Source organism: Rattus norvegicus, chromosome 18 (genome assembly GCF_036323735.1).
Source record: "Rattus norvegicus strain BN/NHsdMcwi chromosome 18, GRCr8, whole genome shotgun sequence".
NCBI lineage: Eukaryota > Metazoa > Chordata > Mammalia > Rodentia > Muridae > Rattus > Rattus norvegicus.
The window spans coordinates 38932896-39077074 of record NC_086036.1 but is presented as its reverse complement, the minus strand read 5'-3'; positions in this window follow the sequence as shown (position 1 = coordinate 39077074).

The following is a 144179-nucleotide window of genomic DNA, read 5'->3' as shown; positions in this document are numbered from 1 at the left end:
TTTAAGGAACGGACTCTAATTATCATGGTGAATTCAGTAGGTTCCCAATAGGATTCGCATGTAATAAGCTTGTTATTCAAGATAGAGCAGCGTTTTAAGGAACGGAAACACTGTTTCTCTGTGAATTCAGTTAGTTCCCAGTAGCAGGCTCTTGTGATATGCGTACTTCTAAAGATTTATCAAAATTTGATGTGCCGAATCTGAGTAACATGGTGAATTCGGTTAGTTCCCAATAGGCCGCAGTAATAATAAGTGGACTGTTCGGGATATATAAAAATTTTCACGAATGGAATCAAAATTTCTAGGCGAATTCAGTGAGTTCCCAATGGGACACGCTTGTATGAGTGTGCTTTTCAATATGTAACAACATTTTAAGGAACGGACTCTAAGTATCATGGTGAATTCGGTAGGGTCCCAATAGGATTCGCATGTAATAAGCTTGTTATTCAAGATAGAGCAGCGTTTTAAGGAACGGAAACACTGTTTCTCTGTGAATTCAGTTACTTCCCTTAGCAGGCTCTTGTAATATGCGTACTTCTAATGATTTATCAAAATTTGGTGTGCCGAATCTGAGTAACATGGTGAATTCGGTTAGTTCCCAATAGGCCGCAGTAGTAATAAGTGGACTGTTCGGGATATAGAAAAATTTTCCCGAATGGAATCAAAATTTCTAGGCGAATTCAGTGAGTTCCCAAAGGGACATGCTTGTATGAGTGTGCTTTTCAATATGTAACAACATTTTAAGGAACGGACTCTAAGTATCATGGTGAATACAGTAGGTTCCCAATAGGATTCGCATGTAATAAGCTTGTTATTCAAGATAGAGCAGCGTTTTAAGGAACGGAAACACTGTTTCTCTGTGAATTCAGTTAGTTCCCAGTAGCAGGCTCTTGTAATATGCGTACTTCTAAAGATTTATCAAAATTTGGTGTGCCGAATCTGAGTAACATGGTGAAATCGGTTAGTTCCCAATAGGCCGCAGTAGTAATAAGTGGACTGTTCGGGATATAGATAAATTTTCACGAATGGAATCAAAATTTCTAGGAGAATTCAGTGAGTTCCCAATGGGACATGCTTGTATGACTGTGCTTTTCAATATATAACAACATTTTAAGGAACGAACTCTAAGTATCATGGTGAATTCAGTAGGTTCCCAATAGGATTCGCATGTAATAAGCTTCTTATTCAAGATAGAGCAACGTTTTAAGGAACGGAAAAACTGTTTCTCTGTGAATTCAGTTAGTTCCCAGTAGCAGGCTCTTGTAATATGCGTACTTCTAAAGATTTATCAAAATTTGGTGTGCCGAATCTGAGTAACATGGTGAATTCGGTTAGTTCCCAATAGGCCGCAGTAGTAATAAGTGGACTGTTCGGGATAGAAAAATTTTCACGAATGGAATCAAAATTTCTAGGAAATTCAGTGAGTTCCCAATGGGACATGCTTGTATGAGTGTGCTTTTCAATATGTAACAACATTTTAAGGAACGGACTCTAAGTATCATGGTGAATTCAGTAGGTTCCCAATAGGATTCGCATGTAATAAGCTTGTTATTCAAGATAGAGCAGCGTTTTAAGGAACGGAAACACTGTTTCTCTGTGAATTCAGTTAGTTCCCAGTAGCAGGCTCTTGAAATATGCGTAATTCTAAAGATTTATCAAAATTTGGTGTGCCGAATCTGAGTAACATGGTGAATTCGGTTAGTTCCCAATAGGCCGCAGTAGTAATAAGTGGACTGTTCGGGATATAGAAAAATTTTCACGAATGGAATCAAAATTTCTAGGCGAATTCAGTGAGTTCCCATTGGGACATGCTTGTATGTGTGTGCTTTTCAATATGTAACAACATTTTTAGGAACGGACTCTAAGTATCATGGTGAATTCAGTAGGTTCCCAATAGGATTCGCATGTAATAAGCTTGTTATTCAAGATAGAGCAACGTTTTAAGGAACGGAAACACTCTTTCTCTGTGAATTCAGTTAGTTCCCAGTAGCAGGCTCTTGTAATATGCGTACTTCTAAAGATGTATCAAAATTTGGTGTGCCGAATCTGAGTAACATGGTGAATTCGGTTAGTTCCCAATAGGCGGCAGTAGTAATAAGTGGACTGTTCGGGATATAGAAAAATTTTCACGAATGGAATCAAAATGTCTAGGCGAATTCAGTGAGTTCCCAATGGGACACGCTTGTATGAGTGTGCTTTTCAATATGTAACAACATTTTAAGGAACGGACTCTAAGTATCATGGTGAATTCAGTAGGTTCCCAATAGGATTCGCATGTAATAAGCTTGTTATTCAAGATAGAGCAGCGTTTTAAGGAACGGAAACACTGTTTCTTTGTGAATTCAGTTAGTTCCCAGTAGCAGGCTCTTGTAATATGCGTAATTCTAAAGATTTATCAAAATTTGGTGTGCCGAATCTGAGTAACATGGTGAATTTGGTTAGTTCCCAATAGGCCACAGTAGTAATAAGAGGACTGTTCGTGATATAGAAAAATTTTCACGAATGGAATCAAAATTTCTAGGCTAATTCAGTGAGTTCCCATTGGGACATGCCTGTATGAGTGTGCTTTTCAATATGTAACAACATTTTTGGAACGGACTCTAAGTATCATGGTGAATTCAGTAGGTTCCCAATAGGATTCGCATGTAATAAGCTTGTTATTCAAGATAGAGCAGCGTTTTAAGGAACGGAAACACTGTTTCTCTGTGAATTCAGTTAGTTCCCAGTAGCAGGCTCTTGTAATATGCGTACTTCTAAAGATTTATCAAAATTTGGTGTGCCGAATCTGAGTAATATGGTGAATTCGGTTAGTTCCCAATAGGCCGCAGTGGTAATAAGTGGACTGTTCGGGATATAGAAAAATTTTCCCGAATGGAATCAATATTTCTAGGCGAATTCAGTGAGTTCCCAAAGGGACATGCTTGTATGAGTGTGCTTTTCAATATGTAACAACATTTTAAGGAACGGACTCTAAGTATCTTGGTGAATACAGTAGGTTCCCAATAGGATTCGCATGTAATAAGCTTGTTATTCAAGATAGAGCAGCGTTTTAAGGAACGGAAACACTGTTTCTCTGTGAATTCAGTTAGTTCCCAGTAGCAGGCTCTTGTAATATGCGTACTTCTAAAGATTTATCAAAATTTGGTGTGCCGAATCTGAGTAACATGGTGAAATCGGTTAGTTCCCAATAGGCCGCAGTAGTAATAAGTGGACTGTTCGGGATATAGATAAATTTTCACGAATGGAATCAAAATTTCTAGGAGAATTCAGTGAGTTCCCAATGGGACATGCTTGTATGAGTGTGCTTTTCAATATATAACAACATTTTAAGGAACGAACTCTAAGTATCATGGTGAATTCAGTAGGTTCCCAATAGGATTCGCATGTAATAAGCTTCTTATTCAAGATAGAGCAACGTTTTAAGGAACGGAAAAACTGTTTCTCTGTGAATTCAGTTAGTTCCAGTAGCAGGCTCTTGTAATATGCGTACTTCTAAAGATTTATCAAAATTTGGTGTGCCGAATCTGAGTAACATGGTGAATTCGGTTAGTTCCCAATAGGCCGCAATAGTAATAAGTGGACTGTTCGGGATATAGAAAAATTTTCACGAATGGAATCAAAATTTCTAGGCGAATTCAGTGAGTTCCCAATGGGACTTGCTTGTATGAGTGTGCTTTTCAATATGTAACAACATTTTAAGGAACGGACTCTAAGTATCATGGTGAATTCAGTAGCGTCCCAATAGGATTCGCATGTAATAAGCTTGTTATTCAAGATAGAGCAGCGTTTTAAGGAACGGAAACACTGTTTCTCTGTGAATTCAGTTAGTTCCCAGTAGCAGGCTCTTGTAATATGCGTACTTCTAAAGATTTATCAAAATTTGGTGTGCCGAATCTGAGTAACATGGTGAATTCGGTTAGTTCCCAATAGGCCGCAGTAGTAATAAGTGGACTGTTCGGGATATAGAAAAATTTTCACGAATGGAATCAAAATTTCTAGGCGAATTCAGTGAGTTCCCAATGGGACACGCTTGTATGAGTGTGCTTTTCAATATGTAACAACATTTTAAGGAAGGGACTCTAAGTATCATGGTGAATTCAGTAGGTTCCCAATAGGATTCGCATGTAATAAGCTTGTTATTCAAGATAGAGCAGCGTTTTAAGGAACGGAAACACTGTTTCTCTGTGAATTCAGTTACTTCCCTTAGCAGGCTCTTGTAATATGCATACTTCTAATGATTTATCAAAATTTGGTGTGCCGAATCTGAGTAACATGGTGAATTCGGTTAGTTCCCAATAGGCCGCAGTAGTAATAAGTGGACTGTTCGGGATATAGAAAAATTTTCACGAATGGAATCAAAATTTCTAGGCGAATTCAGTGAGTTCCCAATGGGACTTGCTTGTATGAGTGTGCTTTTCAATATGTAACAACATTTTAAGGAACGGACTCTAAGTATCATGGTGAATTCAGTAGGGTCCCAATAGGATTCGCATGTAATAAGCTTGTTATTCAAGATAGAGCAGCGTTTTAAGGAACAGAAACACTGTTTCTCTGTGAATTCAGTTAGTTCCCAGTAGCAGGCTCTTGTAATATGCGTACTTCTAAAGATTTATCAAAATTTGGTGTGCCGAATCTGAGTAACATGGTGAATTCGGTTAGTTCCCAATAGGCCGCAGTAGTAATAAGTGGACTGTTCGGGATATAGAAAAATTTTCACGAATGGAATCAAAATTTCTAGGCGAATTCAGTGAGTTCCCAATGGGACACGCTTGTATGAGTGTGCTTTTCAATATGTAACAACATTTTAAGGAAGGGACTCTAAGTATCATGGTGAATTCAGTAGGTTCCCAATAGGATTCGCATGTAATAAGCTTGTTATTCAAGACAGAGCAGCGTTTTAAGGAACGGAAACACTGTTTCTCTGTGAATTCAGTTACTTCCCTTAGCAGGCTCTTGTAATATGCATACTTCTAATGATTTATCAAAATTTGGTGTGCCGAATCTGAGTAACATGGTGAATTCGGTTAGTTCCCAATAGGCCGCAGTAGTAATAAGTGGACTGTTCGGGATATAGATAAATTTTCACGAATGGAATCAAAATTTCTAGGCGAATTCAGTGAGTTCCCAATGGGACATGCTTGTATGAGTGTGCTTTTCAATATATAACAACATTTTAAGGAACGGACTCTAAGTATCATGGTGAATTCAGTAGGTTCCCAATAGGATTCGCATGTAATAAGCTTGTTATTCAAGATAGAGCAACGTTTTAAGGAACGGAAAAACTGTTTCTCTGTGAATTCAGTTAGTTCCCAGTAGCAGGCTCTTGTAATATGCGTACTTCTAAAGATTTATCAAAATTTGTTGTGCCGAATCTGAGTAACATGGTGAATTCGGTTAGTTCCCAATAGGCCGCAGTAGTAATAAGTGGACTGTTCAGGATATAGAAAAATTTTCACGAATGGAATCAAAATTTCTAGGCGAATTCAGTGAGTTCCCAATGGGACATGCTTGTATGATTGTGCTTTTCAATATGTAACAACATTTTAAGGTACGGACTCTAAGTATCATGGTGAATTCAGTAGGGTCCCAATAGGATTCGCATGTAATAAGCTTGTTATTCAAGATAGAGCAGCGTTTTAAGGAACGGAAACACTGTTTCTCTGTGAATTCAGTTAGTTCCCAGTAGCAGGCTCTTGTAATATGCGTACTTCTAAAGATTTATCAAAATTTGGTGTGCCGAATCTGAGTAACATGGTGAATTCGGTTAGTTCCCAATAGGCCGCAGTAGTAATAAGTGGACTGTTCGGGATATAGAAAAATTTTCACGAATGGAATAAAAATTTCTAGGCGAATTCAGTGAGTTCCCAATGAGACTTGCTTGTATGAGTGTGCTTTTCAATATGTAACAACATTTTAAGGAACGGACTCTAAGTATCATGGTGAATTCAGTAGGGTCCCAATAGGATTCGCATGTAATAAGCTTGTTATTCAAGATAGAGCAGCGTTTTAAGGAACGGAAACACTGTTCCTCTGTGAATTCAGTTAGTTCCCAGTAGCAGGCTCTTGTGATATGCGTACTTCTAAAGATTTATCAAAATTTGGTGTGCCGAATCTGAGTAACATGGTGAATTCGGTTAGTTCCCAATAGGCCGCAAAAGTAATAAGTGGACTGTTCGGGATATAGAAAAATTTTCACGAATGGAATCAAAATTTCTAGGCGAATTCAGTGAGTTCCCAATGGGACTTGCTTGTATGAGTGTGCTTTTCAATATGTAACAACATTTTAAGGAACGGACTCTAAGTATCATGGTGAATTCAGTAGGGTCCCAATAGGATTCGCATGTAATAAGCTTGTTATTCAAGATAGAGCAGCGTTTTAAGGAACGGAAACACTGTTTCTCTGTGAATTCAGTTAGTTCCCAGTAGCAGGCTCTTGTAATATGCGTACTTCTAAAGATTTATCAAAATTTGGTGTGCCGAATCTGAGTAACATGGTGAATTCGGTTAGTTCCCAATAGGCCGCAGTAGTAATAAGTGGACTGTTCGGGATATAGAAAAATTTTCACGAATGGAATCAAAATTTCTAGGCGAATTCAGTGAGTTCCCAATGGGACACGCTTGTATGAGTGTGCTTTTCAATATGTAACAACATTTTAAGGAAGGGACTCTAAGTATCATGGTGAATTCAGTAGGTTCCCAATAGGATTCGCATGTAATAAGCTTGTTATTCAAGACAGAGCAGCGTTTTAAGGAACGGAAACACTGTTTCTCTGTGAATTCAGTTACTTCCCTTAGCAGGCTCTTGTAATATGCATACTTCTAATGATTTATCAAAATTTGGTGTGCCGAATCTGAGTAACATGGTGAATTCGGTTAGTTCCCAATAGGCCGCAGTAGTAATAAGTGGACTGTTCGGGATATAGATAAATTTTCACGAATGGAATCAAAATTTCTAGGCGAATTCAGTGAGTTCCCAATGGGACATGCTTGTATGAGTGTGCTTTTCAATATATAACAACATTTTAAGGAACGGACTCTAAGTATCATGGTGAATTCAGTAGGTTCCCAATAGGATTCGCATGTAATAAGCTTGTTATTCAAGATAGAGCAGCGTTTTAAGGAACGGAAACACTGTTTCTCTGTGAATTCAGTTAGTTCCCAGTAGCAGGCTCTTGTAATATGCGTACTTCTAAAGATTTATCAAAATTTGGTGTGCCGAATCTGAGTAACATGGTGAATTCGGTTAGTTCCCAATAGGCCGCAGTAGTAATAAGTGGACTGTTCGGGATATAGAAAAATTTTCACGAATGTAATCAAAATTTCTAGGCGAATTCAGTGAGTTCCCAATGGGACACGCTTGTATGAGTGTGCTTTTCAATATGTAACAACATTTTAAGGAACGGACTCTAAGTATCATGGTGAATTCAGTAGGGTCCCAATAGGATTCGCATGTAATAAGCTTGTTATTCAAGATAGAGCAGCGTTTTAAGGAACGGAAACACTGTTTCTCTGTGAATTCAGTTACTTCCCTTAGCAGGCTCTTGTAATATGCGTACTTCTAATGATTTATCAAAATTTGGTGTGCCGAATCTGAGTAACATGGTGAATTCGGTTAGTTCCCAATAGGCCGCAGTAGTAATAAGTGGACTGTTCGGGATATAGAAAAATTTTCACGAATGGAATCAAAATTTCTAGGCGAATTCAGTGAGTTCCCAATGGGACTTGCTTGTATGAGTGTGCTTTTCAATATGTAACAACATTTTAAGGAACGGACTCTAAGTATCATGGTGAATTCAGTAGGGTCCCAATAGGATTCGCATGTAATAAGCTTGTTATTCAAGATAGAGCAGCGTTTTAAGGAACGGAAACACTGTTTCTCTGTGAATTCAGTTAGTTCCCAGTAGCAGGCTCTTGTGATATGCGTACTTCTGGAGATTTATCAAAATTTGGTGTGCCGAATCTGAGTAACATGGTGAATTCGGTTAGTTCCCAATAGGCCGCAGTAGTAATAAGTGGACAGTTCGGGATATAGAAAAATTTTCACGAATGTAATCAAAATTTCTAGGCGAATTCAGTGAGTTCCCAATGGGACACGCTTGTATGAGTGTGCTTTTCAATATGTAACAACATTTTAAGGAACGGACTCTAAGTATCATGGTGAATTCAGTAGGTTCCCAATAGGATTCGCATGTAATAAGCTTGTTATTCAAGATAGAGCAGCGTTTTAAGGAACGGAAACACTGTTTCTCTGTGAATTCAGTTACTTCCCTTAGCAGGCTCTTGTAATATGCGTACTTCTAATGATTTATCAAAATTTGGTGTGCCGAATCTGAGTAACATGGTGAATTCGGTTAGTTCCCAATAGGCCGCAGTAGTAATAAGTGGACTGTTCGGGATATAGAAAAATTTTCACGAATGGAATCAAAATTTCTAGGCGAATTCAGTGAGTTCCCAATGGGACTTGCTTGTATGAGTGTGCTTTTCAATATGTAACAACATTTTAAGGAACGGACTCTAAGTACCATGGTGAATTCAGTAGGGTCCCAATAGGATTCGCATGTAATAAGCTTGTTATTCAAGATAGAGCAGCGTTTTAAGGAACGGAAACACTGTTTCTCTGTGAATTCAGTTAGTTCCCAGTAGCAGGCTCTTGTGATATGCGTACTTCTAAAGATTTATCAAAATTTGGTGTGCCGAATCTGAGTAACATGGTGAATTCGGTTAGTTCCCAATAGGCCGCAGTAGTAATAAGTGGACTGTTCGGGATATAGAAAAATTTTCACGAATGGAATCAAAATTTCTAGGCGAATTCAGTGAGTTCCCAATGGGACACGCTTGTATGAGTGTGCTTTTCAATATGTAACAACATTTTAAGGAACGGACTCTAAGTATCATGGTGAATTCAGTAGGTTCCCAATAGGATTCGCATGTAATAAGCTTGTTATTCAAGATAGAGCAGCGTTTTAAGGAACGGAAACACTGTTTCTCTGTGAATTCAGTTACTTCCCTTAGCAGGCTCTTGTAATATGCGTACTTCTAATGATTTATCAAAATTTGGTGTGCCGAATCTGAGTAACATGGTGAATTCGGTTAGTTCCCAATAGGCCGCAGTAGTAATAAGTGGACTGTTCGGGATATAGATAAATTTTCACGAATGGAATCAAAATTTCTAGGCGAATTCAGTGAGTTCCCAATGGGACATGCTTGTATGAGTGTGCTTTTCAATATATAACAACATTTTAAGGAACGGACTCTAAGTATCATGGTGAATTCGGTAGGTTCCCAATAGGATTCGCATGTAATAAGCTTGTTATTCAAGATAGAGCAACGTTTTAAGAAACGGAAAAACTGTTTCTCTGTGAATTCAGTTTGTTCCCAGTAGCAGGCTCTTGTAATATGCGTACTTCTAAAGATTTATCAAAATTTGGCGTGCCGAATCTGAGTAACATGGTGAATTCGGTTAGTTCCCAATAGGCCGCAGTAGTAATAAGTGGACTGTTCGGGATATAGAAAAATTTTCACGAATGGAATCAAAATTTCTAGGCGAATTCAGTGAGTTCCCAATGGGACATGCTTGTATGAGTGTGCTTTTCAATATGTAACAACATTTTAAGGAACGGACTCAAAGTATCATGGTGAATTCAGTAGGGTCCCAATAGGATTCGCATGTAATAAGCTTGTTATTCAAGGTAGAGCAGCGTTTTAAGGAACGGAAACACTGTTTCTCTGTGAATTCAGTTAGTTCCCAGTAGCAGGCTCTTGTAATATGCTTACTTCTAAAAATTTATCAAAATTTGGTGTGCCGAATCTGAGTAACATGGTGAATTCGGTTAGTTCCCAATAGGCCGCAGTAGTAATAAGTGGACTGTTCGGGATATAGAAAAATTGTCACGAATGGAATCAAAATTTCTAGGCGAATTCAGTGAGTTCCCAATGGGACATGCTTGTATGAGTGTGCTTTTCAATATGTAACAGCATTTTAAGGAACGGACTCTAAGTATCATGGTGAATTCAGTAGGTTCCCAATAGGATTCGCATGTAATAAGCTTGTTATTCAAGATAGAGCAGTGTTTTAAGGAACGGAAACACTGTTTCTATGTGAATTCAGTTAGTTCCCAGTAGCAGGCTCTTGTAATATGCGTACTTCTAAAGATTTATCAAAATTTGGTGTGCCGAATCTGAGTAACATGGTGAATTCGGTTAGTTCCCAATAGGCCGCAGTAGTAATAAGTGGACTGTTCGGGATATAGAAAAATTTTCACGAATGGAATCAAAATTTCTAGGCGAATTCAGTGAGTTCCCAATGGGACATGCTTGTATGAGTGTGCTTTTCAATATGTAACAACATTTTAAGGAACGGACTCTAAGTATCATGGTGAATTCAGTAGGTTCCCAATAGGATTCGCATGTAATAAGCTTGTTATTCAAGATAGAGCAGCGTTTTAAGGAACGGAAACACTGTTTCTCTGTGAATTCAGTTAGTTCCCAGTAGCAGGCTCTTGTAATATGCGTACTTCTAAAGATTTATCAAAATTTGCTGTGCCGAATCTGAGTAACATGGTGAATTCGGTTAGTTCCCAATAGGCCACAGTAGTAATAAGTGGACTGTTCGGGATATAGAAAAATTTTCACGAATGGAATCAAAATTTCTAGGCGAATTCAGTGAGTTCCCAATGGGACTTGCTTGTATGAGTGTGCTTTTCAATATGTAACAACATTTTAAGGAACGGACTCTAAGTATCATGGTGAATTCAGTAGGGTCCCAATAGGATTCGCATGTAATAAGCTTGTTATTCAAGATAGAGCAGCGTTTTAAGGAACGGAAACACTGTTTCTCTGTGAATTCAGTTAGTTCCCAGTAGCAGGCTCTTGTAATATGCGTACTTCTAAAGATTTATCAAAATTTGGTGTGCCGAATCTGAGTAACATGGTGAATTCGGTTAGTTCCCAATAGGCCGCAGTAGTAATAAGTGGACTGTTCGGGATATAGAAAAATTTTCACGAATGGAATCAAAATTTCTAGGCGAATTCAGTGAGTTCCCAATGGGACACGCTTGTATGAGTGTGCTTTTCAATATGTAACAACATTTTAAGGAACGGACTCAAAGTATCATGGTGAATTCAGTAGGGTCCCAATAGGATTCGCATGTAATAAGCTTGTTATTCAAGGTAGAGCAGCGTTTTAAGGAACGGAAACACTGTTTCTCTGTGAATTCAGTTAGTTCCCAGTAGCAGGCTCTTGTAATATGCTTACTTCTAAAAATTTATCAAAATTTGGTGTGCCGAATCTGAGTAACATGGTGAATTCGGTTAGTTCCCAATAGGCCGCAGTAGTAATAAGTGGACTGTTCGGGATATAGAAAAATTGTCACGAATGGAATCAAAATTTCTAGGCGAATTCAGTGAGTTCCCAATGGGACATGCTTGTATGAGTGTGCTTTTCAATATGTAACAACATTTTAAGGAACGGACTCTAAGTATCATGGTGAATTCAGTAGGTTCCCAATAGGATTCGCATGTAATAAGCTTGTTATTCAAGATAGAGCAGTGTTTTAAGGAACGGAAACACTGTTTCTATGTGAATTCAGTTAGTTCCCAGTAGCAGGCTCTTGTAATATGCGTACTTCTAAAGATTTATCAAAATTTGGTGTGCCGAATCTGAGTAACATGGTGAATTCGGTTAGTTCCCAATAGGCCGCAGTAGTAATAAGTGGACTGTTCGGGATATAGAAAAATTTTCACGAATGGAATCAAAATTTCTAGGCGAATTCAGTGAGTTCCCAATGGGACATGCTTGTATGAGTGTGCTTTTCAATATGTAACAACATTTTAAGGAACGGACTCTAAGTATCATGGTGAATTCAGTAGGTTCCCAATAGGATTCGCATGTAATAAGCTTGTTATTCAAGATAGTGCAGCGTTTTAAGGAACGGAAACACTGTTTCTCTGTGAATTCAGTTAGTTCCCAGTAGCAGGCTCTTGTAATATGCGTACTTCTAAAGATTTATCAAAATTTGGTGTGCCGAATCTGAGTAACATGGTGAATTCGGTTAGTTCCCAATAGGCCGCAGTAGTAATAAGTGGACTGTTCGGGATATAGAAAAATTGTCACGAATGGAATCAAAATTTCTAGGCGAATACAGTGAGTTCCCAATGGGACATGCTTGTATGAGTGTGCTTTTCAATATGTAACAACATTTTAAGGAACGGACTCTAAGTATCATGGTGAATTCAGTAGGTTCCCAATAGGATTCGCATGTAATAAGCTTGTTATTCAAGATAGAGCAGCGTTTTAAGGAACGGAAACACTGTTTCTCTGTGAATTCAGTTAGTTCCCAGTAGCAGGCTCTTGTAATATGCGTACTTCTAAAGATTTATCAAAATTTGCTGTGCCGAATCTGAGTAACATGGTGAATTCGGTTAGTTCCCAATAGGCCACAGTAGTAATAAGTGGACTGTTCGGGATATAGAAAAATTTTCACGAATGGAATCAAAATTTCTAGGCGAATTCAGTGAGTTCCCAATGGGACTTGCTTGTATGAGTGTGCTTTTCAATATGTAACAACATTTTAAGGAACGGACTCTAAGTATCATGGTGAATTCAGTAGGGTCCCAATAGGATTCGCATGTAATAAGCTTGTTATTCAAGATAGAGCAGCGTTTTAAGGAACGGAAACACTGTTTCTCTGTGAATTCAGTTAGTTCCCAGTAGCAGGCTCTTGTGATATGCGTACTTCTAAAGATTTATCAAAATTTGGTGTGCCGAATCTGAGTAACATGGTGAATTCGGTTAGTTCCCAATAGGCCGCAGTAGTAATAAGTGGACTGTTCGGGATATAGAAAAATTTTCACGAATGGAATCAAAATTTCTAGGCGAATTCAGTGAGTTCCCAATGGGACACGCTTGTATGAGTGTGCTTTTCAATATGTAACAACATTTTAAGGAACGGACTCTAAGTATCATGGTGAATTCAGTAGGTTCCCAATAGGATTCGCATGTAATAAGCTTGTTATTCAAGATAGAGCAGCGTTTTAAGGAACGGAAACACTGTTTCTCTGTGAATTCAGTTACTTCCCTTAGCAGGCTCTTGTAATATGCGTACTTCTAATGATTTATCAAAATTTGGTGTGCCGAATCTGAGTAACATGGTGAATTCGGTTAGTTCCCAATAGGCCGCAGTAGTAATAAGTGGACTGTTCGGGATATAGAAAAATTTTCACGAATGGAATCAAAATTTCTAGGCGAATTCAGTGAGTTCCCAATGGGACTTGCTTGTATGAGTGTGCTTTTCAATATGTAACAACATTTTAAGGAACGGACTCTAATTATCATGGTGAATTCAGTAGGTTCCCAATAGGATTCGCATGTAATAAGCTTGTTATTCAAGATAGAGCAGCGTTTTAAGGAACGGAAACACTGTTTCTCTGTGAATTCAGTTAGTTCCCAGTAGCAGGCTCTTGTGATATGCGTACTTCTAAAGATTTATCAAAATTTGATGTGCCGAATCTGAGTAACATGGTGAATTCGGTTAGTTCCCAATAGGCCGCAGTAATAATAAGTGGACTGTTCGGGATATATAAAAATTTTCACGAATGGAATCAAAATTTCTAGGCGAATTCAGTGAGTTCCCAATGGGACACGCTTGTATGAGTGTGCTTTTCAATATGTAACAACATTTTAAGGAACGGACTCTAAGTATCATGGTGAATTCGGTAGGGTCCCAATAGGATTCGCATGTAATAAGCTTGTTATTCAAGATAGAGCAGCGTTTTAAGGAACGGAAACACTGTTTCTCTGTGAATTCAGTTACTTCCCTTAGCAGGCTCTTGTAATATGCGTACTTCTAATGATTTATCAAAATTTGGTGTGCCGAATCTCAGTAACATGGTGAATTCGGTTAGTTCCCAATAGGCCGCAGTAGTAATAAGTGGACTGTTCGGGATATAGATAAATTTTCACGAATGGAATCAAAATTTCTAGGCGAATTCAGTGAGTTCCCAATGGGACATGCTTGTATGAGTGTGCTTTTCAATATATAACAACATTTTAAGGAACGGACTCTAAGTATCATGGTGAATTCGGTAGGTTCCCAATAGGATTCGCATGTAATAAGCTTGTTATTCAAGATAGAGCAACGTTTTAAGAAACGGAAAAACTGTTTCTCTGTGAATTCAGTTTGTTCCCATTAGCAGGCTCTTGTAATATGCGTACTTCTAAAGATTTATCAAAATTTGGTGTGCCGAATCTGCGTAACATGGTGAATTCGGTTAGTTCCCAATAGGCCGCAGTAGTAATAAGTGGACTGTTCGGGATATAGAAAAATTTTCACGAATGGAATCAAAATTTCTAGGCGAATTCAGTGAGTTCCCATTGGGACATGCTTGTATGAGTGTGCTTTTCAATATGTAACAACATTTTTAGGAACGGACTCTAAGTATCATGGTGAATTCAGTAGGTTCCCAGTAGGATTCGCATGCAATAAGCTTGTTATTCAAGATAGAGCAGCGTTTTAAGGAACGGAAACACTGTTTCTCTGTGAATTCAGTTAGTTCCCAGTAGCAGGCTCTTGTAATATGCGTACTTCTAAAGATTTATCAAAATTTGGTGTGCCGAATCTGAGTAATATGGTGAATTCGGTTAGTTCCCAATAGGCCGCAGTGGTAATAAGTGGACTGTTCGGGATATAGAAAAATTTTCACGAATGGAATCAAAATTTCTAGGCGAATTCAGTGAGTTCCCAATGGGACATGCTTGTATGAGTGTGCTTTTCAATATGTAACAACATGTTAAGGAACGGATTCTAAGTATCATGGTGAATACAGTAGGTTCCCAATAGGATTCGCATGTAATAAGCTTGTTATTCAAGATAGAGCAGCGTTTTAAGGAACGGAAACACTGTTTCTCTGTGAATTCAGTTAGTTCCCAGTAGCAGGCTCTTGTAATATGCGTACTTCTAAAGATTTATCAAAATTTGGTGTGCCGAATCTGAGTAACATGGTGAATTCGGTTAGTTCCCAATAGGCCGCAGTAGTAATAAGTGGACTGTTCGGGATATAGATAAATTTTCACGAATGGAATCAAAATTTCTAGGCGAATTCAGTGAGTTCCCAATGGGACATGCTTGTATGAGTGTGCTTTTCAATATATAACAACATTTTAAGGAACGAACTCTAAGTATCATGGTGAATTCAGTAGGTTCCCAATAGGATTCGCATGTAATAAGCTTGTTATTCAAGATAGAGCAACGTTTTAAGGCACGGAAAAACTGTTTCTCTGTGAATTCAGTTAGTTCCCAGTAGCAGGCTCTTGTAATATGCGTACTTCTAAAGATTTATCAAAATTTGGTGTGCCGAATCTGAGTAACATGGTGAATTCGGTTAGTTCCCAATAGGCCGCAGTAGTAATAAGTGGACTGTTCGGGATATAGAAAAATTTTCACGAATGGAATAAAAATTTCTAGGCGAATTCAGTGAGTTCCCAATGAGACTTGCTTGTATGAGTGTGCTTTTCAATATGTAACAACATTTTAAGGAACGGACTCTAAGTATCATGGTGAATTCAGTAGGGTCCCAATAGGATTCGCATGTAATAAGCTTGTTATTCAAGATAGAGCAGCCTTTTAAGGAACGGAAACACTGTTTCTCTGTGAATCCAGTTACTTCCCTTAGCAGGCTCTTGTAATATGCGTACTTCTAATGATTTATCAAAATTTGGTGTGCCGAATCTGAGTAACATGGTGAATTCGGTTAGTTCCCCATAGGCCGCAGTAGTAATAAGTGGACTGTTCGGGATATAGAAAAATTTTCACGAATGGAATCAAAATTTCTAGGCGAATTCAGTGAGTTCCCAATGGGACTTGCTTGTATGAGTGTGCTTTTCAATATGTAACAACATTTTAAGGAACGGACTCTAAGTATCATGGTGAATTCAGTAGGGTCCCAATAGGATTCGCATGTAATAAGCTTGTTATTCAAGATAGAGCAGCGTTTTAAGGAACGGAAACACTGTTTCTCTGTGAATTCAGTTAGTTCCCAGTAGCAGGCTCTTGTGATATGCGTACTTCTAAAGATTTATCAAAATTTGGTGTGCCGAATCTGAGTAACATGGTGAATTCGGTTAGTTCCCAATAGGCCGCAGTAGTAATAAGTGGACTGTTCGGGATATAGAAAAATTTTCACGAATGGAATCAAAATTTCTAGGCGAATTCAGTGAGTTCCCAATGGGACACGCTTGTATGAGTGTGCTTTTCAATATGTAACAACATTTTAAGGAACGGACTCTAAGTATCATGGTGAATTCAGTAGGTTCCCAATAGGATTCTCATGTAATAAGCTTGTTATTCAAGATAGAGCAGCGTTTTAAGGAACGGAAACACTGTTTCTCTGTGAATTCAGTTACTTCCCTTAGCAGGCTCTTGTAATATGCGTACTTCTAATGATTTATCAAAATTTGGTGTGCCGAATCTGAGTAACATGGTGAATTCGGTTAGTTCCCAATAGGCCGCAGTAGTAATAAGTGGACTGTTCGGGATATAGATAAATTTTCACGAATGGAATCAAAATTTCTAGGCGAATTCAGTGAGTTCCCAATGGGACATGCTTGTATGAGTGTGCTTTTCAATATATAACAACATTTTAAGGAACGGACTCTAAGTATCATGGTGAATTCGGTAGGTTCCCAATAGGATTCGCATGTAATAAGCTTGTTATTCAAGATAGAGCAACGTTTTAAGAAACGGAAAAACTGTTTCTCTGTGAATTCAGTTTGTTCCCAGTAGCAGGCTCTTGTAATATGTGTACTTCTAAAGATTTATCAAAATTTGGTGTGCCGAATCTGAGTAACATGGTGAATTCGGTTAGTTCCCAATAGGCCGCAGTAGTAATAAGTGGACTGTTCGGGATATAGAAAAATTTTCACGAATGGAATCAAAATTTCTAGGCGAATTCAGTGAGTTCACAATGGGACATGCTTGTATGAGTGTGCTTTTCAATATGTAACAACATTTTAAGGAACGGACTCTAAGTATCATGGTGAATTCAGTAGGGTCCCAATAGGATTCGCATGTAATAAGCTTGTTATTCAAGGTAGAGCAGCGTTTTAAGGAACGGAAACACTGTTTCTCTGTGAATTCAGTTAGTTCCCAGTAGCAGGCTCTTGTAATATGCTTACTTCTAAAAATTTATCAAAATTTGGTGTGCCGAATCTGAGTAACATGGTGAATTCGGTTAGTTCCCAATAGGCCGCAGTAGTAATAAGTGGACTGTTCGGGATATAGAAAAATTTTCACGAATGGAATCAAAATTTCTAGGCGAATTCAGTGAGTTCCCAATGGGACATGCTTGTATGAGTGTGCTTTTCATATGTAACAACATTTTAAGGAACGGACTCTAAGTATCATGGTGAATTCAGTAGGTTCCCAATAGGATTCGCATGTAATAAGCTTGTTATTCAAGATAGAGCAGCGTTTTAAGGAACGGAAACACTGTTTCTCTGTGAATTCAGTTAGTTCCCAGTAGCAGGCTCTTGTAATATGCGTACTTCTAAAGATTTATCAAAATTTGGTGTGCCGAATCTGAGTAACATGGTGAATTCGGTTAGTTCCCAATAGGCCGCAGTAGTAATAAGTGGACTGTTCGGGATATAGAAAAATTGTCACGAATGGAATCAAAATTTCTAGGCGAATACAGTGAGTTCCCAATGGGACATGCTTGTATGAGTGTGCTTTTCAATATGTAACAACATTTTAAGGAACGGACTCTAAGTATCATGGTGAATTCAGTAGGTTCCCAATAGGATTCGCATGTAATAAGCTTGTTATTCAAGATAGAGCAGCGTTTTAAGGAACGGAAACACTGTTTCTCTGTGAATTCAGTTAGTTCCCAGTAGCAGGCTCTTGTAATATGCGTACTTCTAAAGATTTATCAAAATTTGGTGTGCCGAATCTGCGTAACATGGTGAATTCGGTTAGTTCCCAATAGGCCGCAGTAGTAATAAGTGGACTGTTCGGGATATAGAAAAATTGTCACGAATGGAATCAAAATTTCTAGGCGAATTCAGTGAGTTCCCAATGGGACTTGCTTGTATGAGTGTGCTTTTCAATATGTAACAACATTTTAAGGAACGGACTCTAAGTATCATGGTGAATTCAGTAGGGTCCCAATAGGATTCGCATGTAATAAGCTTGTTATTGAAGATAGAGCAGCGTTTTAAGGAACGGAAACACTGTTTCTCGGTGAATTCAGTTAGTTCCCAGTAGCAGGCTCTTGTGATATGCGTACTTCTAAAGATTTATCAAAATTTGGTGTGCCGAATCTGAGTAACATGGTGAATTCGGTTAGTTCCCAATAGGCCGCAGTAGTAATAAGTGGACTGTTCGGGATATAGAAAAATTTTCACGAATGGAATCAAAATTTCTAGGCGAATTCAGTGAGTTCCCAATGGGACACGCTTGTATGAGTGTGCTTTTCAATATGTAACAACATTTTAAGGAACGGACTCTAAGTATCATGGTGAATTCAGTAGGTTCCCAATAGGATTCGCATGTAATAAGCTTGTTATTCAAGATAGAGCAGCGTTTTAAGGAACGGAAACACTGTTTCTCTGTGAATTCAGTTACTTCCCTTAGCAGGCTCTTGTAATATGCGTACTTCTAATGATTTATCAAAATTTGGTGTGCGGAATCTGAGTAACATGGTGAATTCGGTTAGTTCCCAATAGGCCGCAGTAGTAATAAGTGGACTGTTCGGGATATAGAAAAATTTTCACGAATGGAATCAAAATTTCTAGGCGAATTCAGTGAGTTCCCAATGGGACATGCTTGTATGAGTGTGCTTTTCAATATATAACAACATTTTAAGGAACGGACTCTAAGTATCATGGTGAATTCGGTAGGTTCCCAATAGGATTCGCATGTAATAAGCTTGTTATTCAAGATAGAGCAACGTTTTAAGAAACGGAAAAACTGTTTCTCTGTGAATTCAGTTTGTTCCCAGTAGCAGGCTCTTGTAATATGCGTACTTCTAAAGATTTATCAAAATTTGGTGTGCCGAATCTGAGTAACATGGTGAATTCGGTTAGTTCCCAATAGGCCGCAGTAGTAATAAGTGGACTGTTCGGGATATAGAAAAATTTTCACGAATGGAATCAAAATTTCTAGGCGAATTCAGTGAGTTCCCAATGGGACAGGCTTGTATGAGTGTGCTTTTCAATATGTAACAACATTTTAAGGAACGGACTCTAAGTATCATGGTGAATTCAGTAGGGTCCCAGTAGGATTCTCATGTAATAAGCTTGTTATTCAAGGTAGAGCAGCGTTTTAAGGAACGGAAACACTGTTTCTCTGTGAATTCAGTTAGTTCCCAGTAGCAGGCTCTTGTAATATGCTTACTTCTAAAAATTTATCAAAATTTGGTGTGCCGAATCTGAGTAACATGGTGAATTCGGTTAGTTCCCAATAGGCCGCAGTAGTAATAAGTGGACTGTTCGGGATAGAAAAATTTTCACGAATGGAATCAAAATTTCTAGGCGAATTCAGTGAGTTCCCAATGGGACATGCTTGTATGAGTGTGCTTTTCAATATGTAACAACATTTTAAGGAACGGACTCTAAGTATCATGGTGAATTCAGTAGGTTCCCAATAGGATTCGCATGTAATAAGCTTGTTATTCAAGATAGAGCAGCGTTTTAAGGAACGGAAACACTGTTTCTCTGTGAATTCAGTTAGTTCCCAGTAGCAGGCTCTTGTAATATGCGTAATTCTAAAGATTTATCAAAATTTGGTGTGCCGAATTGAGTAACATGGTGAATTCGGTTAGTTCCCAATAGGCCGCAGTAGTAATAAGTTGACTGTTCGGGATATAGAAAATTTTTCACGAATGGAATCAAAATTTTTAGGCGAATTCAGTGAGTTCCCAATGGGACATGCTTGTATGAGTGTGCTTTTCAATATGTAACAACATTTTAAGGAACGGACTCTAAGTATCATGGTGAATTCAGTAGGGTCCCAATAGGATTCGCATGTAATAAGCTTGTTATTCAAGATAGAGCAGCGTTTTAAGGAACGGAAACACTGTTTCTCTGTGATTTAAGTTAGTTCCCAGTAGCAGGCTCTTGTAATATGCGTACTTCTAAAGATTTATTAAAATTTGGTGTGCCGAATCTGAGTAATTTGGTGAATTCGGTTAGTTCCCAATAGGCCGCAGTAGTAATAAGTGGACTGTTCGGGATATAGAAAAATTTTCACGTATGGAATCAAAATTTGTAGGCGAATTCAGTGAGTTCCCAATGGGACATGCTTGTATGAGTGTGCTTTTCAATATGTAACAACATTTTAAGGAACGGACTCTAAGTATCATGGTGAATTCAGTAGGTTCCCAATAGGATTCGCATGTAATAAGTTTGTTGTTCAAGATAGAGCAACGTTTTAAGGAACGGAAACACTGTTCTCTGTGAATTCAGTTAGTTCCCAGTAGCAGGCTCTTGTAATATGCGTACTTCTAAAGATTTATCAAATTTTGGTGTGCCGAATCTGAGTAACATGGTGAATTCGGTTAGTTCCCAATAGGTCGCAGTAGTAATAAGTGGACTGTTCGGGATATAGAAAAATTTTCACGAATGGAATCAAAATTTCTAGGCGAATCCAGTGAGTTCCCAAAGGGACACGCTTGTATGAGTGTGCTTTTCAATATGTAACAACATTTTAAGGAACGGACTCTAAGTATCATGGTGAATTCAGTAGGTTCCCAATAGGATTCTCATGTAATAAGCTTGTTATTCAAGATAGAGCAGCGTTTTAAGGTACGGAAACACTGTTTCTCTGTGAATTCAGTTAGTTCCCAGTAGCAGGCTCTTGTAATATGCGTACTTCTAAAGATTTATCAAAATTTGGTGTGCCGAATCTGAGTAACATGGTGAATTCGGTTAGTTCCCAATAGGCCGCAGTAGTAATAAGTGGACTGTTCGGGATAGAAAAATTTTCACGAATGGAATCAAAATTTCTAGGAAATTCAGTGAGTTCCCAATGGGACATGCTTGTATGAGTGTGCTTTTCAATATGTAACAACATTTTAAGGAACGGACTCTAAGTATCATGGTGAATTCAGTAGGTTCCCAATAGGATTCGCATGTAATAAGCTTGTTATTCAAGATAGAGCAGCGTTTTAAGGAACAAAAACACTGTTTCTCTGTGAATTCAGTTAGTTCCCAGTAGCAGGCTCTTGTAATATGCGTAATTCTAAAGATTTATCAAAATTTGGTGTGCCGAATCTGAGTAACATGGTGAATTCGGTTAGTTCCCAATAGGCCGCAGTAGTAATAAGTGGACTGTTCGGGATATAGAAAAATTTTCACGAATGGAATCAAAATTTCTAGGCGAATTCAGTGAGTTCCCATTGGGACATGCTTGTATGAGTGTGATTTTCAATATGTAACAACATTTTTAGGAACGGACTCTAAGTATCATGGTGAATTCAGTAGGTTCCCAATAGGATTCGCATGTAATAAGCTTGTTATTCAAGATAGAGCAGCGTTTTAAGTAACGGAAACACTGTTCTCTGTGAATTCAGTTAGTTCCCAGTAGCAGGCTCTTGTATTATGCGTACTTCCAAAGATTTATCAAAATTTGGTGTGCCGAATCTGAGTAACATGGTGAATTCGGTTAGTTCCCATAGGCCGCAGTAGTAATAAGTGGACTGTTCGGGATATAGAAAAATTTTCACGAATGGAATCAAAATTTCTAGGCGAATTCAGTGAGTTCCCAATGGTACATGCTTGTATGAGTGTGCTTTTCAATATGTAACAACAATTTAAGGAACGGACTCTAAGTATCATGGTGAATTCAGTAGGTTCCAAATAGGATTCGCATGTAATAAGCTTGTTATTCAAGATAGAGCAGCGTTTTAAGGAACGGAAACACTGTTTCTCTGTGAATTCAGTTAGTTCCCAGTAGCAGGCTCTTGTAATATGCGTACTTCTAAAGATTTATCAAAATTTGGTGTGCCGAATCTGAGTAACATGGTGAATTCGGTTAGTTCCCAATAGGCCGCAGTAGTAATAAGTGGACTGTTCGGGATATAGAAAATTTTTCACGAATGGAATCAAAATTTCTACGCGAATTCAGTGAGTTCCCAATGGGACATGCTTGTATGAGTGTGCTTTTCAATATGTAACAACATTTTAAGGACCGGACTCTAAGTATCATGGTGAATTCAGTAGGTTCCCAATAGGATTCGCATGTAATAAGCTTGTTATTCAAGATAGAGCAGCGTTTTAAGGTACGGAAACACTGTTTCTCTGTGAATTCAGTTAGTTCCCAGTAGCAGGCTCTTGTAATATGCGTACTTCTAAAGATTTATCAAAATTTGGTGTGCCGAATCTGAGTAACATGGTGACTTCGGTTAGTTCCCAATAGGCCGCAGTAGTAATAAGTGGACTGTTCGGGATAGAAAAATTTTCACGAATGGAATCAAAATTTCTAGGCGAATTCAGTGAGTTCCCAATGGGACATGCTTGTATGAGTGTGCTTTTCAATATGTAACAACATTTTAAGGAACGGACTCTAAGTATCATGGTGAATTCAGTAGGTTCCCAATAGGATTCGCATGTAATAAGCTTGTTATTCAAGATAGAGCAGCGTTTTAAGGAACGGAAACACTGTTTCTCTGTGAATTCAGTTAGTTCCCAGTAGCAGGCTCTTGTAATATGCGTAATTCTAAAGATTTATCAAAATTTGGTGTGCCGAATCTGAGTAACATGGTGAATTCGGTTAGTTCCCAATAGGCCGCAGTAGTAATAAGTGGACTGTTCGGGATATAGAAAAATTTTCACGAATGGAATCAAAATTTCTAGGCGAATTCAGTGAGTTCCCAATGGGACATGCTTGTATGAGTGTGCTTTTCAATATGTAACAACATTTTAAGGAACGGACTCTAAGTATCATGGTGAATTCAGTAGGGTCCCAATAGGATTCGCATGTAATAAGCTTGTTATTCAAGATAGAGCAGCGTATTAAGGAACGGAAACACTGTTTCTCTGTGATTTCAGTTAGTTCCCAGTAGCAGGCTCTTGTAATATGCGTACCTCTAAAGATTTATCAAAATTTGGTGTGCCGAATCTGAGTAACATGGTGAATTCGTTTAGTTCCCAATAGGCGGCAGTAGTAATAAGTGGACTGTTCGGGATATAGAAAAATTTTCACGAATGGAATCAAAATTTCTAGGCGAATTCAGTGAGTTCCCATTGGGACATGCTTGTATGAGTGTGCTTTTCAATATGTAACAACATTTTTGGAACGGACTCTAAGTATCATGGTGAATTCAGTAGGTTCCCAATAGGATTCGCATGTAATAAGCTTGTTATTCAAGATAGAGCAGCGTTTTAAGGAACGGAAACACTGTTTCTCTGTGAATTCAGTTAGTTCCCAGTAGCAGGCTCTTGTAATATGCGTACTTCTAAAGATTTATCAAAATTTGGTGTGCCGAATCTGAGTAACATGGTGAATTCGGTTAGTTCCCAATAGGCCGCAGTAGTAATAAGTGGACTGTTCGGGATATAGATAAATTTTCACGAATGGAATCAAAATTTCTAGGCGAATTCAGTGAGTTCCCAATGGGACATGCTTGTATGAGTGTGCTTTTCAATATATAACAACATTTTAAGGAACGGACTCTAAGTATCATGGTGAATTCGGTAGGTTCCCAATAGGATTCGCATGTAATAAGCTTGTTATTCAAGATAGAGCAACGTTTTAAGAAACGGAAAAACTGTTTCTCTGTGAATTCAGTTTGTTCCCAGTAGCAGGCTCTTGTAATATGCGTACTTCTAAAGATTTATCAAAATTTGGTGTGCCGAATCTGAGTAACATGGTGAATTCGGTTAGTTCCCAATAGGCCGCAGTAGTAATAAGTGGACTGTTCGGGATATAGAAAAATTTTCACGAATGGAATCAAAATTTCTAGGCGAATTCAGTGAGTTCACAATGGGACATGCTTGTATGAGTGTGCTTTTCAATATGTAACAACATTTTAAGGAACGGACTCTAAGTATCATGGTGAATTCAGTAGGGTCCCAATAGGATTCGCATGTAATAAGCTTGTTATTCAAGGTAGAGCAGCGTTTTAAGGAACGGAAACACTGTTTCTCTGTGAATTCAGTTAGTTCCCAGTAGCAGGCTCTTGTAATATGCTTACTTCTAAAAATTTATCAAAATTTGGTGTGCCGAATCTGAGTAACATGGTGAATTCGGTTAGTTCCCAATAGGCCGCAGTAGTAATAAGTGGACTGTTCGGGATATAGAAAAATTTTCACGAATGGAATCAAAATTTCTAGGCGAATTCAGTGAGTTCCCAATGGGACATGCTTGTATGAGTGTGCTTTTCATATGTAACAACATTTTAAGGAACGGACTCTAAGTATCATGGTGAATTCAGTAGGTTCCCAATAGGATTCGCATGTAATAAGCTTGTTATTCAAGATAGAGCAGCGTTTTAAGGAACGGAAACACTGTTTCTCTGTGAATTCAGTTAGTTCCCAGTAGCAGGCTCTTGTAATATGCGTACTTCTAAAGATTTATCAAAATTTGGTGTGCCGAATCTGAGTAACATGGTGAATTCGGTTAGTTCCCAATAGGCCGCAGTAGTAATAAGTGGACTGTTCGGGATATAGAAAAATTGTCACGAATGGAATCAAAATTTCTAGGCGAATACAGTGAGTTCCCAATGGGACATGCTTGTATGAGTGTGCTTTTCAATATGTAACAACATTTTAAGGAACGGACTCTAAGTATCATGGTGAATTCAGTAGGTTCCCAATAGGATTCGCATGTAATAAGCTTGTTATTCAAGATAGAGCAGCGTTTTAAGGAACGGAAACACTGTTTCTCTGTGAATTCAGTTAGTTCCCAGTAGCAGGCTCTTGTAATATGCGTACTTCTAAAGATTTATCAAAATTTGGTGTGCCGAATCTGCGTAACATGGTGAATTCGGTTAGTTCCCAATAGGCCGCAGTAGTAATAAGTGGACTGTTCGGGATATAGAAAAATTGTCACGAATGGAATCAAAATTTCTAGGCGAATTCAGTGAGTTCCCAATGGGACTTGCTTGTATGAGTGTGCTTTTCAATATGTAACAACATTTTAAGGAACGGACTCTAAGTATCATGGTGAATTCAGTAGGGTCCCAATAGGATTCGCATGTAATAAGCTTGTTATTGAAGATAGAGCAGCGTTTTAAGGAACGGAAACACTGTTTCTCGGTGAATTCAGTTAGTTCCCAGTAGCAGGCTCTTGTGATATGCGTACTTCTAAAGATTTATCAAAATTTGGTGTGCCGAATCTGAGTAACATGGTGAATTCGGTTAGTTCCCAATAGGCCGCAGTAGTAATAAGTGGACTGTTCGGGATATAGAAAAATTTTCACGAATGGAATCAAAATTTCTAGGCGAATTCAGTGAGTTCCCAATGGGACACGCTTGTATGAGTGTGCTTTTCAATATGTAACAACATTTTAAGGAACGGACTCTAAGTATCATGGTGAATTCAGTAGGTTCCCAATAGGATTCGCATGTAATAAGCTTGTTATTCAAGATAGAGCAGCGTTTTAAGGAACGGAAACACTGTTTCTCTGTGAATTCAGTTACTTCCCTTAGCAGGCTCTTGTAATATGCGTACTTCTAATGATTTATCAAAATTTGGTGTGCGGAATCTGAGTAACATGGTGAATTCGGTTAGTTCCCAATAGGCCGCAGTAGTAATAAGTGGACTGTTCGGGATATAGAAAAATTTTCACGAATGGAATCAAAATTTCTAGGCGAATTCAGTGAGTTCCCAATGGGACATGCTTGTATGAGTGTGCTTTTCAATATATAACAACATTTTAAGGAACGGACTCTAAGTATCATGGTGAATTCGGTAGGTTCCCAATAGGATTCGCATGTAATAAGCTTGTTATTCAAGATAGAGCAACGTTTTAAGAAACGGAAAAACTGTTTCTCTGTGAATTCAGTTTGTTCCCAGTAGCAGGCTCTTGTAATATGCGTACTTCTAAAGATTTATCAAAATTTGGTGTGCCGAATCTGAGTAACATGGTGAATTCGGTTAGTTCCCAATAGGCCGCAGTAGTAATAAGTGGACTGTTCGGGATATAGAAAAATTTTCACGAATGGAATCAAAATTTCTAGGCGAATTCAGTGAGTTCCCAATGGGACAGGCTTGTATGAGTGTGCTTTTCAATATGTAACAACATTTTAAGGAACGGACTCTAAGTATCATGGTGAATTCAGTAGGGTCCCAGTAGGATTCTCATGTAATAAGCTTGTTATTCAAGGTAGAGCAGCGTTTTAAGGAACGGAAACACTGTTTCTCTGTGAATTCAGTTAGTTCCCAGTAGCAGGCTCTTGTAATATGCTTACTTCTAAAAATTTATCAAAATTTGGTGTGCCGAATCTGAGTAACATGGTGAATTCGGTTAGTTCCCAATAGGCCGCAGTAGTAATAAGTGGACTGTTCGGGATAGAAAAATTTTCACGAATGGAATCAAAATTTCTAGGCGAATTCAGTGAGTTCCCAATGGGACATGCTTGTATGAGTGTGCTTTTCAATATGTAACAACATTTTAAGGAACGGACTCTAAGTATCATGGTGAATTCAGTAGGTTCCCAATAGGATTCGCATGTAATAAGCTTGTTATTCAAGATAGAGCAGCGTTTTAAGGAACGGAAACACTGTTTCTCTGTGAATTCAGTTAGTTCCCAGTAGCAGGCTCTTGTAATATGCGTAATTCTAAAGATTTATCAAAATTTGGTGTGCCGAATTGAGTAACATGGTGAATTCGGTTAGTTCCCAATAGGCCGCAGTAGTAATAAGTTGACTGTTCGGGATATAGAAAATTTTTCACGAATGGAATCAAAATTTTTAGGCGAATTCAGTGAGTTCCCAATGGGACATGCTTGTATGAGTGTGCTTTTCAATATGTAACAACATTTTAAGGAACGGACTCTAAGTATCATGGTGAATTCAGTAGGGTCCCAATAGGATTCGCATGTAATAAGCTTGTTATTCAAGATAGAGCAGCGTTTTAAGGAACGGAAACACTGTTTCTCTGTGATTTAAGTTAGTTCCCAGTAGCAGGCTCTTGTAATATGCGTACTTCTAAAGATTTATTAAAATTTGGTGTGCCGAATCTGAGTAATTTGGTGAATTCGGTTAGTTCCCAATAGGCCGCAGTAGTAATAAGTGGACTGTTCGGGATATAGAAAAATTTTCACGTATGGAATCAAAATTTGTAGGCGAATTCAGTGAGTTCCCAATGGGACATGCTTGTATGAGTGTGCTTTTCAATATGTAACAACATTTTAAGGAACGGACTCTAAGTATCATGGTGAATTCAGTAGGTTCCCAATAGGATTCGCATGTAATAAGTTTGTTGTTCAAGATAGAGCAACGTTTTAAGGAACGGAAACACTGTTCTCTGTGAATTCAGTTAGTTCCCAGTAGCAGGCTCTTGTAATATGCGTACTTCTAAAGATTTATCAAATTTTGGTGTGCCGAATCTGAGTAACATGGTGAATTCGGTTAGTTCCCAATAGGTCGCAGTAGTAATAAGTGGACTGTTCGGGATATAGAAAAATTTTCACGAATGGAATCAAAATTTCTAGGCGAATCCAGTGAGTTCCCAAAGGGACACGCTTGTATGAGTGTGCTTTTCAATATGTAACAACATTTTAAGGAACGGACTCTAAGTATCATGGTGAATTCAGTAGGTTCCCAATAGGATTCTCATGTAATAAGCTTGTTATTCAAGATAGAGCAGCGTTTTAAGGTACGGAAACACTGTTTCTCTGTGAATTCAGTTAGTTCCCAGTAGCAGGCTCTTGTAATATGCGTACTTCTAAAGATTTATCAAAATTTGGTGTGCCGAATCTGAGTAACATGGTGAATTCGGTTAGTTCCCAATAGGCCGCAGTAGTAATAAGTGGACTGTTCGGGATAGAAAAATTTTCACGAATGGAATCAAAATTTCTAGGAAATTCAGTGAGTTCCCAATGGGACATGCTTGTATGAGTGTGCTTTTCAATATGTAACAACATTTTAAGGAACGGACTCTAAGTATCATGGTGAATTCAGTAGGTTCCCAATAGGATTCGCATGTAATAAGCTTGTTATTCAAGATAGAGCAGCGTTTTAAGGAACAAAAACACTGTTTCTCTGTGAATTCAGTTAGTTCCCAGTAGCAGGCTCTTGTAATATGCGTAATTCTAAAGATTTATCAAAATTTGGTGTGCCGAATCTGAGTAACATGGTGAATTCGGTTAGTTCCCAATAGGCCGCAGTAGTAATAAGTGGACTGTTCGGGATATAGAAAAATTTTCACGAATGGAATCAAAATTTCTAGGCGAATTCAGTGAGTTCCCATTGGGACATGCTTGTATGAGTGTGATTTTCAATATGTAACAACATTTTTAGGAACGGACTCTAAGTATCATGGTGAATTCAGTAGGTTCCCAATAGGATTCGCATGTAATAAGCTTGTTATTCAAGATAGAGCAGCGTTTTAAGTAACGGAAACACTGTTCTCTGTGAATTCAGTTAGTTCCCAGTAGCAGGCTCTTGTATTATGCGTACTTCCAAAGATTTATCAAAATTTGGTGTGCCGAATCTGAGTAACATGGTGAATTCGGTTAGTTCCCATAGGCCGCAGTAGTAATAAGTGGACTGTTCGGGATATAGAAAAATTTTCACGAATGGAATCAAAATTTCTAGGCGAATTCAGTGAGTTCCCAATGGTACATGCTTGTATGAGTGTGCTTTTCAATATGTAACAACAATTTAAGGAACGGACTCTAAGTATCATGGTGAATTCAGTAGGTTCCAAATAGGATTCGCATGTAATAAGCTTGTTATTCAAGATAGAGCAGCGTTTTAAGGAACGGAAACACTGTTTCTCTGTGAATTCAGTTAGTTCCCAGTAGCAGGCTCTTGTAATATGCGTACTTCTAAAGATTTATCAAAATTTGGTGTGCCGAATCTGAGTAACATGGTGAATTCGGTTAGTTCCCAATAGGCCGCAGTAGTAATAAGTGGACTGTTCGGGATATAGAAAATTTTTCACGAATGGAATCAAAATTTCTACGCGAATTCAGTGAGTTCCCAATGGGACATGCTTGTATGAGTGTGCTTTTCAATATGTAACAACATTTTAAGGACCGGACTCTAAGTATCATGGTGAATTCAGTAGGTTCCCAATAGGATTCGCATGTAATAAGCTTGTTATTCAAGATAGAGCAGCGTTTTAAGGTACGGAAACACTGTTTCTCTGTGAATTCAGTTAGTTCCCAGTAGCAGGCTCTTGTAATATGCGTACTTCTAAAGATTTATCAAAATTTGGTGTGCCGAATCTGAGTAACATGGTGACTTCGGTTAGTTCCCAATAGGCCGCAGTAGTAATAAGTGGACTGTTCGGGATAGAAAAATTTTCACGAATGGAATCAAAATTTCTAGGCGAATTCAGTGAGTTCCCAATGGGACATGCTTGTATGAGTGTGCTTTTCAATATGTAACAACATTTTAAGGAACGGACTCTAAGTATCATGGTGAATTCAGTAGGTTCCCAATAGGATTCGCATGTAATAAGCTTGTTATTCAAGATAGAGCAGCGTTTTAAGGAACGGAAACACTGTTTCTCTGTGAATTCAGTTAGTTCCCAGTAGCAGGCTCTTGTAATATGCGTAATTCTAAAGATTTATCAAAATTTGGTGTGCCGAATCTGAGTAACATGGTGAATTCGGTTAGTTCCCAATAGGCCGCAGTAGTAATAAGTGGACTGTTCGGGATATAGAAAAATTTTCACGAATGGAATCAAAATTTCTAGGCGAATTCAGTGAGTTCCCAATGGGACATGCTTGTATGAGTGTGCTTTTCAATATGTAACAACATTTTAAGGAACGGACTCTAAGTATCATGGTGAATTCAGTAGGGTCCCAATAGGATTCGCATGTAATAAGCTTGTTATTCAAGATAGAGCAGCGTATTAAGGAACGGAAACACTGTTTCTCTGTGATTTCAGTTAGTTCCCAGTAGCAGGCTCTTGTAATATGCGTACCTCTAAAGATTTATCAAAATTTGGTGTGCCGAATCTGAGTAACATGGTGAATTCGTTTAGTTCCCAATAGGCGGCAGTAGTAATAAGTGGACTGTTCGGGATATAGAAAAATTTTCACGAATGGAATCAAAATTTCTAGGCGAATTCAGTGAGTTCCCATTGGGACATGCTTGTATGAGTGTGCTTTTCAATATGTAACAACATTTTTGGAACGGACTCTAAGTATCATGGTGAATTCAGTAGGTTCCCAATAGGATTCGCATGTAATAAGCTTGTTATTCAAGATAGAGCAGCGTTTTAAGGAACGGAAACACTGTTTCTCTGTGAATTCAGTTAGTTCCCAGTAGCAGGCTCTTGTAATATGCGTACTTCTAAAGATTTATCAAAATTTGGTGTGCCGAATCTGAGTAATATTGTGAATTCGGTTAGTTCCCAATAGGCCGCAGTGGTAATAAGTGGACTGTTCGGGATATAGAAAAATTTTCACGAATGGAATCAAAATTTCTAGGCGAATTCAGTGAGTTCCCAATGGGACATGCTTGTATGAGTGTGCTTTTCAATATGTAACAACATTTTAAGGAACGGACTCTAAGTATCATGGTGAATACAGTAGGTTCCCAATAGGATTCGCATGTAATAAGCTTGTTATTCAAGATAGAGCAGCGTTTTAAGGAACGGAAACACTGTTTCTCTGTGAATTCAGTTAGTTCCCAGTAGCAGGCTCTTGTAATATGCGTACTTCTAAAGATTTATCAAAATTTGGTGTGCCGAATCTGAGTAACATGGTGAATTCGGTTAGTTCCCAATAGGGCGCAGTAGTAATAAGTGGACTGTTCGGGATAGAAAAATTTAAACGAATGGAATCAAAATTTCTAGGAAATTCAGTGAGTTCCCAATGGGACATGCTTGTATGAGTGTGCTTTTCAATATGTAACAACATTTTAAGGAACGGACTCTAAGTATCATGGTGAATTCAGTAGGTTCCCAATAGGATTCGCATGTAATAAGCTTGTTATTCAAGATAGAGCAGCGTTTTAAGGAACGGAAACACTGTTTCTCTGTGAATTCAGTTAGTTCCCAGTAGCAGGCTCTTGTAATATGCGTAATTCTAAAGATTTATCAAAATTTGGTGTGCCGAATCTGAGTAACATGGTGAATTCGGTTAGTTCCCAATAGGCCGCAGTAGTAATAAGTGGACTGTTCGGGATATAGAAAAATTTTCACGAATGGAATCAAAATTTCTAGGCGAATTCAGTGAGTTCCCAATGGGACATGCTTGTATGAGTGTGCTTTTCAATATGTAACAACATTTTAAGGAACGGACTCTAAGTATCATGGTGAATTCAGTAGGGTCCCAATAGGATTCGCATGTAATAAGCTTGTTATTCAAGATAGAGCAGCGTATTAAGGAACGGAAACACTGTTTCTCTGTGATTTCAGTTAGTTCCCAGTAGCAGGCTCTTGTAATATGCGTACTTCTAAAGATTTATCAAAATTTGGTGTGCAGAATCTGAGTAATTTGGTGAATTCGGTTAGTTACCAATAGGCCGCAGTAGTAATAAGTGGACTGTTCGGGATATAGAAAAATTTTCACGTATGGAATCAAAATTTGTAGGCGAATTCAGTGAGTTCCCAATGGGATATGCTTGTATGAGTGTGCTTTTCAATATGTAACAACATTTTAAGGAACGGACTCTAAGTATCATGGTGAATTCAGTAGGTCCCCAATAGGATTCGCATGTAATAAGCTTGTTATTCAAGATAGAGCAGCGTTTTAAGGAACGGAAACACTGTTCTCTGTGAATTCAGTTAGTTCCCAGTAGCAGGCTCTTGTAATATGCGTACTTCTAAAGATTTATCAAATTTTGGTGTGCCGAATCTGAGTAACATGGTGAATTCGGTTAGTTCCCAATAGGTCGCAGTAGTAATAAGTGGACTGTTCGGGATATAGAAAAATTTTCACGAATGGAATCAAAATTTCTAGGCGAATCCAGTGAGTTCCCAAAGGGACACGCTTGTATGAGTGTGCTTTTCAATATGTAACAACATTTTAAGGAACGGACTCTAAGTATCATGGTGAATTCAGTAGGTTCCCAATAGGATTCTCATGTAATAAGCTTGTTATTCAAGATAGAGCAGCGTTTTAAGGTACGGAAACACTGTTTCTCTGTGAATTCAGTTAGTTCCCAGTAGCAGGCTCTTGTAATATGCGTACTTCTAAAGATTTATCAAAATTTGGTGTGCCGAATCTGAGTAACATGGTGAATTCGGTTAGTTCCCAATAGGCCGCAGTAGTAATAAGTGGACTGTTCGGGATAGAAAAATTTTCACGAATGGAATCAAAATTTCTAGGAAATTCAGTGAGTTCCCAATGGGACATGCTTGTATGAGTGTGCTTTTCAATATGTAACAACATTTTAAGGAACGGACTCTAAGTATCATGGTGAATTCAGTAGGTTCCCAATAGGATTCGCATGTAATAAGCTTGTTATTCAAGATAGAGCAGCGTTTTAAGGAACAAAAACACTGTTTCTCTGTGAATTCAGTTAGTTCCCAGTAGCAGGCTCTTGTAATATGCGTAATTCTAAAGATTTATCAAAATTTGGTGTGCCGAATCTGAGTAACATGGTGAATTCGGTTAGTTCCCAATAGGCCGCAGTAGTAATAAGTGGACTGTTCGGGATATAGAAAAATTTTCACGAATGGAATCAAAATTTCTAGGCGAATTCAGTGAGTTCCCATTGGGACATGCTTGTATGAGTGTGATTTTCAATATGTAACAACATTTTTAGGAACGGACTCTAAGTATCATGGTGAATTCAGTAGGTTCCCAATAGGATTCGCATGTAATAAGCTTGTTATTCAAGATAGAGCAGCGTTTTAAGTAACGGAAACACTGTTCTCTGTGAATTCAGTTAGTTCCCAGTAGCAGGCTCTTGTATTATGCGTACTTCCAAAGATTTATCAAAATTTGGTGTGCCGAATCTGAGTAACATGGTGAATTCGGTTAGTTCCCATAGGCCGCAGTAGTAATAAGTGGACTGTTCGGGATATAGAAAAATTTTCACGAATGGAATCAAAATTTCTAGGCGAATTCAGTGAGTTCCCAATGGTACATGCTTGTATGAGTGTGCTTTTCAATATGTAACAACAATTTAAGGAACGGACTCTAAGTATCATGGTGAATTCAGTAGGTTCCAAATAGGATTCGCATGTAATAAGCTTGTTATTCAAGATAGAGCAGCGTTTTAAGGAACGGAAACACTGTTTCTCTGTGAATTCAGTTAGTTCCCAGTAGCAGGCTCTTGTAATATGCGTACTTCTAAAGATTTATCAAAATTTGGTGTGCCGAATCTGAGTAACATGGTGAATTCGGTTAGTTCCCAATAGGCCGCAGTAGTAATAAGTGGACTGTTCGGGATATAGAAAATTTTTCACGAATGGAATCAAAATTTCTACGCGAATTCAGTGAGTTCCCAATGGGACATGCTTGTATGAGTGTGCTTTTCAATATGTAACAACATTTTAAGGACCGGACTCTAAGTATCATGGTGAATTCAGTAGGTTCCCAATAGGATTCGCATGTAATAAGCTTGTTATTCAAGATAGAGCAGCGTTTTAAGGTACGGAAACACTGTTTCTCTGTGAATTCAGTTAGTTCCCAGTAGCAGGCTCTTGTAATATGCGTACTTCTAAAGATTTATCAAAATTTGGTGTGCCGAATCTGAGTAACATGGTGACTTCGGTTAGTTCCCAATAGGCCGCAGTAGTAATAAGTGGACTGTTCGGGATAGAAAAATTTTCACGAATGGAATCAAAATTTCTAGGCGAATTCAGTGAGTTCCCAATGGGACATGCTTGTATGAGTGTGCTTTTCAATATGTAACAACATTTTAAGGAACGGACTCTAAGTATCATGGTGAATTCAGTAGGTTCCCAATAGGATTCGCATGTAATAAGCTTGTTATTCAAGATAGAGCAGCGTTTTAAGGAACGGAAACACTGTTTCTCTGTGAATTCAGTTAGTTCCCAGTAGCAGGCTCTTGTAATATGCGTAATTCTAAAGATTTATCAAAATTTGGTGTGCCGAATCTGAGTAACATGGTGAATTCGGTTAGTTCCCAATAGGCCGCAGTAGTAATAAGTGGACTGTTCGGGATATAGAAAAATTTTCACGAATGGAATCAAAATTTCTAGGCGAATTCAGTGAGTTCCCAATGGGACATGCTTGTATGAGTGTGCTTTTCAATATGTAACAACATTTTAAGGAACGGACTCTAAGTATCATGGTGAATTCAGTAGGGTCCCAATAGGATTCGCATGTAATAAGCTTGTTATTCAAGATAGAGCAGCGTATTAAGGAACGGAAACACTGTTTCTCTGTGATTTCAGTTAGTTCCCAGTAGCAGGCTCTTGTAATATGCGTACCTCTAAAGATTTATCAAAATTTGGTGTGCCGAATCTGAGTAACATGGTGAATTCGTTTAGTTCCCAATAGGCGGCAGTAGTAATAAGTGGACTGTTCGGGATATAGAAAAATTTTCACGAATGGAATCAAAATTTCTAGGCGAATTCAGTGAGTTCCCATTGGGACATGCTTGTATGAGTGTGCTTTTCAATATGTAACAACATTTTTGGAACGGACTCTAAGTATCATGGTGAATTCAGTAGGTTCCCAATAGGATTCGCATGTAATAAGCTTGTTATTCAAGATAGAGCAGCGTTTTAAGGAACGGAAACACTGTTTCTCTGTGAATTCAGTTAGTTCCCAGTAGCAGGCTCTTGTAATATGCGTACTTCTAAAGATTTATCAAAATTTGGTGTGCCGAATCTGAGTAATATTGTGAATTCGGTTAGTTCCCAATAGGCCGCAGTGGTAATAAGTGGACTGTTCGGGATATAGAAAAATTTTCACGAATGGAATCAAAATTTCTAGGCGAATTCAGTGAGTTCCCAATGGGACATGCTTGTATGAGTGTGCTTTTCAATATGTAACAACATTTTAAGGAACGGACTCTAAGTATCATGGTGAATACAGTAGGTTCCCAATAGGATTCGCATGTAATAAGCTTGTTATTCAAGATAGAGCAGCGTTTTAAGGAACGGAAACACTGTTTCTCTGTGAATTCAGTTAGTTCCCAGTAGCAGGCTCTTGTAATATGCGTACTTCTAAAGATTTATCAAAATTTGGTGTGCCGAATCTGAGTAACATGGTGAATTCGGTTAGTTCCCAATAGGGCGCAGTAGTAATAAGTGGACTGTTCGGGATAGAAAAATTTAAACGAATGGAATCAAAATTTCTAGGAAATTCAGTGAGTTCCCAATGGGACATGCTTGTATGAGTGTGCTTTTCAATATGTAACAACATTTTAAGGAACGGACTCTAAGTATCATGGTGAATTCAGTAGGTTCCCAATAGGATTCGCATGTAATAAGCTTGTTATTCAAGATAGAGCAGCGTTTTAAGGAACGGAAACACTGTTTCTCTGTGAATTCAGTTAGTTCCCAGTAGCAGGCTCTTGTAATATGCGTAATTCTAAAGATTTATCAAAATTTGGTGTGCCGAATCTGAGTAACATGGTGAATTCGGTTAGTTCCCAATAGGCCGCAGTAGTAATAAGTGGACTGTTCGGGATATAGAAAAATTTTCACGAATGGAATCAAAATTTCTAGGCGAATTCAGTGAGTTCCCAATGGGACATGCTTGTATGAGTGTGCTTTTCAATATGTAACAACATTTTAAGGAACGGACTCTAAGTATCATGGTGAATTCAGTAGGGTCCCAATAGGATTCGCATGTAATAAGCTTGTTATTCAAGATAGAGCAGCGTATTAAGGAACGGAAACACTGTTTCTCTGTGATTTCAGTTAGTTCCCAGTAGCAGGCTCTTGTAATATGCGTACTTCTAAAGATTTATCAAAATTTGGTGTGCAGAATCTGAGTAATTTGGTGAATTCGGTTAGTTACCAATAGGCCGCAGTAGTAATAAGTGGACTGTTCGGGATATAGAAAAATTTTCACGTATGGAATCAAAATTTGTAGGCGAATTCAGTGAGTTCCCAATGGGATATGCTTGTATGAGTGTGCTTTTCAATATGTAACAACATTTTAAGGAACGGACTCTAAGTATCATGGTGAATTCAGTAGGTCCCCAATAGGATTCGCATGTAATAAGCTTGTTATTCAAGATAGAGCAGCGTTTTAAGGAACGGAAACACTGTTTCTCTGTGAATTCAGTTAGTTCCCAGTAGCAGGCTCTTGTAATATGCGTACTTCTAAAGATTTATCAAAATTTGGTGTGCCGAATCTGAGTAATATGGTGAATTCGGTTAGTTCCCAATAGGCCGCAGTGGTAATAAGTGGACTGTTCGGGATATAGAAAAATTTTCACGAATGGAATCAAAATTTCTAGGCGAATTCAGTGAGTTCCCAATGGGACATGCTTGTATGAGTGTGCTTTTCAATATGTAACAACATTTTAAGGAACGGACTCTAAGTATCATGGTGAATACAGTAGGTTCCCAATAGGATTCGCATGTAATAAGCTTGTTATTCAAGGTAGAGCAGCGTTTTAAGGAACGGAAACACTGTTTCTCTGTGAATTCAGTTAGTTCCCAGTAGCAGGCTCTTGTAATATGCGTACTTCTAAAGATTTATCAAAATTTGGTGTGCCGAATCTGAGTAACATGGTGAAATCGGTTAGTTCCCAATAGGCCGCAGTAGTAATAAGTGGACTGTTCGGGATATAGATAAATTTTCACGAATGGAATCAAAATTTCTAGGAGAATTCAGTGAGTTCCCAATGGGACATGCTTGTATGAGTGTGCTTTTCAATATATAACAACATTTTAAGGAACGAACTCTAAATATCATGGTGAATTCAGTAGGTTCCCAATAGGATTCGCATGTAATAAGCTTGTTATTCAAGATAGAGCAACGTTTTAAGGAACGGAAAAACTGTTTCTCTGTGAATTCAGTTAGTTCCCAGTACCAGGCTCTTGTAATATGCGTACTTCTAAAGATTTATCAAAATTTGGTGTGCCGAATCTGAGTAACATGGTGAATTCGGTTAGTTCCCAATAGGCCGCAATAGTAATAAGTGGACTGTTCGGGATATAGAATAATTTTCACGAATGGAATCAAAATTTCTAGGCGAATTCAGTGAGTTCCCAATGGGACTTGCTTGTATGAGTGTGCTTTTCAATATGTAACAACATTTTAAGGAACGGACTCTAAGTATCATGGTGAATTCAGTAGGGTCCCAATAGGATTCGCATGTAATAAGCTTGTTATTCAAGATAGAGCAGCGTTTTAAGGAACGGAAACACTGTTTCTCTGTGAATTCAGTTAGTTCCCAGTAGCAGGCTCTTGTAATATGCGTACTTCTAAAGATTTATCAAAATTTGGTGTGCCGAATCTGAGTAACATGGTGAATTCGGTTAGTTCCCAATAGGCCGCAGTAGTAATAAGTGGACTGTTCGGGATATAGAAAAATTTTCACGAATGGAATCAAAATTTCTAGGCGAATTCAGTGAGTTCCCAATGGGACATGCTTGTATGAGTGTGCTTTTCAATATGTAACAACATTTTAAGGAACGGACTCTAAGTATCATGGTGAATTCAGTAGGTTCCCAATAGGATTCGCATGTAATAAGCTTGTTATTCAAGATAGAGCAGCGTTTTAAGGAACGGAAACACTGTTTCTCTGTGAATTCAGTTAGTTCCCAGTAGCAGGCTCTTGTAATATGCGTACTTCTAAAGATTTATCAAAATTTGGTGTGCCGAATCTGAGTAACATGGTGAATTCGGTTAGTTCCCAATAGGCCACAGTAGTAATAAGTGGACTGTTCGGGATTTAGAAAAATTTTCACGAATGGAATCAAAATTTCTAGGCGAATTCAGTGAGTTCCCAATGGGACATGCTTGTATGAGTGTGCTTTTCAATATGTAACAACATTTTAAAGAACGGACTCTAAGTATCATGGTGAATTCAGTAGGTTCCCAATAGGATTCGCATGTAATAAGCTTGTTATTCAAGATAGAGCAGCGTTTTAAGGAACGGAAACACTGTTCTCTGTGAATTCAGTTAGTTCCCAGTAGCAGGCTCTTGTATTATGCGTAATTCCAAAGATTTATCAAAATTTGGTGTGCCGAATCTGAGTAACATGGTGAAATCGGTTAGTTCCCAATAGGCCGCAGTAGTAATAAGTGGACTGTTCGGGATATAGAAAAATTTTCACGAATGGAATCAAAATTTCTAGGCGAATTCAGTGAGTTCCCAATGGGACATGCTTGTATGAGTGTGCTTTTCAATATGTAACAACATTTTAAGGAACGGACTCTAAGTATCATGGTGAATTCAGTAGGTTCCAAAGAGGATTCGCATGTAATAAGCTTGTTATTCAAGATAGAGCAGCGTTTTAAGGAACGGAAACACTGTTTCTCTGTGAATTCAGTTAGTTCCCAGTAGCAGGCTCTTGTAATATGCGTACTTCCAAAGATTTATCAAAATTTGGTGTGCCGAATCTGAGTAACATGGTGAATTCGGTTAGTTCCCAATAGGCCGCAGTAGTAATACGTGGACTGTTCGGGATATAGAAAAATTTTCACGAATTGAATCAAAATTTCTAGGCGAATTAGGTGAGTTCCCAATGGGACATGCTTGTATGAGTGTGCTTTTCAATATGTAACAACATTTTAAGGAACGGACTCTAAGTATCATGGTGAATTCAGTAGGTTCCCAATAGGATTCGCATGTAATAAGCTTGTTATTCAAGATAGAGCAGGGTTTTAAGGAACGGAAACACTGTTTCTCTGTGAATTCAGTTAGTTCCCAGTAGCAGGCTCTTGTAATATGCGTACTTCTAAAGATTTATCAAAATTTGGTGTGCCGAATCTGAGTAACATGGTGAATTCGGTTAGTTCCCAATAGGCCGCAGTAGTAATAAGTGGACTGTTCGGGATATAGAAAAATTTAAACGAATGGAATCAAAATTTCTAGGCGAATTCAGTGAGTTCCCAATGGGACATGCTTGCATGAGTGTGCTTTTCATTATGTAACAACATTTTAAGGAATGGACTCTAAGTATCATGGTTAATTCAGTATGTTCCCAATAGGATTCGCATGTAATAAGCTTGTTATTCAAGATAGAGCAGCGTTTTAAGGAACGGAAACACTGTTTCTCTGTGAATTCAGTTAGTTCCCAGTAGCAGGCTCTTGTAATATGCGTACTTCTAAAGATTTATCAAAATTTGGTGTGCCGAATCTGAGCAACATGGTGAATTCGGTTAGTTCCCAATAGGCCGCAGTAGTAATAAGTGGACTGTTCGGGATATAGAAAAATTTTCACGAATGGAATCAAAATTTCTAGGCGAATGCAGTGAGTTCCCAATGGGACATGCTTGTATGAGTGTGCTTTTCAATATGTAACAACATTTTAAGGAACGGACTCTAAGTATCATGGTGAATTCAGTAGGTTCCCAATAGGATTCGCATGTAATAAGCTTGTTATTCAAGATAGAGCAGCGTTTTAAGGAACGGAAACACGGTTTCTCTGTGAATTCAGTTAGTTCCCAGTAGCAGGCTCTTGTAATATGCGTACTTCTAAAGATTTATCAAAATTTGGTGTGCCGAATCTGAGTAACATGGTGAATTCGGTTAGTTCCCAATAGGCCGCAGTAGTAATAAGTGGACTCTTCGGGATATAGAAAATTTTTCACGAATGGAATCAAAATTTCTAGGCGAATTCAGTGAGTTCCCAATGGGACATGCTTGTATGAGTGTGCTTTTCAATATGTAACAACATTTTAAGGAACGGACTCTAAGTATCATGGTGAATTCAGTAGGTTCCCAATAGGATTCGCATGTAATAAGCTTGTTATTCAAGATAGAGCAGCGTTTTAAGGAACGGAAACACTGTTTCTCTGTGAATTCAGTTAGTTCCCAGTAGCAGGCTCTTGTAATATGCGTACTTCTAAAGATTTATCAAAATTTGGTGTGCCGAATCTGAGTAACATGGTGAATTCGGTTAGTTCCCAATAGGCCACAGTAGTAATAAGTGGACTGTTCGGGATATAGAAAAATTTTCACGAATGGAATCAAAATTTCTAGGCGAATTCAGTGAGTTCCCAATGGGACATGCTTGTATGAGTGTGCTTTTCAATATGTAACAACATTTTAAAGAACGGACTCTAAGTATCATGGTGAATTCAGTAGGTTCCCAATAGGATTCGCATGTAATAAGCTTGTTATTCAAGATAGAGCAGCGTTTTAAGGAACGGAAACACTGTTCTCTGTGAATTCAGTTAGTTCCCAGTAGCAGGCTCTTGTATTATGCGTAATTCCAAAGATTTATCAAAATTTGGTGTGCCGAATCTGAGTAACATGGTGAATTCGGTTAGTTCCCAATAGGCCGCAGTAGTAATAAGTGGACTGTTCGGGATATAGAAAAATTTTCACGAATGGAATCAAAATTTCTAGGCGAATTCAGTGAGTTCCCAATGGGACATGCTTGTATGAGTGTGCTTTTCAATATGTAACAACATTTTAAGGAACGGACTCTAAGTATCATGGTGAATTCAGTAGGTTCCAAATAGGATTCGCATGTAATAAGCTTGTTATTCAAGATAGAGCAGCGTTTTAAGGAACGGAAACACTGTTTCTCTGTGAATTCAGTTAGTTCCCAGTAGCAGGCTCTTGTAATATGCGTACTTCCAAAGATTTATCAAAATTTGGTGTGCCGAATCTGAGTAACATGGTGAATTCGGTTAGTTCCCAATAGGCCGCAGTAGTAATAAGTGGACTGTTCGGGATATAGAAAAATTTTCACGAATTGAATCAAAATTTCTAGGCGAATTAGGTGAGTTCCCAATGGGACATGCTTGTATGAGTGTGCTTTTCAATATGTAACAACATTTTAAGGAACGGACTCTAAGTATCATGGTGAATTCAGTAGGTTCCCAATAGGATTCGCATGTAATAAGCTTGTTATTCAAGATAGAGCAGGGTTTTAAGGAACGGAAACACTGTTTCTCTGTGAATTCAGTTAGTTCCCAGTAGCAGGCTCTTGTAATATGCGTACTTCTAAAGATTTATCAAAATTTGGTGTGCCGAATCTGAGTAACATGGTGAATTCGGTTAGTTCCCAATAGGCCGCAGTAGTAATAAGTGGACTGTTCGGGATATAGAAAAATTTAAACGAATGGAATCAAAATTTCTAGGCGAATTCAGTGAGTTCCCAATGGGACATGCTTGCATGAGTGTGCTTTTCATTATGTAACAACATTTTAAGGAATGGACTCTAAGTATCATGGTGAAATCAGTAGGTTCCCAATAGGATTCGCATGTAATAAGCTTGTTATTCAAGATAGAGCAGCGTTTTAAGGAACGGAAACACTGTTTCTCTGTGAATTCAGTTAGTTCCCAGTAGCAGGCTCTTGTAATATGCATACTTCTAAAGATTTATCAAAATTTGGTGTGCCGAATCTGAGTAACATGGTGAATTCGGTTAGTTCCCAATAGGCCACAGTAGTAATAAGTGGACTGTTCGGGATATAGAAAAATTTTCACGAATGGAATCAAAATTTCTAGGCGAATTCAGTGAGTTCCCAATGGGACATGCTTGTATGAGTGTGCTTTTCAATATGTAACAACATTTTAAAGAACGGACACTAAGTATCATGGTGAATTCAGTAAGTTCCCAATAGGATTCGCATGTAATAAGCTTGTTATTCAAGATAGAGCAACGTTTTAAGGAACGGAAACACTGTTCTCTGTGAATTCAGTTAGTTCCCAGTAGCAGGCTCTTGTATTATGCGTACTTCCAAAGATTTATCAAAATTTGGTGTGCCGAATCTGAGTAACATGGTGAATTCGGTTAGTTCCCAATAGGCCGCAGTAGTAATACGTGGACTGTTCGGGATATAGAAAAATTTTCACGAATTGAATCAAAATTTCTAGGCGAATTAGGTGAGTTCCCAATGGGACATGCTTGTATGAGTGTGCTTTTCAATATGTAACAACATTTTAAGGAACGGACTCTAAGTATCATGGTGAATTCAGTAGGTTCCGAATAGGATTCGCATGTAATAAGCTTGTTATTCAAGATAGAGCAGGGTTTTAAGGAAAGGAAACACTGTTTCTCTGTGAATTCAGTTAGTTCCCAGTAGCAGGCTCTTGTAATATGCGTACTTCTAAAGATTTATCAAAATTTGGTGTGCCGAATCTGAGTAACATGGTGAATTCGGTTAGTTCCCAATAGGCCGCAGTAGTAATAAGTGGACTGTTCGGGATATAGAAAAATTTAAACGAATGGAATCAAAATTTCTAGGCGAATTAGGTGAGTTCCCAATGGGACATGCTTGTATGAGTGTGCTTTTCAATATGTAACAACATTTTAAGGAACGGACTCTAAGTATCATGGTGAATTCAGTAGGTTCCCAATAGGATTCGCATGTAATAAGCTTGTTATTCAAGATAGAGCAGGGTTTTAAGGAACGGAAACACTGTTTCTCTGTGAATTCAGTTAGTTCCCAGTAGCAGGCTCTTGTAATATGCGTACTTCTAAAGATTTATCAAAATTTGGTGTGCCGAATCTGAGTAACATGGTGAATTCGGTTAGTTCCCAATAGGCCGCAGTAGTAATAAGTGGACTGTTCGGGATATAGAAAAATTTAAACGAATGGAATCAAAATTTCTAGGCGAATTCAGTGAGTTCCCAATGGGACATGCTTGCATGAGTGTGCTTTTCATTATGTAACAACATTTTAAGGAATGGACTCTAAGTATCATGGTGAAATCAGTAGGTTCCCAATAGGATTCGCATGTAATAAGCTTGTTATTCAAGATAGAGCAGCGTTTTAAGGAACGGAAACACTGTTTCTCTGTGAATTCAGTTAGTTCCCAGTAGCAGGCTCTTGTAATATGCATACTTCTAAAGATTTATCAAAATTTGGTGTGCCGAATCTGAGTAACATGGTGAATTCGGTTAGTTCCCAATAGGCCACAGTAGTAATAAGTGGACTGTTCGGGATATAGAAAAATTTTCACGAATGGAATCAAAATTTCTAGGCGAATTCAGTGAGTTCCCAATGGGACATGCTTGTATGAGTGTGCTTTTCAATATGTAACAACATTTTAAAGAACGGACACTAAGTATCATGGTGAATTCAGTAGGTTCCCAATAGGATTCGCATGTAATAAGCTTGTTATTCAAGATAGAGCAGCGTTTTAAGGAACGGAAACACTGTTCTCTGTGAATTCAGTTAGTTCCCAGTAGCAGGCTCTTGTATTATGCGTAATTCCAAAGATTTATCAAAATTTGGTGTGCCGAATCTGAGTAACATGGTGAATTCGGTTAGTTCCCAATAGGCCTCAGTAGTAATAAGTGGACTGTTCGGGATATAGAAAAATTTTCACGAATGGAATCAAAATTTCTAGGCGAATTCAGTGAGTTCCCAATGGGACATGCTTGTATGAGTGTGCTTTTCAATATGTAACAACATTTTAAGGAACGGACTCTAAGTATCATGGTGAATTCAGTACGTTCCAAATAGGATTCGCATGTAATAAGCTTGTTATTCAAGATAGAGCAGCGTTTTAAGGAACGGAAACACTGTTTCTCTGTGAATTCAGTTAGTTCCCAGTAGCAGGCTCTTGTAATATGCGTACTTCCAAAGATTTATCAAAATTTGGTGTGCCGAATCTGAGTAACATGGTGAATTCGGTTAGTTCCCAATAGGCCGCAGTAGTAATACGTGGACTGTTCGGGATATAGAAAAATTTTCACGAATTGAATCAAAATTTCTAGGCGAATTAGGTGAGTTCCCAATGGGACATGCTTGTATGAGTGTGCTTTTCAATATGTAACAACATTTTAAGGAACGGACTCTAAGTATCATGGTGAATTCAGTAGGTTCCCAATAGGATTCGCATGTAATAAGCTTGTTATTCAAGATAGAGCAGGGTTTTAAGGAACGGAAACACTGTTTCTCTGTGAATTCAGTTAGTTCCCAGTAGCAGGCTCTTGTAATATGCGTACTTCTAAAGATTTATCAAAATTTGGTGTGCCGAATCTGAGTAACATGGTGAATTCGGTTAGTTCCCAATAGGCCGCAGTAGTAATAAGTGGACTGTTCGGGATATAGAAAAATTTAAACGAATGGAATCAAAATTTCTAGGCGAATTCAGTGAGTTCCCAATGGGACATGCTTGCATGAGTGTGCTTTTCATTATGTAACAACATTTTAAGGAATGGACTCTAAGTATCATGGTTAATTCAGTAGGTTCCCAATAGGATTCGCATGTAATAAGCTTGTTATTCAAGATAGAGCAGCGTTTTAAGGAACGGAAACACTGTTCTCTGTGAATTCAGTTAGTTCCCAGTAGCAGGCTCTTGTATTATGCGTAATTCCAAAGATTTATCAAAATTTGGTGTGCCGAATCTGAGTAACATGGTGAATTCGGTTAGTTCCCAATAGGCCGCAGTAGTAATAAGTGGACTGTTCGGGATATAGAAAAATTTTCACGAATGGAATCAAAATTTCTAGGCGAATTCAGTGAGTTCCCAATGGGACATGCTTGTATGAGTGTGCTTTTCAATATGTAACAACATTTTAAGGAACGGACTCTAAGTATCATGGTGAATTCAGTAGGTTCCAAAGAGGATTCGCATGTAATAAGCTTGTTATTCAAGATAGAGCAGCGTTTTAAGGAACGGAAACACTGTTTCTCTGTGAATTCAGTTAGTTCCCAGTAGCAGGCTCTTGTAATATGCGTACTTCCAAAGATTTATCAAAATTTGGTGTGCCGAATCTGAGTAACATGGTGAATTCGGTTAGTTCCCAATAGGCCGCAGTAGTAATACGTGGACTGTTCGGGATATAGAAAAATTTTCACGAATTGAATCAAAATTTCTAGGCGAATTAGGTGAGTTCCCAATGGGACATGCTTGTATGAGTGTGCTTTTCAATATGTAACAACATTTTAAGGAACGGACTCTAAGTATCATGGTGAATTCAGTAGGTTCCCAATAGGATTCGCATGTAATAAGCTTGTTATTCAAGATAGAGCAGCGTTTTAAGGAACGGAAACACTGTTTCTCTGTGAATTCAGTTAGTTCCCAGTAGCAGGCTCTTGTAATATGCGTACTTCTAAAGATTTATCAAAATTTGGTGTGCCGAATCTGAGCAACATGGTGAATTCGGTTAGTTCCCAATAGGCCGCAGTAGTAATAAGTGGACTGTTCGGGATATAGAAAAATTTTCACGAATGGAATCAAAATTTCTAGGCGAATGCAGTGAGTTCCCAATGGGACATGCTTGTATGAGTGTGCTTTTCAATATGTAACAACATTTTAAGGAACGGACTCTAAGTATCATGGTGAATTCAGTAGGTTCCCAATAGGATTCGCATGTAATAAGCTTGTTATTCAAGATAGAGCAGCGTTTTAAGGAACGGAAACACGGTTTCTCTGTGAATTCAGTTAGTTCCCAGTAGCAGGCTCTTGTAATATGCGTACTTCTAAAGATTTATCAAAATTTGGTGTGCCGAATCTGAGTAACATGGTGAATTCGGTTAGTTCCCAATAGGCCGCAGTAGTAATAAGTGGACTCTTCGGGATATAGAAAATTTTTCACGAATGGAATCAAAATTTCTAGGCGAATTCAGTGAGTTCCCAATGGGACATGCTTGTATGAGTGTGCTTTTCAATATGTAACAACATTTTAAGGAACGGACTCTAAGTATCATGGTGAATTCAGTAGGTTCCCAATAGGATTCGCATGTAATAAGCTTGTTATTCAAGATAGAGCAGCGTTTTAAGGAACGGAAACACTGTTTCTCTGTGAATTCAGTTAGTTCCCAGTAGCAGGCTCTTGTAATATGCGTACTTCTAAAGATTTATCAAAATTTGGTGTGCCGAATCTGAGTAACATGGTGAATTCGGTTAGTTCCCAATAGGCCACAGAAGTAATAAGTGGACTGTTCGGGATATAGAAAAATTTTCACGAATGGAATCAAAATTTCTAGGCGAATTCAGTGAGTTCCCAATGGGACATGCTTGTATGAGTGTGCTTTTCAATATGTAACAACATTTTAAAGAACGGACTCTAAGTATCATGGTGAATTCAGTAGGTTCCCAATAGGATTCGCATGTAATAAGCTTGTTATTCAAGATAGAGCAGCGTTTTAAGGAACGGAAACACTGTTCTCTGTGAATTCAGTTAGTTCCCAGTAGCAGGCTCTTGTATTATGCGTAATTCCAAAGATTTATCAAAATTTGGTGTGCCGAATCTGAGTAACATGGTGAATTCGGTTAGTTCCCAATAGGCCGCAGTAGTAATAAGTGGACTGTTCGGGATATAGAAAAATTTTCACGAATGGAATCAAAATTTCTAGGCGAATTCAGTGAGTTCCCAATGGGACATGCTTGTATGAGTGTGCTTTTCAATATGTAACAACATTTTAAGGAACGGACTCTAAGTATCATGGTGAATTCAGTAGGTTCCAAATAGGATTCGCGTGTAATAAGCTTGTTATTCAAGATAGAGCAGCGTTTTAAGGAACGGAAACACTGTTTCTCTGTGAATTCAGTTAGTTCCCAGTAGCAGGCTCTTGTAATATGCGTACTTCCAAAGATTTATCAAAATTTGGTGTGCCGAATCTGAGTAACATGGTGAATTCGGTTAGTTCCCAATAGGCCGCAGTAGTAATAAGTGGACTGTTCGGGATATAGAAAAATTTTCACGAATTGAATCAAAATTTCTAGGCGAATTAGGTGAGTTCCCAATGGGACATGCTTGTATGAGTGTGCTTTTCAATATGTAACAACATTTTAAGGAACGGACTCTAAGTATCATGGTGAATTCAGTAGGTTCCCAATAGGATTCGCATGTAATAAGCTTGTTATTCAAGATAGAGCAGGGTTTTAAGGAACGGAAACACTGTTTCTCTGTGAATTCAGTTAGTTCCCAGTAGCAGGCTCTTGTAATATGCGTACTTCTAAAGATTTATCAAAATTTGGTGTGCCGAATCTGAGTAACATGGTGAATTCGGTTAGTTCCCAATAGGCCGCAGTAGTAATAAGTGGACTGTTCGGGATATAGAAAAATTTAAACGAATGGAATCAAAATTTCTAGGCGAATTCAGTGAGTTCCCAATGGGACATGCTTGCATGAGTGTGCTTTTCATTATGTAACAACATTTTAAGGAATGGACTCTAAGTATCATGGTGAAATCAGTAGGTTCCCAATAGGATTCGCATGTAATAAGCTTGTTATTCAAGATAGAGCAGCGTTTTAAGGAACGGAAACACTGTTTCTCTGTGAATTCAGTTAGTTCCCAGTAGCAGGCTCTTGTAATATGCATACTTCTAAAGATTTATCAAAATTTGGTGTGCCGAATCTGAGTAACATGGTGAATTCGGTTAGTTCCCAATAGGCCGCAGTAGTAATAAGTGGACTGTTCGGGATATAGAAAATTTTTCACGAATGGAATCAAAATTTCTAGGCGAATTCAGTGAGTTCCCAATGGGACATGCTTGTATGAGTGTGCTTTTCAATATGTAACAACATTTTAAGGAACGGACTCTAAGTATCATGGTGAATTCAGTAGGTTCCCAATAGGATTCGCATGTAATAAGCTTGTTATTCAAGATAGAGCAGCGTTTTAAGGAACGGAAACACTGTTTCTCTGTGAATTCAGTTAGTTCCCAGTAGCAGGCTCTTGTAATATGCGTACTTCTAAAGATTTATCAAAATTTGGTGTGCCGAATCTGAGTAACATGGTGAATTCGGTTAGTTCCCAATAGGCCACAGTAGTAATAAGTGGACTGTTCGGGATATAGAAAAATTTTCACGAATGGAATCAAAATTTCTAGGCGAATTCAGTGAGTTCCCAATGGGACATGCTTGTATGAGTGTGCTTTTCAATATGTAACAACATTTTAAAGAACGGACTCTAAGTATCATGGTGAATTCAGTAGGTTCCCAATAGGATTCGCATGTAATAAGCTTGTTATTCAAGATAGAGCAGCGTTTTAAGGAACGGAAACACTGTTCTCTGTGAATTCAGTTAGTTCCCAGTAGCAGGCTCTTGTATTATGCGTAATTCCAAAGATTTATCAAAATTTGGTGTGCCGAATCTGAGTAACATGGTGAATTCGGTTAGTTCCCAATAGGCCGCAGTAGTAATAAGTGGACTGTTCGGGATATAGAAAAATTTTCACGAATGGAATCAAAATTTCTAGGCGAATTCAGTGAGTTCCCAATGGGACATGCTTGTATGAGTGTGCTTTTCAATATGTAACAACATTTTAAGGAACGGACTCTAAGTATCATGGTGAATTCAGTAGGTTCCAAATAGGATTCGCATGTAATAAGCTTGTTATTCAAGATAGAGCAGCGTTTTAAGGAACGGAAACACTGTTTCTCTGTGAATTCAGTTAGTTCCCAGTAGCAGGCTCTTGTAATATGCGTACTTCCAAAGATTTATCAAAATTTGGTGTGCCGAATCTGAGTAACATGGTGAATTCGGTTAGTTCCCAATAGGCCGCAGTAGTAATGCGTGGACTGTTCGGGATATAGAAAAATTTTCACGAATGGAATCAAAATTTCTAGGCGAATTCAGTGAGTTCCCAATGGGACATGCTTGTATGAGTGTGCTTTTCAATATGTAACAACATTTTAAGGAACGGACTCTAAGTATCATGGTGAATTCAGTAGGTTCCCAATAGGATTCGCATGTAATAAGCTTGTTATTCAAGATAGAGCAGGGTTTTAAGGAACGGAAACACTGTTTCTCTGTGAATTCAGTTAGTTCCCAGTAGCAGGCTCTTGTAATATCCGTACTTCTAAAGATTTATCAAAATTTGGTGTGCCGAATCTGAGTAACATGGTGAATTCGGTTAGTTCCCAATAGGCCGCAGTAGTAATAAGTGGACTGTTCGGGATATAGAAAAATTTAAACGAATGGAATCAAAATTTCTAGGCGAATTCAGTGAGTTCCCAATGGGACATGCTTGCATGAGTGTGCTTTTCATTATGTAACAACATTTTAAGGAATGGACTCTAAGTATCATGGTGAAATCAGTAGGTTCCCAATAGGATTCGCATGTAATAAGCTTGTTATTCAAGATAGAGCAGCGTTTTAAGGAACGGAAACACTGTTTCTCTGTGAATTCAGTTAGTTCCCAGTAGCAGGCTCTTGTAATATGCGTACTTCTAAAGATTTATCAAAATTTGGTGTGCCGAATCTGAGTAACATGGTGAATTCGGTTAGTTCCCAATAGGCCACAGTAGTAATAAGTGGACTGTTCGGGATATAGAAAAATTTTCACGAATGGAATCAAAATTTCTAGGCGAATTCAGTGAGTTCCCAATGGGACATGCTTGTATGAGTGTGCTTTTCAATATGTAACAACATTTTAAAGAACGGACTCTAAGTATCATGGTGAATTCAGTAGGTTCCCAATAGGATTCGCATGTAATAAGCTTGTTATTCAAGATAGAGCAGCGTTTTAAGGAACGGAAACACTGTTCTCTGTGAATTCAGTTAGTTCCCAGTAGCAGGCTCTTGTATTATGCGTAATTCCAAAGATTTATCAAAATTTGGTGTGCCGAATCTGAGTAACATGGTGAATTCGGTTAGTTCCCAATAGGCCTCAGTAGTAATAAGTGGACTGTTCGGGATATAGAAAAATTTTCACGAATGGAATCAAAATTTCTAGGCGAATTCAGTGAGTTCCCAATGGGACATGCTTGTATGAGTGTGCTTTTCAATATGTAACAACATTTTAAGGAACGGACTCTAAGTATCATGGTGAATTCAGTAGGTTCCAAATAGGATTCGCATGTAATAAGCTTGTTATTCAAGATAGAGCAGCGTTTTAAGGAACGGAAACACTGTTTCTCTGTGAATTCAGTTAGTTCCCAGTAGCAGGCTCTTGTAATATGCGTACTTCCAAAGATTTATCAAAATTTGGTGTGCCGAATCTGAGTAACATGGTGAATTCGGTTAGTTCCCAATAGGCCGCAGTAGTAAGACGTGGACTGTTCGGGATATAGAAAAATTTTCACGAATTGAATCAAAATTTCTAGGCGAATTAGGTGAGTTCCCAATGGGACATGCTTGTATGAGTGTGCTTTTCAATATGTAACAACATTTTAAGGAACGGACTCTAAGTATCATGGTGAATTCAGTAGGTTCCCAATAGGATTCGCATGTAATAAGCTTGTTATTCAAGATAGAGCAGGGTTTTAAGGAACGGAAACACTGTTTCTCTGTGAATTCAGTTAGTTCCCAGTAGCAGGCTCTTGTAATATGCGTACTTCTAAAGATTTATCAAAATTTGGTGTGCCGAATCTGATTAACATGGTGAATTCGGTTAGTTCCCAATAGGCCGCAGTAGTAATAAGTGGACTGTTCGGGATATAGAAAAATTTAAACGAATGGAATCAAAATTTCTAGGCGAATTCAGTGAGTTCCCAATGGGACATGCTTGCATGAGTGTGCTTTTCATTATGTAACAACATTTTAAGGAATGGACTCTAAGTATCATGGTGAATTCAGTAGGTTCCCAATAGGATTCGCATGTAATAAGCTTGTTATTCAAGATAGAGCAGCGTTTTAAGGAACGGAAACACTGTTTATCTGTGAATTCAGTTAGTTCCCAGTAGCAGGCTCTTGTAATATGCGTACTTCTAAAGATTTATCAAAATTTGGTGTGCCGAATCTGAGTAACATGGTGAATTCGGTTAGTTCCCAATAGGCCGCAGTAGTAATAAGTGGACTGTTCGGGATATAGAAAAATTTTCACGAATGGAATCAAAATTTCTAGGCGAATTCAGTGAGTTCCCAAAGGGACACGCTTGTATGAGTGTGCTTTTCAATATGTAACAACATTTTAAGGAGCGGACTCTTAGTATCATGGTGAATTCAGTAGGTTCCCAATAGGATTCGCATGTAATAAGCTTGTTATTCAAGGTAGAGCAACGTTTTAAGGAACGGAAACACTGTTTCTATGTGAATTCAGTTAGTTCCCAGTAGCAGGCTCTTGTAATATGCGTACTTCTAAAGATTTATCAAAATTTGGTGTGCCGAATCTGAGTAATATGGTGAATTCGGTTAGTTCCCAATAGGCCGCAGTGGTAATAAGTGGACTGTTCGGGATATAGAAAAATTTTCACGAATGGAATCAAAATTTCTAGGCGAATTCAGTGAGTTCCCTTTGGGACATGCTTGTATGAGTGTGCTTTTCAATATGTAACAACATTTTAAGGAACGGATTCTAAGTATCATGGTGAATACAGTAGGTTCCCAATAGGATTCGCATGTAATAAGCTTGTTATTCAAGATAGAGCAGCGTTTTAAGGAACGGAAACACTGTTTCTCTGTGAATTCAGTTAGTTCCCAGTAGCAGGCTCTTGTAATATGCGTACTTCTAAAGATTTATCAAAATTTGGTGTGCCGAATCTGAGGAACATGGTGAATTCGGTTAGTTCCCAATAGGCCGCAGTAGTAATAAGTGGACTGTTCGGGATATAGATAAATTTTCACGAATGGAATCAAAATTTCTAGGCGAATTCAGTGAGTTCCCAATGGGACTTGCTTGTATGAGTGTGCTTTTCAATATGTAACAACATTTTAAGGAACGGACTCTAAGTATCATGGTGAATTCAGTAGGTTCCAAATAGGATTCGCATGTAATAAGCTTGTTATTCAAGATAGAGCAGCGTTTTAAGGAACGGAAACACTGTTCTCTGTGAATTCAGTTAGTTCCCAGTAGCAGGCTCTTGTATTATGCGTACTTCCAAAGATTTATCAAAATTTGGTGTGCCGAATCTGAGTAACATGGTGAATTCGGTTAGTTCCCAATAGGCCGCAGTAGTAATACGTGGACTGTTCGGGATATAGAAAAATTTTCACGAATTGAATCAAAATTTCTAGGCGAATTAGGTGAGTTCCCAATGGGACATGCTTGTATGAGTGTGCTTTTCAATATGTAACAACATTTTAAGGAACGGACTCTAAGTATCATGGTGAATTCAGTAGGTTCCCAATAGGATTCGCATGTAATAAGCTTGTTATTCAAGGTAGAGCAACGTTTTAAGGAACGGAAACACTGTTTCTATGTGAATTCAGTTAGTTCCCAGTAGCAGGCTCTTGTAATATGCGAACTTCTAAAGATTTATCAAAATTTGGTGTGCCGAATCTGCGTAACATGGTGAATTCGGTTAGTTCCCAATAGGCCGCAGTAGTAATAAGTGGACTGTTCGGGATATAAAAAATTGTCACGAATGGAGTCAAAATTTCTAGGCGAATTCAGTGAGTTCCCATTGGGACATGCTTGTATGAGTGTGCTTTTCAATATGTAACAACATTTTTAGGAACGGACTCTAAGTATCATGGTGAATTCAGTAGGTTCCCAGTAGGATTCGCATGCAATAAGCTTGTTATTCAAGATAGAGCAGCGTTTTAAGGAACGGAAACACTGTTTCTCTGTGAATTCAGTTAGTTCCCAGTAGCAGGCTCTTGTAATATGCGTACTTCTAAAGATTTATCAAAATTTGGTGTGCCGAATCTGAGTAATATGGTGAATTCGGTTAGTTCCCAATAGGCCGCAGTGGTAATAAGTGGACTGTTCGGGATATAGAAAAATTTTCACGAATGGAATCAAAATTTCTAGGCGAATTCAGTGAGTTCCCAATGGGACATGCTTGTATGAGTGTGCTTTTCAATATGTAACAACATTTTAAGGAACGGATTCTAAGTATCATGGTGAATACAGTAGGTTCCCAATAGGATTCGCATGTAATAAGCTTGTTATTCAAGATAGAGCAGCGTTTTAAGGAACGGAAACACTGTTTCTCTGTGAATTCAGTTAGTTCCCAGTAGCAGGCTCTTTTAATATGCGTACTTCTAAAGATTTATCAAAATTTGGTGTGCCGAATCTGAGTAACATGGTGAATTCGGTTAGTTCCCAATAGGCCGCAGTAGTAATAAGTGGACTGTTCGGGATATAGATAAATTTTCACGAATGGAATCAAAATTTCTAGGCGAATTCAGTGAGTTCCCAATGGGACTTGCTTGTATGAGTGTGCTTTTCAATATGTAACAACATTTTAAGGAACGGACTCTAAGTATCATGGTGAATTCAGTAGGGTCCCAATAGGATTCGCATGTAATAAGCTTGTTATTCAAGATAGAGCAGAGTTTTAAGGAACGGAAACACTGTTTCTCTGTGAATTCAGTTAGTTCCCAGTAGCAGGCTCTTGTGATATGCGTACTTCTAAAGATTTATCAAAATTTGGTGTGCCGAATCTGAGTAACATGGTGAATTCGGTTAGTTCCCAATAGGCGGCAGTAGTAATAAGTGGACTGTTCGGGATATAGAAAAATTTTCACGAATGGAATCAAAATTTCTAGGCGAATTCAGTGAGTTCCCAATGGGACACGCTTGTATGAGTGTGCTTTTCAATATGTAACAACATTTTAAGGAACGGACTCTAAGTATCATTGTGAATTCAGTAGGTTCCCAATAGGATTCGCATGTAATAAGCTTGTTATTCAAGATAGAGCAGCGTTTTAAGGAACGGAAACACTGTTTCTCTGTGAATTCAGTTACTTCCCTTAGCAGGCTCTTGTAATATGCGTACTTCTAATGATTTATCAAAATTTGGTGTGCCGAATCTGAGTAACATGGTGAATTCGGTTAGTTCCCAATAGGCCACAGTAGTAATAAGTGGACTGTTCGGGATATAGAAAAATTTTCACGAATGGAATCAAAATTTCTAGGCGAATTCAGTGAGTTCCCAATGGGACATGCTTGTATGAGTGTGCTTTTCAATATGTAACAACATTTTAAGGAACGGACTCTAAGTATCATGGTGAATTCAGTAGGTTCCCAATAGGATTCGCATGTAATAAGCTTGTTATTCAAGATAGAGCAGGGTTTTAAGGAACGGAAACACTGTTTCTCTGTGAATTCAGTTAGTTCCCAGTAGCAGGCTCTTGTAATATGCGTACTTCTAAAGATTTATCAAAATTTGGTGTGCCGAATCTGAGTAACATGGTGAATTCGGTTAGTTCCCAATAGGCCGCAGTAGTAATAAGTGGACTGTTCGGGATATAGATAAATTTTCACGAATGGAATCAAAATTTCTAGGCGAATTCAGTGAGTTCCCAATGGGACTTGCTTGTATGAGTGTGCTTTTCAATATGTAACAACATTTTAAGGAACGGACTCTAAGTATCATGGTGAATTCAGTAGGGTCCCAATAGGATTCGCATGTAATAAGCTTGTTATTCAAGATAGAGCAGAGTTTTAAGGAACGGAAACACTGTTTCTCTGTGAATTCAGTTAGTTCCCAGTAGCAGGCTCTTGTGATATGCGTACTTCTAAAGATTTATCAAAATTTGGTGTGCCGAATCTGAGTAACATGGTGAATTCGTTTAGTTCCCAATAGGCGGCAGTAGTAATAAGTGGACTGTTCGGGATATAGAAAAATTTTCACGAATGGAATCAAAATTTCTAGGCGACTTCAGTGAGTTCCCAATGGGACACACTTGTATGAGTGTGCTTTTCAATATGTAACAACATTTTAAGGAACGGACTCTAAGTATCATTGTGAATTCAGTAGGTTCCCAATAGGATTCGCATGTAATAAGCTTGTTATTCAAGATAGAGCAGCGTTTTAAGGAACGGAAACACTGTTTCTCTGTGAATTCAGTTAGTTCCCAGTAGCAGGCTCTTGTAATATGCGTACTTCTAAAGATTTATCAAAATTTGGTGTGCCGAATCTGAGTAACATGGTGAATTCGGTTAGTTCCCAATAGGCCGCAGTAGTAATAAGTGGACTGTTCGGGATATAGAAAAATTTAAACGAATGGAATCAAAATTTTTAGGCGAATTCAGTGAGTTCCCAATGGGACATGCTTGCATGAGTGTGCTTTTCATTATGTAACAACATTTTAAGGAATGGACTCTAAGTATCATGGTTAATTCAGTAGGTTCCCAATAGGATTCGCATGTAATAAGCTTGTTATTCAAGATAGAGCAGCGTTTTAAGGAACGGAAACACTGTTTCTCTGTGAATTCAGTTAGTTCCCAGTAGCAGGCTCTTGTAATATGCGTACTTCTAAAGATTTATCAAAATTTGGTGTGCCGAATCTGAGTAACATGGTGAATTCGGTTAGTTCCCAATAGGCCGCAGTGGTAATAAGTGGACTGTTCGGGATATAGAAAAATTTTCACGAATGGAATCAAAATTTCTAGGCGAATTCAGTGAGTTCCCAAAGGGACACGCTTGTATGAGTGTGCTTTTCAATATGTAACAACATTTTAAGGAGCGGACTCTTAGTATCATGGTGAATTCAGTAGGTTCCCAGTAGGATTCGCATGTAATAAGGTTGTTATTCAAGGTAGAGCAACGTTTTAAGGAACGGAAACACTGTTTCTCTGTGAATTCAGTTAGTTCCCAGTAGCAGGCTCTTGTAATATGCGTACTTCTAAAGATTTATCAAAATTTGGTGTGCCGAATCTGAGTAACATGGTGAATTCGGTTAGTTCCCAATAGGCCGCAGTAGTAATAAGTGGACTGTTCGGGATATAGAAAATTTTTCACGAATGGAATCAAAATTTCTAGGCGAATTCAGTGAGTTCCCAATGGGACATGCTTGTATGAGTGTGCTTTTCAATATGTAACAACATTTTAAGGAACGGACTCTAAGTATCATGGTGATTCAGTAGGTTCCCAATAGGATTCGCATGTAATAAGCTTGTTATTCAAGATAGAGCAGCGTTTTAAGGAACGGAAACACTGTTTCTCTGTGAATTCAGTTAGTTCCCAGTAGCAGGCTCTTGTAATATGCGTACTTCTAAAGATTTATCAAAATTTGGTGTGCCGAATCTGAGTAACATGGTGAATTCGGTTAGTTCCCAATAGGCCACAGTAGTAATAAGTGGACTGTTCGGGATATAGAAAAATTTTCACGAATGGAATCAAAATTTCTAGGCGAATTCAGTGAGTTCCCAATGGGACATGCTTGTATGAGTGTGCTTTTCAATATGTAACAACATTTTAAAGAACGGACTCTAAGTATCATGGTGAATTCAATAGGTTCCCAATAGGATTCGCATGTAATAAGCTTGTTATTCAAGATAGAGCAGCGTTTTAAGGAACGGAAACACTGTTCTCTGTGAATTCAGTTAGTTCCCAGTAGCAGGCTCTTGTATTATGCGTAATTCCAAAGATTTATCAAAATTTGGTGTGCCGAATCTGAGTAACATGGTGAATTCGGTTAGTTCCCAATAGGCCTCAGTAGTAATAAGTGGACTGTTCGGGATATAGAAAAATTTTCACGAATGGAATCAAAATTTCTAGGCGAATTCAGTGAGTTCCCAATGGGACATGCTTGTATGAGTGTGCTTTTCAATATGTAACAACATTTTAAGGAACGGACTCTAAGTATCATGGTGAATTCAGTAGGTTCCAAATAGGATTCGCATGTAATAAGCTTGTTATTCAAGATAGAGCAGCGTTTTAAGGAACGGAAACACTGTTTCTCTGTGAATTCAGTTAGTTCCCAGTAGCAGGCTCTTGTAATATGCGTACTTCCAAAGATTTATCAAAATTTGGTGTGCCGAATCTGAGTAACATGGTGAATTCGGTTAGTTCCCAATAGGCCGCAGTAGTAATACGTGGACTGTTAGGGATATAGAAAAATTTTCACGAATTGAATCAAAATTTCTAGGCGAATTAGGTGAGTTCCCAATGGGACATGCTTGTATGAGTGTGCTTTTCAATATGTAACAACATTTTAAGGAACGGACTCTAAGTATCATGGTGAATTCAGTAGGTTCCCAATAGGATTCGCATGTAATAAGCTTGTTATTCAAGATAGAGCAGGGTTTTAAGGAACGGAAACACTGTTTCTCTGTGAATTCAGTTAGTTCCCAGTAGCAGGCTCTTGTAATATGCGTACTTCTAAAGATTTATCAAAATTTGGTGTGCCGAATCTGAGTAACATGGTGAATTCGGTTAGTTCCCAATAGGCCGCAGTAGTAATAAGTGGACTGTTCGGGATATAGAAAAATTTAAACGAATGGAATCATAATTTCTAGGCGAATTCAGTGAGTTCCCAATGGGACATGCTTGCATGAGTGTGCTTTTCATTATGTAACAACATTTTAAGGAATGGACTCTAAGTATCATGGTTAATTCAGTAGGTTCCCAATAGGATTCGCATGTAATAAGCTTGTTATTCAAGATAGAGCAGCGTTTTAAGGAACGGAAACACTGTTTCTCTGTGAATTCAGTTAGTTCCCAGTAGCAGGCTCTTGTAATATGCGTACTTCTAAAGATTTATCAAAATTTGGTGTGCCGAATCTGAGTAACATGGTGAATTCGGTTAGTTCCCAATAGGCCGCAGTAGTAATAAGTGGACTGTTCGGGATATAGAAAAATTTTCACGAATGGAATCAAAATTTCTAGGCGAATTCAGTGAGTTCCCAAAGGGACACGCTTGTATGAGTGTGCTTTTCAATATGTAACAACATTTTAAGGAGCGGACTCTTAGTATCATGGTGAATTCAGTAGGTTCCCAATAGGATTCGCATGTAATAAGCTAGTTATTCAAGGTAGAGCAACGTTTTAAGGAACGGAAACACTGTTTCTATGTGAATTCAGTTAGTTCCCAGTAGCAGGCTCTTGTAATATGCGTACTTCTAAAGATTTATCAAAATTTGGTGTGCCGAATCTGCGTAACATGGTGAATTCGGTTAGTTCCCAATAGGCCGCAGTAGTAATAAGTGGACTGTTCGGGATATAGAAAAATTGTCACGAATGGAATCAAAATTTCTAGGCGAATGCAGTGAGTTCCCATTGGGACATGCTTGTATGAGTGTGCTTTTCAATATGTAACAACATTTTTAGGAACGGACTCTAAGTATCATGGTGAATTCAGTAGGTTCCCAGTAGGATTCGCATGCATTAAGCTTGTTATTCAAGATAGAGCAGCGTTTTAAGGAACGGAAACACTGTTTCTCTGTGAATTCAGTTAGTTCCCAGTAGCAGGCTCTTGTAATATGCGTACTTCTAAAGATTTATCAAAATTTGGTGTGCCGAATCTGAGTAATATGGTGAATTCGGTTAGTTCCCAATAGGCCGCAGTGGTAATAAGTGGACTGTTCGGGATATAGAAAAATTTTCACGAATGGAATCAAAATTTCTAGGCGAATTCAGTGAGTTCCCAATGGGACATGCTTGTATGAGTGTGCTTTTCAATATGTAACAACATTTTAAGGAACGGATTCTAAGTATCATGGTGAATACAGTAGGTTCCCAATAGGATTCGCATGTAATAAGCTTGTTATTCAAGATAGAGCAGCGTTTTAAGGAACGGAAACACTGTTTCTCTGTGAATTCAGTTAGTTCCCAGTAGCAGGCTCTTGTAATATGCGTACTTCTAAAGATTTATCAAAATTTGGTGTGCCGAATCTGAGTAACATGGTGAATTCGGTTAGTTCCCAATAGGCCGCAGTAGTAATAAGTGGACTGTTCGGGATATAGAAAATTTTTCACGAATGGAATCAAAATTTCTAGGCGAATTCAGTGAGTTCCCAATGGGACATGCTTGTATGAGTGTGCTTTTCAATATGTAACAACATTTTAAGGAACGGACTCTAAGTATCATGGTGATTCAGTAGGTTCCCAATAGGATTCGCATGTAATAAGCTTGTTATTCAAGATAGAGCAGCGTTTTAAGGAACGGAAACACTGTTTCTCTGTGAATTCAGTTAGTTCCCAGTAGCAGGCTCTTGTAATATGCGTACTTCTAAAGATTTATCAAAATTTGGTGTGCCGAATCTGAGTAACATGGTGAATTCGGTTAGTTCCCAATAGGCCACAGTAGTAATAAGTGGACTGTTCGGGATATAGAAAAATTTTCACGAATGGAATCAAAATTTCTAGGCGAATTCAGTGAGTTCCCAATGGGACATGCTTGTATGAGTGTGCTTTTCAATATGTAACAACATTTTAAAGAACGGACTCTAAGTATCATGGTGAATTCAATAGGTTCCCAATAGGATTCGCATGTAATAAGCTTGTTATTCAAGATAGAGCAGCGTTTTAAGGAACGGAAACACTGTTCTCTGTGAATTCAGTTAGTTCCCAGTAGCAGGCTCTTGTATTATGCGTAATTCCAAAGATTTATCAAAATTTGGTGTGCCGAATCTGAGTAACATGGTGAATTCGGTTAGTTCCCAATAGGCCTCAGTAGTAATAAGTGGACTGTTCGGGATATAGAAAAATTTTCACGAATGGAATCAAAATTTCTAGGCGAATTCAGTGAGTTCCCAATGGGACATGCTTGTATGAGTGTGCTTTTCAATATGTAACAACATTTTAAGGAACGGACTCTAAGTATCATGGTGAATTCAGTAGGTTCCAAATAGGATTCGCATGTAATAAGCTTGTTATTCAAGATAGAGCAGCGTTTTAAGGAACGGAAACACTGTTTCTCTGTGAATTCAGTTAGTTCCCAGTAGCAGGCTCTTGTAATATGCGTACTTCCAAAGATTTATCAAAATTTGGTGTGCCGAATCTGAGTAACATGGTGAATTCGGTTAGTTCCCAATAGGCCGCAGTAGTAATACGTGGACTGTTAGGGATATAGAAAAATTTTCACGAATGGAATCAAAATTTCTAGGCGAATTAGGTGAGTTCCCATTGGGACATGCTTGTATGAGTGTGCTTTTCAATATGTAACAACATTTTTAGGAACGGACTCTAAGTATCATGGGGAATTCAGTAGGTTCCCAGTAGGATTCGCATGCAATAAGCTTGTTATTCAAGATAGAGCAGCGTTTTAAGGAACGGAAACACTGTTTCTCTGTGAATTCAGTTAGTTCCCAGTAGCAGGCTCTTGTAATATGCGTACTTCTAAAGATTTATCAAAATTTGGTGTGCCGAATCTGAGTAACATGGTGAATTCGGTTAGTTCCCAATAGGCCGCAGTGGTAATAAGTGGACTGTTCGGGATATAGAAAAATTTTCACGAATGGAATCAAAATTTCTAGGCGAATTCAGTGAGTTCCCAATGGGACATGCTTGTATGAGTGTGCTTTTCAATATGTAACAACATTTTAAGGAACGGATTCTAAGTATCATGGTGAATACAGTAGGTTCCCAATAGGATTCGCATGTAATAAGCTTGTTATTCAAGATAGAGCAGCGTTTTAAGGAACGGAAACACTGTTTCTCTGTGAATTCAGTTAGTTCCCAGTAGCAGGCTCTTGTAATATGCGTACTTCTAAAGATTTATCAAAATTTGGTGTGCCGAATCTGAGTAACATGGTGAATTCGGTTAGTTCCCAATAGGCCGCATTAGTAATAAGTGGACTGTTCGGGATATAGATAAATTTTCACGAATGGAATCAAAATTTCTAGGCGAATTCAGTGAGTTCCCAATGGGACTTGCTTGTATGAGTGTGCTTTTCAATATGTAACAACATTTTAAGGAACGGACTCTAAGTATCATGGTGAATTCAGTAGGGTCCCAATAGGATTCGCATGTAATAAGCTTGTTATTCAAGATAGAGCAGCGTTTTAAGGAACGGAAACACTGTTTCTCTGTGAATTCAGTTAGTTCCCAGTAGCAGGCTCTTGTGATATGCGTACTTCTAAAGATTTATCAAAATTTGGTGTGCCGAATCTGAGTAACATGGTGAATTCGGTTAGTTCCCAATAGGCGGCAGTAGTAATAAGTGGACTGTTCGGGATATAGAAAAATTTTCACGAATTGAATCAAAATTTCTAGGCGAATTCAGTGAGTTCCCAATGGGACACGCTTGTATGAGTGTGCTTTTCAATATGTAACAACATTTTAAGGAACGGACTCTAAGTATCATGGTGAATTCAGTAGGTTCCCAATAGGATTCGCATGTAATAAGCTTGTTATTCAAGATAGAGCAGCGTTTTAAGGAACGGAAACACTGTTTCTCTGTGAATTCAGTTACTTCCCTTAGCAGGCTCTTGTAATATGCGTACTTCTAATGATTTATCAAAATTTGGTGTGCCGAATCTGAGTAACATGGTGAATTCGGTTAGTTCCCAATAGGCCGCAGTAGTAATAAGTGGACTGTTCGGGATATAGATAAATTTTCACGAATGGAATCAAAATTTCTAGGCGAATTCAGTGAGTTCCCAATGGGACATGCTTGTATGAGTGTGCTTTTCAATATATAACAACATTTTAAGGAACGGACTCTAAGTATCATGGTGAATTCGGTAGGTTCCCAATCGGATTCGCATGTAATAAGCTTGTTATTCAAGATAGAGCAACGTTTTAAGAAACGGAAAAACTGTTTCTCTGTGAATTCAGTTTGTTCCCAGTAGCAGGCTCTTGTAATATGCGTACTTCTAAAGATTTATCAAAATTTGGTGTGCCGAATCTGAGTAACATGGTGAATTCGGTTAGTTCCCAATAGGCCGCAGTAGTAATAAGTGGACTGTTCGGGATATAGAAAAATTTTCACGAATGGAATCAAAATTTCTAGGCGAATTCAGTGAGTTCCCAATGGGACATGCTTGTATGAGTGTGCTTTTCAATATGTAACAACATTTTAAGGAACGGACTCTAAGTATCATGGTGAATTCAGTAGGGTCCCAATAGGATTCGCATGTAATAAGCTTGTTATTCAAGGTAGAGCAGCGTTTTAAGGAACGGAAACACTGTTTCTCTGTGAATTCAGTTAGTTCCCAGTAGCAGGCTCTTGTAATATGCGTACTTCTAAAAATTTATCAAAATTTGGTGTGCCGAATCTGAGTAACATGGTGAATTCGGTTAGTTCCCAATAGGCCGCAGTAGTAATAAGTGGACTGTTCGGGATATAGAAAAATTGTCACGAATGGAATCAAAATTTCTAGGCGAATTCAGTGAGTTCCCAATGGGACATGCTTGTATGAGTGTGCTTTTCAATATGTAACAACATTTTAAGGAACGGACTCTAAGTATCATGGTGAATTCAGTAGGTTCCCAATAGGATTCGCATGTAATAAGCTTGTTATTCAAGATAGAGCAGCGTTTTAAGGAACGGAAACACTGTTTCTCTGTGAATTCAGTTAGTTCCCAGTAGCAGGCTCTTGTAATATGCGTACTTCTAAAGATTTATCAAAATTTGGTGTGCCGAATCTGAGTAACATGGTGAATTCGGTTAGTTCCCAATAGGCCGCAGTAGTAATCAGTGGACTGTTCGGGATATAGAAAAATTGTCACGAATGGAATCAAAATTTCTAGGCGAATTCAGTGAGTTCCCAATGGGACATGCTTGTATGAGTGTGCTTTTCAATATTTAACAAATTTTAAGGAACGGACTCTAAGTATCATGGTTAATTCAGTAGGTTCCCAATAGGATTCGCATGTAATAAACTTGTTATTCAAGATAGAGCAGCGTTTTAAGGAACGGAAACACTGTTTCTCTGTGAATTCAGTTAGTTCCCAGTAGCAGGCTCTTGTAATATGCGTACTTCTAAAGATTTATCAAAATTTGGTGTGCCGAATCAGAGTAACATGGTGAATTCGGTTAGTTCCCAATAGGCCGCAGTAGTAATAAGTGGACTGTTCGGGATATAGAAAAATTTTCACGAATGGAATCAAAATTTCTAGGCGATTTCAGTGAGTTCCCAATGGGACATGCCTGTATGAGTGTGCTTTTCAATATGTAACAACATTTTAAAGAACGGACTCTAAGTATCATGGTGAATCAGTAGGTTCCCAATAGGATTCGCATGTAATAAGCTTGTTATTCAAGATAGAGCAGCGTTTTAAGGAACGGAAACACTGTTCTTGGGAATTCAGTTAGTTCCCAGTAGCAGGCTCTTCTATTATGCGTACTTCCAAAGATTTATCAAAATTTGGTGTGCCGAATCTGAGTAACATGGTGAATTCGGTTAGTTCCCAATAGGCCGCAGTAGTAATAAGTGGACTGTTCGGGATATAGAAAAATTTTCACGAATGGAATCAAAATTTCTAGGCGAATTCAGTGAGTTCCCAATGGGACATGCTTGTATGAGTGTGCTTTTCAATATGTAACAACATTTTAAGGAACGGACTCTAAGTATCATGGTGAATTCAGTAGGGTCCCAATAGGATTCGCATGTCATAAGCTTGTTATTCAAGATAGAGCAGCGTTTTAAGGAACAGAAACACTGTTTCTCTGTGAATTCAGTTAGTTCCCAGTAGCAGGCTCTTGTAATATGCGTACTTCTAAAGATTTATCAAAATTTGGTGTGCCGAATCTGAGTAACATGGTGAATTCTGTTAGTTCCCAATAGGACGCGGTAGTAATAAGTGGACTGTTCGGGATATAGATAAATTTTCACGAATGGAATCAAAATTTCTAGGCGAATTCAGTGAGTTCCCAATGGGACATGCTTGTATGAGTGTGCTTTTCAATATATAACAACATTTTAAGGAACGGACTCTAAGTATCATGGTGAATTCAGTAGGTTCCCAATAGGATTCGCATGTAATAAGCGTGTTATTCAAGATAGACCAACGTTTTAAGGAACGGAAACACTGTTTCTCTGTGAATTCAGTTAGTTCCCAGTAGCAGGCTCTTGTAATATGCGTACTTCTAAACATTTATCAAAATTTGGTGTGCCGAATCTGAGTAACATGGTGAATTCGGTTAGTTCCCAATAGGCCGCAGTAGTAATAAGTGGACTGTTCGGGATATAGAAAAATTTTCACGAATGGAATCAAAATTTCTAGGCGAATTTAGTGAGTTCCCAATTGGACATGCTTGTATGAGTGTGCTTTTCAATATGTAAAAACATTTTAAGGAACGGACTCTAAGTATCATGGTGAATTCAGTAGGGTCCCAATAGGATTCGCATGTAATAAGCTTGTTATTCAAGATAGAGCAGCGTTTTAAGGAACGGAAACACTGTTTCTCTGTGAATTCAGTTAGTTCCCAGTAGCAGGCTCTTGTAACATGCGTACTTCTAAAGATTTATCAAAATTTGGTGTGCCGTATCTGAGTAACATGGTGAATTCGGTTAGTTCCCAATAGGCCGCAGTAGTAATAAGTGGACTGTTCGGGATATAGATAAATTTTCACGAATGGAATCAAAATTTCTAGGCGAATTCAGTGAGTTCCCAATGGGACATGCTTGTATGAGTGTGCTTTTCAATATATAACAACATTTTAAGGAACGGACTCTAAGTATCATGGTGAATTCAGTAAGTTCCCAATAGGATTCGCATGTAATAAGCGTGTTATTCAAGATAGACCAACGTTTTAAGGAACGGAAAAACTGTTTCTCTGTGAATTCAGTTAGTTCCCAGTATCAGGCTCTTGTAATATGCGTACTTCTAAAGATTTATCAAAATTTGGTGTGCCGAATCTGAGTAACATGGTGAATTCGGTTAGTTCCCAATAGGCCGCAGTAGTAATAAGTGGACTGTTCGGGATATAGAAAAATTTTCACGAATGGAATCAAAATTTCTAGGCGAATTTAGTGAGTTCCCAATGGGACATACTTGTATGAGTGTGCTTTTTAATATGTAACAACATTTTAAGGAACGGACTCTAAGTATCATGGTGAATTCAGTAGGGTCCCAATAGGATTCGCATGTAATAAGCTTGTTATTCAAGATAGAGCAGCGTTTTAAGGAACGGAAACACTGTTTCTCTGTGAATTCAGTTAGTTCCCAGTAGCAGGCTCTTGTAATATGCGTACTTCTAAAGATTTATCAAAATTTGGTGTGCCGAATCTGAGTAACATGGTGAATTCGGTTAGTTCCCAATAGGCCGCAGTAGTAATAAGTGGACTGTTCGGGATATAGAAAAATTTTCACGAATGGAATCAAAATTTCTAGGCGAATTCAGTGAGTTCCCAATGGAACATGCTTGTATGAGTGTGCTTTTCAATATGTAACAAAATTTTAAGGAACGGACTCTAAGTATCATGGTGAATTCAGTAGGTTCCCAATAGGATTCGCATATAATAAGCTTGTTATTCAAGATAGAGCAGCGTTTTAAGGAACGGAAACACTGTTTCTCTGTGAATTCAGTTAGTTCCCAGTAGCAGGCTCTTGTAATATGCGAACTTCTAAAGATTTATCAAAATTTGGTGTGCCGAACCTGAGTAACATGGTGAATTCAGTTAGTTCCCAATAGGCCGCAGTAGTAATAAGTGGACTGTTCGGGATATAGAAAAATTTTCACGAATGGAATCAAAATTTCTAGGCGAATTCAGTGAGTTCCCAATGGGACATGCTTGTATGAGTGTGCTTTTCAATATGTAACAACATTTTAAGGAACGGACTCTAAGTATCATGGTGAATTCAGTAGGTCCCCAATAGGATTCGCATGTAATAAGCTTGTTATTCAAGATAGAGCAGCGTTTTAAGGAAAGGAAACACTGTTTCTCTGTGAATTCAGTTAGTTCCCAGTAGCAGGCTCTTGTAATATGCGTACTTCTAAAGATTTATCAAAATTTGGTGTGCCGAATCTGAGTAACATGGTGAATTCGGTTAGTTCCCAATAGGCCGCAGTAGTAATAAGTGGACTGTTCGGGATATAGAAAAATTTTCACGAATGGAATCAAAATTTCTAGGCGAATTCAGTGAGTTCCCAATGGGACATGCTTGTATGAGTGTGCTTTTCAATATGTAACAACATTTTAAGGAACGGACTCTAAGTATCATGGTGAATTCAGTAGGGTCCCAATAGGATTCGCATGTAATAAGCTTGTTATTCAAGATAGAGCAGCGTTTTAAGGAACGGAAACACTGTTTCTCTGTGAATTCAGTTAGTTCCCAGTAGCAGGCTCTTGTAATATGCGTACTTCTAAACATTTATCAAAATTTGGTGTGCCGAATCTGAGTAACATGGTGAATTCGGTTAGTTCCCAATAGGCCGCAGTAGTAATAAGTGGACTGTTCGGGATATAGAAAAATTTTCACGAATGGAATCAAAATTTCTAGGCGAATTCAGTGAGTTCCCAATGGGACATGCTTGTATGAGTGTGCTTTTCAATATGTAACAACATTTTAAGGAACGGACTCTAAGTATCATGGTGAATTCAGTAGGTTCCCAATAGGATTCGCATGTAATAAGCTTGTTATTCAAGATAGAGCAACGTTTTAAGGAACGGAAACACTGTTTCTCTGTGAATTCAGTTAGTTCCCAGTAGCAGGCTCTTGTAATATGCGTACTTCTAAAGATTTATCAAAATTTGGTGTGCCGAATCTGAGTAACATGGTGAATTCGGTTAGTTCCCAATAGGCCACAGTAGTAATAAGTGGACTGTTCGGGATGTAGAAAAATTTTCACGAAAGGAATCAAAATTTCTAGGCGAATTCAGTGAGTTCCCAAAGGGACACGCTTGTATGAGTGTGCTTTTCAATATGTAACAACATTTTAAGGAACGGACTCTAAGTATCATGGTGAATTCAGTAGGTTCCCAATAGGATTCGCATGTAATAAGCTTGTTATTCAAGATAGAGCAGCGTTTTAAGGAACGGAAACACTGTTTCTCTGTGAATTCAGTTAGTTCCCAGTAGAGGGTCTTGTAATATGCGTACTTCTAAAGATTTATCAAAATTTGGTGTGCCGAATCTGAGTAACATGGTGAATTCGGTTAGTTCCCAATAGGCCGCAGTAGTAATAAGTGGACTGTTCGGGATATAGAAAAATTTTCACGAATGGAATCAAAATTTCTAGGCGAATTCAGTGAGTTCCCAATGGGACATGCTTGTATGAGTGTGCTTTTCAATATGTAACAACATTTTAAGGAACGGACTCTAAGTATCATGGTGAATTCAGTAGGTCCCCAATAGGATTCACATGTAATAAGCTTGTTATTCAAGATAGAGCAGCGTTTTAAGGAACGGAAACACTGTTTCTCTGTGAATTCAGTTAGTTCCCAGTAGCAGGCTCTTGTAATATGCGAACTTCTAAAGATTTATCAAAATTTGGTGTGCCGAACCTGAGTAACATGGTGAATTCGGTAAGTTCCCAATAGGCCGCAGTAGTAATAAGTGGACTGTTCGGGATATAGAAAAATTTTCACGAATGGAATCAAAATTTCTAGGCGAATTCAGTGAGTTCCCAAAGGGACACGCTTGTATGAGTGTGCTTTTCAATATGTAACAACATTTTAAGGAACGGACTCTAAGTATCATGGTGAATTCAGTAGGGTCCCAATAGGATTCGCATGTATTAAGCTTCTTATTCAAGATAGAGCAGCGTTTTAAGGAACGGAAACACTGTTTCTCTGTGAATTCAGTTAGTTCCCAGTAGCAGGCTCTTGTAATATGCGAACTTCTAAAGATTTATCAAAATTTGGTGTGCCGAACCTGAGTAACATGGTGAATTCGGTTAGTTCCCAATAGGCCGCAGTAGTAATAAGTGGACTGTTCGGGATATAGAAAAATTTTCACGAATGGAATCAAAATTTCTAGGCGAATTCAGTGAGTTCCCAATGGGACATGCTTGTATGAGTGTGCTTTTCAATATGTAACAACATTTTAAGGAACGGACTCTAAGTATCATGGTGAATTCAGTAGGTCCCCAATAGGATTCGCATGTAATAAGCTTGTTATTCAAGATAGAGCAGCGTTTTAAGGAACGGAAACACTGTTTCTCTGTGAATTCAGTTAGTTCCCAGTAGCAGGCTCTTGTAATATGCGTACTTCTAAAGATTTATCAAAATTTGGTGTGCCGAATCTGAGTAACATGGTGAATTCGGTTAGTTCCCAATAGGCCGCAGTAGTAATAAGTGGACTGTTCGGGATATAGAAAAATTTTCACGAATGGAATCAAAATTTCTAGGCGAATTCAGTGAGTTCCCAATGGGACATGCTTGTATGAGTGTGCTTTTCAATATGTAACAACATTTTAAGGAACGGACTCTAAGTATCATGGTGAATTCAGTAGGGTCCCAATAGGATTCGCATGTAATAAGCTTGTTATTCAAGATAGAGCAGCGTTTTAAGGAACGGAAACACTGTTTCTCTGTGAATTCAGTTAGTTCCCAGTAGCAGGCTCTTGTAATATGCGTACTTCTAAAGATTTATCAAAATTTGGTGTGCCGAATCAGAGTAACATGGTGAATTCGGTTAGTTCCCAATAGGCCGCAGTAGTAATAAGTGGACTGTTCGGGATATAGAAAAATTTTCACGAATGGAATCAAAATTTCTAGGCGATTTCAGTGAGTTCCCAATGGGACATGCCTGTATGAGTGTGCTTTTCAATATGTAACAACATTTTAAAGAACGGACTCTAAGTATCATGGTGAATCAGTAGGTTCCCAATAGGATTCGCATGTAATAAGCTTGTTATTCAAGATAGAGCAGCGTTTTAAGGAACGGAAACACTGTTCTTGGGAATTCAGTTAGTTCCCAGTAGCAGGCTCTTCTATTATGCGTACTTCCAAAGATTTATCAAAATTTGGTGTGCCGAATCTGAGTAACATGGTGAATTCGGTTAGTTCCCAATAGGCCGCAGTAGTAATAAGTGGACTGTTCGGGATATAGAAAAATTTTCACGAATGGAATCAAAATTTCTAGGCGAATTCAGTGAGTTCCCAATGGGACATGCTTGTATGAGTGTGCTTTTCAATATGTAACAACATTTTAAGGAACGGACTCTAAGTATCATGGTGAATTCAGTAGGGTCCCAATAGGATTCGCATGTCATAAGCTTGTTATTCAAGATAGAGCAGCGTTTTAAGGAACAGAAACACTGTTTCTCTGTGAATTCAGTTAGTTCCCAGTAGCAGGCTCTTGTAATATGCGTACTTCTAAAGATTTATCAAAATTTGGTGTGCCGAATCTGAGTAACATGGTGAATTCTGTTAGTTCCCAATAGGACGCGGTAGTAATAAGTGGACTGTTCGGGATATAGATAAATTTTCACGAATGGAATCAAAATTTCTAGGCGAATTCAGTGAGTTCCCAATGGGACATGCTTGTATGAGTGTGCTTTTCAATATATAACAACATTTTAAGGAACGGACTCTAAGTATCATGGTGAATTCAGTAGGTTCCCAATAGGATTCGCATGTAATAAGCGTGTTATTCAAGATAGACCAACGTTTTAAGGAACGGAAAAACTGTTTCTCTGTGAATTCAGTTAGTTCCCAGTAGCAGGCTCTTGTAATATGCGTACTTCTAAACATTTATCAAAATTTGGTGTGCCGAATCTGAGTAACATGGTGAATTCGGTTAGTTCCCAATAGGCCGCAGTAGTAATAAGTGGACTGTTCGGGATATAGAAAAATTTTCACGAATGGAATCAAAATTTCTAGGCGAATTTAGTGAGTTCCCAATTGGACATGCTTGTATGAGTGTGCTTTTCAATATGTAAAAACATTTTAAGGAACGGACTCTAAGTATCATGGTGAATTCAGTAGGGTCCCAATAGGATTCGCATGTAATAAGCTTGTTATTCAAGATAGAGCAGCGTTTTAAGGAACGGAAACACTGTTTCTCTGTGAATTCAGTTAGTTCCCAGTAGCAGGCTCTTGTAACATGCGTACTTCTAAAGATTTATCAAAATTTGGTGTGCCGAATCTGAGTAACATGGTGAATTCGGTTAGTTCCCAATAGGCCGCAGTAGTAATAAGTGGACTGTTCGGGATATAGATAAATTTTCACGAATGGAATCAAAATTTCTAGGCGAATTCAGTGAGTTCCCAATGGGACATGCTTGTATGAGTGTGCTTTTCAATATATAACAACATTTTAAGGAACGGACTCTAAGTATCATGGTGAATTCAGTAAGTTCCCAATAGGATTCGCATGTAATAAGCGTGTTATTCAAGATAGACCAACGTTTTAAGGAACGGAAAAACTGTTTCTCTGTGAATTCAGTTAGTTCCCAGTATCAGGCTCTTGTAATATGCGTACTTCTAAAGATTTATCAAAATTTGGTGTGCCGAATCTGAGTAACATGGTGAATTCGGTTAGTTCCCAATAGGCCGCAGTAGTAATAAGTGGACTGTTCGGGATATAGAAAAATTTTCACGAATGGAATCAAAATTTCTAGGCGAATTTAGTGAGTTCCCAATGGGACATACTTGTATGAGTGTGCTTTTTAATATGTAACAACATTTTAAGGAACGGACTCTAAGTATCATGGTGAATTCAGTAGGGTCCCAATAGGATTCGCATGTAATAAGCTTGTTATTCAAGATAGAGCAGCGTTTTAAGGAACGGAAACACTGTTTCTCTGTGAATTCAGTTACTTCCCAGTAGCAGGCTCTTGTAATATGCGTACTTCTAAAGATTTATCAAAATTTGGTGTGCCGAATCTGAGTAACATGGTGAATTCGGTTAGTTCCCAATAGGCCGCAGTAGTAATAAGTGGACTGTTCGGGATATAGAAAAATTTTCACGAATGGAATCAAAATTTCTAGGCGAATTCAGTGAGTTCCCAATGGAACATGCTTGTATGAGTGTGCTTTTCAATATGTAACAAAATTTTAAGGAACGGACTCTAAGTATCATGGTGAATTCAGTAGGTTCCCAATAGGATTCGCATATAATAAGCTTGTTATTCAAGATAGAGCAGCGTTTTAAGGAACGGAAACACTGTTTCTCTGTGAATTCAGTTAGTTCCCAGTAGCAGGCTCTTGTAATATGCGAACTTCTAAAGATTTATCAAAATTTGGTGTGCCGAACCTGAGTAACATGGTGAATTCAGTTAGTTCCCAATAGGCCGCAGTAGTAATAAGTGGACTGTTCGGGATATAGAAAAATTTTCACGAATGGAATCAAAATTTCTAGGCGAATTCAGTGAGTTCCCAATGGGACATGCTTGTATGAGTGTGCTTTTCAATATGTAACAACATTTTAAGGAACGGACTCTAAGTATCATGGTGAATTCAGTAGGTCCCCAATAGGATTCGCATGTAATAAGCTTGTTATTCAAGATAGAGCAGCGTTTTAAGGAAAGGAAACACTGTTTCTCTGTGAATTCAGTTAGTTCCCAGTAGCAGGCTCTTGTAATATGCGTACTTCTAAAGATTTATCAAAATTTGGTGTGCCGAATCTGAGTAACATGGTGAATTCGGTTAGTTCCCAATAGGCCGCAGTAGTAATAAGTGGACTGTTCGGGATATAGAAAAATTTTCACGAATGGAATCAAAATTTCTAGGCGAATTCAGTGAGTTCCCAATGGGACATGCTTGTATGAGTGTGCTTTTCAATATGTAACAACATTTTAAGGAACGGACTCTAAGTATCATGGTGAATTCAGTAGGGTCCCAATAGGATTCGCATGTAATAAGCTTGTTATTCAAGATAGAGCAGCGTTTTAAGGAACGGAAACACTGTTTCTCTGTGAATTCAGTTAGTTCCCAGTAGCAGGCTCTTGTAATATGCGTACTTCTAAACATTTATCAAAATTTGGTGTGCCGAATCTGAGTAACATGGTGAATTCGGTTAGTTCCCAATAGGCCGCAGTAGTAATAAGTGGACTGTTCGGGATATAGAAAAATTTTCACGAATGGAATCAAAATTTCTAGGCGAATTCAGTGAGTTCCCAATGGGACATGCTTGTATGAGTGTGCTTTTCAATATGTAACAACATTTTAAGGAACGGACTCTAAGTATCATGGTGAATTCAGTAGGTTCCCAATAGGATTCGCATGTAATAAGCTTGTTATTCAAGATAGAGCAACGTTTTAAGGAACGGAAACACTGTTTCTCTGTGAATTCAGTTAGTTCCCAGTAGCAGGCTCTTGTAATATGCGTACTTCTAAAGATTTATCAAAATTTGGTGTGCCGAATCTGAGTAACATGGTGAATTCGGTTAGTTCCCAATAGGCCACAGTAGTAATAAGTGGACTGTTCGGGATGTAGAAAAATTTTCACGAAAGGAATCAAAATTTCTAGGCGAATTCAGTGAGTTCCCAAAGGGACACGCTTGTATGAGTGTGCTTTTCAATATGTAACAACATTTTAAGGAACGGACTCTAAGTATCATGGTGAATTCAGTAGGTTCCCAATAGGATTCGCATGTAATAAGCTTGTTATTCAAGATAGAGCAGCGTTTTAAGGAACGGAAACACTGTTTCTCTGTGAATTCAGTTAGTTCCCAGTAGAGGGTCTTGTAATATGCGTACTTCTAAAGATTTATCAAAATTTGGTGTGCCGAATCTGAGTAACATGGTGAATTCGGTTAGTTCCCAATAGGCCGCAGTAGTAATAAGTGGACTGTTCGGGATATAGAAAAATTTTCACGAATGGAATCAAAATTTCTAGGCGAATTCAGTGAGTTCCCAATGGGACATGCTTGTATGAGTGTGCTTTTCAATATGTAACAACATTTTAAGGAACGGACTCTAAGTATCATGGTGAATTCAGTAGGTCCCCAATAGGATTCGCATGTAATAAGCTTGTTATTCAAGATAGAGCAGCGTTTTAAGGAACGGAAACACTGTTTCTCTGTGAATTCAGTTAGTTCCCAGTAGCAGGCTCTTGTAATATGCGAACTTCTAAAGATTTATCAAAATTTGGTGTGCCGAACCTGAGTAACATGGTGAATTCGGTAAGTTCCCAATAGGCCGCAGTAGTAATAAGTGGACTGTTCGGGATATAGAAAAATTTTCACGAATGGAATCAAAATTTCTAGGCGAATTCAGTGAGTTCCCAAAGGGACACGCTTGTATGAGTGTGCTTTTCAATATGTAACAACATTTTAAGGAACGGACTCTAAGTATCATGGTGAATTCAGTAGGGTCCCAATAGGATTCGCATGTATTAAGCTTCTTATTCAAGATAGAGCAGCGTTTTAAGGAACGGAAACACTGTTTCTCTGTGAATTCAGTTAGTTCCCAGTAGCAGGCTCTTGTAATATGCGAACTTCTAAAGATTTATCAAAATTTGGTGTGCCGAACCTGAGTAACATGGTGAATTCGGTTAGTTCCCAATAGGCCGCAGTAGTAATAAGTGGACTGTTCGGGATATAGAAAAATTTTCACGAATGGAATCAAAATTTCTAGGCGAATTCAGTGAGTTCCCAATGGGACATGCTTGTATGAGTGTGCTTTTCAATATGTAACAACATTTTAAGGAACGGACTCTAAGTATCATGGTGAATTCAGTAGGTCCCCAATAGGATTCGCATGTAATAAGCTTGTTATTCAAGATAGAGCAGCGTTTTAAGGAACGGAAACACTGTTTCTCTGTGAATTCAGTTAGTTCCCAGTAGCAGGCTCTTGTAATATGCGTACTTCTAAAGATTTATCAAAATTTGGTGTGCCGAATCTGAGTAACATGGTGAATTCGGTTAGTTCCCAATAGGCCGCAGTAGTAATAAGTGGACTGTTCGGGATATAGAAAAATTTTCACGAATGGAATCAAAATTTCTAGGCGAATTCAGTGAGTTCCCAATGGGACATGCTTGTATGAGTGTGCTTTTCAATATGTAACAACATTTTAAGGAACGGACTCTAAGTATCATGGTGAATTCAGTAGGGTCCCAATAGGATTCGCATGTAATAAGCTTGTTATTCAAGATAGAGCAGCGTTTTAAGGAACGGAAACACTGTTTCTCTGTGAATTCAGTTAGTTCCCAGTAGCAGGCTCTTGTAATATGCGTACTTCTAAAGATTTATCAAAATTTGGTGTGCCGAATCTGAGTAACATGGTGAATTCGGTTAGTTCCCAATAGGCCGCAGTAGTAATAAGTGGACTGTTCGGGATATAGAAAAATTTTCACGAATGGAATCAAAATTTCTAGGCGAATTCAGTGAGTTCCCAATGGGACATGCTTGTATGAGTGTGCTTTTCAATATATAACAACATTTTAAGGAACGGACTCTAAGTATCATGGTGAATTCACTAGGTTCCCAATAGGATTCGCATGTAATAAGCTTGTTATTCAAGATAGAGCAGCGTTTTAAGGAACGGAAACACTGTTTCTCTGTGAATTCAGTTAGTTCCCAGTAGCAGGCTCTTGTAATATGCGTACTTCTAAAGATTTATCAAAATTTGGTGTGCCGAATCTGAGTAACATGGTGAATTCGGTTAGTTCCCAATAGGCCGCAGTAGTAATAAGTGGACTGTTCGGGATATAGAAAAATTTTCACGAATGGAATCAAAATTTCTAGGCGAATTCAGTGAGTTCCCAATGGGACATGCTTGTATGAGTGTGCTTTTCAATATGTAACAACATTTTAAGGAACGGACTCTAAGTAGCATGGTGAATTCAGTAGGTTCCCAATAGGATTCGCATGTAATAAGCTTGTTATTCAAGATAGAGCAGCGTTTTAAGGAACAGAAACACTGTTTCTCTGTGAATTCAGTTAGTTCCCAGTAGCAGGCTCTTGTAATATGCGAACTTCTAAAGATTTATCAAAATTTGGTGTTCCGAACCTGAGTAACATGGTGAATTCGGTTAATTCCCAATAGGCCGCAGTAGTAATAAATGGACTGTTCGGGATATAGAAAAATTTTCACGAATGGAATCAAAATTTCTAGGCGAATTCAGTGAGTTCCCAATGGGACATGCTTGTATGAGTGTGCTTTTCAATATGTAACAACATTTTAAGGAACGGACTCTAAGTATCATGGTGAATTCAGTAGGTCCCCAATAGGATTCGCATGTAATAAGCTTGTTATTCAAGATAGAGCAGAGTTTTAAGGAACGGAAACACTGTTTCTCTGTGAATTCAGTTAGTTCCCAGTAGCAGGCTCTTGTAATATGCGTACTTCTAAAGATTTATCAAAATTTGGTGTGCCGAATCTGAGTAACATGGTGAATTCGGTTAGTTCCCAATAGGCCGCAGTAGTAATAAGTGGACTGTTCGGGATATAGAAAAATTTTCACGAATGGAATCAAAATTTCTAGGCGAATTTAGTGAGTTCCCAATGGGACATACTTGTATGAGTGTGCTTTTCAATATGTAACAACATTTTAAGGAACGGACTCTAAGTATCATGGTGAATTCAGTAGGGTCCCAATAGGATTCGCATGTAATAAGCTTGTTATTCAAGATAGAGCAGCGTTTTAAGGAACGGAAACACTGTATCTCTGTGAATTCAGTTAGTTCCCAGTAGCAGGCTCTTGTAATATGCGTACTTCTAAAGATTTATCAAAATTTGGTGTGCCGAATCTGAGTAACATGGTGAATTCGGTTAGTTCCCAAAGGCCGCAGTAGTAATAAGTGGACTGTTCGGGATATAGAAAAATTTTCACGAATGGAATCAAAATTTCTAGGCGAATTCAGTGAGTTCCCAAAGGGACACGCTTGTATGAGTGTGCTTTTCAATATGTAACAACATTTTAAGGAACGGACTCTAAGTATCATGGTGAATTCAGTAGGTTCCCAATAGGATTCGCATGTAATAAGCTTGTTATTCAAGATAGAGCAGCGTTTTAAGGAACGGAAACACTGTTTCTCTGTGAATTCAGTTAGTTCCCAGTAGCAGGCTCTTGTAATATGCGTACTTCTAAAGATTTATCAAAATTTGGTGTGCCGAATCTGAGTAACATGGTGAATTCGGTTAGTTCCCAATAGGCCGCAGTAGTAATAAGTGGACTGTTCGGGATATAGAAAAATTTTCACGAATGGAATCAAAATTTCTAGGCGAATTCAGTGAGTTCCCAATGGGACATGCTTGTATGAGTGTGCTTTTCAATATGTAACAACATTTTAAGGAACGGACTCTAAGTATCATGGTGAATTCAGTAGGTCCCCAATAGGATTCGCATGTAATAAGCTTGTTATTCAAGATAGAGCAGCGTTTTAAGGAAAGGAAACACTGTTTCTCTGTGAATTCAGTTAGTTCCCAGTAGCAGGCTCTTGTAATATGCGTACTTCTAAAGATTTATCAAAATTTGGTGTGCCGAATCTGAGTAACATGGTGAATTCGGTTAGTTCCCAATAGGCCGCAGTAGTAATAAGTGGACTGTTCGGGATATAGAAAAATTTTCACGAATGGAATCAAAATTTCTAGGCGAATTCAGTGAGTTCCCAATGGGACATGCTTGTATGAGTGTGCTTTTCAATATGTAACAACATTTTAAGGAACGGACTCTAAGTATCATGGTGAATTCAGTAGGTTCCCAATAGGATTCGCATGTAATAAGCTTGTTATTCAAGATAGAGCAACGTTTTAAGGAACGGAAACACTGTTTCTCTGTGAATTCAGTTAGTTCCCAGTAGCAGGCTCTTGTAATATGCGTACTTCTAAAGATTTATCAAAATTTGGTGTGCCGAATCTGAGTAACATGGTGAATTCGGTTAGTTCCCAATAGGCCACAGTAGTAATAAGTGGACTGTTCGGGATGTAGAAAAATTTTCACGAAAGGAATCAAAATTTCTAGGCGAATTCAGTGAGTTCCCAAAGGGACACGCTTGTATGAGTGTGCTTTTCAATATGTAACAACATTTTAAGGAACGGACTCTAAGTATCATGGTGAATTCAGTAGGTCCCCAATAGGATTCGCATGTAATAAGCTTGTTATTCAAGATAGAGCAGCGTTTTAAGGAACGGAAACACAGTTTCTCTGTGAATTCAGTTAGTTCCCAGTAGCAGGCTCTTGTAATATGCGAACTTCTAAAGATTTATCAAAATTTGGTGTGCCGAACCTGAGTAACATGGTGAATTCGGTTAGTTCCCAATAGGCCGCAGTAGTAATAAGTGGACTGTTCGGGATATAGAAAAATTTTCACGAATGGAATCAAAATTTCTAGGCGAATTCAGTGAGTTCCCAATGGGACACGCTTGTATGAGTGTGCTTTTCAATATGTAACAACATTTTAAGGAACGGACTCTAAGTATCATGGTGAATTCAGTAGGTCCCCAATAGGATTCGCATGTAATAAGCTTGTTATTCAAGATAGAGCAGCGTTTTAAGGAACGGAAACACAGTTTCTCTGTGAATTCAGTTAGTTCCCAGTAGCAGGCTCTTGTAATATGCGTACTTCTAAAGATTTATCAAAATTTGGTGTGCCGAACCTGAGTAACATGGTGAATTCGGTTAGTTCCCAATAGGCCGCAGTAGTAATAAGTGGACTGTTCGGGATATAGAAAAATTTTCACGAATGGAATCAAAATTTCTAGGCGAATTCAGTGAGTTCCCAAAGGGACACGCTTGTATGAGTGTGCTTTTCAATATGTAACAACATTTTAAGGAACGGACTCTAAGTATCATGGTGAATTCAGTAGGGTCCCAATAGGATTCGCATGTATTAAGCTTCTTATTCAAGATAGAGCAGCGTTTTAAGGAACGGAAACACTGTTTCTCTGTGAATTCAGTTAGTTCCCAGTAGCAGGCTCTTGTAATATGCGAACTTCTAAAGATTTATCAAAATTTGGTGTGCCGAACCTGAGTAACATGGTGAATTCAGTTAGTTCCCAATAGGCCGCAGTAGTAATAAGTGGACTGTTCGGGATATAGAAAAATTTTCACGAATGGAATCAAAATTTCTAGGCGAATTCAGTGAGTTCCCAATGGGACATGCTTGTATGAGTGTGCTTTTCAATATGTAACAACATTTTAAGGAACGGACTCTAAGTATCATGGTGAATTCAGTAGGTCCCCAATAGGATTCGCATGTAATAAGCTTGTTATTCAAGATAGAGCAGCGTTTTAAGGAAAGGAAACACTGTTTCTCTGTGAATTCAGTTAGTTCCCAGTAGCAGGCTCTTGTAATATGCGTACTTCTAAAGATTTATCAAAATTTGGTGTGCCGAATCTGAGTAACATGGTGAATTCGGTTAGTTCCCAATAGGCCGCAGTAGTAATAAGTGGACTGTTCGGGATATAGAAAAATTTTCACGAATGGAATCAAAATTTCTAGGCGAATTCAGTGAGTTCCCAATGGGACATGCTTGTATGAGTGTGCTTTTCAATATGTAACAACATTTTAAGGAACGGACTCTAAGTATCATGGTGAATTCAGTAGGTTCCCAATAGGATTCGCATGTAATAAGCTTGTTATTCAAGATAGAGCAACGTTTTAAGGAACGGAAACACTGTTTCTCTGTGAATTCAGTTAGTTCCCAGTAGCAGGCTCTTGTAATATGCGTACTTCTAAAGATTTATCAAAATTTGGTGTGCCGAATCTGAGTAACATGGTGAATTCGGTTAGTTCCCAATAGGCCACAGTAGTAATAAGTGGACTGTTCGGGATGTAGAAAAATTTTCACGAAAGGAATCAAAATTTCTAGGCGAATTCACTGAGTTCCCAAAGGGACACGCTTGTATGAGTGTGCTTTTCAATATGTAACAACATTTTAAGGAACGGACTCTAAGTATCATGGTGAATTCAGTAGGTTCCCAATAGGATTCGCATGTAATAAGCTTGTTATTCAAGATAGAGCAGCGTTTTAAGGAACGGAAACACTGTTTCTCTGTGAATTCAGTTAGTTCCCAGTAGAGGGTCTTGTAATATGCGTACTTCTAAAGATTTATCAAAATTTGGTGTGCCGAATCTGAGTAACATGGTGAATTCGGTTAGTTCCCAATAGGCCGCAGTAGTAATAAGTGGACTGTTCGGGATATAGAAAAATTTTCACGAATGGAATCAAAATTTCTAGGCGAATTCAGTGAGTTCCCAATGGGACATGCTTGTATGAGTGTGCTTTTCAATATGTAACAACATTTTAAGGAACGGACTCTAAGTATCATGGTGAATTCAGTAGGTCCCCAATAGGATTCGCATGTAATAAGCTTGTTATTCAAGATAGAGCAGCGTTTTAAGGAACGGAAACACAGTTTCTCTGTGAATTCAGTTAGTTCCCAGTAGCAGGCTCTTGTAATATGCGAACTTCTAAAGATTTATCAAAATTTGGTGTGCCGAACCTGAGTAACATGGTGAATTCGGTTAGTTCCCAATAGGCCGCAGTAGTAATAAGTGGACTGTTCGGGATATAGAAAAATTTTCACGAATGGAATCAAAATTTCTAGGCGAATTCAGTGAGTTCCCAAAGGGACACGCTTGTATGAGTGTGCTTTTCAATATGTAACAACATTTTAAGGAACGGACTCTAAGTATCATGGTGAATTCAGTAGGGTCCCAATAGGATTCGCATGTATTAAGCTTCTTATTCAAGATAGAGCAGCGTTTTAAGGAACGGAAACACTGTTTCTCTGTGAATTCAGTTAGTTCCCAGTAGCAGGCTCTTGTAATATGCGAACTTCTAAAGATTTATCAAAATTTGGTGTGCCGAACCTGAGTAACATGGTGAATTCGGTTAGTTCCCAATAGGCCGCAGTAGTAATAAGTGGACTGTTCGGGATATAGAAAAATTTTCACGAATCGAATCAAAATTTCTAGGCGAATTCAGTGAGTTCCCAATGGGACATGCTTGTATGAGTGTGCTTTTCAATATGTAACAACACTTTAAGGAACGGACTCTAAGTATCATGGTGAATTCAGTAGGTCCCCAATAGGATTCGCATGTAATAAGCTTGTTATTCAAGATAGAGCAGCGTTTTAAGGAACGGAAACACTGTTTCTCTGTGAATTCAGTTAGTTCCCAGTAGCAGGCTCTTGTAATATGCGTACTTCTAAAGATTTATCAAAATTTGGTGTGCCGAATCTGAGTAACATGGTGAATTCGGTTAGTTCCCAATAGGCCGCAGTAGTAATAAGTGGACTGTTCGGGATATAGAAAAATTTTCACGAATGGAATCAAAATTTCTAGGCGAATTCAGTGAGTTCCCAATGGGACATGCTTGTATGAGTGTGCTTTTCAATATGTAACAACATTTTAAGGAACGGACTCTAAGTATCATGGCGAATTCAGTAGGGTCCCAATAGGATTCGCATGTAATAAGCTTGTTATTCAAGATAGAGCAGCGTTTTAAGGAACGGAAACACTGTTTCTCTGTGAATTCAGTTAGTTCCCAGTAGCAGGCTCTTGTAATATGCGTACTTCTAAAGATTTATCAAAATTTGGTGTGCCGAATCTGAGTAACATGGTGAATTCGGTTAGTTCCCAATAGGCCGCAGTAGTAATAAGTGGACTGTTCGGGATATAGAAAAATTTTCACGAATGGAATCAAAATTTCTAGGCGAATTCAGTGAGTTCCCAATGGGACATGCTTGTATGAGTGTGCTTTTCAATATATAACAACATTTTAAGGAACGGACTCTAAGTATCATGGTGAATTCAGTAGGTTCCCAATAGGATTCGCATGTAATAAGCTTGTTATTCAAGATAGAGCAGCGTTTTAAGGAACGGAAACACTGTTTCTCTGTGAATTCAGTTAGTTCCCAGTAGCAGGCTCTTGTAATATGCGTACTTCTAAAGATTTATCAAAATTTGGTGTGCCGAATCTGAGTAACATGGTGAATTCGGTTAGTTCCCAATAGGCCGCAGTAGTAATAAGTGGACTGTTCGGGATATAGAAAAATTTTCACGAATGGAATCAAAATTTCTAGGCGAATTCAGTGAGTTCCCAATGGGACATGCTTGTATGAGTGTGCTTTTCAATATGTAACAACATTTTAAGGAACGGACTCTAAGTATCATGGTGAATTCAGTAGGTTCCCAATAGGATTCGCATGTAATAAGCTTGTTATTCAAGATAGAGCAGCGTTTTAAGGAACAGAAACACTGTTTCTCAGTGAATTCAGTTAGTTCCCAGTAGCAGGCTCTTGTAATATGCGAACTTCTAAAGATTTATCAAAATTTGGTGTGCCGAATCTGAGTAACATGGTGAATTCGGTTAGTTCCCAATAGGCCGCAGTAGTAATAAGTGGACTGTTCGGGATATAGAAAAATTTTCACGAATGGAATCAAAATTTCTAGGCGAATTTAGTGAGTTCCCAATGGGACATACTTGTATGAGTGTGCTTTTCAATATGTAACAACATTTTAAGGAACGGACTCTAAGTATCATGGTGAATTCAGTAGGGTCCCAATAGGATTCGCATGTAATAAGCTTGTTATTCAAGATAGAGCAGCGTTTTAAGGAACGGAAACACTGTATCTCTGTGAATTCAGTTAGTTCCCAGTAGCAGGCTCTTGTAATATGCGAACTTCTAAAGATTTATCAAAATTTGGTGTGCCGAACCTGAGTAACATGGTGAATTCAGTTAGTTCCCAATAGGCCGCAGTAGTAATAAGTGGACTGTTCGGGATATAGAAAAATTTTCACGAATGGAATCAAAATTTCTAGGCGAATTCAGTGAGTTCCCAATGGGACATGCTTGTATGAGTGTGCTTTTCAATATGTAACAACATTTTAAGGAACGGACTCTAAGTATCATGGTGAATTCAGTAGGTCCCCAATAGGATTCGCATGTAATAAGCTTGTTATTCAAGATAGAGCAGCGTTTTAAGGAAAGGAAACACTGTTTCTCTGTGAATTCAGTTAGTTCCCAGTAGCAGGCTCTTGTAATATGCGTACTTCTAAAGATTTATCAAAATTTGGTGTGCCGAATCTGAGTAACATGGTGAATTCGGTTAGTTCCCAATAGGCCGCAGTAGTAATAAGTGGACTGTTCGGGATATAGAAAAATTTTCACGAATGGAATCAAAATTTCTAGGCGAATTCAGTGAGTTCCCAATGGGACATGCTTGTATGAGTGTGCTTTTCAATATGTAACAACATTTTAAGGAACGGACTCTAAGTATCATGGTGAATTCAGTAGGTTCCCAATAGGATTCGCATGTAATAAGCTTGTTATTCAAGATAGAGCAACGTTTTAAGGAACGGAAACACTGTTTCTCTGTGAATTCAGTTAGTTCCCAGTAGCAGGCTCTTGTAATATGCGTACTTCTAAAGATTTATCAAAATTTGGTGTGCCGAATCTGAGTAACATGGTGAATTCGGTTAGTTCCCAATAGGCCACAGTAGTAATAAGTGGACTGTTCGGGATGTAGAAAAATTTTCACGAAAGGAATCAAAATTTCTAGGCGAATTCAGTGAGTTCCCAAAGGGACACGCTTGTATGAGTGTGCTTTTCAATATGTAACAACATTTTAAGGAACGGACTCTAAGTATCATGGTGAATTCAGTAGGTTCCCAATAGGATTCGCATGTAATAAGCTTGTTATTCAAGATAGAGCAGCGTTTTAAGGAACGGAAACACTGTTTCTCTGTGAATTCAGTTAGTTCCCAGTAGAGGGTCTTGTAATATGCGTACTTCTAAAGATTTATCAAAATTTGGTGTGCCGAATCTGAGTAACATGGTGAATTCGGTTAGTTCCCAATAGGCCGCAGTAGTAATAAGTGGACAGTTCGGGATATAGAAAAATTTTCACGAATGGAATCAAAATTTCTAGGCGAATTCAGTGAGTTCCCAATGGGACATGCTTGTATGAGTGTGCTTTTCAATATGTAACAACATTTTAAGGAACGGACTCTAAGTATCATGGTGAATTCAGTAGGTCCCCAATAGGATTCGCATGTAATAAGCTTGTTATTCAAGATAGAGCAGCGTTTTAAGGAACGGAAACACTGTTTCTCTGTGAATTCAGTTAGTTCCCAGTAGCAGGCTCTTGTAATATGCGTACTTCTAAAGATTTATCAAAATTTGGTGTGCCGAATCTGAGTAACATGGTGAATTCGGTTAGTTCCCAATAGGCCGCAGTAGTAATAAGTGGACTGTTCGGGATATAGAAAAATTTTCACGAATGGAATCAAAATTTCTAGGCGAATTCAGTGAGTTCCCAATGGGACATGCTTGTATGAGTGTGCTTTTCAATATGTAACAACATTTTAAGGAACGGACTCTAAGTATCATGGCGAATTCAGTAGGGTCCCAATAGGATTCGCATGTAATAAGCTTGTTATTCAAGATAGAGCAGCGTTTTAAGGAACGGAAACACTGTTTCTCTGTGAATTCAGTTAGTTCCCAGTAGCAGGCTCTTGTAATATGCGTACTTCTAAAGATTTATCAAAATTTGGTGTGCCGAATCTGAGTAACATGGTGAATTCGGTTAGTTCCCAATAGGCCGCAGTAGTAATAAGTGGACTGTTCGGGATATAGAAAAATTTTCACGAATGGAATCAAAATTTCTAGGCGAATTCAGTGAGTTCCCAATGGGACATGCTTGTATGAGTGTGCTTTTCAATATATAACAACATTTTAAGGAACGGACTCTAAGTATCATGGTGAATTGAGTAGGTTCCCAATAGGATTCGCATGTAATAAGCTTGTTATTCAAGATAGAGCAGCGTTTTAAGGAACGGAAACACTGTTTCTCTGTGAATTCAGTTAGTTCCCAGTAGCAGGCTCTTGTAATATGCGTACTTCTAAAGATTTATCAAAATTTGGTGTGCCGAATCTGAGTAACATGGTGAATTCGGTTAGTTCCCAATAGGCCGCAGTAGTAATAAGTGGACTGTTCGGGATATAGAAAAATTTTCACGAATGGAATCAAAATTTCTAGGCGAATTCAGTGAGTTCCCAATGGGACATGCTTGTATGAGTGTGCTTTTCAATATGTAACAACATTTTAAGGAACGGACTCTAAGTATCATGGTGAATTCAGTAGGTTCCCAATAGGATTCGCATGTAATAAGCTTGTTATTCAAGATAGAGCAGCGTTTTAAGGAACAGAAACACTGTTTCTCTGTGAATTCAGTTAGTTCCCAGTAGCAGGCTCTTGTAATATGCGAACTTCTAAAGATTTATCAAAATTTGGTGTGCCGAATCTGAGTAACATGGTGAATTCGGTTAGTTCCCAATAGGCCGCAGTAGTAATAAGTGGACTGTTCGGGATATAGAAAAATTTTCACGAATGGAATCAAAATTTCTAGGCGAATTTAGTGAGTTCCCAATGGGACATACTTGTATGAGTGTGCTTTTCAATATGTAACAACATTTTAAGGAACGGACTCTAAGTATCATGGTGAATTCAGTAGGGTCCCAATAGGATTCGCATGTAATAAGCTTGTTATTCAAGATAGAGCAGCGTTTTAAGGAACGGAAACACTGTATCTCTGTGAATTCAGTTAGTTCCCAGTAGCAGGCTCTTGTAATATGCGAACTTCTAAAGATTTATCAAAATTTGGTGTGCCGAACCTGAGTAACATGGTGAATTCAGTTAGTTCCCAATAGGCCGCAGTAGTAATAAGTGGACTGTTCGGGATATAGAAAAATTTTCACGAATGGAATCAAAATTTCTAGGCGAATTCAGTGAGTTCCCAATGGGACATGCTTGTATGAGTGTGCTTTTCAATATGTAACAACATTTTAAGGAACGGACTCTAAGTATCATGGTGAATTCAGTAGGTTCCCAATAGGATTCGCATGTAATAAGCTTGTTATTCAAGATAGAGCAGCGTTTTAAGGAACAGAAACACTGTTTCTCAGTGAATTCAGTTAGTTCCCAGTAGCAGGCTCTTGTAATATGCGAACTTCTAAAGATTTATCAAAATTTGGTGTGCCGAATCTGAGTAACATGGTGAATTCGGTTAGTTCCCAATAGGCCGCAGTAGTAATAAGTGGACTGTTCGGGATATAGAAAAATTTTCACGAATGGAATCAAAATTTCTAGGCGAATTTAGTGAGTTCCCAATGGGACATACTTGTATGAGTGTGCTTTTCAATATGTAACAACATTTTAAGGAACGGACTCTAAGTATCATGGTGAATTCAGTAGGGTCCCAATAGGATTCGCATGTAATAAGCTTGTTATTCAAGATAGAGCAGCGTTTTAAGGAACGGAAACACTGTATCTCTGTGAATTCAGTTAGTTCCCAGTAGCAGGCTCTTGTAATATGCGAACTTCTAAAGATTTATCAAAATTTGGTGTGCCGAACCTGAGTAACATGGTGAATTCAGTTAGTTCCCAATAGGCCGCAGTAGTAATAAGTGGACTGTTCGGGATATAGAAAAATTTTCACGAATGGAATCAAAATTTCTAGGCGAATTCAGTGAGTTCCCAATGGGACATGCTTGTATGAGTGTGCTTTTCAATATGTAACAACATTTTAAGGAACGGACTCTAAGTATCATGGTGAATTCAGTAGGTCCCCAATAGGATTCGCATGTAATAAGCTTGTTATTCAAGATAGAGCAGCGTTTTAAGGAAAGGAAACACTGTTTCTCTGTGAATTCAGTTAGTTCCCAGTAGCAGGCTCTTGTAATATGCGTACTTCTAAAGATTTATCAAAATTTGGTGTGCCGAATCTGAGTAACATGGTGAATTCGGTTAGTTCCCAATAGGCCGCAGTAGTAATAAGTGGACTGTTCGGGATATAGAAAAATTTTCACGAATGGAATCAAAATTTCTAGGCGAATTCAGTGAGTTCCCAATGGGACATGCTTGTATGAGTGTGCTTTTCAATATGTAACAACATTTTAAGGAACGGACTCTAAGTATCATGGTGAATTCAGTAGGTTCCCAATAGGATTCGCATGTAATAAGCTTGTTATTCAAGATAGAGCAACGTTTTAAGGAACGGAAACACTGTTTCTCTGTGAATTCAGTTAGTTCCCAGTAGCAGGCTCTTGTAATATGCGTACTTCTAAAGATTTATCAAAATTTGGTGTGCCGAATCTGAGTAACATGGTGAATTCGGTTAGTTCCCAATAGGCCACAGTAGTAATAAGTGGACTGTTCGGGATGTAGAAAAATTTTCACGAAAGGAATCAAAATTTCTAGGCGAATTCAGTGAGTTCCCAAAGGGACACGCTTGTATGAGTGTGCTTTTCAATATGTAACAACATTTTAAGGAACGGACTCTAAGTATCATGGTGAATTCAGTAGGTTCCCAATAGGATTCGCATGTAATAAGCTTGTTATTCAAGATAGAGCAGCGTTTTAAGGAACGGAAACACTGTTTCTCTGTGAATTCAGTTAGTTCCCAGTAGAGGGTCTTGTAATATGCGTACTTCTAAAGATTTATCAAAATTTGGTGTGCCGAATCTGAGTAACATGGTGAATTCGGTTAGTTCCCAATAGGCCGCAGTAGTAATAAGTGGACAGTTCGGGATATAGAAAAATTTTCACGAATGGAATCAAAATTTCTAGGCGAATTCAGTGAGTTCCCAATGGGACATGCTTGTATGAGTGTGCTTTTCAATATGTAACAACATTTTAAGGAACGGACTCTAAGTATCATGGTGAATTCAGTAGGTCCCCAATAGGATTCGCATGTAATAAGCTTGTTATTCAAGATAGAGCAGCGTTTTAAGGAACGGAAACACTGTTTCTCTGTGAATTCAGTTAGTTCCCAGTAGCAGGCTCTTGTAATATGCGTACTTCTAAAGATTTATCAAAATTTGGTGTGCCGAATCTGAGTAACATGGTGAATTCGGTTAGTTCCCAATAGGCCGCAGTAGTAATAAGTGGACTGTTCGGGATATAGAAAAATTTTCACGAATGGAATCAAAATTTCTAGGCGAATTCAGTGAGTTCCCAATGGGACATGCTTGTATGAGTGTGCTTTTCAATATGTAACAACATTTTAAGGAACGGACTCTAAGTATCATGGCGAATTCAGTAGGGTCCCAATAGGATTCGCATGTAATAAGCTTGTTATTCAAGATAGAGCAGCGTTTTAAGGAACGGAAACACTGTTTCTCTGTGAATTCAGTTAGTTCCCAGTAGCAGGCTCTTGTAATATGCGTACTTCTAAAGATTTATCAAAATTTGGTGTGCCGAATCTGAGTAACATGGTGAATTCGGTTAGTTCCCAATAGGCCGCAGTAGTAATAAGTGGACTGTTCGGGATATAGAAAAATTTTCACGAATGGAATCAAAATTTCTAGGCGAATTCAGTGAGTTCCCAATGGGACATGCTTGTATGAGTGTGCTTTTCAATATATAACAACATTTTAAGGAACGGACTCTAAGTATCATGGTGAATTCAGTAGGTTCCCAATAGGATTCGCATGTAATAAGCTTGTTATTCAAGATAGAGCAGCGTTTTAAGGAACGGAAACACTGTTTCTCTGTGAATTCAGTTAGTTCCCAGTAGCAGGCTCTTGTAATATGCGTACTTCTAAAGATTTATCAAAATTTGGTGTGCCGAATCTGAGTAACATGGTGAATTCGGTTAGTTCCCAATAGGCCGCAGTAGTAATAAGTGGACTGTTCGGGATATAGAAAAATTTTCACGAATGGAATCAAAATTTCTAGGCGAATTCAGTGAGTTCCCAATGGGACATGCTTGTATGAGTGTGCTTTTCAATATGTAACAACATTTTAAGGAACGGACTCTAAGTATCATGGTGAATTCAGTAGGTTCCCAATAGGATTCGCATGTAATAAGCTTGTTATTCAAGATAGAGCAGCGTTTTAAGGAACAGAAACACTGTTTCTCTGTGAATTCAGTTAGTTCCCAGTAGCAGGCTCTTGTAATATGCGAACTTCTAAAGATTTATCAAAATTTGGTGTGCCGAATCTGAGTAACATGGTGAATTCGGTTAGTTCCCAATAGGCCGCAGTAGTAATAAGTGGACTGTTCGGGATATAGAAAAATTTTCACGAATGGAATCAAAATTTCTAGGCGAATTTAGTGAGTTCCCAATGGGACATACTTGTATGAGTGTGCTTTTCAATATGTAACAACATTTTAAGGAACGGACTCTAAGTATCATGGTGAATTCAGTAGGGTCCCAATAGGATTCGCATGTAATAAGCTTGTTATTCAAGATAGAGCAGCGTTTTAAGGAACGGAAACACTGTATCTCTGTGAATTCAGTTAGTTCCCAGTAGCAGGCTCTTGTAATATGCGAACTTCTAAAGATTTATCAAAATTTGGTGTGCCGAACCTGAGTAACATGGTGAATTCAGTTAGTTCCCAATAGGCCGCAGTAGTAATAAGTGGACTGTTCGGGATATAGAAAAATTTTCACGAATGGAATCAAAATTTCTAGGCGAATTCAGTGAGTTCCCAATGGGACATGCTTGTATGAGTGTGCTTTTCAATATGTAACAACATTTTAAGGAACGGACTCTAAGTATCATGGTGAATTCAGTAGGTCCCCAATAGGATTCGCATGTAATAAGCTTGTTATTCAAGATAGAGCAGCGTTTTAAGGAAAGGAAACACTGTTTCTCTGTGAATTCAGTTAGTTCCCAGTAGCAGGCTCTTGTAATATGCGTACTTCTAAAGATTTATCAAAATTTGGTGTGCCGAATCTGAGTAACATGGTGAATTCGGTTAGTTCCCAATAGGCCGCAGTAGTAATAAGTGGACTGTTCGGGATATAGAAAAATTTTCACGAATGGAATCAAAATTTCTAGGCGAATTCAGTGAGTTCCCAATGGGACATGCTTGTATGAGTGTGCTTTTCAATATGTAACAACATTTTAAGGAACGGACTCTAAGTATCATGGTGAATTCAGTAGGTTCCCAATAGGATTCGCATGTAATAAGCTTGTTATTCAAGATAGAGCAACGTTTTAAGGAACGGAAACACTGTTTCTCTGTGAATTCAGTTAGTTCCCAGTAGCAGGCTCTTGTAATATGCGTACTTCTAAAGATTTATCAAAATTTGGTGTGCCGAATCTGAGTAACATGGTGAATTCGGTTAGTTCCCAATAGGCCACAGTAGTAATAAGTGGACTGTTCGGGATGTAGAAAAATTTTCACGAAAGGAATCAAAATTTCTAGGCGAATTCAGTGAGTTCCCAAAGGGACACGCTTGTATGAGTGTGCTTTTCAATATGTAACAACATTTTAAGGAACGGACTCTAAGTATCATGGTGAATTCAGTAGGTTCCCAATAGGATTCGCATGTAATAAGCTTGTTATTCAAGATAGAGCAGCGTTTTAAGGAACGGAAACACTGTTTCTCTGTGAATTCAGTTAGTTCCCAGTAGAGGGTCTTGTAATATGCGTACTTCTAAAGATTTATCAAAATTTGGTGTGCCGAATCTGAGTAACATGGTGAATTCGGTTAGTTCCCAATAGGCCGCAGTAGTAATAAGTGGACTGTTCGGGATATAGAAAAATTTTCACGAATGGAATCAAAATTTCTAGGCGAATTCAGTGAGTTCCCAATGGGACATGCTTGTATGAGTGTGCTTTTCAATATGTAACAACATTTTAAGAAACGGACTCTAAGTATCATGGTGAATTCAGTAGGTCCCCAATAGGATTCGCATGTAATAAGCTTGTTATTCAAGATAGAGCAGCGTTTTAAGGAACGGAAACACAGTTTCTCTGTGAATTCAGTTAGTTCCCAGTAGCAGGCTCTTGTAATATGCGAACTTCTAAAGATTTATCAAAATTTGGTGTGCCGAACCTGAGTAACATGGTGAATTCGGTTAGTTCCCAATAGGCCGCAGTAGTAATAAGTGGACTGTTCGGGATATAGAAAAATTTTCACGAATGGAATCAAAATTTCTAGGCGAATTCAGTGAGTTCCCAAAGGGACACGCTTGTATGAGTGTGCTTTTCAATATGTAACAACATTTTAAGGAACGGACTCTAAGTATCATGGTGAATTCAGTAGGGTCCCAATAGGATTCGCATGTATTAAGCTTCTTATTCAAGATAGAGCAGCGTTTTAAGGAACGGAAACACTGTTTTTCTGTGAATTCAGTTAGTTCCCAGTAGCAGGCTCTTGTAATATGCGAACTTCTAAAGATTTATCAAAATTTGGTGTGCCGAACCTGAGTAACATGGTGAATTCGGTTAGTTCCCAATAGGCCGCAGTAGTAATAAGTGGACTGTTCGGGATATAGAAAAATTTTCACGAATGGAATCAAAATTTCTAGGCGAATTCAGTGAGTTCCCAATGGGACATGCTTGTATGAGTGTGCTTTTCAATATGTAACAACATTTTAAGGAACGGACTCTAAGTATCATGGTGAATTCAGTAGGTCCCCAATAGGATTCGCATGTAATAAGCTTGTTATTCAAGATAGAGCAGCGTTTTAAGGAACGGAAACACTGTTTCTCTGTGAATTCAGTTAGTTCCCAGTAGCAGGCTCTTGTAATATGCGTACTTCTAAAGATTTATCAAAATTTGGTGTGCCGAATCTGAGTAACATGGTGAATTCGGTTAGTTCCCAATAGGCCGCAGTAGTAATAAGTGGACTGTTCGGGATATAGAAAAATTTTCACGAATGGAATCAAAATTTCTAGGCGAATTCAGTGAGTTCCCAATGGGACATGCTTGTATGAGTGTGCTTTTCAATATGTAACAACATTTTAAGGAACGGACTCTAAGTATCATGGCGAATTCAGTAGGGTCCCAATAGGATTCGCATGTAATAAGCTTGTTATTCAAGATAGAGCAGCGTTTTAAGGAACGGAAACACTGTTTCTCTGTGAATTCAGTTAGTTCCCAGTAGCAGGCTCTTGTAATATGCGTACTTCTAAAGATTTATCAAAATTTGGTGTGCCGAATCTGAGTAACATGGTGAATTCGGTTAGTTCCCAATAGGCCGCAATAGTAATAAGTGGACTGTTCGGGATATAGAAAAATTTTCACGAATGGAATCAAAATTTCTAGGCGAATTCAGTGAGTTCCCAATGGGACATGCTTGTATGAGTGTGCTTTTCAATATATAACAACATTTTAAGGAACGGACTCTAAGTATCATGGTGAATTCAGTAGGTTCCCAATAGGATTCGCATGTAATAAGCTTGTTATTCAAGATAGAGCAGCGTTTTAAGGAACGGAAACACTGTTTCTCTGTGAATTCAGTTAGTTCCCAGTAGCAGGCTCTTGTAATATGCGTACTTCTAAAGATTTATCAAAATTTGGTGTGCCGAATCTGAGTAACATGGTGAATTCGGTTAGTTCCCAATAGGCCGCAGTAGTAATAAGTGGACTGTTCGGGATATAGAAAAATTTTCACGAATGGAATCAAAATTTCTAGGCGAATTCAGTGAGTTCCCAATGGGACATGCTTGTATGAGTGTGCTTTTCAATATGTAACAACATTTTAAGGAACGGACTCTAAGTATCATGGTGAATTCAGTAGGTTCCCAATAGGATTCGCATGTAATAAGCTTGTTATTCAAGATAGAGCAGCGTTTTAAGGAACAGAAACACTGTTTCTCTGTGAATTCAGTTAGTTCCCAGTAGCAGGCTCTTGTAATATGCGAACTTCTAAAGATTTATCAAAATTTGGTGTGCCGAATCTGAGTAACATGGTGAATTCGGTTAGTTCCCAATAGGCCGCAGTAGTAATAAGTGGACTGTTCGGGATATAGAAAAATTTTCACGAATGGAATCAAAATTTCTAGGCGAATTTAGTGAGTTCCCAATGGGACATACTTGTATGAGTGTGCTTTTCAATATGTAACAACATTTTAAGGAACGGACTCTAAGTATCATGGTGAATTCAGTAGGGTCCCAATAGGATTCGCATGTAATAAGCTTGTTATTCAAGATAGAGCAGCGTTTTAAGGAACGGAAACACTATATCTCTGTGAATTCAGTTAGTTCCCAGTAGCAGGCTCTTGTAATATGCGTACTTCTAAAGATTTATCAAAATTTGGTGTGCCGAATCTGAGTAACATGGTGAATTCGGTTAGTTCCCAATAGGCCGCAGTAGTAATAAGTGGACTGTTCGGGATATAGAAAAATTTTCACGAATGGAATCAAAATTTCTAGGCGAATTCAGTGAGTTCCCAATGGGACACGCTTGTATGAGTGTGCTTTTCAATATGTAACAACATTTTAAGGAAGGGACTCTAAGTATAATGGTGAATTCAGTAGGTCCCCAATAGGATTCGCATGTAATAAGCTTGTTATTCAAGATAGAGCAGCGTTTTAAGGAACGGAAACACTGTTTCTCTGTGAATTCAGTTAGTTCCCAGTAGCAGGCTCTTGTAATATGCGTACTTCTAAAGATTTATCAAAATTTGGTGTGCCGAATCTGAGTAACATGGTGAATTCGGTTAGTTCCCAATAGGCCGCAGTAGTAATAAGTGGACTGTTCGGGATATAGAAAAATTTTCACGAATGGAATCAAAATTTCTAGGCGAATTTAGTGAGTTCCCAATGGGACATACTTGTATGAGTGTGCTTTTCAATATGTAACAACATTTTAAGGAACGGACTCTAAGTATCATGGTGAATTCAGTAGGGTCCCAATAGGATTCGCATGTAATAAGCTTGTTATTCAAGATAGAGCAGCGTTTTAAGGAACGGAAACACTGTATCTCTGTGAATACAGTTAGTTCCCAGTAGCAGGCTCTTGTAATATGCGTACTTCTAAAGATTTATCAAAATTTGGTGTGCCGAATCTGAGTAACATGGTGAATTCGGTTAGTTCCCAATAGGCCGCAGTAGTAATAAGTGGACTGTTCGGGATATAGAAAAATTTTCACGAATGGAATCAAAATTTCTAGGCGAATTCAGTGAGTTCCCAATGGGACATGCTTGTATGAGTGTGCTTTTCAATATGTAACAACATTTTAAGGAACGGACTCTAAGTATCATGGTGAATTCAGTAGGTTCCCAATAGGATTCGCATGTAATAAGCTTGTTATTCAAGATAGAGCAGCGTTTTAAGGAACGGAAACACTGTTTCTCTGTGAATTCAGTTAGTTCCCAGTAGCAGGCTCTTGTAATATGCGTACTTCTAAAGATTTATCAAAATTTGGTGTGCCGAATCTGAGTAACATGGTGAATTCGGTTAGTTCCCAATAGGCCGCAGTAGTAATAAGTGGACTGTTCGGGATATAGAAAAATTTTCACGAATGGAATCAAAATTTCTAGGCGAATTCAGTGAGTTCCCAATGGGACATGCTTGTATGAGTGTGCTTTTCAATATGTAACAAAATTTTAAGGAACGGACTCTAAGTATCATGGTGAATTCAGTAGGTTCCCAATAGGATTCGCATATAATAAGCTTGTTATTCAAGATAGAGCAGCGTTTTAAGGAACGGAAACACTGTTTCTCTGTGAATTCAGTTAGTTCCCAGTAGCAGGCTCTTGTAATATGCGAACTTCTAAAGATTTATCAAAATTTGGTGTGCCGAACCTGAGTAACATGGTGAATTCAGTTAGTTCCCAATAGGCCGCAGTAGTAATAAGTGGAATGTTCGGGATATAGAAAAATTTTCACGAATGGAATCAAAATTTCTAGGCGAATTCAGTGAGTTCCCAATGGGACATGCTTGTATGAGTGTGCTTTTCAATATGTAACAACATTTTAAGGAACGGACTCTAAGTATCATGGTGAATTCAGTAGGTCCCCAATAGGATTCGCATGTAATAAGCTTGTTATTCAAGATAGAGCAGCGTTTTAAGGAAAGGAAACACTGTTTCTCTGTGAATTCAGTTAGTTCCCAGTAGCAGGCTCTTGTAATATGCGTACTTCTAAAGATTTATCAAAATTTGGTGTGCCGAATCTGAGTAACATGGTGAATTCGGTTAGTTCCCAATAGGCCGCAGTAGTAATAAGTGGACTGTTCGGGATATAGTAAAATTTTCACGAATGGAATCAAAATTTCTAGGCGAATTCAGTGAGTTCCCAATGGGACATGCTTGTATGAGTGTGCTTTTCAATATGTAACAACATTTTAAGGAACGGACTCTAAGTATCATGGTGAATTCAGTAGGGTCCCAATAGGATTCGCATGTAATAAGCTTGTTATTCAAGATAGAGCAGCGTTTTAAGGAACGGAAACACTGTTTCTCTGTGAATTCAGTTAGTTCCCAGTAGCAGGCTCTTGTAATATGCGTACTTCTAAAGATTTATCAAAATTTGGTGTGCCGAATCTGAGTAACATGGTGAATTCGGTTAGTTCCCAATAGGCCGCAGTAGTAATAAGTGGACTGTTCGGGATATAGAAAAATTTTCACGAATGGAATCAAAATTTCTAGGCGAATTCAGTGAGTTCCCAATGGGACATGCTTGTATGAGTGTGCTTTTCAATATGTAACAACATTTTAAGGAACGGACTCTAAGTATCATGGTGAATTCAGTAGGTTCCCAATAGGATTCGCATGTAATAAGCTTGTTATTCAAGATAGAGCAGCGTTTTAAGGAACGGAAACACTGTTTCTCTGTGAATTCAGTTAGTTCCCAGTAGCAGGCTCTTGTAATATGCGAACTTCTAAAGATTTATCAAAATTTGGTGTGCCGAACCTGAGTAACATGGTGAATTCGGTTAGTTCCCAATAGGCCGCAGTAGTAATAAGTGGACTGTTCGGGATATAGAAAAATTTTCACGAATGGAATCAAAATTTCTAGGCGAATTCAGTGAGTTCCCAAAGGGACACGCTTGTATGAGTGTGCTTTTCAATATGTAACAACATTTTAAGGAACGGACTCTAAGTATCATGGTGAATTCAGTAGGTTCCCAATAGGATTCGCATGTAATAAGCTTGTTATTCAAGATAGAGCAGCGTTTTAAGGAACGGAAACACTGTTTCTCTGTGAATTCAGTTAGTTCCCAGTAGCAGGCTCTTGTAATATGCGTACTTCTAAAGATTTATCAAAATTTGGTGTGCCGAATCTGAGTAACATGGTGAATTCGGTTAGTTCCCAATAGGCCGCAGTAGTAATAAGTGGACTGTTCGGGATATAGAAAAATTTTCACGAATGGAATCAAAATTTCTAGGCGAATTCAGTGAGTTCCCAATGGGACATGCTTGTATGAGTGTGCTTTTCAATATGTAACAACATTTTAAGGAACGGACTCTAAGTATCATGGTGAATTCAGTAGGTTCCCAATAGGATTCGCATGTATTAAGCTTCTTATTCAAGATAGAGCAGCGTTTTAAGGAACGGAAACACTGTTTCTCTGTGAATTCAGTTAGTTCCCAGTAGCAGGCTCTTGTAATATGCGAACTTCTAAAGATTTATCAAAATTTGGTGTGCCGAACCTGAGTAACATGGTGAATTCGGTTAGTTCCCAATAGGCCGCAGTAGTAATAAGTGGACTGTTCGGGATATAGAAAAATTTTCACGAATGGAATCAAAATTTCTAGGCGAATTCAGTGAGTTCCCAATGGGACACGCTTGTATGAGTGTGCTTTTCAATATGTAACAACATTTTAAGGAAGGGACTCTAAGTATAATGGTGAATTCAGTAGGTCCCCAATAGGATTCGCATGTAATAAGCTTGTTATTCAAGATAGAGCAGCGTTTTAAGGAACGGAAACACTGTTTCTCTGTGAATTCAGTTAGTTCCCAGTAGCAGGCTCTTGTAATATGCGTACTTCTAAAGATTTATCAAAATTTGGTGTGCCGAATCTGAGTAACATGGTGAATTCGGTTAGTTCCCAATAGGCCGCAGTAGTAATAAGTGGACTGTTCGGGATATAGAAAAATTTTCACGAATGGAATCAAAATTTCTAGGCGAATTCAGTGAGTTCCCAAAGGGACACGCTTGTATGAGTGTGCTTTTCAATATGTAACAACATTTTAAGGAACGGACTCTAAGTATCATGGTGAATTCAGTAGGGTCCCAATAGGATTCGCATGTATTAAGCTTCTTATTCAAGATAGAGCAGCGTTTTAAGGAACGGAAACACTGTTTCTCTGTGAATTCAGTTAGTTCCCAGTAGCAGGCTCTTGTAATATGCGAACTTCTAAAGATTTATCAAAATTTGGTGTGCCGAACCTGAGTAACATGGTGAATTCGGTTAGTTCCCAATAGGCCGCAGTAGTAATAAGTGGACTGTTCGGGATATAGAAAAATTTTCACGAATGGAATCAAAATTTCTAGGCGAATTCAGTGAGTTCCCAATGGGACATGCTTGTATGAGTGTGCTTTTCAATATGTAACAACATTTTAAGGAACGGACTCTAAGTATCATGGTGAATTCAGTAGGTCCCCAATAGGATTCGCATGTAATAAGCTTGTTATTCAAGATAGAGCAGCGTTTTAAGGAACGGAAACACTGTTTCTCTGTGAATTCAGTTAGTTCCCAGTAGCAGGCTCTTGTAATATGCGTACTTCTAAAGATTTATCAAAATTTGGTGTGCCGAATCTGAGTAACATGGTGAATTCGGTTAGTTCCCAATAGGCCGCAGTAGTAATAAGTGGACTGTTCGGGATATAGAAAAATTTTCACGAATGGAATCAAAATTTCTAGGCGAATTCAGTGAGTTCCCAATGGGACATGCTTGTATGAGTGTGCTTTTCAATATGTAACAACATTTTAAGGAACGGACTCTAAGTATCATGGCGAATTCAGTAGGGTCCCAATAGGATTCGCATGTAATAAGCTTGTTATTCAAGATAGAGCAGCGTTTTAAGGAACGGAAACACTGTTTCTCTGTGAATTCAGTTAGTTCCCAGTAGCAGGCTCTTGTAATATGCGTACTTCTAAAGATTTATCAAAATTTGGTGTGCCGAATCTGAGTAACATGGTGAATTCGGTTAGTTCCCAATAGGCCGCAATAGTAATAAGTGGACTGTTCGGGATATAGAAAAATTTTCACGAATGGAATCAAAATTTCTAGGCGAATTCAGTGAGTTCCCAATGGGACATGCTTGTATGAGTGTGCTTTTCAATATATAACAACATTTTAAGGAACGGACTCTAAGTATCATGGTGAATTCAGTAGGTTCCCAATAGGATTCGCATGTAATAAGCTTGTTATTCAAGATAGAGCAGCGTTTTAAGGAACGGAAACACTGTTTCTCTGTGAATTCAGTTAGTTCCCAGTAGCAGGCTCTTGTAATATGCGTACTTCTAAAGATTTATCAATTTGGTGTGCCGAATCTGAGTAACATGGTGAATTCGGTTAGTTCCCAATAGGCCGCAGTAGTAATAAGTGGACTGTTCGGGATATAGAAAAATTTTCACGAATGGAATCAAAATTTCTAGGCGAATTCAGTGAGTTCCCAATGGGACATGCTTGTATGAGTGTGCTTTTCAATATGTAACAACATTTTAAGGAACGGACTCTAAGTATCATGGTGAATTCAGTAGGTTCCCAATAGGATTCGCATGTAATAAGCTTGTTATTCAAGATAGAGCAGCGTTTTAAGGAACAGAAACACTGTTTCTCTGTGAATTCAGTTAGTTCCCAGTAGCAGGCTCTTGTAATATGCGAACTTCTAAAGATTTATCAAAATTTGGTGTGCCGAATCTGAGTAACATGGTGAATTCGGTTAGTTCCCAATAGGCCGCAGTAGTAATAAGTGGACTGTTCGGGATATAGAAAAATTTTCACGAATGGAATCAAAATTTCTAGGCGAATTTAGTGAGTTCCCAATGGGACATACTTGTATGAGTGTGCTTTTCAATATGTAACAACATTTTAAGGAACGGACTCTAAGTATCATGGTGAATTCAGTAGGGTCCCAATAGGATTCGCATGTAATAAGCTTGTTATTCAAGATAGAGCAGCGTTTTAAGGAACGGAAACACTGTATCTCTGTGAATTCAGTTAGTTCCCAGTAGCAGGCTCTTGTAATATGCGTACTTCTAAAGATTTATCAAAATTTGGTGTGCCGAATCTGAGTAACATGGTGAATTCGGTTAGTTCCCAATAGGCCGCAGTAGTAATAAGTGGACTGTTCGGGATATAGAAAAATTTTCACGAATGGAATCAAAATTTCTAGGCGAATTCAGTGAGTTCCCAATGGGACACGCTTGTATGAGTGTGCTTTTCAATATGTAACAACATTTTAAGGAACGGACTCTAAGTATAATGGTGAATTCAGTAGGTCCCCAATAGGATTCGCATGTAATAAGCTTGTTATTCAAGATAGAGCAGCGTTTTAAGGAACGGAAACACTGTTTCTCTGTGAATTCAGTTAGTTCCCAGTAGCAGGCTCTTGTAATATGCGTACTTCTAAAGATTTATCAAAATTTGGTGTGCCGAATCTGAGTAACATGGTGAATTCGGTTAGTTCCCAATAGGCCGCAGTAGTAATAAGTGGACTGTTCGGGATATAGAAAAATTTTCACGAATGGAATCAAAATTTCTAGGCGAATTTAGTGAGTTCCCAATGGGACATACTTGTATGAGTGTGCTTTTCAATATGTAACAACATTTTAAGGAACGGACTCTAAGTATCATGGTGAATTCAGTAGGGTCCCAATAGGATTCGCATGTAATAAGCTTGTTATTCAAGATAGAGCAGCGTTTTAAGGAACGGAAACACTGTATCTCTGTGAATACAGTTAGTTCCCAGTAGCAGGCTCTTGTAATATGCGTACTTCTAAAGATTTATCAAAATTTGGTGTGCCGAATCTGAGTAACATGGTGAATTCGGTTAGTTCCCAATAGGCCGCAGTAGTAATAAGTGGACTGTTCGGGATATAGAAAAATTTTCACGAATGGAATCAAAATTTCTAGGCGAATTCAGTGAGTTCCCAATGGGACATGCTTGTATGAGTGTGCTTTTCAATATGTAACAACATTTTAAGGAACGGACTCTAAGTATCATGGTGAATTCAGTAGGTTCCCAATAGGATTCGCATGTAATAAGCTTGTTATTCAAGATAGAGCAGCGTTTTAAGGAACGGAAACACTGTTTCTCTGTGAATTCAGTTAGTTCCCAGTAGCAGGCTCTTGTAATATGCGTACTTCTAAAGATTTATCAAAATTTGGTGTGCCGAATCTGAGTAACATGGTGAATTCGGTTAGTTCCCAATAGGCCGCAGTAGTAATAAGTGGACTGTTCGGGATATAGAAAAATTTTCACGAATGGAATCAAAATTTCTAGGCGAATTCAGTGAGTTCCCAATGGGACATGCTTGTATGAGTGTGCTTTTCAATATGTAACAAAATTTTAAGGAACGGACTCTAAGTATCATGGTGAATTCAGTAGGTTCCCAATAGGATTCGCATATAATAAGCTTGTTATTCAAGATAGAGCAGCGTTTTAAGGAACGGAAACACTGTTTCTCTGTGAATTCAGTTAGTTCCCAGTAGCAGGCTCTTGTAATATGCGAACTTCTAAAGATTTATCAAAATTTGGTGTGCCGAACCTGAGTAACATGGTGAATTCAGTTAGTTCCCAATAGGCCGCAGTAGTAATAAGTGGAATGTTCGGGATATAGAAAAATTTTCACGAATGGAATCAAAATTTCTAGGCGAATTCAGTGAGTTCCCAATGGGACATGCTTGTATGAGTGTGCTTTTCAATATGTAACAACATTTTAAGGAACGGACTCTAAGTATCATGGTGAATTCAGTAGGTCCCCAATAGGATTCGCATGTAATAAGCTTGTTATTCAAGATAGAGCAGCGTTTTAAGGAAAGGAAACACTGTTTCTCTGTGAATTCAGTTAGTTCCCAGTAGCAGGCTCTTGTAATATGCGTACTTCTAAAGATTTATCAAAATTTGGTGTGCCGAATCTGAGTAACATGGTGAATTCGGTTAGTTCCCAATAGGCCGCAGTAGTAATAAGTGGACTGTTCGGGATATAGTAAAATTTTCACGAATGGAATCAAAATTTCTAGGCGAATTCAGTGAGTTCCCAATGGGACATGCTTGTATGAGTGTGCTTTTCAATATGTAACAACATTTTAAGGAACGGACTCTAAGTATCATGGTGAATTCAGTAGGGTCCCAATAGGATTCGCATGTAATAAGCTTGTTATTCAAGATAGAGCAGCGTTTTAAGGAACGGAAACACTGTTTCTCTGTGAATTCAGTTAGTTCCCAGTAGCAGGCTCTTATAATATGCGTACTTCTAAAGATTTATCAAAATTTGGTGTGCCGAACCTGAGTAACATGGTGAATTCGGTTAGTTCCCAATAGGCCGCAGTAGTAATAAGTGGACTGTTCGGGATATAGAAAAATTTTCACGAATGGAATCAAAATTTCTAGGCGAATTCAGTGAGTTCCCAATGGGACATGCTTGTATGAGTGTGCTTTTCAATATGTAACAACATTTTAAGGAACGGACTCTAAGTATCATGGTGAATTCAGTAGGTTCCCAATAGGATTCGCATGTAATAAGCTTGTTATTCAAGATAGAGCAGCGTTTTAAGGAACGGAAACACTGTTTCTCTGTGAATTCAGTTAGTTCCCAGTAGCAGGCTCTTGTAATATGCGAACTTCTAAAGATTTATCAAAATTTGGTGTGCCGAACCTGAGTAACATGGTGAATTCGGTTAGTTCCCAATAGGCCGCAGTAGTAATAAGTGGACTGTTCGGGATATAGAAAAATTTTCACGAATGGAATCAAAATTTCTAGGCGAATTCAGTGAGTTCCCAAAGGGACACGCTTGTATGAGTGTGCTTTTCAATATGTAACAACATTTTAAGGAACGGACTCTAAGTATCATGGTGAATTCAGTAGGTTCCCAATAGGATTCGCATGTAATAAGCTTGTTATTCAAGATAGAGCAGCGTTTTAAGGAACGGAAACACTGTTTCTCTGTGAATTCAGTTAGTTCCCAGTAGCAGGCTCTTGTAATATGCGTACTTCTAAAGATTTATCAAAATTTGGTGTGCCGAACCTGAGTAACATGGTGAATTCGGTTAGTTCCCAATAGGCCGCAGTAGTAATAAGTGGACTGTTCGGGATATAGAAAAATTTTCACGAATGGAATCAAAATTTCTAGGCGAATTCAGTGAGTTCCCAATGGGACATGCTTGTATGAGTGTGCTTTTCAATATGTAACAACATTTTAAGGAACGGACTCTAAGTATCATGGTGAATTCAGTAGGTTCCCAATAGGATTCGCATGTAATAAGCTTGTTATTCAAGATAGAGCAGCGTTTTAAGGAACGGAAACACTGTTTCTCTGTGAATTCAGTTAGTTCCCAGTAGCAGGCTCTTGTAATATGCGAACTTCTAAAGATTTATCAAAATTTGGTGTGCCGAACCTGAGTAACATGGTGAATTCGGTTAGTTCCCAATAGGCCGCAGTAGTAATAAGTGGACTGTTCGGGATATAGAAAAATTTTCACGAATGGAATCAAAATTTCTAGGCGAATTCAGTGAGTTCCCAAAGGGACACGCTTGTATGAGTGTGCTTTTCAATATGTAACAACATTTTAAGGAACGGACTCTAAGTATCATGGTGAATTCAGTAGGTTCCCAATAGGATTCGCATGTAATAAGCTTGTTATTCAAGATAGAGCAGCGTTTTAAGGAACGGAAACACTGTTTCTCTGTGAATTCAGTTAGTTCCCAGTAGCAGGCTCTTGTAATATGCGTACTTCTAAAGATTTATCAAAATTTGGTGTGCCGAATCTGAGTAACATGGTGAATTCGGTTAGTTCCCAATAGGCCGCAGTAGTAATAAGTGGACTGTTCGGGATATAGAAAAATTTTCACGAATGGAATCAAAATTTCTAGGCGAATTCAGTGAGTTCCCAATGGGACATGCTTGTATGAGTGTGCTTTTCAATATGTAACAACATTTTAAGGAACGGACTCTAAGTATCATGGTGAATTCAGTAGGTTCCCAATAGGATTCGCATGTATTAAGCTTCTTATTCAAGATAGAGCAGCGTTTTAAGGAACGGAAACACTGTTTCTCTGTGAATTCAGTTAGTTCCCAGTAGCAGGCTCTTGTAATATGCGAACTTCTAAAGATTTATCAAAATTTGGTGTGCCGAACCTGAGTAACATGGTGAATTCGGTTAGTTCCCAATAGGCCGCAGTAGTAATAAGTGGACTGTTCGGGATATAGAAAAATTTTCACGAATGGAATCAAAATTTCTAGGCGAATTCAGTGAGTTCCCAATGGGACACGCTTGTATGAGTGTGCTTTTCAATATGTAACAACATTTTAAGGAAGGGACTCTAAGTATAATGGTGAATTCAGTAGGTCCCCAATAGGATTCGCATGTAATAAGCTTGTTATTCAAGATAGAGCAGCGTTTTAAGGAACGGAAACACTGTTTCTCTGTGAATTCAGTTAGTTCCCAGTAGCAGGCTCTTGTAATATGCGTACTTCTAAAGATTTATCAAAATTTGGTGTGCCGAATCTGAGTAACATGGTGAATTCGGTTAGTTCCCAATAGGCCGCAGTAGTAATAAGTGGACTGTTCGGGATATAGAAAAATTTTCACGAATGGAATCAAAATTTCTAGGCGAATTTAGTGAGTTCCCAATGGGACATACTTGTATGAGTGTGCTTTTCAATATGTAACAACATTTTAAGGAACGGACTCTAAGTATCATGGTGAATTCAGTAGGGTCCCAATAGGATTCGCATGTAATAAGCTTGTTATTCAAGATAGAGCAGCGTTTTAAGGAACGGAAACACTGTATCTCTGTGAATACAGTTAGTTCCCAGTAGCAGGCTCTTGTAATATGCGTACTTCTAAAGATTTATCAAAATTTGGTGTGCCGAATCTGAGTAACATGGTGAATTCTGTTAGTTCCCAATAGGCCGCAGTAGTAATAAGTGGACTGTTCGGGATATAGAAAAATTTTCACGAATGGAATCAAAATTTCTAGGCGAATTCAGTGAGTTCCCAATGGGACATGCTTGTATGAGTGTGCTTTTCAATATGTAACAACATTTTAAGGAACGGACTCTAAGTATCATGGTGAATTCAGTAGGTTCCCAATAGGATTCGCATGTAATAAGCTTGTTATTCAAGATAGAGCAGCGTTTTAAGGAACGGAAACACTGTTTCTCTGTGAATTCAGTTAGTTCCCAGTAGCAGGCTCTTGTAATATGCGTACTTCTAAAGATTTATCAAAATTTGGTGTGCCGAATCTGAGTAACATGGTGAATTCGGTTAGTTCCCAATAGGCCGCAGTAGTAATAAGTGGACTGTTCGGGATATAGAAAAATTTTCACGAATGGAATCAAAATTTCTAGGCGAATTCAGTGAGTTCCCAATGGGACATGCTTGTATGAGTGTGCTTTTCAATATGTAACAAAATTTTAAGGAACGGACTCTAAGTATCATGGTGAATTCAGTAGGTTCCCAATAGGATTCGCATATAATAAGCTTGTTATTCAAGATAGAGCAGCGTTTTAAGGAACGGAAACACTGTTTCTCTGTGAATTCAGTTAGTTCCCAGTAGCAGGCTCTTGTAATATGCGAACTTCTAAAGATTTATCAAAATTTGGTGTGCCGAACCTGAGTAACATGGTGAATTCAGTTAGTTCCCAATAGGCCGCAGTAGTAATAAGTGGAATGTTCGGGATATAGAAAAATTTTCACGAATGGAATCAAAATTTCTAGGCGAATTCAGTGAGTTCCCAATGGGACATGCTTGTATGAGTGTGCTTTTCAATATGTAACAACATTTTAAGGAACGGACTCTAAGTATCATGGTGAATTCAGTAGGTCCCCAATAGGATTCGCATGTAATAAGCTTGTTATTCAAGATAGAGCAGCGTTTTAAGGAAAGGAAACACTGTTTCTCTGTGAATTCAGTTAGTTCCCAGTAGCAGGCTCTTGTAATATGCGTACTTCTAAAGATTTATCAAAATTTGGTGTGCCGAATCTGAGTAACATGGTGAATTCGGTTAGTTCCCAATAGGCCGCAGTAGTAATAAGTGGACTGTTCGGGATATAGTAAAATTTTCACGAATGGAATCAAAATTTCTAGGCGAATTCAGTGAGTTCCCAATGGGACATGCTTGTATGAGTGTGCTTTTCAATATGTAACAACATTTTAAGGAACGGACTCTAAGTATCATGGTGAATTCAGTAGGGTCCCAATAGGATTCGCATGTAATAAGCTTGTTATTCAAGATAGAGCAGCGTTTTAAGGAACGGAAACACTGTTTCTCTGTGAATTCAGTTAGTTCCCAGTAGCAGGCTCTTGTAATATGCGTACTTCTAAAGATTTATCAAAATTTGGTGTGCCGAATCTGAGTAACATGGTGAATTCGGTTAGTTCCCAATAGGCCGCAGTAGTAATAAGTGGACTGTTCGGGATATAGAAAAATTTTCACGAATGGAATCAAAATTTCTAGGCGAATTCAGTGAGTTCCCAATGGGACATGCTTGTATGAGTGTGCTTTTCAATATGTAACAACATTTTAAGGAACGGACTCTAAGTATCATGGTGAATTCAGTAGGTTCCCAATAGGATTCGCATGTAATAAGCTTGTTATTCAAGATAGAGCAGCGTTTTAAGGAACGGAAACACTGTTTCTCTGTGAATTCAGTTAGTTCCCAGTAGCAGGCTCTTGTAATATGCGAACTTCTAAAGATTTATCAAAATTTGGTGTGCCGAACCTGAGTAACATGGTGAATTCGGTTAGTTCCCAATAGGCCGCAGTAGTAATAAGTGGACTGTTCGGGATATAGAAAAATTTTCACGAATGGAATCAAAATTTCTAGGCGAATTCAGTGAGTTCCCAAAGGGACACGCTTGTATGAGTGTGCTTTTCAATATGTAACAACATTTTAAGGAACGGACTCTAAGTATCATGGTGAATTCAGTAGGTTCCCAATAGGATTCGCATGTAATAAGCTTGTTATTCAAGATAGAGCAGCGTTTTAAGGAACGGAAACACTGTTTCTCTGTGAATTCAGTTAGTTCCCAGTAGCAGGCTCTTGTAATATGCGTACTTCTAAAGATTTATCAAAATTTGGTGTGCCGAATCTGAGTAACATGGTGAATTCGGTTAGTTCCCAATAGGCCGCAGTAGTAATAAGTGGACTGTTCGGGATATAGAAAAATTTTCACGAATGGAATCAAAATTTCTAGGCGAATTCAGTGAGTTCCCAATGGGACATGCTTGTATGAGTGTGCTTTTCAATATGTAACAACATTTTAAGGAACGGACTCTAAGTATCATGGTGAATTCAGTAGGTTCCCAATAGGATTCGCATGTATTAAGCTTCTTATTCAAGATAGAGCAGCGTTTTAAGGAACGGAAACACTGTTTCTCTGTGAATTCAGTTAGTTCCCAGTAGCAGGCTCTTGTAATATGCGAACTTCTAAAGATTTATCAAAATTTGGTGTGCCGAACCTGAGTAACATGGTGAATTCGGTTAGTTCCCAATAGGCCGCAGTAGTAATAAGTGGACTGTTCGGGATATAGAAAAATTTTCACGAATGGAATCAAAATTTCTAGGCGAATTCAGTGAGTTCCCAATGGGACATGCTTGTATGAGTGTGCTTTTCAATATGTAACAACATTTTAAGGAACGGACTCTAAGTATCATGGTGAATTCAGTAGGTCCCCAATAGGATTCGCATGTAATAAGCTTGTTATTCAAGATATAGCAGCGTTTTAAGGAACGGAAACACTGTTTCTCTGTGAATTTTGTTAGTTCCCAGTAGCAGGCTCTTGTAATATGCGTACTTCTAAAGATTTATCAAAATTTGGTGTGCCGAATCTGAGTAACATGGTGAATTCGGTTAGTTCCCAATAGGCCGCAGTAGTAATAAGTGGACTGTTCGGGATATAGAAAAATTTTCACGAATGGAATCAAAATTTCTAGGCGAATTCAGTGAGTTCCCAATGGGACATGCTTGTATGAGTGTGCTTTTCAATATGTAACAACATTTTAAGGAACGGACTCTAAGTATCATGGTGAATTCAGTAGGTTCCCAATAGGATTCGCATGTAATAAGCTTGTTATTCAAGATAGAGCAGCGTTTTAAGGAACGGAAACACTGTTTCTCTGTGAATTCAGTTAGTTCCCAGTAGCAGGCTCTTGTAATATGCGTACTTCTAAAGATTTATCAAAATTTGGTGTGCCGAATCTGAGTAACATGGTGAATTCGGTTAGTTCCCAATAGGCCGCAGTAGTAATAAGTGGACTGTTCGGGATATAGAAAAATTTTCACGAATGGAATCAAAATTTCTAGGCGAATTCAGTGAGTTCCCAATGGGACATGCTTGTATGAGTGTGCTTTTCAATATGTAACAAAATTTTAAGGAACGGACTCTAAGTATCATGGTGAATTCAGTAGGTTCCCAATAGGATTCGCATATAATAAGCTTGTTATTCAAGATAGAGCAGCGTTTTAAGGAACGGAAACACTGTTTCTCTGTGAATTCAGTTAGTTCCCAGTAGCAGGCTCTTGTAATATGCGAACTTCTAAAGATTTATCAAAATTTGGTGTGCCGAACCTGAGTAACATGGTGAATTCAGTTAGTTCCCAATAGGCCGCAGTAGTAATAAGTGGAATGTTCGGGATATAGAAAAATTTTCACGAATGGAATCAAAATTTCTAGGCGAATTCAGTGAGTTCCCAATGGGACATGCTTGTATGAGTGTGCTTTTCAATATGTAACAACATTTTAAGGAACGGACTCTAAGTATCATGGTGAATTCAGTAGGTCCCCAATAGGATTCGCATGTAATAAGCTTGTTATTCAAGATAGAGCAGCGTTTTAAGGAAAGGAAACACTGTTTCTCTGTGAATTCAGTTAGTTCCCAGTAGCAGGCTCTTGTAATATGCGTACTTCTAAAGATTTATCAAAATTTGGTGTGCCGAATCTGAGTAACATGGTGAATTCGGTTAGTTCCCAATAGGCCGCAGTAGTAATAGGTGGACTGTTCGGGATATAGTAAAATTTTCACGAATGGAATCAAAATTTCTAGGCGAATTCAGTGAGTTCCCAATGGGACATGCTTGTATGAGTGTGCTTTTCAATATGTAACAACATTTTAAGGAACGGACTCTAAGTATCATGGTGAATTCAGTAGGGTCCCAATAGGATTCGCATGTAATAAGCTTGTTATTCAAGATAGAGCAGCGTTTTAAGGAACGGAAACACTGTTTCTCTGTGAATTCAGTTAGTTCCCAGTAGCAGGCTCTTGTAATATGCGTACTTCTAAAGATTTATCAAAATTTGGTGTGCCGAATCTGAGTAACATGGTGAATTCGGTTAGTTCCCAATAGGCCGCAGTAGTAATAAGTGGACTGTTCGGGATATAGAAAAATTTTCACGAATGGAATCAAAATTTCTAGGCGAATTCAGTGAGTTCCCAATGGGACATGCTTGTATGAGTGTGCTTTTCAATATGTAACAACATTTTAAGGAACGGACTCTAAGTATCATGGTGAATTCAGTAGGTTCCCAATAGGATTCGCATGTAATAAGCTTGTTATTCAAGATAGAGCAGCGTTTTAAGGAACGGAAACACTGTTTCTCTGTGAATTCAGTTAGTTCCCAGTAGCAGGCTCTTGTAATATGCGAACTTCTAAAGATTTATCAAAATTTGGTGTGCCGAACCTGAGTAACATGGTGAATTCGGTTAGTTCCCAATAGGCCGCAGTAGTAATAAGTGGACTGTTCGGGATATAGAAAAATTTTCACGAATGGAATCAAAATTTCTAGGCGAATTCAGTGAGTTCCCAAAGGGACACGCTTGTATGAGTGTGCTTTTCAATATGTAACAACATTTTAAGGAACGGACTCTAAGTATCATGGTGAATTCAGTAGGTTCCCAATAGGATTCGCATGTAATAAGCTTGTTATTCAAGATAGAGCAGCGTTTTAAGGAACGGAAACACTGTTTCTCTGTGAATTCAGTTAGTTCCCAGTAGCAGGCTCTTGTAATATGCGTACTTCTAAAGATTTATCAAAATTTGGTGTGCCGAATCTGAGTAACATGGTGAATTCGGTTAGTTCCCAATAGGCCGCAGTAGTAATAAGTGGACTGTTCGGGATATAGAAAAATTTTCACGAATGGAATCAAAATTTCTAGGCGAATTCAGTGAGTTCCCAATGGGACATGCTTGTATGAGTGTGCTTTTCAATATGTAACAACATTTTAAGGAACGGACTCTAAGTATCATGGTGAATTCAGTAGGTTCCCAATAGGATTCGCATGTATTAAGCTTCTTATTCAAGATAGAGCAGCGTTTTAAGGAACGGAAACACTGTTTCTCTGTGAATTCAGTTAGTTCCCAGTAGCAGGCTCTTGTAATATGCGAACTTCTAAAGATTTATCAAAATTTGGTGTGCCGAACCTGAGTAACATGGTGAATTCGGTTAGTTCCCAATAGGCCGCAGTAGTAATAAGTGGACTGTTCGGGATATAGAAAAATTTTCACGAATGGAATCAAAATTTCTAGGCGAATTCAGTGAGTTCCCAATGGGACATGCTTGTATGAGTGTGCTTTTCAATATGTAACAACATTTTAAGGAACGGACTCTAAGTATCATGGTGAATTCAGTAGGTCCCCAATAGGATTCGCATGTAATAAGCTTGTTATTCAAGATATAGCAGCGTTTTAAGGAACGGAAACACTGTTTCTCTGTGAATTTTGTTAGTTCCCAGTAGCAGGCTCTTGTAATATGCGTACTTCTAAAGATTTATCAAAATTTGGTGTGCCGAATCTGAGTAACATGGTGAATTCGGTTAGTTCCCAATAGGCCGCAGTAGTAATAAGTGGACTGTTCGGGATATAGAAAAATTTTCACGAATGGAATCAAAATTTCTAGGCGAATTCAGTGAGTTCCCAATGGGACACGCTTGTATGAGTGTGCTTTTCAATATGTAACAACATTTTAAGGAAGGGACTCTAAGTATAATGGTGAATTCAGTAGGTCCCCAATAGGATTCGCATGTAATAAGCTTGTTATTCAAGATAGAGCAGCGTTTTAAGGAACGGAAACACTGTTTCTCTGTGAATTCAGTTAGTTCCCAGTAGCAGGCTCTTGTAATATGCGTACTTCTAAAGATTTATCAAAATTTGGTGTGCCGAACCTGAGTAACATGGTGAATTCGGTTAGTTCCCAATAGGCCGCAGTAGTAATAAGTGGACTGTTCGGGATATAGAAAAATTTTCACGAATGGAATCAAAATTTCTAGGCGAATTCAGTGAGTTCCCAATGGGACATGCTTGTATGAGTGTGCTTTTCAATATGTAACAACATTTTAAGGAACGGACTCTAAGTATCATGGTGAATTCAGTAGGTACCCAATAGGATTCGCATGTAATAAGCTTGTTATTCAAGATAGAGCAGCGTTTTAAGGAACGGAAACACTGTTTCTCTGTGAATTCAGTTAGTTCCCAGTAGCAGGCTCTTGTAATATGCGTACTTCTAAAGATTTATCAAAATTTGGTGTGCCGAATCTGAGTAACATTGTGAATTCGGTTAGTTCCCAATAGGCCGCAGTAGTAATAAGTGGACTGTTCGGGATATAGAAAAATTTTCACGAATGGAATCAAAATTTCTAGGCGAATTCAGTGAGTTCCCAATGGGACATGCTTGTGTGAGTGTGCTTTTCAATATGTAACAACATTTTAAGGAACGGACTCTAAGTATCATGGTGAATTCAGTAGGTTCCCAATAGGATTCGCATGTAATAAGCTTGTTATTCAAGATAGAGCAGCGTTTTAAGGAACAGAAACACTGTTTCTCTGTGAATTCAGTTAGTTCCCAGTAGCAGGCTCTTGTAATATGCGAACTTCTAAAGATTTATCAAAATTTGGTGTTCCGAACCTGAGTAACATGGTGAATTCGGTTAATTCCCAATAGGCCGCAGTAGTAATAAATGGACTGTTCGGGATATAGAAAAATTTTCACGAATGGAATCAAAATTTCTAGGCGAATTCAGTGAGTTCCCAATGGGACATGCTTGTATGAGTGTGCTTTTCAATATGTAACAACATTTTAAGGAACGGACTCTAAGTATCATGGTGAATTCAGTAGGTCCCCAATAGGATTCGCATGTAATAAGCTTGTTATTCAAGATAGAGCAGCGTTTTAAGGAACGGAAACACTGTTTCTCTGTGAATTCAGTTAGTTCCCAGTAGCAGGCTCTTGTAATATGCGTACTTCTAAAGATTTATCAAAATTTGGTGTGCCGAATCTGAGTAACATGGTGAATTCGGTTAGTTCCCAATAGGCCGCAGTAGTAATAAGTGGACTGTTCGGGATATAGAAAAATTTTCACGAAAGGAATCAAAATTTCTAGGCGAATTCAGTGAGTTCCCAATGGGACATGCTTGTATGAGTGTGCTTTTCAATATGTAACAACATTTTAAGGAACGGACTCTAAGTATCATGGTGAATTCAGTAGGTTCCCAATAGGATTCGCATGTAATAAGCTTGTTATTCAAGATAGAGCAGCGTTTTAAGGAACGGAAACACTGTTTCTCTGTGAATTCAGTTAGTTCCCAGTAGCAGGCTCTTGTAATATGCGTACTTCTAAAGATTTATCAAAATTTGGTGTGCCGAATCTGAGTAACATGGTGAATTCGGTTAGTTCCCAATAGGCCGCAGTAGTAATAAGTGGACTGTTCGGGATATAGAAAAATTTTCACGAATGGAATCAAAATTTCTAGGCGAATTCAGTGAGTTCCCAATGGGACACGCTTGTATGAGTGTGCTTTTCAATATGTAACAACATTTTAAGGAAGGGACTCTAAGTATAATGGTGAATTCAGTAGGTCCCCAATAGGATTCGCATGTAATAAGCTTGTTATTCAAGATAGAGCAGCGTTTTAAGGAACGGAAACACTGTTTCTCTGTGAATTCAGTTAGTTCCCAGTAGCAGGCTCTTGTAATATGCGTACTTCTAAAGATTTATCAAAATTTGGTGTGCCGAATCTGAGTAACATGGTGAATTCGGTTAGTTCCCAATAGGCCGCAGTAGTAATAAGTGGACTGTTCGGGATATAGAAAAATTTTCACGAATGGAATCAAAATTTCTAGGCGAATTCAGTGAGTTCCCAATGGGACATGCTTGTATGAGTGTGCTTTTCAATATGTAACAACATTTTAAGGAACGGACTCTAAGTATCATGGTGAATTCAGTAGGGTCCCAATAGGATTCGCATGTAATAAGCTTGTTATTCAAGATAGAGCAGCGTTTTAAGGAACGGAAACACTGTTTCTCTGTGAATTCAGTTAGTTCCCAGTAGCAGGCTCTTGTAATATGCGTACTTCTAAAGATTTATCAAAATTTGGTGTGCCGAATCTGAGTAACATGGTGAATTCGGTTAGTTCCCAATAGGCCGCAGTAGTAATAAGTGGACTGTTCGGGATATAGAAAAATTTTCACGAATGGAATCAAAATTTCTAGGCGAATTCAGTGAGTTCCCAATGGGACATGCTTGTATGAGTGTGCTTTTCAATATGTAACAACATTTTAAGGAACGGACTCTAAGTATCATGGTGAATTCAGTAGGGTCCCAATAGGATTCGCATGTAATAAGCTTGTTATTCAAGATAGAGCAGCGTTTTAAGGAACGGAAACACTGTTTCTCTGTGAATTCAGTTAGTTCCCAGTAGCAGGCTCTTGTAATATGCGTACTTCTAAAGATTTATCAAAATTTGGTGTGCCGAATCTGAGTAACATGGTGAATTCGGTTAGTTCCCAATAGGCCGCAGTAGTAATAAGTGGACTGTTCGGGATATAGAAAAATTTTCACGAATGGAATCAAAATTTCTAGGCGAATTCAGTGAGTTCCCAATGGGACATGCTTGTATGAGTGTGCTTTTCAATATGTAACAACATTTTAAGGAACGGACTCTAAGTATCATGGTGAATTCAGTAGGTTCCCAATAGGATTCGCATGTAATAAGCTTGTTATTCAAGATAGAGCAGCGTTTTAAGGAACAGAAACACTGTTTCTCTGTGAATTCAGTTAGTTCCCAGTAGCAGGCTCTTGTAATATGCGAACTTCTAAAGATTTATCAAAATTTGGTGTTCCGAACCTGAGTAACATGGTGAATTCGGTTAATTCCCAATAGGCCGCAGTAGTAATAAATGGACTGTTCGGGATATAGAAAAATTTTCACGAATGGAATCAAAATTTCTAGGCGAATTCAGTGAGTTCCCAATGGGACATGCTTGTATGAGTGTGCTTTTCAATATGTAACAACATTTTAAGGAACGGACTCTAAGTATCATGGTGAATTCAGTAGGTCCCCAATAGGATTCGCATGTAATAAGCTTGTTATTCAAGATAGAGCAGAGTTTTAAGGAACGGAAACACTGTTTCTCTGTGAATTCAGTTAGTTCCCAGTAGCAGGCTCTTGTAATATGCGTACTTCTAAAGATTTATCAAAATTTGGTGTGCCGAATCTGAGTAACATGGTGAATTCGGTTAGTTCCCAATAGGCCGCAGTAGTAATAAGTGGACTGTTCGGGATATAGAAAAATTTTCACGAATGGAATCAAAATTTCTAGGCGAATTTAGTGAGTTCCCAATGGGACATACTTGTATGAGTGTGCTTTTCAATATGTAACAACATTTTAAGGAACGGACTCTAAGTATCATGGTGAATTCAGTAGGGTCCCAATAGGATTCGCATGTAATAAGCTTGTTATTCAAGATAGAGCAGCGTTTTAAGGAACGGAAACACTGTATCTCTGTGAATACAGTTAGTTCCCAGTAGCAGGCTCTTGTAATATGCGTACTTCTAAAGATTTATCAAAATTTGGTGTGCCGAATCTGAGTAACATGGTGAATTCGGTTAGTTCCCAATAGGCCGCAGTAGTAATAAGTGGACTGTTCGGGATATAGAAAAATTTTCACGAATGGAATCAAAATTTCTAGGCGAATTCAGTGAGTTCCCAATGGGACATGCTTGTATGAGTGTGCTTTTCAATATGTAACAACATTTTAAGGAACGGACTCTAAGTATCATGGTGAATTCAGTAGGTTCCCAATAGGATTCGCATGTAATAAGCTTGTTATTCAAGATAGAGCAGCGTTTTAAGGAACGGAAACACTGTTTCTCTGTGAATTCAGTTAGTTCCCAGTAGCAGGCTCTTGTAATATGCGTACTTCTAAAGATTTATCAAAATTTGGTGTGCCGAACCTGAGTAACATGGTGAATTCGGTTAGTTCCCAATAGGCCGCAGTAGTAATAAGTGGACTGTTCGGGATATAGAAAAATTTTCACGAATGGAATCAAAATTTCTAGGCGAATTCAGTGAGTTCCCAATGGGACATGCTTGTATGAGTGTGCTTTTCAATATGTAACAACATTTTAAGGAACGGACTCTAAGTATCATGGTGAATTCAGTAGGTACCCAATAGGATTCGCATGTAATAAGCTTGTTATTCAAGATAGAGCAGCGTTTTAAGGAACGGAAACACTGTTTCTCTGTGAATTCAGTTAGTTCCCAGTAGCAGGCTCTTGTAATATGCGTACTTCTAAAGATTTATCAAAATTTGGTGTGCCGAATCTGAGTAACATTGTGAATTCGGTTAGTTCCCAATAGGCCGCAGTAGTAATAAGTGGACTGTTCGGGATATAGAAAAATTTTCACGAATGGAATCAAAATTTCTAGGCGAATTCAGTGAGTTCCCAATGGGACATGCTTGTGTGAGTGTGCTTTTCAATATGTAACAACATTTTAAGGAACGGACTCTAAGTATCATGGTGAATTCAGTAGGTTCCCAATAGGATTCGCATGTAATAAGCTTGTTATTCAAGATAGAGCAGCGTTTTAAGGAACAGAAACACTGTTTCTCTGTGAATTCAGTTAGTTCCCAGTAGCAGGCTCTTGTAATATGCGAACTTCTAAAGATTTATCAAAATTTGGTGTTCCGAACCTGAGTAACATGGTGAATTCGGTTAATTCCCAATAGGCCGCAGTAGTAATAAATGGACTGTTCGGGATATAGAAAAATTTTCACGAATGGAATCAAAATTTCTAGGCGAATTCAGTGAGTTCCCAATGGGACATGCTTGTATGAGTGTGCTTTTCAATATGTAACAACATTTTAAGGAACGGACTCTAAGTATCATGGTGAATTCAGTAGGTCCCCAATAGGATTCGCATGTAATAAGCTTGTTATTCAAGATAGAGCAGCGTTTTAAGGAACGGAAACACTGTTTCTCTGTGAATTCAGTTAGTTCCCAGTAGCAGGCTCTTGTAATATGCGTACTTCTAAAGATTTATCAAAATTTGGTGTGCCGAATCTGAGTAACATGGTGAATTCGGTTAGTTCCCAATAGGCCGCAGTAGTAATAAGTGGACTGTTCGGGATATAGAAAAATTTTCACGAAAGGAATCAAAATTTCTAGGCGAATTCAGTGAGTTCCCAATGGGACATGCTTGTATGAGTGTGCTTTTCAATATGTAACAACATTTTAAGGAACGGACTCTAAGTATCATGGTGAATTCAGTAGGTTCCCAATAGGATTCGCATGTAATAAGCTTGTTATTCAAGATAGAGCAGCGTTTTAAGGAACGGAAACACTGTTTCTCTGTGAATTCAGTTAGTTCCCAGTAGCAGGCTCTTGTAATATGCGTACTTCTAAAGATTTATCAAAATTTGGTGTGCCGAATCTGAGTAACATGGTGAATTCGGTTAGTTCCCAATAGGCCGCAGTAGTAATAAGTGGACTGTTCGGGATATAGAAAAATTTTCACGAATGGAATCAAAATTTCTAGGCGAATTCAGTGAGTTCCCAATGGGACACGCTTGTATGAGTGTGCTTTTCAATATGTAACAACATTTTAAGGAAGGGACTCTAAGTATAATGGTGAATTCAGTAGGTCCCCAATAGGATTCGCATGTAATAAGCTTGTTATTCAAGATAGAGCAGCGTTTTAAGGAACGGAAACACTGTTTCTCTGTGAATTCAGTTAGTTCCCAGTAGCAGGCTCTTGTAATATGCGTACTTCTAAAGATTTATCAAAATTTGGTGTGCCGAATCTGAGTAACATGGTGAATTCGGTTAGTTCCCAATAGGCCGCAGTAGTAATAAGTGGACTGTTCGGGATATAGAAAAATTTTCACGAATGGAATCAAAATTTCTAGGCGAATTCAGTGAGTTCCCAATGGGACATGCTTGTATGAGTGTGCTTTTCAATATGTAACAACATTTTAAGGAACGGACTCTAAGTATCATGGTGAATTCAGTAGGGTCCCAATAGGATTCGCATGTAATAAGCTTGTTATTCAAGATAGAGCAGCGTTTTAAGGAACGGAAACACTGTTTCTCTGTGAATTCAGTTAGTTCCCAGTAGCAGGCTCTTGTAATATGCGTACTTCTAAAGATTTATCAAAATTTGGTGTGCCGAATCTGAGTAACATGGTGAATTCGGTTAGTTCCCAATAGGCCGCAGTAGTAATAAGTGGACTGTTCGGGATATAGAAAAATTTTCACGAATGGAATCAAAATTTCTAGGCGAATTCAGTGAGTTCCCAATGGGACATGCTTGTATGAGTGTGCTTTTCAATATGTAACAACATTTTAAGGAACGGACTCTAAGTATCATGGTGAATTCAGTAGGGTCCCAATAGGATTCGCATGTAATAAGCTTGTTATTCAAGATAGAGCAGCGTTTTAAGGAACGGAAACACTGTTTCTCTGTGAATTCAGTTAGTTCCCAGTAGCAGGCTCTTGTAATATGCGTACTTCTAAAGATTTATCAAAATTTGGTGTGCCGAATCTGAGTAACATGGTGAATTCGGTTAGTTCCCAATAGGCCGCAGTAGTAATAAGTGGACTGTTCGGGATATAGAAAAATTTTCACGAATGGAATCAAAATTTCTAGGCGAATTCAGTGAGTTCCCAATGGGACATGCTTGTATGAGTGTGCTTTTCAATATGTAACAACATTTTAAGGAACGGACTCTAAGTATCATGGTGAATTCAGTAGGTTCCCAATAGGATTCGCATGTAATAAGCTTGTTATTCAAGATAGAGCAGCGTTTTAAGGAACAGAAACACTGTTTCTCTGTGAATTCAGTTAGTTCCCAGTAGCAGGCTCTTGTAATATGCGAACTTCTAAAGATTTATCAAAATTTGGTGTTCCGAACCTGAGTAACATGGTGAATTCGGTTAATTCCCAATAGGCCGCAGTAGTAATAAATGGACTGTTCGGGATATAGAAAAATTTTCACGAATGGAATCAAAATTTCTAGGCGAATTCAGTGAGTTCCCAATGGGACATGCTTGTATGAGTGTGCTTTTCAATATGTAACAACATTTTAAGGAACGGACTCTAAGTATCATGGTGAATTCAGTAGGTCCCCAATAGGATTCGCATGTAATAAGCTTGTTATTCAAGATAGAGCAGAGTTTTAAGGAACGGAAACACTGTTTCTCTGTGAATTCAGTTAGTTCCCAGTAGCAGGCTCTTGTAATATGCGTACTTCTAAAGATTTATCAAAATTTGGTGTGCCGAATCTGAGTAACATGGTGAATTCGGTTAGTTCCCAATAGGCCGCAGTAGTAATAAGTGGACTGTTCGGGATATAGAAAAATTTTCACGAATGGAATCAAAATTTCTAGGCGAATTTAGTGAGTTCCCAATGGGACATACTTGTATGAGTGTGCTTTTCAATATGTAACAACATTTTAAGGAACGGACTCTAAGTATCATGGTGAATTCAGTAGGGTCCCAATAGGATTCGCATGTAATAAGCTTGTTATTCAAGATAGAGCAGCGTTTTAAGGAACGGAAACACTGTATCTCTGTGAATTCAGTTAGTTCCCAGTAGCAGGCTCTTGTAATATGCGTACTTCTAAAGATTTATCAAAATTTGGTGTGCCGAATCTGAGTAACATGGTGAATTCGGTTAGTTCCCAATAGGCCGCAGTAGTAATAAGTGGACTGTTCGGGATATAGAAAAATTTTCACGAATGGAATCAAAATTACTAGGCGAATTCAGTGAGTTCACAATGGGACACGCTTGTATGAGTGTGCTTTTCAATATGTAACAACATTTTAAGGAAGGGACTCTAAGTATAATGGTGAATTCAGTAGGTCCCCAATAGGATTCGCATGTAATAAGCTTGTTATTCAAGATAGAGCAGCGTTTTAAGGAACGGAAACACTGTTTCTCTGTGAATTCAGTTAGTTCCCAGTAGCAGGCTCTTGTAATATGCGTACTTCTAAAGATTTATCAAAATTTGGTGTGCCGAATCTGAGTAACATGGTGAATTCGGTTAGTTCCCAATAGGCCGCAGTAGTAATAAGTGGACTGTTCGGGATATAGAAAAATTTTCACGAATGGAATCAAAATTTCTAGGCGAATTTAGTGAGTTCCCAATGGGACATACTTGTATGAGTGTGCTTTTCAATATGTAACAACATTTTAAGGAACGGACTCTAAGTATCATGGTGAATTCAGTAGGGTCCCAATAGGATTCGCATGTAATAAGCTTGTTATTCAAGATAGAGCAGCGTTTTAAGGAACGGAAACACTGTATCTCTGTGAATACAGTTAGTTCCCAGTAGCAGGCTCTTGTAATATGCGTACTTCTAAAGATTTATCAAAATTTGGTGTGCCGAATCTGAGTAACATGGTGAATTCGGTTAGTTCCCAATAGGCCGCAGTAGTAATAAGTGGACTGTTCGGGATATAGAAAAATTTTCACGAATGGAATCAAAATTTCTAGGCGAATTCAGTGAGTTCCCAATGGGACATGCTTGTATGAGTGTGCTTTTCAATATGTAACAACATTTTAAGGAACGGACTCTAAGTATCATGGTGAATTCAGTAGGTTCCCAATAGGATTCGCATGTAATAAGCTTGTTATTCAAGATAGAGCAGCGTTTTAAGGAACGGAAACACTGTTTCTCTGTGAATTCAGTTAGTTCCCAGTAGCAGGCTCTTGTAATATGCGTACTTCTAAAGATTTATCAAAATTTGGTGTGCCGAATCTGAGTAACATGGTGAATTCGGTTAGTTCCCAATAGGCCGCAGTAGTAATAAGTGGACTGTTCGGGATATAGAAAAATTTTCACGAATGGAATCAAAATTTCTAGGCGAATTCAGTGAGTTCCCAATGGGACATGCTTGTATGAGTGTGCTTTTCAATATGTAACAAAATTTTAAGGAACGGACTCTAAGTATCATGGTGAATTCAGTAGGTTCCCAATAGGATTCGCATATAATAAGCTTGTTATTCAAGGTAGAGCAGCGTTTTAAGGAACGGAAACACTGTTTCTCTGTGAATTCAGTTAGTTCCCAGTAGCAGGCTCTTGTAATATGCGAACTTCTAAAGATTTATCAAAATTTGGTGTGCCGAACCTGAGTAACATGGTGAATTCAGTTAGTTCCCAATAGGCCGCAGTAGTAATAAGTGGACTGTTCGGGATATAGAAAAATTTTCACGAATGGAATCAAAATTTCTAGGCGAATTCAGTGAGTTCCCAATGGGACATGCTTGTATGAGTGTGCTTTTCAATATGTAACAACATTTTAAGGAACGGACTCTAAGTATCATGGTGAATTCAGTAGGTCCCCAATAGGATTCGCATGTAATAAGCTTGTTATTCAAGATAGAGCAGCGTTTTAAGGAAAGGAAACACTGTTTCTCTGTGAATTCAGTTAATTCCCAGTAGCAGGCTCTTGTAATATGCGTACTTCTAAAGATTTATCAAAATTTGGTGTGCCGAATCTGAGTAACATGGTGAATTCGGTTAGTTCCCAATAGGCCGCAGTAGTAATAAGTGGACTGTTCGGGATATAGTAAAATTTTCACGAATGGAATCAAAATTTCTAGGCGAATTCAGTGAGTTCCCAATGGGACATGCTTGTATGAGTGTGCTTTTCAATATGTAACAACATTTTAAGGAACGGACTCTAAGTATCATGGTGAATTCAGTAGGGTCCCAATAGGATTCGCATGTAATAAGCTTGTTATTCAAGATAGAGCAGCGTTTTAAGGAACGGAAACACTGTTTCTCTGTGAATTCAGTTAGTTCCCAGTAGCAGGCTCTTGTAATATGCGTACTTCTAAAGATTTATCAAAATTTGGTGTGCCGAATCTGAGTAACATGGTGAATTCGGTGAGTTCCCAATAGGCCGCAGTAGTAATAAGTGGACTGTTCGGGATATAGAAAAATTTTCACGAATGGAATCAAAATTTCTAGGCGAATTCAGTGAGTTCCCAATGGGACATGCTTGTATGAGTGTGCTTTTCAATATGTAACAACATTTTAAGGAACGGACTCCTAGTATCATGGTGAATTCAGTAGGTTCCCAATAGGATTCGCATGTAATAAGCTTGTTATTCAAGATAGAGCAGCGTTTTAAGGAACGGAAACACTGTTTCTCTGTGAATTCAGTTAGTTCCCAGTAGCAGGCTCTTGTAATATGCGTACTTCTAAAGATTTATCAAAATTTGGTGTGCCGAATCTGAGTAACATTGTGAATTCGGTTAGTTCCCAATAGGCCGCAGTAGTAATAAGTGGACTGTTCGGGATATAGAAAAATTTTCACGAATGGAATCAAAATTTCTAGGCGAATTCAGTGAGTTCCCAATGGGACATGCTTGTGTGAGTGTGCTTTTCAATATGTAACAACATTTTAAGGAACGGACTCTAAGTATCATGGTGAATTCAGTAGGTTCCCAATAGGATTCGCATGTAATAAGCTTGTTATTCAAGATAGAGCAGCGTTTTAAGGAACAGAAACACTGTTTCTCTGTGAATTCAGTTAGTTCCCAGTAGCAGGCTCTTGTAATATGCGAACTTCTAAAGATTTATCAAAATTTGGTGTTCCGAACCTGAGTAACATGGTGAATTCGGTTAATTCCCAATAGGCCGCAGTAGTAATAAATGGACTGTTCGGGATATAGAAAAATTTTCACGAATGGAATCAAAATTTCTAGGCGAATTCAGTGAGTTCCCAATGGGACATGCTTGTATGAGTGTGCTTTTCAATATGTAACAACATTTTAAGGAACGGACTCTAAGTATCATGGTGAATTCAGTAGGTCCCCAATAGGATTCGCATGTAATAAGCTTGTTATTCAAGATAGAGCAGCGTTTTAAGGAACGGAAACACTGTTTCTCTGTGAATTCAGTTAGTTCCCAGTAGCAGGCTCTTGTAATATGCGTACTTCTAAAGATTTATCAAAATTTGGTGTGCCGAATCTGAGTAACATGGTGAATTCGGTTAGTTCCCAATAGGCCGCAGTAGTAATAAGTGGACTGTTCGGGATATAGAAAAATTTTCACGAAAGGAATCAAAATTTCTAGGCGAATTCAGTGAGTTCCCAATGGGACATGCTTGTATGAGTGTGCTTTTCAATATGTAACAACATTTTAAGGAACGGACTCTAAGTATCATGGTGAATTCAGTAGGTTCCCAATAGGATTCGCATGTAATAAGCTTGTTATTCAAGATAGAGCAGCGTTTTAAGGAACGGAAACACTGTTTCTCTGTGAATTCAGTTAGTTCCCAGTAGCAGGCTCTTGTAATATGCGTACTTCTAAAGATTTATCAAAATTTGGTGTGCCGAATCTGAGTAACATGGTGAATTCGGTTAGTTCCCAATAGGCCGCAGTAGTAATAAGTGGACTGTTCGGGATATAGAAAAATTTTCACGAATGGAATCAAAATTTCTAGGCGAATTCAGTGAGTTCCCAATGGGACACGCTTGTATGAGTGTGCTTTTCAATATGTAACAACATTTTAAGGAAGGGACTCTAAGTATAATGGTGAATTCAGTAGGTCCCCAATAGTATTCGCATGTAATAAGCTTGTTATTCAAGATAGAGCAGCGTTTTAAGGAACGGAAACACTGTTTCTCTGTGAATTCAGTTAGTTCCCAGTAGCAGGCTCTTGTAATATGCGTACTTCTAAAGATTTATCAAAATTTGGTGTGCCGAATCTGAGTAACATGGTGAATTCGGTTAGTTCCCAATAGGCCGCAGTAGTAATAAGTGGACTGTTCGGGATATAGAAAAATTTTCACGAATGGAATCAAAATTTCTAGGCGAATTCAGTGAGTTCCCAATGGGACATGCTTGTATGAGTGTGCTTTTCAATATGTAACAACATTTTAAGGAACGGACTCTAAGTATCATGGTGAATTCAGTAGGGTCCCAATAGGATTCGCATGTAATAAGCTTGTTATTCAAGATAGAGCAGCGTTTTAAGGAACGGAAACACTGTTTCTCTGTGAATTCAGTTAGTTCCCAGTAGCAGGCTCTTGTAATATGCGTACTTCTAAAGATTTATCAAAATTTGGTGTGCCGAATCTGAGTAACATGGTGAATTCGGTTAGTTCCCAATAGGCCGCAGTAGTAATAAGTGGACTGTTCGGGATATAGAAAAATTTTCACGAATGGAATCAAAATTTCTAGGCGAATTCAGTGAGTTCCCAATGGGACATGCTTGTATGAGTGTGCTTTTCAATATGTAACAACATTTTAAGGAACGGACTCTAAGTATCATGGTGAATTCAGTAGGGTCCCAATAGGATTCGCATGTAATAAGCTTGTTATTCAAGATAGAGCAGCGTTTTAAGGAACGGAAACACTGTTTCTCTGTGAATTCAGTTAGTTCCCAGTAGCAGGCTCTTGTAATATGCGTACTTCTAAAGATTTATCAAAATTTGGTGTGCCGAATCTGAGTAACATGGTGAATTCGGTTAGTTCCCAATAGGCCGCAGTAGTAATAAGTGGACTGTTCGGGATATAGAAAAATTTTCACGAATGGAATCAAAATTTCTAGGCGAATTCAGTGAGTTCCCAATGGGACATGCTTGTATGAGTGTGCTTTTCAATATGTAACAACATTTTAAGGAACGGACTCTAAGTATCATGGTGAATTCAGTAGGTTCCCAATAGGATTCGCATGTAATAAGCTTGTTATTCAAGATAGAGCAGCGTTTTAAGGAACAGAAACACTGTTTCTCTGTGAATTCAGTTAGTTCCCAGTAGCAGGCTCTTGTAATATGCGAACTTCTAAAGATTTATCAAAATTTGGTGTTCCGAACCTGAGTAACATGGTGAATTCGGTTAATTCCCAATAGGCCGCAGTAGTAATAAATGGACTGTTCGGGATATAGAAAAATTTTCACGAATGGAATCAAAATTTCTAGGCGAATTCAGTGAGTTCCCAATGGGACATGCTTGTATGAGTGTGCTTTTCAATATGTAACAACATTTTAAGGAACGGACTCTAAGTATCATGGTGAATTCAGTAGGTCCCCAATAGGATTCGCATGTAATAAGCTTGTTATTCAAGATAGAGCAGAGTTTTAAGGAACGGAAACACTGTTTCTCTGTGAATTCAGTTAGTTCCCAGTAGCAGGCTCTTGTAATATGCGTACTTCTAAAGATTTATCAAAATTTGGTGTGCCGAATCTGAGTAACATGGTGAATTCGGTTAGTTCCCAATAGGCCGCAGTAGTAATAAGTGGACTGTTCGGGATATAGAAAAATTTTCACGAATGGAATCAAAATTTCTAGGCGAATTTAGTGAGTTCCCAATGGGACATACTTGTATGAGTGTGCTTTTCAATATGTAACAACATTTTAAGGAACGGACTCTAAGTATCATGGTGAATTCAGTAGGGTCCCAATAGGATTCGCATGTAATAAGCTTGTTATTCAAGATAGAGCAGCGTTTTAAGGAACGGAAACACTGTATCTCTGTGAATACAGTTAGTTCCCAGTAGCAGGCTCTTGTAATATGCGTACTTCTAAAGATTTATCAAAATTTGGTGTGCCGAATCTGAGTAACATGGTGAATTCGGTTAGTTCCCAATAGGCCGCAGTAGTAATAAGTGGACTGTTCGGGATATAGAAAAATTTTCACGAATGGAATCAAAATTTCTAGGCGAATTCAGTGAGTTCCCAATGGGACATGCTTGTATGAGTGTGCTTTTCAATATGTAACAACATTTTAAGGAACGGACTCTAAGTATCATGGTGAATTCAGTAGGTTCCCAATAGGATTCGCATGTAATAAGCTTGTTATTCAAGATAGAGCAGCGTTTTAAGGAACGGAAACACTGTTTCTCTGTGAATTCAGTTAGTTCCCAGTAGCAGGCTCTTGTAATATGCGTACTTCTAAAGATTTATCAAAATTTGGTGTGCCGAACCTGAGTAACATGGTGAATTCGGTTAGTTCCCAATAGGCCGCAGTAGTAATAAGTGGACTGTTCGGGATATAGAAAAATTTTCACGAATGGAATCAAAATTTCTAGGCGAATTCAGTGAGTTCCCAATGGGACATGCTTGTATGAGTGTGCTTTTCAATATGTAACAACATTTTAAGGAACGGACTCTAAGTATCATGGTGAATTCAGTAGGTACCCAATAGGATTCGCATGTAATAAGCTTGTTATTCAAGATAGAGCAGCGTTTTAAGGAACGGAAACACTGTTTCTCTGTGAATTCAGTTAGTTCCCAGTAGCAGGCTCTTGTAATATGCGTACTTCTAAAGATTTATCAAAATTTGGTGTGCCGAATCTGAGTAACATTGTGAATTCGGTTAGTTCCCAATAGGCCGCAGTAGTAATAAGTGGACTGTTCGGGATATAGAAAAATTTTCACGAATGGAATCAAAATTTCTAGGCGAATTCAGTGAGTTCCCAATGGGACATGCTTGTGTGAGTGTGCTTTTCAATATGTAACAACATTTTAAGGAACGGACTCTAAGTATCATGGTGAATTCAGTAGGTTCCCAATAGGATTCGCATGTAATAAGCTTGTTATTCAAGATAGAGCAGCGTTTTAAGGAACAGAAACACTGTTTCTCTGTGAATTCAGTTAGTTCCCAGTAGCAGGCTCTTGTAATATGCGAACTTCTAAAGATTTATCAAAATTTGGTGTTCCGAACCTGAGTAACATGGTGAATTCGGTTAATTCCCAATAGGCCGCAGTAGTAATAAATGGACTGTTCGGGATATAGAAAAATTTTCACGAATGGAATCAAAATTTCTAGGCGAATTCAGTGAGTTCCCAATGGGACATGCTTGTATGAGTGTGCTTTTCAATATGTAACAACATTTTAAGGAACGGACTCTAAGTATCATGGTGAATTCAGTAGGTCCCCAATAGGATTCGCATGTAATAAGCTTGTTATTCAAGATAGAGCAGCGTTTTAAGGAACGGAAACACTGTTTCTCTGTGAATTCAGTTAGTTCCCAGTAGCAGGCTCTTGTAATATGCGTACTTCTAAAGATTTATCAAAATTTGGTGTGCCGAATCTGAGTAACATGGTGAATTCGGTTAGTTCCCAATAGGCCGCAGTAGTAATAAGTGGACTGTTCGGGATATAGAAAAATTTTCACGAAAGGAATCAAAATTTCTAGGCGAATTCAGTGAGTTCCCAATGGGACATGCTTGTATGAGTGTGCTTTTCAATATGTAACAACATTTTAAGGAACGGACTCTAAGTATCATGGTGAATTCAGTAGGTTCCCAATAGGATTCGCATGTAATAAGCTTGTTATTCAAGATAGAGCAGCGTTTTAAGGAACGGAAACACTGTTTCTCTGTGAATTCAGTTAGTTCCCAGTAGCAGGCTCTTGTAATATGCGTACTTCTAAAGATTTATCAAAATTTGGTGTGCCGAATCTGAGTAACATGGTGAATTCGGTTAGTTCCCAATAGGCCGCAGTAGTAATAAGTGGACTGTTCGGGATATAGAAAAATTTTCACGAATGGAATCAAAATTTCTAGGCGAATTCAGTGAGTTCCCAATGGGACACGCTTGTATGAGTGTGCTTTTCAATATGTAACAACATTTTAAGGAAGGGACTCTAAGTATAATGGTGAATTCAGTAGGTCCCCAATAGGATTCGCATGTAATAAGCTTGTTATTCAAGATAGAGCAGCGTTTTAAGGAACGGAAACACTGTTTCTCTGTGAATTCAGTTAGTTCCCAGTAGCAGGCTCTTGTAATATGCGTACTTCTAAAGATTTATCAAAATTTGGTGTGCCGAATCTGAGTAACATGGTGAATTCGGTTAGTTCCCAATAGGCCGCAGTAGTAATAAGTGGACTGTTCGGGATATAGAAAAATTTTCACGAATGGAATCAAAATTTCTAGGCGAATTCAGTGAGTTCCCAATGGGACATGCTTGTATGAGTGTGCTTTTCAATATGTAACAACATTTTAAGGAACGGACTCTAAGTATCATGGTGAATTCAGTAGGGTCCCAATAGGATTCGCATGTAATAAGCTTGTTATTCAAGATAGAGCAGCGTTTTAAGGAACGGAAACACTGTTTCTCTGTGAATTCAGTTAGTTCCCAGTAGCAGGCTCTTGTAATATGCGTACTTCTAAAGATTTATCAAAATTTGGTGTGCCGAATCTGAGTAACATGGTGAATTCGGTTAGTTCCCAATAGGCCGCAGTAGTAATAAGTGGACTGTTCGGGATATAGAAAAATTTTCACGAATGGAATCAAAATTTCTAGGCGAATTCAGTGAGTTCCCAATGGGACATGCTTGTATGAGTGTGCTTTTCAATATGTAACAACATTTTAAGGAACGGACTCTAAGTATCATGGTGAATTCAGTAGGGTCCCAATAGGATTCGCATGTAATAAGCTTGTTATTCAAGATAGAGCAGCGTTTTAAGGAACGGAAACACTGTTTCTCTGTGAATTCAGTTAGTTCCCAGTAGCAGGCTCTTGTAATATGCGTACTTCTAAAGATTTATCAAAATTTGGTGTGCCGAATCTGAGTAACATGGTGAATTCGGTTAGTTCCCAATAGGCCGCAGTAGTAATAAGTGGACTGTTCGGGATATAGAAAAATTTTCACGAATGGAATCAAAATTTCTAGGCGAATTCAGTGAGTTCCCAATGGGACATGCTTGTATGAGTGTGCGTTTCAATATGTAACAACATTTTAAGGAACGGACTCTAAGTATCATGGTGAATTCAGTAGGTTCCCAATAGGATTCGCATGTAATAAGCTTGTTATTCAAGATAGAGCAGCGTTTTAAGGAACAGAAACACTGTTTCTCTGTGAATTCAGTTAGTTCCCAGTAGCAGGCTCTTGTAATATGCGAACTTCTAAAGATTTATCAAAATTTGGTGTTCCGAACCTGAGTAACATGGTGAATTCGGTTAATTCCCAATAGGCCGCAGTAGTAATAAATGGACTGTTCGGGATATAGAAAAATTTTCACGAATGGAATCAAAATTTCTAGGCGAATTCAGTGAGTTCCCAATGGGACATGCTTGTATGAGTGTGCTTTTCAATATGTAACAACATTTTAAGGAACGGACTCTAAGTATCATGGTGAATTCAGTAGGTCCCCAATAGGATTCGCATGTAATAAGCTTGTTATTCAAGATAGAGCAGAGTTTTAAGGAACGGAAACACTGTTTCTCTGTGAATTCAGTTAGTTCCCAGTAGCAGGCTCTTGTAATATGCGTACTTCTAAAGATTTATCAAAATTTGGTGTGCCGAATCTGAGTAACATGGTGAATTCGGTTAGTTCCCAATAGGCCGCAGTAGTAATAAGTGGACTGTTCGGGATATAGAAAAATTTTCACGAATGGAATCAAAATTTCTAGGCGAATTTAGTGAGTTCCCAATGGGACATACTTGTATGAGTGTGCTTTTCAATATGTAACAACATTTTAAGGAACGGACTCTAAGTATCATGGTGAATTCAGTAGGGTCCCAATAGGATTCGCATGTAATAAGCTTGTTATTCAAGATAGAGCAGCGTTTTAAGGAACGGAAACACTGTATCTCTGTGAATTCAGTTAGTTCCCAGTAGCAGGCTCTTGTAATATGCGTACTTCTAAAGATTTATCAAAATTTGGTGTGCCGAATCTGAGTAACATGGTGAATTCGGTTAGTTCCCAATAGGCCGCAGTAGTAATAAGTGGACTGTTCGGGATATAGAAAAATTTTCACGAATGGAATCAAAATTACTAGGCGAATTCAGTGAGTTCACAATGGGACACGCTTGTATGAGTGTGCTTTTCAATATGTAACAACATTTTAAGGAAGGGACTCTAAGTATAATGGTGAATTCAGTAGGTCCCCAATAGGATTCGCATGTAATAAGCTTGTTATTCAAGATAGAGCAGCGTTTTAAGGAACGGAAACACTGTTTCTCTGTGAATTCAGTTAGTTCCCAGTAGCAGGCTCTTGTAATATGCGTACTTCTAAAGATTTATCAAAATTTGGTGTGCCGAATCTGAGTAACATGGTGAATTCGGTTAGTTCCCAATAGGCCGCAGTAGTAATAAGTGGACTGTTCGGGATATAGAAAAATTTTCACGAATGGAATCAAAATTTCTAGGCGAATTTAGTGAGTTCCCAATGGGACATACTTGTATGAGTGTGCTTTTCAATATGTAACAACATTTTAAGGAACGGACTCTAAGTATCATGGTGAATTCAGTAGGGTCCCAATAGGATTCGCATGTAATAAGCTTGTTATTCAAGATAGAGCAGCGTTTTAAGGAACGGAAACACTGTATCTCTGTGAATACAGTTAGTTCCCAGTAGCAGGCTCTTGTAATATGCGTACTTCTAAAGATTTATCAAAATTTGGTGTGCCGAATCTGAGTAACATGGTGAATTCGGTTAGTTCCCAATAGGCCGCAGTAGTAATAAGTGGACTGTTCGGGATATAGAAAAATTTTCACGAATGGAATCAAAATTTCTAGGCGAATTCAGTGAGTTCCCAATGGGACATGCTTGTATGAGTGTGCTTTTCAATATGTAACAACATTTTAAGGAACGGACTCTAAGTATCATGGTGAATTCAGTAGGTTCCCAATAGGATTCGCATGTAATAAGCTTGTTATTCAAGATAGAGCAGCGTTTTAAGGAACGGAAACACTGTTTCTCTGTGAATTCAGTTAGTTCCCAGTAGCAGGCTCTTGTAATATGCGTACTTCTAAAGATTTATCAAAATTTGGTGTGCCGAATCTGAGTAACATGGTGAATTCGGTTAGTTCCCAATAGGCCGCAGTAGTAATAAGTGGACTGTTCGGGATATAGAAAAATTTTCACGAATGGAATCAAAATTTCTAGGCGAATTCAGTGAGTTCCCAATGGGACATGCTTGTATGAGTGTGCTTTTCAATATGTAACAAAATTTTAAGGAACGGACTCTAAGTATCATGGTGAATTCAGTAGGTTCCCAATAGGATTCGCATATAATAAGCTTGTTATTCAAGGTAGAGCAGCGTTTTAAGGAACGGAAACACTGTTTCTCTGTGAATTCAGTTAGTTCCCAGTAGCAGGCTCTTGTAATATGCGAACTTCTAAAGATTTATCAAAATTTGGTGTGCCGAACCTGAGTAACATGGTGAATTCAGTTAGTTCCCAATAGGCCGCAGTAGTAATAAGTGGACTGTTCGGGATATAGAAAAATTTTCACGAATGGAATCAAAATTTCTAGGCGAATTCAGTGAGTTCCCAATGGGACATGCTTGTATGAGTGTGCTTTTCAATATGTAACAACATTTTAAGGAACGGACTCTAAGTATCATGGTGAATTCAGTAGGTCCCCAATAGGATTCGCATGTAATAAGCTTGTTATTCAAGATAGAGCAGCGTTTTAAGGAAAGGAAACACTGTTTCTCTGTGAATTCAGTTAATTCCCAGTAGCAGGCTCTTGTAATATGCGTACTTCTAAAGATTTATCAAAATTTGGTGTGCCGAATCTGAGTAACATGGTGAATTCGGTTAGTTCCCAATAGGCCGCAGTAGTAATAAGTGGACTGTTCGGGATATAGTAAAATTTTCACGAATGGAATCAAAATTTCTAGGCGAATTCAGTGAGTTCCCAATGGGACATGCTTGTATGAGTGTGCTTTTCAATATGTAACAACATTTTAAGGAACGGACTCTAAGTATCATGGTGAATTCAGTAGGGTCCCAATAGGATTCGCATGTAATAAGCTTGTTATTCAAGATAGAGCAGCGTTTTAAGGAACGGAAACACTGTTTCTCTGTGAATTCAGTTAGTTCCCAGTAGCAGGCTCTTGTAATATGCGTACTTCTAAAGATTTATCAAAATTTGGTGTGCCGAATCTGAGTAACATGGTGAATTCGGTGAGTTCCCAATAGGCCGCAGTAGTAATAAGTGGACTGTTCGGGATATAGAAAAATTTTCACGAATGGAATCATAATTTCTAGGCGAATTCAGTGAGTTCCCAATGGGACATGCTTGTATGAGTGTGCTTTTCAATATGTAACAACATTTTAAGGAACGGACTCCTAGTATCATGGTGAATTCAGTAGGTTCCCAATAGGATTCGCATGTAATAAGCTTGTTATTCAAGATAGAGCAGCGTTTTAAGGAACGGAAACACTGTTTCTCTGTGAATTCAGTTAGTTCCCAGTAGCAGGCTCTTGTAATATGCGAACTTCTAAAGATTTATCAAAATTTGGTGTGCCGAACCTGAGTAACATGGTGAATTCGGTTAGTTCCCAATAGGCCGCAGTAGTAATAAGTGGACTGTTCGGGATATAGAAAAATTTTCACGAATGGAATCAAAATTTCTAGGCGAATTCAGTGAGTTCCCAAAGGGACACGCTTGTATGAGTGTGCTTTTCAATATGTAACAACATTTTAAGGAACGGACTCTAAGTATCATGGTGAATTCAGTAGGTTCCCAATAGGATTCGCATGTAATAAGCTTGTTATTCAAGATAGAGCAGCGTTTTAAGGAACGGAAACACTGTTTCTCTGTGAATTCAGTTAGTTCCCAGTAGCAGGCTCTTGTAATATGCGTACTTCTAAAGATTTATCAAAATTTGGTGTGCCGAATCTGAGTAACATGGTGAATTCGGTTAGTTCCCAATAGGCCGCAGTAGTAATAAGTGGACTGTTCGGGATATAGAAAAATTTTCACGAATGGAATCAAAATTTCTAGGCGAATTTAGTGAGTTCCCAATGGGACATACTTGTATGAGTGTGCTTTTCAATATGTAACAACATTTTAAGGAACGGACTCTAAGTATCATGGTGAATTCAGTAGGGTCCCAATAGGATTCGCATGTAATAAGCTTGTTATTCAAGATAGAGCAGCGTTTTAAGGAACGGAAACACTGTATCTCTGTGAATACAGTTAGTTCCCAGTAGCAGGCTCTTGTAATATGCGTACTTCTAAAGATTTATCAAAATTTGGTGTGCCGAATCTGAGTAACATGGTGAATTCGGTTAGTTCCCAATAGGCCGCAGTAGTAATAAGTGGACTGTTCGGGATATAGAAAAATTTTCACGAATGGAATCAAAATTTCTAGGCGAATTCAGTGAGTTCCCAATGGGACATGCTTGTATGAGTGTGCTTTTCAATATGTAACAACATTTTAAGGAACGGACTCTAAGTATCATGGTGAATTCAGTAGGTTCCCAATAGGATTCGCATGTAATAAGCTTGTTATTCAAGATAGAGCAGCGTTTTAAGGAACGGAAACACTGTTTCTCTGTGAATTCAGTTAGTTCCCAGTAGCAGGCTCTTGTAATATGCGTACTTCTAAAGATTTATCAAAATTTGGTGTGCCGAATCTGAGTAACATGGTGAATTCGGTTAGTTCCCAATAGGCCGCAGTAGTAATAAGTGGACTGTTCGGGATATAGAAAAATTTTCACGAATGGAATCAAAATTTCTAGGCGAATTCAGTGAGTTCCCAATGGGACATGCTTGTATGAGTGTGCTTTTCAATATGTAACAAAATTTTAAGGAACGGACTCTAAGTATCATGGTGAATTCAGTAGGTTCCCAATAGGATTCGCATATAATAAGCTTGTTATTCAAGGTAGAGCAGCGTTTTAAGGAACGGAAACACTGTTTCTCTGTGAATTCAGTTAGTTCCCAGTAGCAGGCTCTTGTAATATGCGAACTTCTAAAGATTTATCAAAATTTGGTGTGCCGAACCTGAGTAACATGGTGAATTCAGTTAGTTCCCAATAGGCCGCAGTAGTAATAAGTGGACTGTTCGGGATATAGAAAAATTTTCACGAATGGAATCAAAATTTCTAGGCGAATTCAGTGAGTTCCCAATGGGACATGCTTGTATGAGTGTGCTTTTCAATATGTAACAACATTTTAAGGAACGGACTCTAAGTATCATGGTGAATTCAGTAGGTCCCCAATAGGATTCGCATGTAATAAGCTTGTTATTCAAGATAGAGCAGCGTTTTAAGGAAAGGAAACACTGTTTCTCTGTGAATTCAGTTAATTCCCAGTAGCAGGCTCTTGTAATATGCGTACTTCTAAAGATTTATCAAAATTTGGTGTGCCGAATCTGAGTAACATGGTGAATTCGGTTAGTTCCCAATAGGCCGCAGTAGTAATAAGTGGACTGTTCGGGATATAGTAAAATTTTCACGAATGGAATCAAAATTTCTAGGCGAATTCAGTGAGTTCCCAATGGGACATGCTTGTATGAGTGTGCTTTTCAATATGTAACAACATTTTAAGGAACGGACTCTAAGTATCATGGTGAATTCAGTAGGGTCCCAATAGGATTCGCATGTAATAAGCTTGTTATTCAAGATAGAGCAGCGTTTTAAGGAACGGAAACACTGTTTCTCTGTGAATTCAGTTAGTTCCCAGTAGCAGGCTCTTGTAATATGCGTACTTCTAAAGATTTATCAAAATTTGGTGTGCCGAATCTGAGTAACATGGTGAATTCGGTGAGTTCCCAATAGGCCGCAGTAGTAATAAGTGGACTGTTCGGGATATAGAAAAATTTTCACGAATGGAATCATAATTTCTAGGCGAATTCAGTGAGTTCCCAATGGGACATGCTTGTATGAGTGTGCTTTTCAATATGTAACAACATTTTAAGGAACGGACTCCTAGTATCATGGTGAATTCAGTAGGTTCCCAATAGGATTCGCATGTAATAAGCTTGTTATTCAAGATAGAGCAGCGTTTTAAGGAACGGAAACACTGTTTCTCTGTGAATTCAGTTAGTTCCCAGTAGCAGGCTCTTGTAATATGCGAACTTCTAAAGATTTATCAAAATTTGGTGTGCCGAACCTGAGTAACATGGTGAATTCGGTTAGTTCCCAATAGGCCGCAGTAGTAATAAGTGGACTGTTCGGGATATAGAAAAATTTTCACGAATGGAATCAAAATTTCTAGGCGAATTCAGTGAGTTCCCAAAGGGACACGCTTGTATGAGTGTGCTTTTCAATATGTAACAACATTTTAAGGAACGGACTCTAAGTATCATGGTGAATTCAGTAGGTTCCCAATAGGATTCGCATGTAATAAGCTTGTTATTCAAGATAGAGCAGCGTTTTAAGGAACGGAAACACTGTTTCTCTGTGAATTCAGTTAGTTCCCAGTAGCAGGCTCTTGTAATATGCGTACTTCTAAAGATTTATCAAAATTTGGTGTGCCGAATCTGAGTAACATGGTGAATTCGGTTAGTTCCCAATAGGCCGCAGTAGTAATAAGTGGACTGTTCGGGATATAGAAAAATTTTCACGAATGGAATCAAAATTTCTAGGCGAATTCAGTGAGTTCCCAATGGGACATGCTTGTATGAGTGTGCTTTTCAATATGTAACAACATTTTAAGGAACGGACTCTAAGTATCATGGTGAATTCAGTAGGTTCCCAATAGGATTCGCATGTATTAAGCTTCTTATTCAAGATAGAGCAGCGTTTTAAGGAACGGAAACACTGTTTCTCTGTGAATTCAGTTAGTTCCCAGTAGCAGGCTCTTGTAATATGCGAACTTCTAAAGATTTATCAAAATTTGGTGTGCCGAACCTGAGTAACATGGTGAATTCGGTTAGTTCCCAATAGGCCGCAGTAGTAATAAGTGGACTGTTCGGGATATAGAAAAATTTTCACGAATGGAATCAAAATTTCTAGGCGAATTCAGTGAGTTCCCAATGGGACATGCTTATATGAGTGTGCTTTTCAATATGTAACAACATTTTAAGGAACGGACTCTAAGTATCATGGTGAATTCAGTAGGTCCCCAATAGGATTCGCATGTAATAAGCTTGTTATTCAAGATATAGAAGCGTTTTAAGGAACGGAAACACTGTTTCTCTGTGAATTTTGTTAGTTCCCAGTAGCAGGCTCTTGTAATATGCGTACTTCTAAAGATTTATCAAAATTTGGTGTGCCGAATCTGAGTAACATGGTGAATTCGGTTAGTTCCCAATAGGCCGCAGTAGTAATAAGTGGACTGTTCGTGATATAGAAAAATTTTCACGAATGGAATCAAAATTTCTAGGCGAATTCAGTGAGTTCCCAATGGGACACGCTTGTATGAGTGTGCTTTTCAATATGTAACAACATTTTAAGGAAGGGACTCTAAGTATAATGGTGAATTCAGTAGGTCCCCAATAGGATTCGCATGTAATAAGCTTGTTATTCAAGATAGAGCAGCGTTTTAAGGAACGGAAACACTGTTTCTCTGTGAATTCAGTTAGTTCCCAGTAGCAGGCTCTTGTAATATGCGTACTTCTAAAGATTTATCAAAATTTGGTGTGCCGAACCTGAGTAACATGGTGAATTCGGTTAGTTCCCAATAGGCCGCAGTAGTAATAAGTGGACTGTTCGGGATATAGAAAAATTTTCACGAATGGAATCAAAATTTCTAGGCGAATTCAGTGAGTTCCCAATGGGACATGCTTGTATGAGTGTGCTTTTCAATATGTAACAACATTTTAAGGAACGGACTCTAAGTATCATGGTGAATTCAGTAGGTTCCCAATAGGATTCGCATGTAATAAGCTTGTTATTCAAGATAGAGCAGCGTTTTAAGGAACGGAAACACTGTTTCTCTGTGAATTCAGTTAGTTCCCAGTAGCAGGCTCTTGTAATATGCGTACTTCTAAAGATTTATCAAAATTTGGTGTGCCGAATCTGAGTAACATTGTGAATTCGGTTAGTTCCCAATAGGCCGCAGTAGTAATAAGTGGACTGTTCGGGATATAGAAAAATTTTCACGAATGGAATCAAAATTTCTAGGCGAATTCAGTGAGTTCCCAATGGGACATGCTTGTATGAGTGTGCTTTTCAATATGTAACAACATTTTAAGGAACGGACTCTAAGTATCATGGTGAATTCAGTAGGTTCCCAATAGGATTCGCATGTAATAAGCTTGTTATTCAAGATAGAGCAGCGTTTTAAGGAACAGAAACACTGTTTCTCTGTGAATTCAGTTAGTTCCCAGTAGCAGGCTCTTGTAATATGCGAACTTCTAAAGATTTATCAAAATTTGGTGTTCCGAACCTGAGTAACATGGTGAATTTGGTTAATTCCCAATAGGCCGCAGTAGTAATAAATGGACTGTTCGGGATATAGAAAAATTTTCACGAATGGAATCAAAATTTCTAGGCGAATTCAGTGAGTTCCCAATGGGACATGCTTGTATGAGTGTGCTTTTCAATATGTAACAACATTTTAAGGAACGGACTCTAAGTATCATGGTGAATTCAGTAGGTCCCCAATAGGATTCGCATGTAATAAGCTTGTTATTCAAGATAGAGCAGCGTTTTAAGGAACGGAAACACTGTTTCTCTGTGAATTCAGTTAGTTCCCAGTAGCAGGCTCTTGTAATATGCGTACTTCTAAAGATTTATCAAAATTTGGTGTGCCGAATCTGAGTAACATGGTGAATTCGGTTAGTTCCCAATAGGCCGCAGTAGTAATAAGTGGACTGTTCGGGATATAGAAAAATTTTCACGAAAGGAATCAAAATTTCTAGGCGAATTCAGTGAGTTCCCAATGGGACATGCTTGTATGAGTGTGCTTTTCAATATGTAACAATATTTTAAGGAACGGACTCTAAGTATCATGGTGAATTCAGTAGGTTCCCAATAGGATTCGCATGTAATAAGCTTGTTATTCAAGATAGAGCAGCGTTTTAAGGAACGGAAACACTGTTTCTCTGTGAATTCAGTTAGTTCCCAGTAGCAGGCTCTTGTAATATGCGTACTTCTAAAGATTTATCAAAATTTGGTGTGCCGAATCTGAGTAACATGGTGAATTCGGTTAGTTCCCAATAGGCCGCAGTAGTAATAAGTGGACTGTTCGGGATATAGAAAAATTTTCACGAATGGAATCAAAATTTCTAGGCGAATTCAGTGAGTTCCCAATGGGACACGCTTGTATGAGTGTGCTTTTCAATATGTAACAACATTTTAAGGAAGGGACTCTAAGTATAATGGTGAATTCAGTAGGTCCCCAATAGGATTCGCATGTAATAAGCTTGTTATTCAAGATAGAGCAGCGTTTTAAGGAACGGAAACACTGTTTCTCTGTGAATTCAGTTAGTTCCCAGTAGCAGGCTCTTGTAATATGCGTACTTCTAAAGATTTATCAAAATTTGGTGTGCCGAATCTGAGTAACATGGTGAATTCGGTTAGTTCCCAATAGGCCGCAGTAGTAATAAGTGGACTGTTCGGGATATAGAAAAATTTTCACGAATGGAATCAAAATTTCTAGGCGAATTCAGTGAGTTCCCAATGGGACATGCTTGTATGAGTGTGCTTTTCAATATGTAACAACATTTTAAGGAACGGACTCTAAGTATCATGGTGAATTCAGTAGGGTCCCAATAGGATTCGCATGTAATAAGCTTGTTATTCAAGATAGAGCAGCGTTTTAAGGAACGGAAACACTGTTTCTCTGTGAATTCAGTTAGTTCCCAGTAGCAGGCTCTTGTAATATGCGTACTTCTAAAGATTTATCAAAATTTGGTGTGCCGAATCTGAGTAACATGGTGAATTCGGTTAGTTCCCAATAGGCCGCAGTAGTAATAAGTGGACTGTTCGGGATATAGAAAAATTTTCACGAATGGAATCAAAATTTCTAGGCGAATTCAGTGAGTTCCCAATGGGACATGCTTGTATGAGTGTGCTTTTCAATATGTAACAACATTTTAAGGAACGGACTCTAAGTATCATGGTGAATTCAGTAGGGTCCCAATAGGATTCGCATGTAATAAGCTTGTTATTCAAGATAGAGCAGCGTTTTAAGGAACGGAAACACTGTTTCTCTGTGAATTCAGTTAGTTCCCAGTAGCAGGCTCTTGTAATATGCGTACTTCTAAAGATTTATCAAAATTTGGTGTGCCGAATCTGAGTAACATGGTGAATTCGGTTAGTTCCCAATAGGCCGCAGTAGTAATAAGTGGACTGTTCGGGATATAGAAAAATTTTCACGAATGGAATCAAAATTTCTAGGCGAATTCAGTGAGTTCCCAATGGGACATGCTTGTATGAGTGTGCGTTTCAATATGTAACAACATTTTAAGGAACGGACTCTAAGTATCATGGTGAATTCAGTAGGTTCCCAATAGGATTCGCATGTAATAAGCTTGTTATTCAAGATAGAGCAGCGTTTTAAGGAACGGAAACACTGTTTCTCTGTGAATTCAGTTAGTTCCCAGTAGCAGGCTCTTGTAATATGCGAACTTCTAAAGATTTATCAAAATTTGGTGTTCCGAACCTGAGTAACATGGTGAATTCGGTTAATTCCCAATAGGCCGCAGTAGTAATAAATGGACTGTTCGGGATATAGAAAAATTTTCACGAATGGAATCAAAATTTCTAGGCGAATTCAGTGAGTTCCCAATGGGACATGCTTGTATGAGTGTGCTTTTCAATATGTAACAACATTTTAAGGAACGGACTCTAAGTATCATGGTGAATTCAGTAGGTCCCCAATAGGATTCGCATGTAATAAGCTTGTTATTCAAGATAGAGCAGCGTTTTAAGGAACGGAAACACTGTTTCTCTGTGAATTCAGTTAGTTCCCAGTAGCAGGCTCTTGTAATATGCGTACTTCTAAAGATTTATCAAAATTTGGTGTGCCGAATCTGAGTAACATGGTGAATTCGGTTAGTTCCCAATAGGCCGCAGTAGTAATAAGTGGACAGTTCGGGATATAGAAAAATTTTCACGAATGGAATCAAAATTTCTAGGCGAATTCAGTGAGTTCCCAATGGGACATGCTTGTATGAGTGTGCTTTTCAATATGTAACAACATTTTAAGGAACGGACTCTAAGTATCATGGTGAATTCAGTAGGTTCCCAATAGGATTCGCATGTAATAAGCTTGTTATTCAAGATATAGCAGCGTTTTAAGGAACGGAAACACTGTTTCTCTGTGAATTCAGTTAGTTCCCAGTAGCAGGCTCTTGTAATATGCGTACTTCTAAAGATTTATCAAAATTTGGTGTGCCGAATCTGAGTAACATGGTGAATTCGGTTAGTTCCCAATAGGCCGCAGTAGTAATAAGTGGACTGTTCGGGATATAGAAAAATTTTCACGAATGGAATCAAAATTTCTAGGCGAATTCAGTGAGTTCCCAATGGGACACGCTTGTATGAGTGTGCTTTTCAATATGTAACAACATTTTAAGGAAGGGACTCTAAGTATAATGGTGAATTCAGTAGGTCCCCAATAGGATTCGCATGTAATAAGCTTGTTATTCAAGATAGAGCAGCGTTTTAAGGAACGGAAACACTGTTTCTCTGTGAATTCAGTTAGTTCCCAGTAGCAGGCTCTTGTAATATGCGTACTTCTAAAGATTTATCAAAATTTGGTGTGCCGAATCTGAGTAACATGGTGAATTCGGTTAGTTCCCAATAGGCCGCAGTAGTAATAAGTGGACTGTTCGGGATATAGAAAAATTTTCACGAATGGAATCAAAATTTCTAGGCGAATTCAGTGAGTTCCCAATGGGACATGCTTGTATGAGTGTGCTTTTCAATATGTAACAACATTTTAAGGAACGGACTCTAAGTATCATGGTGAATTCAGTAGGTTCCCAATAGGATTCGCATGTAATAAGCTTGTTATTCAAGATAGAGCAGCGTTTTAAGGAACGGAAACACTGTTTCTCTGTGAATTCAGTTAGTTCCCAGTAGCAGGCTCTTGTAATATGCGTACTTCTAAAGATTTATCAAAATTTGGTGTGCCGAATCTGAGTAACATGGTGAATTCGGTTAGTTCCCAATAGGCCGCAGTAGTAATAAGTGGACTGTTCGGGATATAGAAAAATTTTCACGAATGGAATCAAAATTTCTAGGCGAATTCAGTGAGTTCCCAATGGGACATGCTTGTATGAGTGTGCTTTTCAATATGTAACAACATTTTAAGGAACGGACTCTAAGTATCATGGTGAATTCAGTAGGTTCCCAATAGGATTCGCATGTAATAAGCTTGTTATTCAAGATAGAGCAGCGTTTTAAGGAACGGAAACACTGTTTCTCTGTGAATTCAGTTAGTTCCCAGTAGCAGGCTCTTGTAATATGCGTACTTCTAAAGATTTATCAAAATTTGGTGTGCCGAATCTGAGTAACATGGTGAATTCGGTTAGTTCCCAATAGGCCGCAGTAGTAATAAGTGGACTGTTCGGGATATAGAAAAATTTTCACGAATGGAATCAAAATTTCTAGGCGAATTCAGTGAGTTCCCAATGGGACATGCTTGTATGAGTGTGCTTTTCAATATGTAACAACATTTTAAGGAACGGACTCTAAGTATCATGGTGAATTCAGTAGGTTCCCAATAGGATTCGCATGTAATAAGCTTGTTATTCAAGATAGAGCAGCGTTTTAAGGAACGGAAACACTGTTTCTCTGTGAATTCAGTTAGTTCCCAGTAGCAGGCTCTTGTAATATGCGTACTTCTAAAGATTTATCAAAATTTGGTGTGCCTAATCTGAGTAACATGGTGAATTCGGTTAGTTCCCAATAGGCCGCAGTAGTAATAAGTGGACTGTTCGGGATATAGAAAAATTTTCACGAATGGAATCAAAATTTCTAGGCGAATTCAGTGAGTTCCCAATGGGACATGCTTGTATGAGTGTGCTTTTCAATATGTAACAACATTTTAAGGAACGGACTCTAAGTATCATGGTGAATTCAGTAGGGTCCCAATAGGATTCGCATGTAATAAGCTTGTTATTCAAGATAGAGCAGCGTTTTAAGGAACGGAAACACTGTTTCTCTGTGAATTCAGTTAGTTCCCAGTAGCAGGCTCTTGTAATATGCGTACTTCTAAAGATTTATCAAAATTTGGTGTGCCGAATCTGAGTAACATGGTGAATTCGGTTAGTTCCCAATAGGCCGCAGTAGTAATAAGTGGACTGTTCGGGATATAGAAAAATTTTCACGAATGGAATCAAAATTTCTAGGCGAATTCAGTGAGTTCCCAATGGGACATGCTTGTATGAGTGTGCTTTTCAATATGTAACAACATTTTAAGGAACGGACTCTAAGTATCATGGTGAATTCAGTAGGTTCCCAATAGGATTCGCATGTAATAAGCTTGTTATTCAAGATAGAGCAGCGTTTTAAGGAACGGAAACACTGTTTCTCTGTGAATTCAGTTAGTTCCCAGTAGCAGGCTCTTGTAATATGCGAACTTCTAAAGATTTATCAAAATTTGGTGTGCCGAACCTGAGTAACATGGTGAATTCGGTTAATTCCCAATAGGCCGCAGTAGTAATAAATGGACTGTTCGGGATATAGAAAAATTTTCACGAATGGAATCAAAATTTCTAGGCGAATTCAGTGAGTTCCCAATGGGACATGCTTGTATGAGTGTGCTTTTCAATATGTAACAACATTTTAAGGAACGGACTCTAAGTATCATGGTGAATTCATTAGGTCCCCAATAGGATACGCATGTAATAAGCTTGTTATTCAAGATAGAGCAGCGTTTTAAGGAACGGAAACACTGTTTCTCTGTGAATTCAGTTAGTTCCCAGTAGCAGGCTCTTGTAATATGCGTACTTCTAAAGATTTATCAAAATTTGGTGTGCCGAATCTGAGTAACATGGTGAATTCCGTTAGTTCCCAATAGGCCGCAGTAGTAATAAGTGGACTGTTCGGGATATAGAAAAATTTTCACGAATGGAATCAAAATTTCTAGGCGAATTCAGTGAGTTCCCCATGGGACATGCTTGTATGAGTGTGCTTTTCAATATGTAACAACATTTTAAGGAACGGACTCTAAGTATCATGGTGAATTCAGTAGGTTCCCAATAGGATTCGCATGTAATAAGCTTGTTATTCAAGATAGAGCAGCGTTTTAAGGAACGGAAACACTGTTTCTCTGTGAATTCAGTTAGTTCCCAGTAGCAGGCTCTTGTAATATGCGTACTTCTAAAGATTTATCAAAATTTGGTGTGCCGAATCTGAGTAACATGGTGAATTCGGTTAGTTCCCAATAGGCCGCAGTAGTAATAAGTGGACTGTTCGGGATATAGAAAAATTTTCACGAATGGAATCAAAATTTCTAGGCGAATTCAGTGAGTTCCCAATGGGACATGCTTGTATGAGTGTGCTTTTCAATATGTAACAACATTTTAAGGAACGGACTCTAAGTATCATGGTGAATTCAGTAGGTTCCCAATAGGATTCGCATGTAATAAGCTTGTTATTCAAGATAGAGCAGCGTTTTAAGGAACAGAAACACTGTTTCTCTGTGAATTCAGTTAGTTCCCAGTAGCAGGCTCTTGTAATATGCGAACTTCTAAAGATTTATCAAAATTTGGTGTGCCGAACCTGAGTAACATGGTGAATTCGTTTAATTCCCAATAGGCCGCAGTAGTAATAAATGGACTGTTCGGGATATAGAAAAATTTTCACGAATGGAATCAAAATTTCTAGGCGAATTCAGTGAGTTCCCAATGGGACATGCTTGTATGAGTGTGTTTTTCAATATGTAACAACATTTTAAGGAACGGACTCTAAGTATCATGGTGAATTCAGTAGGTCCCCAATAGGATTCGCATGTAATAAGCTTGTTATTCAAGATAGAGCAGCGTTTTAAGGAACGGAAACACTGTTTCTCTGTGAATTCAGTTAGTTCCCAGTAGCAGGCTCTTGTAATATGCGTACTTCTAAAGATTTATCAAAATTTGGTGTGCCGAATCTGAGTAACATGGTGAATTCGGTTAGTTCCCAATAGGCCGCAGTAGTAATAAGTGGACTGTTCGGGATATAGAAAAATTTTCACGAATGGAATCAAAATTTCTAGGCGAATTCAGTGAGTTCCCAATGGGACATGCTTGTATGAGTGTGCTTTTCAATATGTAACAACATTTTAAGGAACGGACTCTAAGTATCATGGTGAATACAGTAGGTTCCCAATAGGATTCGCATGTAATAAGCTTGTTATTCAAGATAGAGCAGCGTTTTAAGGAACGGAAACACTGTTTCTCTGTGAATTCAGTTAGTTCCCAGTAGCAGGCTCTTGTAATATGCGTACTTCTAAAGATTTATCAAAATTTGGTGTGCCGAATCTGAGTAACATGGTGAATTCGGTTAGTTCCCAATAGGCCGCAGTAGTAATAAGTGGACTGTTCGGGATATAGAAAAATTTTCACGAATGGAATCAAAATTTCTAGGCGAATTCAGTGAGTTCCCAATGGGACATGCTTGTATGAGTGTGCTTTTCAATATGTAACAACATTTTAAGGAACGGACTCTAAGTATCATGGTGAATTCAGTAGGGTCCCAATAGGATTCGCATGTAATAAGCTTGTTATTCAAGATAGAGCAGCGTTTTAAGGAACGGAAACACTGTTTCTCTGTGAATTCAGTTAGTTCCCAGTAGCAGGCTCTTGTAATATGCGTACTTCTAAAGATTTATCAAAATTTGGTGTGCCGAATCTGAGTAACATGGTGAATTCGGTTAGTTCCCAATAGGCCGCAGTAGTAATAAGTGGACTGTTCGGGATATAGAAAAATTTTCACGAAAGGAATCAAAATTTCTAGGCGAATTCAGTGAGTTCCCAATGGGACATGCTTGTATGAGTGTGCTTTTCAATATGTAACAACATTTTAAGGAACGGACTCTAAGTATCATGGTGAATTCAGTAGGTTCCCAAAAGGATTCGCATGTAATAAGCTTGTTATTCAAGATAGAGCAGCGTTTTAAGGAACGGAAACACTGTTTCTATGTGAATTCAGTAAGTTCCCAGTAGCAGGCTCTTGTAATATGCGTACTTCTAAAGATTTATCAAAATTTGGTGTGCCGAATCTGAGTAACATGGTGAATTCGGTTAGTTCCCAATAGGCCGCAGTAGTAATAAGTGGACTTTTCGGGATATAGAAAAATTTTCACGAATGGAATCAAAATTTCTAGGCGAATTCAGTGAGTTCCCAATGGGACATGCTTGTATGAGTGTGCTTTTCAATATGTAACAACATTTTAAGGAACGGACTCTAAGTATCATGGTGAATTCAGTAGGTTCCCAATAGGATTCGCATGTAATAAGCTTGTTATTCAAGATAGAGCAGCGTTTTAAGGAACGGAAACACTGTTTCTCTGTGAATTCAGTTAGTTCCCAGTAGCAGGCTCTTGTAATATGCGAACTTCTAAAGATTTATCAAAATTTGGTGTGCCGAACCTGAGTAACATGGTGAATTCGGTTAGTTCCCAATAGGCCGCAGTAGTAATAAGTGGACTGTTCGGGATATAGAAAAATTTTCACGAATGGAATCAAAATTTCTAGGCGAATTCAGTGAGTTCCCAATGGGACATGCTTGTATGAGTGTGCTTTTCAATATGTAACAACATTTTAAGGAACGGACTCTAAGTATCATGGTGAATTCAGTAGGGTCCCAATAGGATTCGCATGTAATAAGCTTGTTATTCAAGATAGAGCAGCGTTTTAAGGAACGGAAACACTGTTTCTCTGTGAATTCAGTTAGTTCCCAGTAGCAGGCTCTTGTAATATGCGAACTTCTAAAGATTTATCAAAATTTGGTGTGCCGAACCTGAGTAACATGGTGAATTCGGTTAATTCCCAATAGGCCGCAGTAGTAATAAGTGGACTGTTCGGGATATAGAAAAATTTTCACGAATGGAATCAAAATTTCTAGGCGAATTCAGTGAGTTCCCAATGGGACATGCTTGTATGAGTGTGCTTTTCAATATGTAACAACATTTTAAGGAACGGACTCTAAGTATCATGGTGAATTCAGTAGGTTCCCAATAGGATTCGCATGTAATAAGCTTGTTATTCAAGATAGAGCAGCGTTTTAAGGAACGGAAACACTGTTTCTCTGTGAATTCAGTTAGTTCCCAGTAGCAGGCTCTTGTAATATGCGAACTTCTAAAGATTTATCAAAATTTGGTGTGCCGAACCTGAGTAACATGGTGAATTCGGTTAGTTCCCAATAGGCCGCAGTAGTAATAAGTGGACTGTTCGGGATATAGAAAAATTTTCACGAATGGAATCAAAATTTCTAGGCGAATTCAGTGAGTTCCCAATGGGACATGCTTGTATGAGTGTGCTTTTCAATATGTAACAACATTTTAAGGAACGGACTCTAAGTATCATGGTGAATTCAGTAGGGTCCCAATAGGATTCGCATGTAATAAGCTTGTTATTCAAGATAGAGCAGCGTTTTAAGGAACGGAAACACTGTTTCTCTGTGAATTCAGTTAGTTCCCAGTAGCAGGCTCTTGTAATATGCGAACTTCTAAAGATTTATCAAAATTTGGTGTGCCGAACCTGAGTAACATGGTGAATTCGGTTAGTTCCTAATAGGCCGCAGTAGTAATAAGTGGACTGTTCGGGATATAGAAAAATTTTCACGAATGGAATCAAAATTTCTAGGCGAATTCTGTGAGTTCCCAATGGGACATGCTTGTATGAGTGTGCTTTTCAATATGTAACAACATTTTAAGGAACGGACTCTAAGTATCATGGTGAATTCAGTAGGTTCCCAATAGGATTCGCATGTAATAAGCTTGTTATTCAAGATAGAGCAGCGTTTTAAGGAACGGAAACACTGTTTCTCTGTGAATTCAGTTAGTTCCCAGTAGCAGGCTCTTGTAATATGCGTACTTCTAAAGATTTATCAAAATTTGGTGTGCCGAATCTGAGTAACATGGTGAATTCGGTTAGTTCCCAATAGGCCGCAGTAGTAATAAGTGGACTGTTCGGGATATAGAAAAATTTTCACGAATGGAATCAAAATTTCTAGGCGAATTCAGTGAGTTCCCAATGGGACATGCTTGTATGAGTGTGCTTTTCAATATGTAACAACATTTTAAGGAACGGACTCTAAGTATCATGGTGAATTCAGTAGGTTCCCAATAGGATTCGCATGTAATAAGCTTGTTATTCAAGATAGAGCAGCGTTTTAAGGAACGGAAACACTGTTTCTCTGTGAATTCAGTTAGTTCCCAGTAGCAGGCTCTTGTAATATGCGTACTTCTAAAGATTTATCAAAATTTGGTGTGCCGAATCTGAGTAACATGGTGAATTCGGTTAGTTCCCAATAGGCCGCAGTAGTAATAAGTGGACTGTTCGGGATATAGAAAAATTTTCACGAATGGAATCAAAATTTCTAGGCGAATTCAGTGAGTTCCCAATGGGACATGCTTGTATGAGTGTGCTTTTCAATATGTAACAACATTTTAAGGAACGGACTCTAAGTATCATGGTGAATTCAGTAGGTTCCCAATAGGATTCGCATGTAATAAGCTTGTTATTCAAGATAGAGCAGCGTTTTAAGGAACGGAAACACTGTTTCTCTGTGAATTCAGTTAGTTCCCAGTAGCAGGCTCTTGTAATATGCGTACTTCTAAAGATTTATCAAAATTTGGTGTGCCGAATCTGAGTAACATGGTGAATTCGGTTAGTTCCCAATAGGCCGCAGTAGTAATAAGTGGACTGTTCGGGATATAGAAAAATTTTCACGAAAGGAATCAAAATTTCTAGGCGAATTCAGTGAGTTCCCAATGGGACATGCTTGT